Genomic DNA, 141,844 nt, shown 5'->3' with positions numbered 1-141,844 from the left:
TGCGTTATGTCCAGCCGCGTGTTGCAGTCCCGTTTCTTGCTAGCAGCTCCGTCAACTGGCGTCGATCTCTTCAGGCTGGTCTTCACCGGGAGCAGTGAAGTGTTCTACTATGCCAGCCTCAGTCACAAAGGGAAGACTAGAGTTCCTTTCACAGATGATTTTAATGATCTTCGCCAAAATATCACCGTAGAACTAACAGAAATAGAAACAACAAAACCATTAATTCGTACATACATACATATTACACAAGTAAACACATTACACACGAATAAAGAGGAACGAACACACCACTTTGCCTGCTTGTGGCTAGGGCTGGGGTTAATCTTCTTGAAAGATGAGTCTTTATATGGATTTAAACACCAGCGTCGGAGTCCGCCATACACTCGTACTGATCGCTACAGGACGGGAACCGGAAGTTCGAGCCAAAACTCACGTGACGTAAAACCCCAAATTTTAGACTAATTCGCTACAAAGAATTGAATATATTTACTAATATGGAGATAATAGTGCCATAAACAATGTACACAACTTAAACAATGTACAAACAAAATAAATCAAAATCATTAGTACATCGATAGCAAGAGCGCCATCCACTGGAATCAGCGAACGCTTCATGCACAAACTTGCATCATTTACAAGCGCTCTTGGGTGCTTCAGAGTGCCGAGTTGAGTCCGTGGTTTAGCGTCCGCGCCCGGTCCCTTATGGAACCCTATTTGGCCCGCGGACCGGCTGGCGGGGCTTCCGTGAAAGCCTATTCGCCTTCCTAGCGCTCTTGCCGGGCGTGGGTTAGCGTCCGCGCCCAGTCCCTTATGGAACCCTATTTGGCCCGCGGACAGGCTAGCGGGGCTTCCGTGAATGCCTATCCGCCTTCCGAGCGCTCCTGCCGGGCGTGGGTTAGCGTCCGCGCCCGGTCCCTTATGGAACCGTATTTGGCCCGCGGACCGGCTGGCGGGACTTCCGTGAAAGCCTATCCGCCTTCCGAGCGCTCTTGCCGGGCGTGAGTTAGCGTCCGCGCCCGTTCGCCTCACGTCACTCTGGTTAGGTTGGCATAGTAAAAAGCGCTCTTGGGTGCTTCAGAGTGCCGAGTTTATCACTGCGCATGAAGAAATGACCACCTGCAACGTTTGGTTTATGTTTTATAAGCATTTTTAGTTTTAATGCTTAAATCGCATTTTCTCGACGAGCTGAGCACGTGTTCTGGATGGTGGCGCTCCCGTCACTCTGGTTAGGTTGGCATAGTAAAAAGCGCTCTTGGGTGCTTCAGAGTGTCGAGTTTATCACTGCGCATGAAGAAATTACCACCTGCAACGTTTGGTTTATGTTTTATAAGCATTTTTAATTTTATTGCTTAAATCGCATTTTCTCGACGAGCTGAGCACCTTTTCTGGATGGTGGCTCTCCCGTCACTCTGGTTAGGTTGGCATAGTAAAAAGCGCTCTTGGGGGCTTGAGAGTGCCGAGTTTATCACTGCGCATGAAGAAATGACCACCTGCAACGTTTGGTTTATGTTTTATAAGCATTTTTAGTTTTATTGCTTAAATCGCATTTTCTCGACGAGCTGAGCACGTTTTCTGGATGGTGCCTCTCCCGTCACTCTGGTTAGGTTGGCATAGTAAAAAGTGCTCTTGGGGGCTTCAGAGTGCCCAGTTTATCACTGCGCATGCAGAAATGTCCACCTGCAACGTTTGGTTTATGTTATATAAGCATTTTTAATTGTATTGCTTAGATCGCATTTTCTCGACGAGCTGAGCACGTTTTCTAGTAAAAAGCGCTCTTGGGTGCTTCAGAGTGCCGAGTTTATCACTGCGCATGAAGAAATGACCACCTGCAACGTTTGGTTTATGTTTTATAAGCATTTTTAATTGTATTGCTTAGAGCGCATTTTCTCGACGAGCTGAGCACGTTTTCTAGTAAAAAGCGCTCTTGGGTGCTTCAGAGTGCCGAGTTTATCACTGCGCATGCAGAAATGACCACCTGCAACGTTTGGTTTATGTTTTATAAGCATTTTTAATTTTATTGCTTAGATCGCATTTTCTCGACGAGCTGAGCACGTTTTCTGGATGGTGCCTCTCCCGTCACTCTGGTTAGGTTGGCAAAGTAAAAAGCGCTCTTGGGGGCTTCAGAGTGCCGAGTTTATCACTGCGCATGAAGAAATGACCACCTGCAACGTTTGGTTTATGTTTTATAAGCATTTTTAGTTTTATTGCTTAAATCTTATTTTCTCGACGAGCTGAGCACGTTTTCTGGATGGTGCCTCTCCCGTCTCTCTGGTTAGGTTGGCGTAGTAAAAAGTGCTCTTGGGGGCTTCAGAGTGCCCAGTTTATCACTGCGCAGGCAGAAATGACCACCTGCAACGTTTGGTTTATGTTTTATAAGCATTTTTAGTTTTATTGCTTAAATCGCATTTTCTCGACGAGCTGAGCACGTTTTCTGGATGGTGCCTCTCCCGTCACTCTGGTTAGGTTGGCAAACTAAAACGCGCTCTTGGGTGCTTCAGAGTGCCGAGTTTATCACTGCACATGAAGAAATGACCACCTGCAACGTTTGGTTTATGTTTTATGAGCATTTTTAATTGTATTGCTTAGAGCGCATTTTCTCGACGAGCTGAGCACGTTTTCTAGTAAAAAGCGCACTTGGGTGCTTCAGAGTGCCGAGTTTATCACTGCGCATGAAGAACTGACCACCTGCAACGTTTGGTTTATGTTTTATAAGCATTTTTAATTTTATTGCTTAAATCGCATTTTCTCGACGAGCTGAGCACGTTTTCTGGATGGTGGCTTCCCGTCACTCTGGTTAGGTTGGCATAGTAAAAAGCGTTCTTGGGGGCTTCAGAGTGTCGAGTTTATCATTGCGCATGAAGAAATGACCACCTGCAACGTTTGGTTTATGTTTTATAAGCATTTTTAGTTTTATTGCTTAAATCGCATTTTCTCGACGAGCTGAGCACGTTTTCTGGATGGTGCCTCTCCCGTCACTCTGGTTAGGTTGGCATGCTAAAAAGTGCTCTTGGGGGCTTCAGAGTGCCCAGTTTATCACTGCGCATGCAGAAATGTCCACCTGCAACGTTTGGTTTATGTTTTATAAGCATTTTTAATTGTATTGCTTAGATCGCATTTTCTCGACGACCTGAGCACGTTTTCTAGTAAAAAGCGCTCTTGGGTGCTTCAGAGTGCCGAGTTTATCACTGCACATGAAGAAATGACCACCTGCAATGTTTGGTTTATGTTTTATGAGCATTTTTAATTGTATTGCTTAGAGCGCATTTTCTCGACGAGCTGAGCACGTTTTCTAGTAAAAAGCGCTCTTGGGTGTTTCAGAGTGCCGAGTTTATCACTGCGCATGAAGAAATTACCACCTGCAACGTTTGGTTTATGTTTTATAAGCATTTTTAGTTTTATTGCTTAAATCGCATTTTCTCGACGAGCTGAGCACCTTTTCTGGATGGTGGCTCTCCCGTCACTCTGGTTAGGTTGGCATAGTAAAAAGCGCTCTTGGGGGCTTGAGAGTGCCGAGTTTATCACTGCGCATGAAGAAATGACCACCTGCAACGTTTGGTTTATGTTTTATAAGCATTTTTAGTTTTATTGCTTAAATCGCATTTTCTCGACGAGCTGAGCACGTTTTCTGGATGGTGCCTCTCCCGTCACTCTGGTTAGGTTGGCATAGTAAAAAGTGCTCTTGGGGGCTTCAGAGTGCCCAGTTTATCACTGCGCATGCAGAAATGTCCACCTGCAACGTTTGGTTTATGTTATATAAGCATTTTTAATTGTATTGCTTAGATCGCATTTTCTCGACGAGCTGAGCACGTTTTCTAGTAAAAAGTGTTCTTGGGTGCTTCAGAGTGCCGAGTTTATCACTGCGCATGAAGAAATGACCACCTGCAACGTTTGGTTTATGTTTTATAAGCATTTTTAATTGTATTGCTTAGAGCGCATTTTCTCGACGAGCTGAGCACGTTTTCTAGTAAAAAGCGCTCTTGGGTGCTTCAGAGTGCCGAGTTTATCACTGCGCATGCAGAAATGACCACCTGCAACGTTTGGTTTATGTTTTATAAGCATTTTTAATTTTATTGCTTAAATCGCATTTTCTCGACGAGCTGAGCACGTTTTCTGAATTGTGCCCCTCCCGTCACTCTGGTTAGGTTGGCATAGTAAAGAGTGCTTTTGGGGGCTTTAGAGTTCCGAGTTGACCATGGCACATGAAGAAATGACCATCTGCAACTTTTGGTTTAGGTTTTAGGTGCATTTTTAATTTTATTGCTTAAATCGCATTTTCTCGTCGAACTGAGCACGTTTTCTGAATTGTGCCTCTCCCGTCACTCTGGTTAGGTTGGCACAGTAAAAAGTTATCTAGGGGGCTTTAGAGTGCCGAGTTCACCACGGCGCATGAACAAATGACCACCTGAAATGTTTGGTTTAGGTTTAATAAGCATTTTTAATTTTATTGCTTAAATCGCATTTTCTCGACGAGCTGAGCACGTTTTCTGAATTGTACCCCTCATGTAACTCTGGTTAGGTTGGCATAGTAAAAAGTGCTCTTGGGGGCTTTAGAGTGCCGAGTTGACCATGGCACTGAAGAAATGACCACCTGCAACGTTTGGTTTAGGACTTTTGCGCTTTTTTGTTTTTATTGCTTAAATCGCATTTTCTCGACGAGCTGAGCACGTTTTCTGAATTGTACCCCTCCCGTTACTCTGGTTAGGTCGGCATAGTAAAAAGTGCTCTTGGGGGCTTTATATGTGTTATAAAATTATACCGACCTCTATATGCGAGCTAAATCTGAGAGATTGAGTTCTTTAAATTTAAAAACATCGAAAAAATTCAGATTAATTTGCCAGTAGTTTTTTTTGTGTTGAGTTTTTTTTGGATTGATAATTAACTAGAGAAAAAACTGGAGAACCAGTAACACATGCAGAAGATGTGTGAACTGAGAAATTGAGAAGCGTTTTGGAAAGAAAGTCAAATTAAATGATGATAGAATCATATGTAGTATAGAACACATTCTCCCAAAAAGTTTATCAAGGTGTGAGGCATGGGCGTTGCCAAGCCTCAGAAGGAGGGAGTGAGTAGGACAGATAGTGGAAGATAGTAATAATACAACGCTTTACGACATATGGATTTTCTAATACATTTGGTGTCATACTGTGGTAAATTTTTATTCTGGTATCATGCAATGTATATCTCACTAAGCCTAAGTGTGACCGGGTCATGTTTCGGGTCAGGTTCGTGCGGGATTGTTTGGGCCTTGGTCCATGAACAATAGACTCATTGGCATGAGACACATCTGGTTTCCATTAACAACTGACAAGATATGCACCCGAGTGAGGAAAGGGGGGCTAACTCATAAATAATGGAGATATTGGGAGTACCGTAATTTTCGGACTGTAAGTCGCGGGTTTTTTCATAGTTTGGGTGGGGGGGGGGCGATTTATACTCAGGAGCGACTTATGTTTTTTTTCACAAATTTTTACTTGATCATTAACATCACTTACTTACAAGTATAGTTGACCACTTCACATGTTATTTTTAGTATAGTTGATCACTTCACATGCTTTGATATCTTTATCTTGAACATATTCAAAACATGAAAAATAGAGAGAAAAAATCAAATAAAGTAATTAACACTTTAAAGCGCCATATCCTCTGGACATGTCCTCTGTCACAAGGATGACATAAAGGATGAGAAATGTGATTGATGGATTTAATGATTTGGATTGACACAAATGGTTTGATAATATTGTTGTTTATGTGATAGTTATTTAAAATATAGTTTATATATCGTTGTATGGGCCTGTGGAATAATTTGAACTGCGGCGCGGCACACGGCATTGTTGACAAAGGACGATCGATAAAAGACGAGAAATTTGATCGATGAATTTAATGATTTGGAGTGACACAAATGGTTTGATAATATTGTTGTTTATGTGATAGTTATTTAAAATATAGTTTATATATCGTTGTATGGGCCTGTGGAATAATTTGAACTGCGGCGCGGCACACGGCATTGTTGACAAAGGACGATCGATGGATTTAATGAATTGGAGTGACACAGATGGTTTTATAAACGTGTTATTTATGTAATAGTTTTTTTTAAATAACTGAATGTTACGTCAGGCCCGTTCTCAGCTCCTCGTTTGTGTTTGTCACGTTAGCATACCGTATCGTTTAGCCTGTTGTTGCTCGTTCATGTCTGTTCTTGGTGTTGGATTTTGTCGAATAAATTGCCCCCCAAAATGCGACTTATACTCCGGAGCGACTTATATTTGTTTTTTTTCACATTTTTGGGCATTTTATGGCTGGTGCGACTTATACTCCGGAGCGACTTATAGTCCGAAAATAACGGTAATTGTTGGTCCTTTCTTTAAGACCCTTTAAATGGTTTCCTGGTGTAGATAGGTTAGCAACACGAGAGATTTAGAGGTTCAAAAGAAAGACAGTTAAAAGAAATCAACATTATTGATTTGGACAATTGCAGGCTAACAGGAGCTAAGAAGCGGGATCCAATTTGATCAGGGAGATTGGAAATTCACAGCACCATATTCTAAGTCACATTTGCGAACAAGCATGACACAGGTAATAACGTTTGAGAGGTCAAGACATAGGTCAGGGCTAGATGTGGAACGCAGACCTCGATGAGTTAATTTTGAATAATGAATAATGAATTGAATAATTTTGATACTGAAAACACAATGTACTGTCCCATTAAATTGGAACTATAGACGAAACGTAGCTAAAAAATAGGATGAGTTGCAGGACTTACAATATAAAGACAAGATCGCTGTTACTCGGAGAATTTGAAGTTTGGTAAACAAACGTTACTCACGAATTGATGGCAGCAGCTACATCTGGTTACAAGTTTGATGTCCCAGTCTGTCACTCTCAGTGCCAGGATCCCTGAAACTCGATCCCGCGACTCCGCCTTCAGCCGTGGACGTCTACAAAACAGTGCCTGGCTTTGAGGCACCTTTGACCTTTGGCAAGGACAAGGAAAGACTGTTGTTGTGCTTGGAGGGGGCAAGTACACTCCGGAGGAAAGACGACATCCTCGGGGACGAGAAAAGACAGTGAGAAGCGGAGGAACTCCCAATGATGAAAATGGACTCATTTGAACAATGGACTCATTCGAGAGTGATGGATGGGTTGGCTCTGAAGCAACAACAAAAGAACACCAACTTGAGAGTGTGAGGTGCTGCAAAAGAAGTGTCCGACGGCCAAATCGCACTCCTTGCTGTGGCGTTACCAAAACTTCGTGGAGCTTGGGTCAAAGTGGAAGGGAGCTTCATTGTGCACTGGGTTTGACAGAACTGAGGAGATTTGTTAAAAAAAAGAAAAAAATAATGCTTAGAGCTACAGCGAAAAGCATCATAATCGGAGACTGAACAGATTTGGATAGAACAAATGGGAAAGCCCCTGTCATGAACGGTCTTTGGTTAGGAGGAATCATTAGGAAGTGCTCAAACTCTTCCCGCAAACACTCCTATCTGCCTCGTTCAAAAGGGCATTACAATTGACTACAAGAGTTGCAAAGGGCAGATGAAGAACAGTCCTTGGCAGATTATATGATCAGGACGCTCAAACTGAAAGATGTGTCCAATGCAAATTTACTGCCGCCTGATCTTTCCTCCTCACAGGTCGACAACCCCATCAATCCAGGAGACTGGGTCTACATCAAGGTCATCAAAAGAAAGAACTGGGCCAGCCCACGGTGGGAGGGACCATTCCAAGTCTTGCTGACTACCCCCACCGTAGTGAAGATCGCTGAACGGCCCAGCTGGATTCACCTCAGCCACTGCAAGCTACAGGGAGTGCTGGACCCCTCATTTCGGGGTGGTGGCGAAGTCTGCGAACAACGATCCCCACTCCGCTAGGCGGGGGTATGTCTCGGTGTTCCTGTCATCTTAGTAGCAACGGGGCTCCACATGCCAGGTGGATCCTCTGCTGCGTTGTGGTTGGAGCGTGCTATGGTCTATGGACACATCTGAACAGACCAAGTGACAATGTTGACCGTGGAAAACGATGGTCAAACTTTGAGGACTGGTCATGAGAGCCCAGAAACCCATACGAAACCAACACTTGGTACCGGTATGTAAAGGTCACTGTGAGAGCACACACACAGGAGGGATGTTATGTGTGTTCGAAAACTCCCCTTACTCCACACAAGTTCACTTGGAGGCCAGAGCAATGAATGTCACTGAAGCGATATGTATGGCATCCATGGGAGGAGTTGGATATCAACACCGTGCTGTCACAGTCAGTGACGCTACCCCTACCGCCCTGGACTCGCAGAAATGAATCTGTGATCGAATTCTTTTGGATTAATCCCAATGTGACTGTGGAGGACAACAGATGCCACAAGTGGCCTAAACCAAAAGGCTACCTGGAATGTAACCAGTAATAAATAACCTAGCTAGATTAGTTTTATGCTTATGTTGGTGTGTAACAGGGGTGGAGATGATGGCGGGGGTGGAGATGATGGCGGAATGGAAGATGGCGGCGCACGCAGTTGCAGCGGCTCAGTGCTCTCCCGAGCTACGCATTGTTTGTTTTTTGTTAGTGTTTGTACCCACTGTATGTCGATCATACACCACCTACAACCGGCAGGAGCTCCTCAGGATAGGTGTTTGCTGCGAGTTGAGTGTCGCAGCGGAGTTTCACTGCTCGAAAAACATACCGGAGGATATCATCAGACGCCTGGGCTCCCCTTGGATCACCATCCCCGCTGGGAGGAAGCGAAGGCAGCGCAGAGAGAGGAGGCAAAAACGAGGCTGCAGGGCCGGCGCGCTAACCAGGCTACGGAAGCAGCCGTTCAAACCACCGCTCCCTAGCCTGTTTCTTACCAACGCCAGGTCTCTTGCTAACAAAATGGATGAACTAAGGCTACAGATATCTGCGAACCAGACCGTGAAGGACTGCTGCATGGTACTGATCACCGAAACCTGGCTTCATCCACTCATACCGGACTCGGCTATCGAGCTAGCAGGATACACCACACAGCGTCATTACAGGACTGAGAACTCCGGCAAGAGCAAGGGGGGGGGGCTCTGTATGTACGTCAATAACAACTGGTGTACTAATATGGTGACTGTAGACAGTCACTGCTGCCCGGACCTGGAGTACGTGACTATTAAATGCAGGGCCTTTTACCTCCCTCGTGAATTTACCGTAGTCATGACGACTGTTGTTTACATACCTCCGGAGGCTAATGCTAAGCTAGCTATTGGACTATTACATGGCAGTATTAGCAGCCAGCTGAGCAGATATCCTGACGCAGTCCACATCATGGCAGGGGACTTTAATCATGTAGATTTGAAAGCAGCACTCCCTAGTTTCCATCAGCATGTTAAATGTGCCACTAGAGGAGTTAACACTCTGGACAAGGTCTACTCCAACATCAAGCTAGGCTACAGGGCAAAACAGCTACCTCACCTGGGCCAGTCTGACCATATGTCACTGCTATTAATCCCGGCATATACCACCATCAGGAAATCAGCTCCTATCATCACTAAAACTGTTAAAACCTGGCCTGATGACGCCTCTCAGCAGTTGCAGGACTGCTTCGACAGGACTGACTGGGACATCTTCGAACACCGGGACTTGAACATGTTCACAGACAGTGTTCTGTGTTATATCAAGCACTGCACAGACACTGTCACAGTGGACAAACCTATACGGATATACCCCAACCAGAAGCCCTGGATGACCCGGGAGGTCCTTCGGCTGCTGGAGGAGAGGGACACCGCCCTGTCCCTCAGGTCTGAGGACGGGGCTCTCTACAGCACAGCCAGAGCCAACCTGAGGAGAGGCATCAGAGAGGCCCAGCTTGCCTATAAGAAGAGGATTGAGGATCACCTGGACAGCAACAACAGCAAGCAGGTGTGGCAGGGAGTCCAGCATCTCACCAACTACAGAACCACCATCGGAGCTGCTGAAGGGGACGCCTCACTGGCAGAGGTCCTCAATACCTTCTTTGCCCGGTTCGAGTCCGAGCCACCTGAAGTGGCCACATCACATCCCACAGACCGCAGCAGCTTCACCCTCACAGTGAAGGAGCACGAGGTGAGGCGCACGCTGCGGACCATCAACTCGAGGAAGGCTGCGGGTCCTGACGGCGTCACTGGGCGTGTCCTGAAGGACTGCGCAGATCAGCTGGCTGGAGTCTTCACAAAGATTTTCAACCAGTCCCTTACCGAGTCCACCGTCCCATCCTGTTTAAAATCCTCCACTATAGTCCCCCTGCCCAAGAAACGCCACATCACCAGCCTCAATGACTACCGGCCAGTCGCACTCACCCCGGTGGTCATGAAGTGCTTTGAAAAGCTGGTACGGGGTCACATCACAGCACTCCTGTTCAGAGGTTTTGACCCCCACCAGTTTGCCTACAGGGCAAATAGATCCACAGAGGACGCAGTAGCTACAGCCCTCCACGCTGCACTGTCCCACTTGGAGCAGCCGGGGAGCTATGTGCGGATGCTCTTCATGGACTTTAGCTCTGCTTTTAACACCATCCTCCCCCACAGACTGGTGGACATACTGGAGGGCCTGGGACTTCCACATAATACTTGCAGGTGGATTAAGAGCTTCCTGACGGGTCGCAGCCAGAGGGTGAAAGTGGGCCGTCATACATCCACACCTCTCAGTCTTGGTACCGGCTCCCCACAGGGCTGCCTACTGAGCCCACTGCTTTACACGCTCTACACACATGCATGCACCCCCGCCCACCGCAGCAACACCATCGTGAAATTTGCGGATGACACAACCGTGGTGGGGCTCATCTCAAAGGGGGATGAGTCTGCCTACAGGGACGAAGTGGTCCAGCTATCGGAGTGGTGCGGAGAGAACAATCTGCTCCTAAACACGGCTAAAACCCAAGAACTGGTCATTGATTTTAGGAGGAGAAATAAAACGGACATTCCACCACTTATCATTGACGGGGTCTGTGTGAAGAGGGTGTCCTCCTTCCGCTACCTGGGAGTCCACATCGAGGAGGACTTCACCTGGGGCATGAACACCTCTGAGCTGCTTAAAAAGGCCCAGCAGAGACTCTACTTTTTAAGGGTGCTGAGGAGGCACAGCATTACACAGCGACTGCTGGTGTCCTTCTATCGCTGCTCCATAGAAAGCACTTTAACGTACTGTATATGTGTTTGGTACTCCAGCTGCACTGCTGCTCAGAGGGAAAAGCTCCAAGGGGTCATCAACACAGCACAGAAGATCATTGGCTGCCCTCTCCCCACACTGGAAGACCTACACAGAACCCGCTGTCTCAAAAAAACACAGAACATTCTGAAGGACACTTCCCACCCTGGCCACTCCCTTTTCGAACTGTTGCCATCAGGCAGACGCTACAGTTTAATTAGGTCGAGGACTAGCAGATTCGCCAACAGTTTTTACCCTACAGCGGTAGTCACATTGAATGCAGCTAAACGTAAATGATTATGTCTGTGTATGTTCTTCTGTGGGTTTTTAGCTTGTTTTTTTTTTTTTAATCTTTTTATTCTATTTATTTTTTATCGCATGCGCGGATCGGTTGGCACTTTTTAAATTTCGTTGTACATGTGACAATGACAAATAAAGATCTATTCTATTCTATTCTATTCTAACCAGTAATAAATAAATAACCTAGCTTGTCCCATCCTACACAATGTCGTAAAACACCCCCTGCTATGCTTTGACTAGAGGTCAAGGGCTTTCTCTTCTCTATCCAGTCCACTGTCACCCCCACCCTGTTTCTCTTAATAAAAATGCTCTTGCGGGAGGCGAGAGTCAGACGTCATTCGATCATTGCTGTACGCACAGCGACGAATGGACTCTCCACCTGCAGGTGCCTAAAAAGACTTAATTGTCTCCCGTGTGGTTCTTGCAAAATAAGTTAGAGTGAGCACCACTCTAACAAGGGCGCTTGCCGCTATCAACACCCGTAAGGCGGCGGGCCCTGACAACATCCCAGGTCGAGCGCTGAAGGACTGCGCTGGGGAGCTGACGGGTGTCTTCACGGACACCTTTAACATTTCCCTGCAGCAGGCCATCGTCCCTTCGTGTTTCAAGGCTGCCACCATCGTACCTGTGCCGAAGAAACCTGCTCCGTCTTGCTTCTATGACTACCGCCCCGTGGCACCGACGCCCATCATCATGATGTGCTTTGAGCGGCTTGTCATGGAGCACATCAGATCCATTCTCCCCCCAACCATAGACCCCTTCCAGTTTGCGTACCGAGCCAAACGTTCCTCTGAGGATGCCATCTGCTCTGCCCTCCACTCGGCCCTCACCCACCTGGAGAGAAGGGACTCGTATGTGAGATTGCTGTTTGTGGACTTCAGTTCTGCCTTCAACACCATTGTGCCACAACGACTCATCTGCAAACTCGCCAAGCTGGGCCTCAGTACCTACCTCTGCAACTGGCTACTAGACTTCCTCTGTCAGAGGCCTCAGGTGGTACGTGTTGGCGACAAAATCTCCGCCAGCATCACGCTGCGCACCGGGGCCCCCCAAGGCTGCGTGCTCAGTCCGCTGCTCTTCACCCTGCTGACGCATGACTGCGCTGCAACCTACAGCAACAACCGCATAGTGAAATTTGCTGACGACACGACTCTGGTGGGTCTCATCACCGAGGGCGACGAGACTCAATACAGGTTGGAGGTTGACCTTCTGACCACGTGGTGCAAGGACAACAACCTCCTGCTGAACGTCAACAAGACCAAGGAGATTGTTGTTGACTTCCGGAAGGGTCACACCAAACACCTGCCGCTGACCATCGACGGTGCTGTGGTGGAGAGAGTGAGCAGCACCAGGTTCCTGGGGGTGCACATCAGTGAGGATCTCTCCTGGTCCACCAACACCGCATCACTGGCGAAGAAGGCCCAGCGCCGCCTGTACTTCCTGCGGAAACTCAGGCGAGCAAGAGCTCCTCCGGCCGTCATGACTACATTTTACCGTGGCACCATTGAGAGCGTCTTCTCCAGTTGTATCACTGTTTGGGGTGGTAGCTGCACTGAATACAACATGAAGGCCCTGCAGCGCATAGTGAACACGGCTGGTAAGGTTATTGGCGCTTCACTCCCCTCCTTGAAGGACATTTACACCTCCCATCTCACCCGCAAGGCGACCACGATTGTGAGTGATGTGAGTCACCCCGCTCACTCTTTGTTTGATCTTCTGCCCTCTGGGAAGAGGTACAGGAGCCTGCGCTCCTGCACCACCAGACTCACCAACAGCTTCATTCTCCAGGCTGTTAGAATCCTGAACTCTCTCCCCCCTTCTGCGTAGCGTCCTGTACTTTTGCGCTATATTCTGACTGTCTGCTGTATGCACACTTGCTCCATTTTTGCTCCTCTTATTTATTGTGTTATTTGTATATTTATTATTTATTCATCACTCTTATTTATTCATTGTTTGTGCCTTCTTGTTTTTATTTTTTTGTGTTGTTTACTTGTATGTATATTGTGTACTATGTTTTGTCACCGTGGGATAGTGGGAACGTAATTTCGATTTCTTTGTGTCTTGGCATGTGAAGAAATTGACAATAAACCAGCTCAGTGGCCTAGTGGTAGAGTGTCCGCCCTGAGACTGGAAGGTTGTGGGTTCAAACCCCGGCCGGGTCATACCAAAGACTATAAAAATGGGACCCATTGCCTCCCTGCTTGGCACTCAGCATTAAGGGTTGGAATTGGGGGGTTAGATCACCAACTGATTCCCGAGCGCGGCACCGCTGCTGCTCACTGCTCCCCTCTCCCCCAGGGGATGGATTAAAATCACACGGGGATGGGTTAAATGCAGAGGATAAATTTCACCACACCCAGATGAGTGTGTGACGATCATTGGGAGGTTGTTTTTTTTTTTACTTAATTAAAAAAGAATACAGTAGGGCTTTAAATAACAAATACATACATGACCCTTGCGACAATTGATTTAAATGGCAATTTATGATAGGCACTTGGGGTTAGGATTAACAATCCATCCATCCATCCATTACTGGTGCGGCTTGTCTTTACGAGGGTCACGGAGGATTAACAATAATAACTAGAATTTGTAATTTCTGTAGAAATTGCGTGTGAAGGCAAAGAGGCTGAATAAAAATTCGGGGAGTGCTACAAGATTATGTTTAAATTTGGAACGTGTTGAATTGGTCAGAAAATCGATGAAAATATAGAAAGAATTTAGTAAAATTGGGCGTGAATTTTAAAGTTGAAAATTTGAAATTTTTCACAAGTGGGAAGTTTTGGAATAGGTAGGCATAAGATGAACAGTTAAAAAATTGAAATGGGTTGAGTCAGTGGAAAAAAATATATATATATTTGAAATTAGAAGGGAAAAAGGAAATTTTGCAAACTTTTACCGCAATGTTAAAGGTGAAAATGTGAAATTTTAATCTAGAAAGTGAAAGAAGGTGAATTGGAGGAATTATGTGGAAGAAAATAAGAAATATTGAATGTGCCATGAAGAATGAATGGTGATATATAAGATAAGATAAGATAAGAGGAACTTTATTAATCTCACGTGTGAGAAACTGCATGTAACAACAGCTCGATTTACAGGAAGGTACAAGTTGGGGGATAAAGGTGCAAAAAGATTGGCTTAAAATTTGTAAATTTCTCGAAAACCGTACATTTTTAGAATATTTGGCATGAATATTTGGAATGTGTTAAAAGTGGAATGAAGTGAATTCGTAGAAGTACGTAGTTAAGCTAAAAAAAAAAAAAAAGAGTAAATAAATAAAAAAGAGGCAGAAGAATGCAGAAGAAGTTGAATAATAATAAAGTCAAGGCAAGTCAAGTTTATTTATATAGCCCACAAGCAAGTCTCAAAGAGCTTCAAATGTACAAAAATTGACAATTTAAAGTACAGGAACAATAAGTGTGAGGGCCACAATGATGATCATGACAGCAAAAATATTTCTAATTGGTTTTGATAGGTACAAAGGGGGAACGTGGAAGAAGGTTTTCAAAATTTGTGATATAGCGTGACTCCATTATAAAGAGTAAGCATTTCTTTTTAATTCTAAGAATTGGCATCAACAAAAATGAGAACGATAATCTTCAAGGTGATAGTGTAAGTGGCAGGAGGAAGCTGTGTATATTGTTTTTAAACATTATTTTTAGTATCATTATTTTTTAGGAGGGTCAGTTATGCTTGTGAGGAGATGAATGAAGGAACAAGGTAACAGTAAAAGGGAGTGCTCTATAAATTTTTGGTTCTTTGCCAGAGGTAGTTACGTATTTGGAGGGTTGAATTTAAACTGAAAGCAAAATGTGTTAGGGTTTGCAGAATATCTTCATCGTATGATTATGTTGGAATGTAACCTGTAATAATTTACCTAGCTTGTCCTGTCTTAACAAAAGTAGTAGACCAAAGTGCTAAGATCTTTTCACCTGATTGACTAGCTGCAGAGGAAGCAATCAAAGTTGCTTTGTTTACACAAAGTTGTAAAAGGCCCCCTGCTGTGCTTTGATCAGCAGGGAAGCGGCTTCACCCCATCCTGTGTTCCCACACCCCCACTTTGAACCCCACTCTGTTTCTTCTCAATAAATATGCACCTGATGAGGCCTGAGTCAGACTTCATTCGACCATCGCTGTAAGCACAGCGACGAGTGAACTCTCCACCTGCAGGTGTCTGAAACGACTAACTTGTCTCCAGTGTGGTTCTTGCAAAATAAGTTAGAGTGAGCACTACCCTAACAAAATGGAACTGTTTAGTGGAAGAAATATGGGAAGGTGGAAATATTGAAGTTACAGCTCAACACAAAGTGTCAAATAGTCTGTGAGATGTGAGCAAACTAAATGGGGAGTTAAATCATGTTCCAGCATTATGCATATTGGCAAACGATGAGAGGACAGGAGACCAGACAATTAGATATTAACTTTGGATTTAAAATAAAAGAGGGAAATTTTAATTGAGGAGAAAATTTTGCGTAGGGAGGGTTCCTTTTACAATTTAATATTGTATGGGGTTTTATGTGTGTTGTGGGATGACAGTTTGTCTGTAATGGTGTATGAATGTCAAGTCTGTGCTTGTGGTGTGGTGTTTGTGTATTGTGAATGGTTAACATGATTCAAGGTTGGGGTGATGTGATCACAGCAGAGGATAACATTCCTCTCACCTGAAAAATATAAAGATACTACAGATTTGAAAAAGCAAGATTGATCAGGGCTAATTTTGGACTAAATATGGGTTTAGGATTACTCTGGGGCACCATTGACAACAAAAGACTTCAATGGAGAAGGCCCATTTCAAGATTATGACCAGACGTGACTATACCAGCATTGACAATCAAAACTCTGAGCCAAGACAGTGATTACAACAACTCTGGACTTACCTGACAGTGTGACGAAATGTACGTGACGGAATTTGTGATGACTTGCTTTGTTTTGATGTCTTACCTAATTGTATTGCAGCCTCTAACAGCAACCCAGGGAGCAGATTGTGCTTTATTTGTTAAACTCGTGTTTACTTTGCAGGTTGTCAACTGCAGTCTTGGAGAATTTTGTGTCATGTCTGTGAACATGCATTAACAACTAACCCCTTACTTTTCATAATGAGTTTGTAAATGTGATCGTTTTCAGGACAGGCTCCAGTTTTCAATTTCATACGTTTGACATGCGCCCGTGTGTGGATTGTTTTTTTGTTTATCATTATGAATTTTATTTTTTGGTATTATGGATGTTTATTGTGTGAGAGCTGCATGCACAGCTACAGGAGGGTGATGGCTTTTGTTCATACAGCCATGTGAGATGTTGCCAGTCGAGTTTCAGGGACTGAGAATTGGTGATTCCAGGCCAGCATGGCATCTGGAGGTACACCGAAGTCCAGCTGGCGATGGGTATGTTACCATGGACATTGTTATTTTTACTTTTTAACCATTGTGACACATTTTTTAGAATGTGTCAAAAGGGGGAGGGGAAAAAAAAACAAAAAAACAAACAAAGGGGGGAATTGTGAGATTTTAAGTGTTTTCAGAATTGATGGTTTTTAAGTCTTCAACATGCTAGACGGAGAAGAAGCAGCTCGGCAGAAATGAAGTGAATGGGAGACAACATCGTGAAATGGGGCCAAAGCCTGGTAACAAGTCTGGAGAGTTTTAAAATAGCTTATAATAAATTGTAAACCTTTACAAGATAGGATCAAATAGGTGGGAGAGTATTATATATAAAAAATTGGAACAATAACATACAGACTAGAAACGAATTAGGAACAGGTGGATAACTTATGAACGTTAACGTTTGAATAACACATTATTCACGTGATTCATTTGCAGGATAAACAATGGAAGGGATTGATAAATTGAACAAATTTAAGATGACTGCAGGAGTATTATGTCGAAAACAAATAGATTCAACACATTTTTTTCCCTATAAAATGGTGGCGTTTGGGTTTGAAGTACATAGTCGCTTCAAAGGAGGAAAAGCATGATTTAAGATACGTGATTGATCAATGATTAAATGTTAGTAAAACAACAGATTGAATAAATTACGATGATGATGCTTTGAAAAGGCTATCCCTTATATCAGGGGTGTCAAATTTTTTTCGCGGGCCGCATTGTAGTCATAGCTTGTTTTGGAGGGCCGTTATGACTGTCACCCCAAATAAATGTATGAGCACCTCATATTATATACAGTAAAAGCTACAAAATAAACTGACAAGTAACTCGTTTTCAAATCAGACAAGTAAAAACTGGTCTAATATTTAAAAATAAAATATGATTAAAAGTGAAGACAATTTGCAATTCAAGTAATGGCACATGAATATGAAGCACAATTTGTCTTCGCGGGCCACATAAAATGATGTGCCGGGCAGCATCTGGCCCCCGGGCCTTGAGTTTGACACTTGTGCCTTATACAAAGGTAAAGTAGGATTGATTGATTGATTGATTGATTGATTGATTGATTGATTGATTCATTGATTGATTCATTGAGTGACTGACTGAATGACTGAGTGACCGAGTGACAGAATGACCGAGGCCAAATGACTGAGTGACCGAATGGGCGATCGTTCGATGTCTGTCTGTCTATATGTATGTATATATGTATGTATGTATTTCGTTATTTGTTTATGTATTTTTCTCTCACATTTTCTTTCTCATCTTCCACTTCTTTCGGGAATCTTCTCGCTTTTTAAGAATCTCCCCTGCCATCTCTCCTTGATAGTTCCATGCTGTCACTGGAATGTCGTCTAGGCCAATTGCCTTTCCACTCTCCATCTTTTACAAATGTCTGGGTATGAATTGTATCTATATTTATTTTTCTCACTCATTGGCGGCCCCACAGAGGGACTTGAAGCGGCTCCACAGAGGGACGTGGTGTGCCAAGAGAGGGACCCTGGTGGTATCAACGGTTTTGGTGACCTCAGTTAAACTGAGGTCAACAGAGGGAGTGAAGGACTGGGGTCGAAATACAAAAAGTCCTGCCTAGCTACAAAAACAGATATGCTCAAACCTCATTGAATAAAGTACATAAGCAGAAAAGTATATTGACATATTAAATCAATAAAAGAAACATTTTAAGCATATAATTATACCTACACACCAAATCAATAAAGAAGACATAACTAGACATTTTTGATAGGTGGTAATGACAAAGGTTTTTATAACTTTATGATCTGATATATATTTCTGAGCACTTTGAAATAAATGTTTTTTGATATATTGCCTGAATAGCTTAATGACCCTTAAGGAACTGTTTAATGCATGCCTGATGATTCTCTAAATCATGGACACTGCCAAAGTCGTCTAAAAATGTTCAGTACTTGATTGTATCTTATGTTTTGACTAATGCTAGATGCCAGTTTTCGATTACTAGTGAACGTTCTGGACAGAGGGAGATATTTTGCCTAACAAAGAAAAGATATGGTTGGAAGCATGATTAAACTAAGAATATGATGACGTAAGCAAGTACATGGAGTATCAAAAGAACAAACAAACAAAAAGAAAGACGGGATGGAAGACAACAGCCCCCACACACACCGAATCGCCCATAATCAGCACCCACTCCCATGGAATCAAAATCTCCTGCGAACTTGCCCCACCCCAAAGACTCATCACCCATCAAACTCGGCCCACACCGGCATGTGCAACTGAATATAAGCTGACCAAAGAACCTTGAACGTTGCCTTTTCTGAATGGAGACTTTCTGCTCTTGAAAGGCCCAGCGCTGTATTGTACTTTCCTGAAAACAGAGCTTTCTTAACAAGAATTGTGATTGAACTCAACCAACCTGTGTAAGTCTAATATCTGCTTCAGTGTCTTAGCATTTTCCTAAATCTGAAGAAATCAAACGAGCATGCAGTGAGTAAATTGGATAACAGGTGATTGGCAATGGCTTTTGCCGTGAGGCGCAGATAGCGCGCTCCCTAAATTGTGGACAAAATCCAACAGTATTTAATGAGAATCACTGACAGTAGGTTTTTGGTGAAATATTTTTTTTAATGCTGTTAATAAATGCATTTGTTTTCAAAAAGCTTTTTTTTTTTGAATATCCATGCTTTACTACCTACTAAAGGCCAAAACCTATTATGCCACAGATGTCAAACTCAAGGCCCGGGGGCCAGATACGGCCCGCCACATCATTTTATGCGAAGACAAATTGTGCATCAAATTCGTGTCATTACTAGAATTGTAATTGTGGGATGTTGTTTATGCGATGGATAGATTTTCTTGCGCGCTGAGAATGTGCGGGCAGTGCGCGATTGCGCATGCGCGCAGCTTAGAGTGAACATTGGATGCCGGTAGTACGTGGGGCCCTTCGTCATCTTCGTCATCCCGTGATCAATCTTTGTCCTTTATGTAAACAATCGCCGCGCCGCGCCACTGACGTCACTTGAAATTCAAATTACAGTAATCCCTTGCTACATCGCGGTTCGTTTATCGCGGTTTCACTTTTTTTTTTTTTTTTTTTAAATGTTTCATAAAATTCACATTTAAGTTGCCCCCCCACCCAAACTATGAAAAAAACCGCGACTTATAGTCCGAAAATTACGGTAAATAAATAGGAAAATCTTAGAGTAATTGTATGGAGAAGCACTGGTCGGCCTGACCGGAGGCCTCATATCTTTGCTTAAACAAAGATCTCTGTCTAGCTGTGAGAGGCCCTCACTAGTTATGAACAGGACACCTTTGTTCTTTGTTTTAGTTCGAAAGAAGTTCTTTCTCTTTTAATAAACATTGTAGTTTTTATCTATTGATTGTTGTTGATTGAGACTGTTTGTCTTTAAGTATTACAGAAAAGATATATCTGTTGAAGTAGTTGCATCTAAGTTATCCCATATTTATTCAATATTAGTATTGTGGGAAACTTAGCAAGAAAATCTAGTTGCATTGTTGCACAGGAAAACGGCACTCAACACGCTTCGCGATATCTCATCAAGCCATCAGCCAACCAGCAGCCAACTGGCTGAGGAGGAGCAGGATAGACTGCAACCTAACTGCTAGAGTCACAAATCGGCCAAGGCCACATAACATTCCTTAGTTAATCAGCGTTGCTACAGCCACAATCTCCCCTCCCTTTATAGATAGCGGAAGAGGAGCTCAGAATTGGTGGAGGACTGTAACTGGGCCTTCTACGTAATTCTCCTCCCGAGTAAAACGAATACTGGTTGTCTTCTCCTCTTTGTTATAGTGTGTAAAATAATGTCTGATGGTATTTAGACCTGACAAAAAATAAATAAAATAAAAAAGAGTACCGTATTTTTCGCACCAAAAGGCGCACTGGATTATAAGGCGCACCCTCATTGAATTTTTTATTTTAGAAATTATTTCATATATAGGGCGCACCGGATTAAAAGGCGCATAAAATAGAAGCTATACTGCAACAAACTGAGGTTGACTAGGGTTGCGGTATGCATCCACTAGCCAATAACCAATAAGCCCTCTGTAAACAATCGCGTTTCTCAAACAATCTCCTATAAAATGATCAGAACTGACTAAAGTTCGATCTAACACTGGTACTGCTTACCTATGTTTCCCTTCCATATCGATCCGTAAATTTACTCGAAACATTAACAGAGCAGCCTATTTTGACATGAAATAGCCTTGTGCGTATAGCAGCTATTATTATAGCATTAGCCACCCGCAAACTCCCATGAGCCTCAGCTCGCAGACCCCCATGAGCCTCAGCAAAGTGTAAACAATCGCGTTTCTCAAACGATCTCCTATAAAATGATCGGAACTGACTAAAGTTTGATCTAACACATTGGTACTGCTTACCTATGTTTCCCTTCCATATCAATCCGTAAATTTACTCGAAACATTAACGGAGCAGCCTATTTTGAAATGAAATAGCCTCGCGGGTACAACAGCTATTCGGTGACGCCCCCTGACCACAGTTGCCGTAATGTTGGGAAGCGATGCGACCTTGTAATTTACTAGTCGTACTAAAACGTACTGAAACATTTTGGCAGAGCACTGTGTACAACCAGTATGGATCAACGAATTCATCAATTGATCCATATATACACTGGACTATAAGGCGCACTGTCGGCTTTTGAGTAAAATGTAAGTTTTTAAGTGCGCCTAATAGTGCGGAAAATACGGTAAATATATACAATATCCGCACAAGACTTTTATGAACCTTTATTATAGTTTTATACACTTTGTTTTTTTAAACACTGTGTATTTTTAAACACTTCTGTAAAATATTTTAAGTCAAACTGAGTTGCAAAAACAATCTTATTTATTTAAATAAATAAGAAAGTGAATACAGTCAAACGTCCCGGTTCTCGAACAAATCGGAATTCGAACGAAAAATACAAGATTTTTTTGCGTCTGTTGTCGAACAAAAATTTGGAGGTCGAACCTCACGAGATGAGCCGAGAGGACCCGAGAAAACCCGACCGCGCGGCCCGGATCCCGACTGACTCCGTTCGTCGTTATTGTATTATCGTTACTTTGAGGATTGTATTAACCCCTAATCATGCCTCCAAAGAAAGCAACTGGCAGCAGTAAAGCCATCCTAAAACACAAAGACGCTCTTAAAGCAATGCGAGAGTGAGCGCCCGGGGCGATGCAGTTGCGCGATCGGACCAAATTAAGCTCCTTGTGCAGAGTTGCACTTAAAATTTGGAAAGTACATCAGGACTTTAAAAATATTTTCTAAATTTCAGCGACAGCTCTGTCACAATAATGCGACCAGCGCGGTGCAGTTGCGCGGTCGGCGGCGCGCTACGGTTGCGCGTTCGGCGGTGCGCTGCAGTTGCGCGATCGGACAAAAATGCGCAACTGAAAAAATGCTTAGAAAAGGCGTTTTTTTTTAGTCTTGGAATGGATTACATTTTTTGTCCATTATTTGTACTGGGAAAAATAGATTCGGAATTCGAACGATTCACTTCTCGAACCGCCTTCTGGAACGGATTGTGGTCAAAACTGAGGTTTGACTGTATGAGGAAATATATTGCTACAAAATCCACACACGACTTTTATGAACCTTTTTTGAAGTGTAAATGTATCTCGCTCCTCTCTGCTCTTGCGTGCTGGCCGACTGACGCGCGCACGCGGCCCAGCGCGGGCGCATCAGCACAAGACTTTTATAATTTTGTTTTTATACAATCTATTGTACTTTTAAATACGTTATTTTATTTTGTGGTGAATTCTCTTCGATGGTCAGCTGGTCTTCCAAACAAACGGTGAAAAAGTGGCTGGGGGAAGGAAAACCTCAGTTACACACGGCTGATTGGGGAAAGATTTTATTCAACCGATGTCAGAGAGAAGTGTCTCGCGCCCTAGCCAAGATGTCAAGTCCCTTGTCTACTCTCGCCCTAAAACCTATACCCCCGCGCTTCCCTTCACTCGGGTGCGCGCACACGGGGCTGTTGGATGATCTATGACCCCCCAGTCAGCCTCCCTAACTCTACACGGTGCATATCTTAGCAGTTGTTAATGGAAACCAGATGTGTCTGGTGCCAATGAGCCTACATTCCTGGACCAAGCCCCAAACAATCTCGGACGAACCTGACCCGAACATGACCCGGTCACACTTAGGCTTACTAGTAAGATATACGTTGCATGATACCAGAATAAAAATTCACAACATTCCCCCCTGACGGGGCACAACGACAAGAAATGACATCGGTACATCCAAAAACCTTCCCCCAACCATTTGATGGTTTTCGTCTACAATTTGGACCTATTTGTCTCATCCTAAATCATGCTCAAGGCATGCTACTTAAGGTTACATTAACTAGGAAAGCTCAACCTAATTTAATATCGAATTCCTCCCTGACAGCAATCTGAGGCCTCTCAGGAACCACACTTGACCAAGATTGAATCCCCCAACCCCATTAACTGATTGACGCCGTCCGCACACCCCCCTTCGGTAATATATCAACAACGCCATCAATTTGGAGAGGAAAATTTTGCAGTGGCCCGTTAGAAGCCCCAAAAAGTTGCCGGACCACTGTCAAAAAAACCTCGACAATCTAATGACGAGGAAAAAGAGGGAGGCCCATTTACACCCCCAGAGACGCCTCCAGGTGAAGGGAGCTCCGGCACACACCACATTCCACAAAGTGTAGCACAAGCCCCAAAAACAGCAACAAACAGAACCACGCCCCTCAAATACAAATCGGTCAAAATGCAATGTCGTATGGTAAACATGCCACGGGGTAAACAAATGAGGTCACATAACAAAGTAAATAACATGGCAAAACAACGAGGTAACACAGTGAGGTGTATAAAAACGAATCATCAAAGCATGCAAGAAAATTATACCCCTTGTTGCCCTTTGCATGTAAAAGCGTGTGCAGATGTGAAATCCAGTCCACTGAGCCGTCAGTGGGGAGTAGCACTAGACGGCACTGTCCCGGGCCGGCTGTCCGTTCAATGTCCTCCTGTTGCTTATGATGGCCGTTGAATCCCGTGAAAGGCCCCGGTCAGCAGCCAGGCGACCTACGACAAGCTATAGCTACCGTCTGTATCAAGTGACATTAACAGTGCGAACATGTGGAGTCATAATGGCAAAGGCAGCAGCCCAGGCCGGATGTCCTTCCGGCCCCGTCGGCCACCGCTGGCGGGGCAACACAACCCAATAGCTCCACTGTTACCGGCCCCCTCAAATAATTCTTTGGCGATGATGGGGCAACGAGGAAAAAGCTGTGTCAATCGTCTCATCGAAATCTCATCAGAACGCCCGAGGGCTCCCGACACCTACCCCTCTTTTCCAGAGGCCCACGTGGTCCCTGAAACAAACAAACAAACAAACAAACAAACAAACAAACAAACCTAGCACTCCAGGACTTATAAATCATTCCCTTCATTTCTCGTCATGCCGATAGCGTTGCTAGATCCCCCCAGTCACAATGTAAATTCTACCTGTTCCTGGTAGCCTTTCCTGCCGCAGATGTCACTGTCTCAATCACACTGTCATCTTTCTGAAGTCCCGTCAGTCATGTCACTTCAATCGCTCTTTTCCCCGTCCAAATACTATTTTCCACCCCCAAATTCCTTCTTCAGTTTAAAGATGCGTAGCATTCTCAAACCGGTACCCCTCACATTACTGTAGTTCCCTAGATCTGTACATTTATGTATCCGTGCCTTATGTTCGAGCCACCTCACTGTTCAAATCAGTCATCATTCTGAAACAACGTTCATGTAATCTTTCCAAAATGGTACAACCACTCAAATCCTTTCATTATTCGTTATGCAAACTAATCGTCCTAAAATGTATAATTAAACATTTGCCCTGTAATAGCAGCTTTAATGCAGTCACACGTTCAGAAATTTCCCCATTCCTTGTTTCTGGCCCCGTCTTCCTCCGACATTCAATGACTTTCCAAACGTTCGTTGTGTATTGTGCCACTGTCCATTCCCTAATCACTGTATGATTTGTCCTTCGTGCTTTGTCATTGAAAAACCTTAAACCTTATTGTCACTAAATTGTTACCACGCTTCGCATCCATTCCAGGTTGTTGTCTCCCGTTAACTCCCTTTCTTTCAAGATGCTTCTTCTGCTCCTTCCATCACTGCTAGTTAAATTCTGGCATGTTATGTTAAAGCTTAAAAACAAGTGAATTTGGAAAAAAAAACTTTGTATATCACAATTACGAATTGAAACCTACTCACCCATTTCTATTTTACCACTCCCCCCTTTGACACATTCACCCAATGTGTCATTACGTATCAAAAGGAACCTGCAAAGCGTCCCCCCTCATCACCACACTCATTGTAGCCAGGCCCGCGGAACCTCTAGCTCCCATCTGGGACCCGGGACCGTCACCCCAAGTCCTTGAAACTTGACTGTCCACCACACACTCGGCAACACAAACAAAAATCATCGCACTCCTGTCAGTGAGCTTTTAGCCCTGCTGACAGCGGACATTTGTACACACAAAGACAGACATCAAGTATCAAAATAAAAACAGTCATAAAATGAATCCTGGCACCCGTGGATCATGTCCTGAAAACCATGTCATCAACATCATAAAAACCAAAAGGGCAAGGGTTAACATATTCTTGTAAATTCAACACAAATTTTCCACGAACGCAATCGACAACCTGCAAGAACGAAAACAAGTTACGCAAGCAACGCGCAATCCGCTCCTTGGCTGGTGGCTGATGCTGCAAAAAAAATCAAGTCACACAGAAAAACAAAGCAGACGCTCTTGTCGCAAGCAAGCTCAAGCGTCAAACATTTGGTCACTGTCCACCTAGTCCGTCACACCCCGTTGGGTGAGCTCAAAGTCGTCACACATCAAATCGTCCAAAGTCTTGATGTTCGATACTAGTTCTGTCTTATCTGACCATATCACTGAAATGGGCCTTCTCCATCGAACCGTTTTGTTGTCGATGGTGCCCCTGATTGATCATTGAACCATGGTTCCGGTCGGAACTCATCACTTACCAGTTCCAGTCCCTCCGATCTGTACCACCCCTTCAGGTGAGAGGAATTTTATCGTCAATTGCAAACACATCCCCCCAAATTCAGACCTCTCTGGCCAGTCATACTGCGCACACACAGTCATAGACGATCACACGCGCACGCACCCATCCACACACTCACAGACACACTCATTCGTCTCTATCACTCATCTCTCCTCCCACACTAAGCAAAGTTAGTATGTTAGTGTGCAGGCAAACATTGACTCCTAACAGTAACTCTTCACATTCGGACATACTCGTCAACATGACCTATTGTAAAATCTCCAATTCAATTTTCCATCAACTCGCCCATCAGATTCATCGCAAATTGTCATATATGTCTATCTGAGGGGCTAACTGTGAGACCCGCGTTTTGGGGGAGCCTCCATAACCTCAGATTGCTCCTACAAACTCGATCTCTATTACTTATCCTAATTAAATTCAATAAAGATGGGTCAGACTATTCCCTCTGGCTTTTTACGTCATCATTTGGCTCTCCGCCTTTTTCCTGTTGTCTTGCTCAAATATGTTTCTCAGTCTGCTTCTCTTTATTGCCCCTCTTTGCGTGTCTCACTCCCCCCTTTTTTTTTTTTTCCTAAAAATCCTGCCTGTCACACCATCCCGCACCTCTCCCTGCTTCCTTAAGTCGTCGCCTATTACCACTCCTTTCATCCACTCACTCACGCGGTCCGCCCCCCTCTGCAAAGCTGCAGCTCCACACAGGGAGCGCCAAGCCCTCTCCCTCGAATGAGCAGTTTTTAATGTAATTTACGGCATTGCTGTCCAGATCTTCTATCCTCAATCTCCCTTGCTGTCAATCCCTGTTAAAATGCCAAAATGCCCCCGTTCCTACTCGCTCTAATCCTATCTTTGACAATGGAGTTTGCCCTTATCAAACCTCCGAATATCTACGTCCTCCTGTTATCTTCACCTCCACCTCTTAGTACTTCTTTTGATAGAATCTCCTATTGGTAACGCTATAGCGGACTGTTTAGCATATAATCCCTTACTCAGCTCTCTTGCTTCTACTTTGCCATGTCGGTGCAGTTGAAATTGAGCCCTATCTCAGTCATTATCTTGTTACCTGTGCCCTTGTGCGACTCCTATGCATGATTGTGTGAAAGTCAAAAATTTTACGTATCCAACTTTCTGACCACCCAACCTCCACTATGGTGCAACAAACTTCTATCGTATTGAGTTGGTACATTGGTACACCTAGCTTCCTCTTGACTGAATCCACTTTAGTCCAAATGTCCTATTCTAAAATTGATCTAACTCGACTTCTACTTCTTAAGCCTGACGAGCCAAAATATCAGATCTCGCTCTTGTTTCTTACCGTTTTAGCCTATTTGTTTTATCCAAATCTGTTCAATCTCTGACTATGATGCTTTTCTCTGTAGCTCTCCACATTATTCAATTTTTTATCAAATCTCCTCAGTTCTGTCAAACTCAGTGCACAATGAAGCTCCTGTCCACCTTGACCCAAGCTCCACCAAGTTTAGCAACGCCACAGCAAGGAGTGCGATTTGGCCGTCGGACACTTCATGTCCATGTGTCTTCTGCAGCAAGTTGGTGTTCTTTTGTTGTTGCTTCAGAGCCAACCCATCCATCACTCTCGAATGAGTCCATTGTTCAAATGAGTCCATTTTCAACATTGTGAGTTCCTCCGCTTCTCACTGTCTTTTCTCGTCCCCGAGGATGTCGTCTTTCCTCCGGAGTGTACTTGCCCCCTCCAAGCACAACAACGGTCTTTCTTTGTCCTTGCCAAAGGTCAAAGGTGCCTCAAAGCCAGGCACCGTTTTGTAGTAGTCCACGGCTGCAGGCGGAGTCTCGGGATCGAGTTTCAGAAATCCTGGCACTGAGAGTGACAGACTGGGACATCAAACTTGTAAGACTATCTCCAAATGTAGCTGCTGCCATCCATTCACTAGTAACGTTTGTTTACCAAATGTCAAATTCTCCTAGTAACAGCGATCTCGTCTTTATATTGTAAGTCCTGCAACTCATCCTATTTTCGAGCTACGTTTCATCTATAGTTCCAATTTAATGGGACAGTACATTGTGTCTTCAGTATCATTATTCAAAATTAACTCATCGAGGTCTGCGTTCCACATCTAGCCCTGATCTATGTCTTGATCTCTCAAACGTTATTACCTGTGTCATGCTTGCTCAAAAATGTGACTTAGAATATGGTGCTGTGAATTTCCAATCTCCCCGATCAAATAGGATCCCGCTTCTCAGCTCTTCTTTCTCATGCTCCTGTTAGCCTGCAATTGTCCAAATCAAAAATGTTATTTTCTTTTAACTGTCTTTCTTTTGAACCTCTAAATCTCTCGTGTTGCTAACCTATCTACACCAGGAAACCATTTAAAGGGTCTTAAAGAAAGGACCAACAGATTATTCCCAATATCTCCTCATTATTTACGAGTTAGCCCCCCCTTTCTTCACTCACTCCCTCTTTCTATCTGTCTTGGGCCGAATGTGTGGCGTCCTGCCATAAATCACTGCTGCCACGGCCCAACTGTTTTCCTAAGACCCACAGGTACACATACGTTAGTATTTTAATGAGTATTGCAAGCATGCCCCTCTCTCGCCTATTTGCAAACTGTAAAACATTAGTGCCAGTGATGTTTTAGTTTCAATCATGCACGTTCGCTGTTGGTCATGCACCCTTTGCTCATCAACATTTGATCTCCCCTCGTCTTGCTTCAGTTCTCCTCGACATTTACCTCTCCCGGGGGGACCCAGCCCCGCCTTTGCGGATTCCTCGGCACAGCGCCCGCAGACAAGGGGGGGTCAGCGTATCAATGTTGACGCCACGGTCTGGCCAGGCCCGCGCGTCCCGCCGAGCCCCACCCTTGCCAGTATCGCGCCATTCCGCGCCTCAGAGCCCACCGGGCCCCCTCCTTACTTGAACATTCTCTTATCCATGCCGTCTTCCTCCTCACATGCCCGCACCCACACAGGGTGTGCACATAAACGCACACACACCGAGCGCGCACACAACCGCACATTCACACGCATCCGCACGCCCAATACACAAAGCGCGCACACAGAGCTCAGACGAACGACGACAGACTGACACAAACTTTACAGAGATTACGCACGAACACAGAACACAGACAAAGGGATTCAAATCCATCTCTCATGTAGCTTCTTACTAACCGCTTCCATGCGGTTTGGTCATTCTGTGGCTTCCTACCGTGCGCAGGTGCACTTACAAACATGCCCTTTGCACGTCTTATCTTTGTTTCCCCTAAGAGCGCTTTGCATTTCCCCTTATACTGCAGATTTTTAACTTCAGTGTGCACACAAATTACTTTTCTTACATGGTATACCAATATTAAACCCCCTGAGGCCTCTTTTTCCACGTTTTCCAATTTCTATCGGCTGCACACTCCTCCGCTCTGCCAATTGCGGTCTGCTGCAAGCCGTAAATTTCATCAGACTTGGACAGGCGTGTGTGCTATTACAGTGCGCCTCGACAATCGGAATCGAACCGTGTGGACTTTGGGTACGACCGCAGCGCACCAGTTCCCCAGGTAAGTTGCCCAAAGAGTATCTCTCTAAGAGGCTAACGCGCCAGCGGTCAGCCGGGGGAACCGCGCAACCCGCACAAACTCCTAATCTGATCAGTGCCCAAATAACGTGGTCTGCGCGCTTCATTCTCTTCGGCACTCATGGTCCCAGACCCAGCCGGTAATTCTCCCGCATTCAATCACACAGCTACGGATGCCAAGGCTGCGCACTCCTCCGCTCTGCCAATCGCGGTCTGCAGCAAGCCTCCTTTTTATGTGAGACCTTTATAGAGACAAATGCCACCACCGAAAATCTGAAAAATCGCACTCGGCCCGTACGGCCATTGGGTGCGATCTCAATGTCCCAGCACGTCCCGGGAATTGTGCCTCCGGTGGCTTGGTGGCGCATGTCTCTTGTCGCAAACAGTGTTCAATCGTATCTGTGTTTTCGCCTCAATCACACAGCTAAAATTTCTATCCTCCATCGGATCTGTCGCCAAAATAAAGTCCATGTTTTATGGGACTTTCTATTATTATTCTCCCGTGACATCCGAGCGGCGATGTCCCAGACATCCCGTCCTGTCCAACCTGCCCTCTCACTCGGGGCATTTCCGTTCTCATTCATCATTCACACCAGACATATCACTCACACTGTTGTGCACATTCCCCATTAAGTTTTATGCTATTTTTCCATTTTTATTTGCCTTTTTTCTATTTTTATTGAACATTTTCATTTTCGTATTGGGGCTACTCCCCCTTTCAAAATCCACATCTCGTCGACATTCAGCTAGGGGAGACAAATCCCCCCCCCCCCCCCCCCCCCTTGCCAGCCACTGGCACACCAGGCCCATTAACTGTCCCGCTTAGGAGCCCCTTCGTCCCCCCCACACCAGGCACGAGCACATCGCGATACTGTGAGTGCAAGCTTCTCACCTCAAACTCAGCCTGCCGGCCGGACGACGCTCAATGCTCACACCCAGGCGGGTGAGGGCTCCCCGAATGACACGAGAACTGTTCGTGACGCCAAAAATTGTGGTGAATTCTCTTCGATGGTCAGCTGGTCTTCCAAACAAACGGTGAAAAAGTGGCTGGCTTGGGGAAGGAAAACTTCAGTGACACATGGCTGATTGGGGAAAGATTTTATTCAACCGATGTCAAAGAGAAGTGTCTCGCGCCCTAGCCAAGATGTCGAGTCCCTTGTCTACTCTCGCCCTAAAACCTATACCCCCGCGCTTCCCTTCACTCGGGTGCGCGCACACGGGGCTGTTGGATGATTTATGACCCCCAAGTCAGCCTCCCTAACTCTACACGGTGCATATCTTAGCAGTTGTTAATGGAAACCAGATGTGTCTGGTGCCAATGAGCCTACATTCCTGGACCAAGCCCCAAACAATCCCGCACGAACCTGACCCGAACATGACCCGGTCACACTTAGGCTTACTAGTGAGATATACATTGCATGATACCAGAATAAAAATTCACAACAATTTTAAACACTTTTAAAAACATTTTAAAGTGTCACGGCTCCTCTCTTCTATTCTGTGCTGGCCGACTGACGCACCCCCACTACCCAGCGCGAGTGCATTCGCACAAGACTTATAATTTTGTTTTTAAACACTTTATTGTATTTTTAAACATTTTAAAGTGTAAATGTGTCACGGCTCCGCACTGATCTTGCGGTGCTGACTGTCTGACGCACTAGTGATGTGCATTCCAGTTCTTTTAAGTGAACAGAATCTTTAGAAGCAGTCCACTCAGAAGATTCGTTCAAACAAATCGTTCAACGAATCGTTCGGGAAAATCAGGACTCGTTCCCTCGCTGATCCGTTCTCGCGATGAACTGGAAATGCAAATCACTCACTCACTGACTCGTTCACCCACAGATCCGTTCAGTTGATGAACGGGAAATGCAATTCACGACTCGTTCGTGAACGGGAAGTTGTCATTTTCTTCTTCGTTTTGTTTCACGGCGAGGTGGCACCAGCTTCAATGCGCATTACCAACACCACCTATACTGTGTGGGTTAAGTTACGGTAATGCATGTTGGTTGAAGTCATGAACTGAAAAAATAACGAATTACTTCAGGAAGTGATCTCTTCACTCACGTTCACTATCCCAGCCAACACACGTTTGTGTGAGCTCAAATTACCTGAGAAAGGATTGTGCATTTGTTTTGTACAATCACGTGTCAAGAATGTGTATTTGACGACTGCTCTTTATATAGGTTTATTGCAAAATGCACACAAATATAAACAATAATAAAATACGGAAATAAATAAAAAGATACTGAAACAATAAGCAAAAGAAAAGATACTGTATTTGAACAAAAGGTTGAAAAAAACCCCGTTATGCCTACATTTGTTATTTTGGGGGACACCAACTCAGAAACAACGTAAAACACATATACATATTGTCATATAAAGCAGTTAACCAAATGGCAGATTTTTATGTTTTAATGGGCAAAAATAAAAACAAGGAATAAAACACCAGCAAGTTTTAACACAAACGTATATTAAAATAATAATAATAATAATAAAAGTAAATTTCAAACCAGCAATCTAATGTGAAATTACAGTAGATATATTGGATAACTATATTTAGGCGCATATATGCATGCACGTGTTATTTAAGAACTACTGCATAATCTCCCTGTTGCATATCGGCGCATTCCTTCATGCAATAAAGTTAGTCGTTAGCTTGGAGAAAACGAGCACAAAAGAAGTGGTGTTTCAGTGAGTGGTTCTTTCTTTCCTTGGCAAATCGTTTATCTACATTCTGGCTTACATAGTTCACGTTCATTCACTGAATTGTTCACGCAAGGAGACGCAACACGTTCACTGACTGACCCGTTGATGCACGGGAAGGCAGTTCACTCATTGACTCGTTCGGGAACGGAAAAGTCAGGACTCGTTCCCTCACTGATCCGTTCTCGTGATGAACGGGAAATGCAAATCACTCACTCACTGATTCGTTCACTCACAGATCCGTTCAGTTGATGAACGGGAAATGCAATTCACGACTCGTTCGTGAACGGGAAGTTATGTCATTTTCTTCTTCGTTTTGTTTTACGGCGAGGTGGCACCAGCTTCAATGCGCATTACCGACACCTACTGTGTGGGATAAGTTATGTTATTGCATGTTGGTTGAAGTCATGTGAACTGAAAAAAGAACAAATCACCTTAGGAAATGATTCGTTCACTGAAAAGATGTTCTTTTCACCGAATCGTTCACTCACTAGCCAACACTATGATGCAGCCCAGCACGAGAGCATCCACACGTTGCTCAGAGGCACACCCTACGCTTAGTGCCTGTCCCAAATCCTGGACGGCAGTGCTTTCTTCCGACATACGCGGTTACGCTCACTGCCGTTGTCCCGACTGTTTCTGCACGGCGGTGCATTGTTCGTTTGTCCGCGGCTGTGTCACATCTCCGCTCTCGCCCTGCTGGCCTATAGCATCACGCACCCTCCGTGCTAGAACACTGAGGCGCGCTTCGCCAATACGGAACTGCTAATTGTCAGTCCTCACAGTTTTGTCTGTTTTGACAGGCACGCCTGCCATCTGATTCTCGTTTGCCTGACCCGCTGTGTTACGAGACGCCTACACGATGTCAGTCCTCACAGTTTTGTCTGTTTTGACACGCACGCCTGCCACCTGATTCTCGTTTGCCTGACCCGCTATGTTACGAGATCCCTGCACGACGCGAGCTCGCTGACCGGCTCGTCATTTTAAAGTGGAAACGTGCAACGGCTCCGCTCTGCTCTTGCCGTGCTGACCGGCTGTCACCCCCCGCTGCCCAGCGCGAGGGTATACGCGCAAGACTTTTATAATTTTATGACAGGCAAACAGGACAATCTGATCGGGAGTGACAAGCAGACACACAGTTCTACTCCGCTTGAACATCGAGGAGCGGAGACGTCAGAGTATGTGTGTAATGAAGTGCAAGTCTGAGGTGCTGCTGATTCGCATGTTGACGCAGACGGGGTGAATAAAGTACGGGAGGCTGAGATAAAGTGCAGTTAGAACTGCTAAACCAATCAGCTGCAAGGAAACAGATCAACAAGTTCCCATTGGCCATTATTGTCATATGGGCAGGCAAAGCCCTGCGCTCCAAGTGATGCCACAAAAAGCCGCAACCACCGGGGAGTCGCTGATGGTGTAGGGGTGCACTTGCCTGTTGTGGTGATTTCTCTTTGGTGGGCAGCTGGTCTTCAAAACTGACGGTGGAAAGGTGGGTGGCTCGGGGAAGGAAAACTTCAGTGACACACAGCTGATTGGGGAAAGATTTTATTCAACCGATGTCAGAGTGAAGTGTCTCGCCCCCTAGCAAAATGTCGAGTTCACTTGTCTACTCTCGGCCTAAAACATATACCCCCGCGCTTCCCTTCACTCGGGTGCGCGCACACGAGGGCTGTTGGATGACCTATGACCCCCCAGTCAGCCTCCCCAACTCTACACGGTGTATACATTGTCAGTTGCTAATGGAAACCAGATGTGTCTGGTGCCAGTGAGTCTACGTTCCTAGACCAAGCCCCAAACAATCCCGCACGAACCTGACCCGAACATGACCCGGTCACACTTAGGCTTACTAGTGAGATATACATTGCATGATACCAGAATAAAAATATACCACACTGTCTTGTTGCCTGGCTTGTGTGCTTCATTGCATATGATGCTGTGATTGTGTGTGTGTGTGTGCGTGTGGGAGACTTAAAAAAATGAAATATGAAAGAAAAAAAAAAATTCGCAATGCACCGAATCTATACGCAATATTTGTTTAAAAAGAAAAAAATCCGTGATTGAGTGAGGCCGCGATAGATGAACCACGAATTAGTGAGGGAATACTGTACTTGGAAGCATACTTAGTGGCATCTCGATAACAGCACATTAAGAGGACATTTACGAATGACTGCAATAATAAACAGATGGTCAAATAAAGGTTTATATTAATTCTGTTATCCATAGAACTCATAGCAGAACAGAATAAGGCTTGACATATCAGGACTTGGGCAGGCCAAAGAGGTCCATGTTCTTTTTGAAGATGGCAGAAAACTCTTCAGACAGGAGTTGGTGCAGGCTGATGCCATCATGAGTATAGACCCAACCACTTCCTGTCCAATTGTAGCGTTTTGGTCCACTGAAAATACAAAAAGAACGTATCGTAATTTTCGGACTAAAAGTCGCTCCGGAGTACAAGTCGCATCAGCTATAAAATGCCCAAAAAAGTGAAAAAAAAAAACATATATAAGTCGCTCCGCAGTATAAGTCGCATTTTGGGGGGCAATTTATTCAACAAAATCCAACACCAAGAACAGACATGAACGAGCAACAACAGGCTAAACGATAGGTATGCTAACGTGACAAACACAAACAAAGAGCTGAGAACGGGCCTGACGTAACATTCAGAGTTATTAAAAAAAACTATTACATAAATAACACATTTATAAAACCATCTGTGTCACTCCAATTCATTAAATCCATCGATATTCCTTTGTCAATAATGGGTGCGCGCCGCTGACGGCGCTTGCACTTCAAAATATTCCACAGGCCCATATAAGGATATATAAATTAGATATCAAATAACTGTTATACGTACAAGCAATAATATTATCAAACCATCTGTGCACTCTAAATCATTAAATCAATGAAAAATTCCTCGTCCTTTGTCAACAACGCCGCGCGTGCGCCCTGACGTCAGCCTCGTCGTTTTTCCACAGATCTAGTATATAACTATATTGTAGCGTTAACAAAGTACAAGGAAAGACGTGGGTTTGGTAAACGGCTCTTTATTTAACAAAACAAACTTCCAGGCGTGTGGCGGCGTGGACTTCCAGCCACGGAGGTGGAAGAGAGATCCATAGAATAGGACCGGGCCTGCGTAAAAGCCATGACCGAGCCCCATCCACCGTCCCCGGACAGCCACCCGGCCGAGCGCCGGCCCCCGACTTCTATCCACGGAGGTGAAAGAGAGCTCCCTAGAGTAGGACCGGGCGTGCGTAAAAGCCATGTCCGAGCCCCATCCACCGTCCCCGGACAGCCACCCGGCCGAGCGCCGGCCCCCGACTTCTATCCACGGAGGTGAAAGAGAGCTCCGTAGAGTAGGACCGGGCGTGCGTAAAAGCCATAATAGTTTTTCAAACCTTCTGTGTCACTCCAAATCCTTAAATCCTTCAAACTCTTCGTCCTCCGTGTCACTAATGATGTCCGCTAATGATGCCGGTAGTACGTGGGGCCCTTCGTCATCTTCGTCATCCCGTGATCAATCTTTGTCCTTTTTGTAAACAACCGCCGCGCCACGCCGCGTCGCGCTGCTGACGTCACTTGAAATTCAAATTACAGTAATCCCTTGCTACATCGCGGTTCGTTTATCGCGGTTTCACTTTTTTTTGGGGGGAACATTTTTGAAAAAAAGCAAGTCGCTCCTTATTATAAGTCGCCCTCCCACCCAAACTGAAAGAAAAGGGACTTATAGTCCGAAAATTACGGTAGTAAGGCTTGCAAATGAAATAATCCTTTACAGCCACTGAAAGAATTAAGAGCCCGCATGTGTTCTACAATTTCTTGTCCATTTTCATGTCTGGTGCCACTTCTACTTACTAGCTTATCACCACTAGAGAGTGAATGTGTGACAGTTATCAAAAATGCATCGACTGTGAGCGCTTTTGTATAGGCTTGTATAGAAAACCGTAATACAAATCCAATGCATTAGTATTCGTAGTATCATTATATTATTAGTCGTATTAGTAGTAACAGGAGTAATAGTAGTTGAATGTGTGTGTGTGTGTGTGTGTGTGTGTGTGTGTGTGTGTGTGTGTGTGTGTGTGTGTGTGTGTGTGTGTGTGCGTGTTATATTAGGGGTAGAACAGTTCATTAAATCCAGAGTTTGGTTGGATACTCAATTTTGTGGTCACGGTTTTTGCTTCGGTTCTAGATACACTTTTGAGCTTAGTTCGTTGAAAGGTGAAAAAATGAACACACAAATAGTGAACATTATTTGCTGTTTTATTGCCATTTTATTTTCATAGTTTTATTAATCAGATACAGTGGTATCTGATCCCACCAACAGTTTCATCAGGCCAGGTATGCAGAACCCTGAGGAAGATCAACCCCAGCAAAGCAGCAGGACCAGACAACATCCCTGGGCGGGCCCTCAGAGCATGCGCCAACTTGTTCTCACCTCCATCTTCAATCTTTCACTCAGCCAGAACATCGTCCCCACCTGTTTCAAATCCACAACCATCGTCCCTCTCCCCAAAAAGAGCCCGCCCACCTGCCTGAATGACTACAGGCCAGTAGCACTCACCACTATCATCATGAAGTGCTTTGAAAGAACAGTGCTGGCCCACATCCAGAGCACCATACCGGACTCCGTGGACCCCCTGCAGTATGCCTATAGGCCCAAAAGGTCCACCTCAGACGCCATCGCTGCTGCTCTTCATTACTGCCACTCCCACCTTGAAAATAAGGATGCGTATGTCAGGATGCTCTTTGTTGACTACAGTTCTGCTTTCAACATGGTCATCCCCCACAAACTCATCCATAAACTGTCCACACACTGTCTTCACCCCAACCTCTGTGACTGGCTCCTGGATTTTCTGACTGACAGGCCTCAGTCTGTCAGGATTGGAAACAGGACTTCAGCCAGTATCATCACCAACATTGGTACCCCACAGGGATGCGTGCTCAGCCCCATCCTCTACACCCTGTTCACCCATGACTGCGTTGTCTCCCACAAAGACAACATCATTCTGAAGTTCGCAGACGACACCGCAGTGATTGGACGCATCACTGGCAGAGACGAGGCGAGCTACAGGAGGGAGGTGGACAGCCTAGTGTCATGGTGTGAAGAAAACAACCTCACCCTCAACACGAACAAAACGAAGGAGATGATAGTGGACGTGAGGAAGAAAAGGGGACCTCACCAGCCACTTTTCATTCGACAGCTTGAAGTTGAGAGGGTGAGCAGCTTCAAATACCTGGGTGTCCATCTCAGTTACTGGACACTCAACACCACACAGCTGGTCAAAAAGGCTCAACAGCGGCTGTATTTCCTGAGGAGGCTGAGGAAGTTTGGAATGTCCCCCAAGATCCTCAGCAACTTCTACAGCTGCTGCATCCAAAGCATCATGACCAGCTGCATCTCCGTGTGGTACGGCAGCTGTAATGCTGCGGACCGCAAGCGACTGCAGAGAGTGGTGAGGACGGCAGAGAAAACCGCCCGGACTCTGCTGCCCTCTCTGGAGAGTATGCACCACCGTAGGGTCCACAGGAGAGCAGCGTCCATCCTTAAAGACCCCACCCACCCCCAACATGGACTGTTCACACTTCTCCCCTCAGGCCGGAGGTACATAAGTGTAAAATGTAAAACCTCCCGTTTCAAGAACTCTTAAACAGCTGACCAGATCACCACCTCAGTCACTGATCTGCACTTTATACTGTACACTGTTTACACTCACTTTGTTTTGCACTGCATTCTCCCCTGTTTAACAGTACATTCACTATAACTCTCACAACTGTTGCACAATGCCATTTTTGCACTAGCCTATATTGCGCATCCCTCACCTTCGTAGTTGTATATACTGTGTATATATTGTGTTTTTTATATTTTGCGTTTTTTTTACTTTTTAACCTTCTTTTAATCTTTACCTTGTCTGGCATTTTAACAGACAGCGAAAGAATTTCATTGTACAAAGAAAATTGCTTTCCTTTTGTACATGTGACAATAAACGCTTTGAATCTTGGTACCTCTACTTATGAACGCCTATACTTGCAAATTTTGCGAGATACGAGCCGAAGCCTCATGGTTTTTATTGCATCTACTTATGAACCAAATTTTGACTTCGAAACAGACGCACTAGCCACCAGCACATCTCCGTGCGTTAGCAGTGTAAAATCAAGTAGTGTAGAGCAGTGGTCCCCAACCAGCGGGCCGCGGACCAGTACCGGTCCGTGTGTCACTTGGTACCAGGCCACCAAGCCACACAGAAAAAAAAAAAAAAACATGTATTTTTTATCGAAGATCAATTAATTCAGGTCAAGACACTCGTCCCGGTCACGTGATATGTTTCCCCCAGTCGAGCCCGTAAAGCTAGCAAAAAATGAGTAAGAATTTATTTTGAAAAATAAAAACAATTGGCGATTCTCTCCTAATTACATCCGTCAGTGCATCTGTGTCTCTTGACGCTCGTCCCAGTCACGTGACGTCACCCCAGTCGAGCCCGCGAAGCTAGCAAAAATCAGCAAGAGACAGAGATGTTTGGAAAGTTTCTTCAGAAAGGGAGAAAAGCCCAATGAGGAGATGGAAGAAGAAGAGGCTACGACTTCTAAGTAAAGCAAAGCTGCGTTTAAAAGAAAATGTCTGCAGTCCTACTTAAAATATGGATTTATCGCCACAGGTGACACTGACACGCTAAGTCCACTTCGTATAATATGTGGCGACAGGCTAGCTGACGAGGCAATGAAGCCTTCAAAACTGCTTCGGCACAAGACAAACCTTTGGAATTTTTTTGAAAGAAAAAAATGTGAACAAGAAGGACAGAAGCCATTACTGAAGGCCAGCACAACCACATCAACAAATGTGAGTGCACTGAGAGAATTGTTCTTAGTGGCTTACCGTATTGCTAAGTCGAAGAAACCTTACTATTGGTGAAGATTTCTGAGAAACAAGCTTCCAATAATTCAACGTAAAGGTGAGTTTTATTTTTATGTGGTTTATATTTGTTTGTTATATTTGTTATAAAGGCCGGTCTGCAAAAATATTTCTGATACGTAACCGGTCCGTGGCGCAAAAAAGGTTGGGGAATACTGGTGTAGAGTATGTCTCCTAAAACTATCGATATGAAACTCGAATTCATAAAAGAACATGGCGAATGCATGCGTATCGTCGAGCTCAGGTATGGCTGGTGTTGTGCCAAAGTAGGTACCCCTGTGTAAATCGGTATCCCCTGCTGCAGGAGCGCGCATGCATGGAGTGAAAGGGGGAAGCCGTTGCCGTGCGGCAGACAGTGCCAGTTTGTTTTAAAAAAAAAAAAAAAAAAAAAAAAAAAAAACCTGAAGAACACACTTTTGTCTGATAATTTCCATCTTTAGAAGCTAGGTTGCTTCTATTTTCTTTCTCTCACTGGCATTCTGCACGAGGTGCATTCAATGACCACTTACACAGTCTGAAAACTCATTGCACCAAAAAGTAATGACAAGTAGTGAGCACATTGCAAGGAGTACATGGAAGCATACAATAATTTATTAGCCTGACTTTTTCTGTCTTCTTGCGGGTATTTACTAGCAAGTGTAGAAAATTAAAACAGGTTATCTCCTCCCCAAGCCAAGTTAGAAGGTCAAGAATAAAGTGATATTTTATTTTTTGTTATAAAATCTTGAAAAAGCACAAATAAAATTATTGTTTTGGTTCTCTGTGTGTTTTACATACTTTTGGGATAAACCGGTACGCATTATTTGCTTTTACATTGATTCCTATGAGAAACCTTGCTTTACTTGCAAACGTTTTTACTTACAAACCCTATCGCGGAACCAATTAAGTTCTTAAGTAGAGGTACCACTACTGTATGTATCTTGGGTTGTTTATTCATGGCAGCTGCACATAGTGATGGGCAGAAAAATTAAATGGTCTTTATTTGGATGGCAAAAGGCACAATACTGTGTGCCCACCAGAGATTGGATGAAGTCAAGTTTCAAACAAGTTACACTGGAAAAAATAAATCAAGTCAAGTCACCCAAAAAGCAAGTCATTACTTTTGTCGAGTTACATGGTGGATAGGATGGTAAAAGATGGTGCGTGAGTGTGTATTGGATTTGGCCCAGGCGAATTGGCTAAGATAAAATTCCAAATTTCAAAGATTGACATGGAAGACCTGAAGAAGGGGGCCTGAGTAGGGGTTACTTAAAAGTTAGTTCTTCAAAATTAACTATTGTTAAATTGGTAAAGGAGAATTTGTTGGTTGAACCAGTAAACCTTCATTCCCGTTCCAAATTTCACCAGAAGATGGTGCCAAAGTCAGATTGACCAAACATAGTAAATTAATAGTTTAAAAAGTCATTGATTAGATGAAGACTTGTTCTGAAGCACAGCAACACAATTTTGGAGTATGTTATATAATTTTGTTTTGCTATAATATACTTTGAAACTGCTTGAATATTTTAATTTGCTAACTAGGGAAGCCCATGCTCATCGTTAGCTAATGAGAATGAGACATGTTAATCACAGAGTAAGCTGAAATATACTTTATTTCATTCTGCTTTGCAATACTGTATAGTTAGTGGCAACTTGAGCAGCATCATAGCACTGATGTTTCATTTATACATGAATGTATTAAGAGTTGAGTAAGGACAAGGGGCTGACAGTGATACTGTGAGTGGAAGACTGCAATCCCACGCTTGAGCTTGATCTAGAGGTCACCACCTTGTCAAGATACGTTTTGAAGATGCTTGAGTGTTTTAACCTGCTAACTAAGAGAATCCACGATCATAGTTATGATTATGTGTTAAATTGACTATTGTGAAAGTATGTGTTATTATTGTCACGATGTTTGATCAGTATCAAACATGTATGTAATATTGATGTTCCATTTACACATTAAGATTAAAGATTAAAGTCCCAATGATCGTCACACACACACCTGGGTGTGGTGAAATTTGTCCTCTGCATTTAACCCATCCCCGTGTGATTTTAATCCATCCCCTGGGGGAGAGGGGAGCAGTGAGCAGCAGCGGTGCCGCGCTCGGGAATCAGTTGGTGATACATGAATGTATAAATGTGAGCGACGAGAAGGAGGCGGAAAGGGTTAATGGTGATACCAAGTGGTGGAAGACTGAGCGTGACCTCGGTCACGTTGATCCAGTTGAAGCCTAAACAAAATGCTGTTTGACGGAACACAAGTCGGAGAAAAAACATTTGCAAATGTCACGTTGATGGACAGTTGACAAGATGTGGGAGTGGGAAACAGGATGAAGCATCCCTGAGAAAATGGTTACTTCCGTGAGAACATGGTCACCTCATCTGGTTGAATCCGGTTGAGACCGCCTGAGATACAGGTGCAGTCTATTCTGGAAGCATTTGGGTCATCTGAGGCCAATGTATGACGTCATGGAAAAAAACTGGTACGTGACCAAGCAGGCATAGTACCCACGAACTGGACTGGTATAAAAGGTTCGTTCGGACAAAGAGCATCGCTCTCTATCGCCCGGTGGGCTCTGCCTGTCAGGGGTATGCCCCTGCGGCTACTGCCGTGGGTCGAGAACGCCGATTAGGCAAAGATAGATTTCATTCTTTCTGAGATTAACCCAAGGTCCGTTAAGATGAATTTATACTATCTTCAAATTGGATTTAGTCAAATTTTAAGCTCAAAGACAGGCTAGGAGATGCAGACCTCGGTGCAGGAGAGAGGAGCCATTTTTAGGGCGTCGTCATCTCCATTCTTTAGGCCAGCCTGTTCTTTTAAACAGAATTCGGATTTTGGAACAAGGAGAACTGATCACTCGACTTTTCCACCAAACAGCATTTTAGACCTCTAGCCTCTTACCCTTTTTTACTATATTTTTGAGTTTTCAATCGAGAGAACTTCGAGACTGAATAATTCTTGCTCTATTGAGAATGGTGAGTGGAATTTATTGTTAGTTGTTCGAACAATTGAAACTTGTAATTCTCTTTCTTGCTTATTCGTTAAATTTCTACTTTACGGAAAATCAAAGGGAGGTGGTCTCTGTTTCTACGTTAATGAACGTTGGTGTACTGATGTCACGGTGTTGAAAGAGTTTTGCAGCCCTCTCCTAGAAACACTTTTCATAAACTGCCGGCCGTTCTATTCACCGCGGGAGTTCTCCTCGATCGTCATGCAGCTGTTTACATTCCACCACACGCACGTGCGAGTGAAGCCACGCAGATGCTGGCTGACCAGGTAACAGACATGGAGAAACTTCTACCAAATTCACTAATCATTGTTCTGGGTGATCTTAACAGGGCGAACCTCGCACACGAACTCCCCAGATACAGACAGCACGTACGTAACGTGTCCCACCAGAGGGGCACAGAATCTGGACCACTGCTACACCGTGATCAAGGATGCATACTACTCTGCGGCTCGTGCAGCTTTAGGACTCTCGGACCACTGTCTAGTTCATCTGATCCCGGCCTACAGGCAGAAACTAAAAACCTCTAAGCCTGTGGTGAGGACTGTGAGGAAGTGGACAGTGGAGTCAAGGCATGACCTACAAGCCTGCTTTGACTGCACCGATTGGGGTGTTTTTTCGAAGCTGCAACTTCAGACTTGCATGAACTCACTGACACTGTCACATCATACATCAGTTTTTGTGAGGATCTGTGTGTGCAGAAGACCTTCTGCACGTACAACAACGACAAACCTTGGTTTACACCGAACCTCAGGAGGCTGCGCAAAGTCAAGGAGGAGGCCTACAGGAGCGGCGACCGCGACCTGTTCAGGCAGACCAGAAACACACTGAACCGAGAGGTCAGGAAAGCCAGGAGGTGTTACGGGGACACCTCTCTGCCAATCCTGATCCCTCAACAGTGTGGAAAGGTCTGCAGAGCATCACGGGCTACAAGAAACGAACCCCCCCGTCCTGTGGAGAGCCCAAGGCTTGCTAACCAGCTAAACAGGTTCTACTGCAGGTTTGATCGGTCCTCCCACACAACGGGACTTCCTGCAGCACAATCTACATACTCACCTCTCCCCACAACTGCTCTGTCCACACCTCTATCATCGTTGTCACCCACTCTCTCTCTTGCAGAGGCCGCGCCCGCACTCCAGATCCGCGAGGAGGAAGTGCGCCAGATGTTCCGGAGACAAAAGACCAGGAAGGCACCGGGCCCAGACGGCGTGTCACCTTCCTGCTTGAAAGTCTGCGCTGAGCAGCTGGCGCCCACCTTTGCACGGATCTTCAACCGTTCTCTGGAGCTGTGTGAGGTGCCCTCGTGCTTCAAGAGCTCCACCATCGTTCCAGTGGCCAAGAAGCCCGCCATCACAGGTTTGAATGACTACAGACCTGTCGCACTGACATCTGTGGTCATGAAATCTTTCGAGAGGTTAGTGCTGAACCACCTGAAGGATGTCACGGGCCCCCTGCTTGACCCCCTCCAGTTTGCCTACCGGGCAAACAGGTCAGTGGATGATGCGGTAAACATGGGACTGCACTACATCCTGCACCACCTGGACACCCCAGGAACGTACGCCAGGATCCTGTTCGTGGACTTCAGCTCGGCGTTCAACACCATCGCTCCTGACATCCTCCAACAGAAGCTCATCCAGCTTGCGGTGCCTGCCTCCACCTGTCAGTGGATCACCAGCTTCCTGACCAACAGGAGACAGCGTGTGAGGCTGGGGGGCATCACATCTGACACCCGGACCACCAATACTGGAGCCCCTCAGGGGTGCGTCCTCTCCCCACTGCTCTTCTCTCTCTACACCAATGATTTCTCCTCAGGTGACTCTCCTGTGAAGCTCCTGAAGTATGCAGACGACACCACTCTCATCGGACTGATCCAGGACGGTGATGAGACTGCGTACAGACAGGAGGTGGAGCGGCTTGTCCACTGGTGCAGCCAAAACCACCTGGAGCTGAACCCGCTCAAGACCGTGGAGATGACAGTGGACTTCAGGCGAGACCCTTCACCACTTTTACCCCTCATTATCCGCAGTAATACTATTCTCTCCGCAGACACCTTCAAGTTCCTGGGAACCACAATCTCTCGGGACCTGAAATGGACCGGCCACATAGACTCTGTCCGGAAGAAGGCCCAGCAGAGGCTGTACTTCCTGAGACAGCTCAAGAAGTTCAACCTGCCGCGAAAGCTTCTGAGGACCTTCTACACTGCCATCATCCAGTCTGTCCTCTGCACCTCCATCACTGTCTGGTTTGGATCGGCCTCCAAACAAGACAAGCACAGACTGCAACGGACAATCAGGACTGCAGAAAAGATCATTGGAATCAACCTCCCATCTATCCAAGACTTGTACCTGTCCAGGACCAGGAAACGTGCAAGGAACATCTCTACAGACCCTTCTCACCCAGGTTGCAGTCTGTTTGAACTACTCCCCTCCGGACGGCGTTATAGAGCTCGGTACGCGAAAACCAGCAGACACAGAGACAGCTTCTTCCCCCAGGCTGTTGCTCTGATGAACTCACACTACTCTTAGAGTCTCAGAGTCATTACTGTGCAATAACATCCTGCTCTCCACACCTTTTTTGAATTTGTCTACACTGTTTATACTATGTGTCCTCTCTGCATCCATTGCAGCCTGGTCATCCTGGAAGAGGGACCTTCCCATCTGTGGTCTCTTCTCAAGGTTTCTCATTTCCCCTAGCTGGAGTTTTGAGTTTTTCCTTGCCCTTTTGGGAGTTTAAGATCAGGGGATGTTTGAGAATATTTGCCATTTTTCCTGAGTGTTGTTAGTCACCTAAATGTTGAACAGAGAGTGTGATTTACCGAAGTCAAATTCCTTGTTTGGCACGCTCAAACATGGCGAATAAAAACTCTTGAATCTTATAATCATCTAATTTCGATTAATGATTATTTTGATCTTTTATGCTTTAAATCTCTTTTGTTTCTCTATCATAGTCATACTTCAAACCGTTCAGTTCTTTTTTTAAATGAAGACAGGTTTAATCCTTGACATCAGGGAGTGTCAGAATCTGGTTCGAAACCGTTAACTTAAGCTCAGCTAGTGTGAGTGTACGCTAGTGAAAATAAACGAGTTCCTGCGGTCTTAACAAAGACAGCTAAACTATTCCGAGCGGATAACAAAAGCAACAATCTTATTAGGAAAGGAGAGCCGCTGAAACGGCCGCGATCGAGGAGATCCTGGGTCTCGACAAAGTAGTTACTCAACCCTTGGGTTTCTTTGATTTCAGCGGGACTGGCGTCCGGAAATGACGGAATTAATCTAATAATAGATTAGTTACCTGAACAGCGGTTACACTCGGAACGAATCTTCTTTCTGTACCGACTTAAATCAATTCTCGTCTCCCCTACAGGCTGCGTTACTGCAGAGGGGCTAAAGTACAGAATTTTACCCTTTAAACGGAGAGCCGGTCACTTACATCAGATAAGTGCATGATTGACACTTTGTTCAAGCAAGTGAATAGTCAAGTCATAAATTCATTCAAGTCATTCGGATTTGTGTAGGGTACATTGTGACAGCAAACGAGCAGGTGATCGAGCAAGCGTCTGATACGAGAGCATTGTGTTCGTATGGAGCGTGTTTGAAGTGAACAGCAGAGAGGAAAGGAACAAGGCAAAGTGTTGTGAAATAAAATATTACCTGTAATACGCATTTAGGTAGAGAACTGAAGTCTCGCTCTTTATATAGCTGACGTGTCTTGCGCATCCGTTCTGCGCATCTGTAATGGCGGCCTCCGTATGATATCCGGTTTGCGATGGAGATTAAAAAACAAACAATATTTGACAATAACACACGATCAAGGATTGGACCATCGCATCAAACGATATGTCGTCAATTATGAATTTTACTGACTAAGTGTGTTGGGCAGGATGGCTGAATGCGATGCGCGATTGACGTGTCTTGCGCATCCGTTCTGCGCATACTGTCATGGCGGACTCCGTATGATATCCGGTTTGCGATGGAGATTAAAAAACAAACAATATTTGACAATAACACACCATCAAGGATTGGACCATCGCATCAAACGATGTGTCGTCAATTATGAATTTTACTGACTAAGTGTGTTGGGCAGGATGGCTGAATGCGATGCGCGATTGACGTGTCTTGCGCATCCGTTCTGCGCATACTGTCATGGCGGCCTCCGTATGATATCCGGTCTGCGATGGAGATTAAAAAACAAACAATATTTGACAATAACACACCATCAAGGATTGCACCATCGCATCAAACGATGTGTCGTCAATTATGAATTTTACTGACTAAGTGTGTTGGGCAGGATGGCTGAATGCGATGCGCGATTGACAACAAACAAGAAGAAAGGTGATTTCAAGTTTTATTTCGAGGGAGATTTTCTTCAAAAATTGTTGTACCCATGTATAATGCGCACCCCAGATTTTAGGACAATAAATTAGTTAAATTTTGCGCATTATACATGGAAAAAGACGGTATATGTAAATTGCCTGTATAATTGTATTTTTATGATAAAGCCTTTATTAATTCTCAGTGATCCTGAGTAAAAACAAATAAATTAATGATACACTTCAGCTGTGGACTCGGACTCGGGGACTCGGACTCGGTCGGACTCGGTCATTTTTGCCGGACTCTGTGCTGATTTTGACCGAGTCCACCGAGTCCGACAATAAAAAAAATACGGAGGAGGATGAGTTTGAAAAAGAACTTGACAGCATTGAGCGCCGCCGGCGTTTGTCGGCCGCCACCTCGCCAACCGACATAGATGAAGAAATTGGGGCAATGTTGGCACTTGGTCGAATGAAAGAGAGCCCATTTGTTACAGCTGATCGTTATCCGTCCGGCCTCAAGGCAGCGACTCGGACACTAACAGCAATGCCAATCAGCCAAGTCAGCGTAGAGCGCCTGTTTTCCGGGCTCAAGTTTATCATGTCTGATCAGCGCGGCGCGATGAAGGCTGACTTGGTTGAGGCGATTTTGTTCCTAAGAACAAACTCAAGTCGTTGAATTGAAACTTTAAAGTATCTGTTTATTGTATTCGTTTATATGTTTAATAAAGACAAAGCCATCACAAAACTGTTGTAATTATTTAGATTTTGATCTAAATTAGCCTTGAATAAAGACTAAGCAGTCACATGAATTAACAGAAAAAATGGACAGCCGGACTCGGACTCGGTGGTCAAGAGGCCGGATTCGGACTCGGTGCAAAAATCCGACCGAGTCCACAGCCCTGGTTTATAGTAAGTGTTTAGACCAGGGGTGGCCAACCAGTCAGAGACTAAGAGCCACATTTCTTTACTGTGTACCGCAAAGAGCCACATCCGCCCCCCCCCCCCCGAAGCAAACACGCAGCGTTTGACGTCCTATTAACCCCCCCCCCGAAGCGAAGCGAACGTAAAGGAGCCGCATGAAACCCGGCAAAGAGCCGCATGCGGCTCGCGAGCCGCGGGTTGGCCACCCCTGGTTTAGACTACCGTTTTTTTCCGTGTATAATGCGCAAAATTTAACTAATTTATTGTCCTAAAATCTGGGGTGCGCATTATACATGGGTACAATTTTTTTTTTAATTTTTTTTTTTAATTTAATTTTTTTTTTTTTTTTTTTTTTAAGAAAATCATGGTACTGGTACGAGTATTGATTTATGTATTGTTCTCTTCTTGTCATGTTGTGAAAGAATGTGGGTTGAATAAATACCGAAAGAACAATAGTGTGTTTGTACTGTGCTCTGGTCATTTCGTCAAAGAAGGGATAATAGTCCTCTTCTCTTCTTGACTGACAATGAATGTGATAGTTTAATACAATCAGCAAATAACAAAATGCGTATTACAGGTAATATTTTATTTCACAACACTTTGCCTTGTTCCTTTCGTCTCTGCTGTTCACTTCAAACACGCTCCATACGAACGCAATGCTCTCGTATCAGACGCTTGCTCGATCACCTGCTCGTTTGCTGTCACAATGTACCCTACACAAATCCGAAACATTTGTTGCGGCTCCGAGTCACGACGAGGGGCAAGTTTTGGTTTCCAAGGGTGTTATTATTCCTCTTCAACGTCTCTCCCATACAGAGCCGCCTTTTTCACATGTCCGCACGTCACTTTCCTCTCTTTTCATCTGATCGCGGTGGTGCCTTTACGGGCAGTCGGAGAAATCAACGCCAACAAAAAAAATACATCCAGCCTAGTTAAGACCATACCAAAGACTATAAAAATGGGACCCATTGCCTCCCTGCGTGTGTGACGATCATTGGGACTTTTAAAAAAAAAAATAAAAAAAAAAATTAAAAAAAATAAAAAAAATAAAAAAAATTGGGTGCGTATTATACATGGGTACAGGCTTTTTTCCAGCATCAACATGCCATTGTTAGGGTGCGTATTATACATGGGGGCGTATTATACACGGAAAAAAACGGTAATCACTTTTTCATAAATTGCTGACACTGACAATACTATTTACTATGTATATGCAGTCTACACTTATTTCACACAAATAAACATCACACTAAATGTTCAGAATTACTTAATGTGTTATCCTCACCGCGGTGTAGCAACTGAAGCTATCCAATAAGTTAAACTTTGATGCAATAACCAGCAGTCTGTGTTGTAGTCCACATTTCACTGTTGTTTACTGAAAATTTCCGTATTACATGACAGAAAACTGCAATGTTTGACTATTTTTACCATTAAGTTCAGCTTCACATGAAGTCTCATGAAATATCCTTGTACATACATGTAAATAAAACAATTTATTACCTTCTCTTTTAACGTTAAACCTAACTTAATCTTTCAATTATTCAATTTAAGAATGAACTTTACTTACGACTTTGCTTCTAGCATCCCTCATGGTCAGAAATTAATTTGTAGAAACAGTTTTCAACAGATAGGAATCGGGCAGGAAGTAACTGACAACAAGGCAGGAAGCGGTAGGTAAATTACCGGAAATGGTATCACAATAAAAGCATCTATATACTGCCCTAATGCCGACACAGCAGGAAAGAACTTACAAGACAGTAAGTTACCAGAAATGGTATCAAAATAAAAGCATCTTCCGTATTTTGCGGACTATAAGTCACACCAGAGTACAAGTCGGAACCAGCCATAAAATGCATAATAAAGAAGAAAATAACAAATAAGTCGCACCGGAGTACAAGTCGCACTTTTGGGGGGGACTTTATTTGACAAAATCCAACACCAAGAACAGACATGAATAGACAACAACAGGCTAAATATAGTATGCAAACGTTACATAAACACAAACGAGGAACTGAGAATGTGCCTGACGTAACATATTAACAATTATTCCAATAACTACAACATAAATAAGTTTATCAAACCAATCCGTGTCACTCCAAATCATTAAACGCACCAAAGTCTTCGTCATTTGTGTCACTTATAAACAACGCGGCTCCTGACTCCGGAAGTATATGCAGCGCTGACATCGGACTCATCATCAGTTGCAGTTCCAATCATTCCACAAGCCTATATAACTACAGTCAAACCTCGGTTTTGAACGTCTCGGTTCTCGAACAAATCGGAATTCAAGATTTTTTTGCTTCGGATGTCGAACAAAAATTCGAAGGTCGAACCTCGCGAGATGAGTTGAGAGGACGCGAGAAAACCCGACCACGCGGCCCGCATGCCGACTGACTCCGTTCGTTGTTATTGTATTTTTGTTACTTTGAGGATTGTATTGTCCCCTAATCATGCCTCCAAAGAAAGCAAGTGGGAGCAGTAAAGCCATCCAAAAGTGAGCGCCCGGAAAGTTTTGGAAAGTACATCAGGACTTTGAAAATATTTTCTAAATTTCAGCGACGGCTCTGTCACCAGCGCGGTGCAGTTGCGCGGTCGGCGGCGCGCTACGGTTGCACGTTCGGCGGTGCGCTGTAGTTGCAGACAAAAATGCGTAAATGAAAAAATGCTTAAAAAAGGCGTTTTTTTTAGTCTTGGAACGGATTAATTTTTTTGTCCATTATTTGTAATGGGAAAAATAGATTCGGAATTCGAACGATTCACTTCTCGAACCGCCTTCTGGAACGAATTGTGGTCGAAAACCGAGGTTTGACTGTATATATAAAATGTAAATGACCTTAAAAGTGGCATTTTATTGCTAAATTTATTTTCTATTATATTTGTTTATTTTGTTTCTTAAAATAACTTGAGGCCAGGTCATTATTTTGTTTCTGAAGCACATTAAGTGTATATACAGGACTGTCTCAGAAAATTAGAATATTATGATAAAGTTCTTTATTTTCTGTAATGCAATTAAAAAAACAAAAATGTCATACATTCTGGCTTCATTACAAATCAACTGAAATATTGCAAGCCTTTTATTATTTTAATATTGCTGATTATGGCATACAGCTAACCAGCTCAGTGGCCTAGTGGTAGAGTGTCCGCCCTGAGACTGGAAGGTTGTGGGTTCAAACCCCGGCCGGGTCATACCAAAGACTATAAAAATGGGACCCATTGCCTCCCTGCTTGGCACTCAGCATTAAGGGTTGGAATTGGGGGGTTAGATCACCAAATGATTCCCGAGCGCGGCACCGCTGCTGCTCACTGCTCCCCTCTCCCCCAGGGGATGGATTAAAATCACATGGGGATGGGTTAAATGCAGAGGACAAATTTCACCACACCCAGATGTGTGTGTGACAATCATTGGGACTTCAAGCTTAAGAAAACTCAAATATCCTACCTCAAAAAATTTGAATATTTCCTCAGACCAAGTAAGAAAAAACATTTATAACATCCATCCATCCATCCATCCATCTTCTTCCGCTTATCCGGGGTCGGGTCGCGGGGGCAGCAGCTTCAGGAGGGACTCCCAGACTTCCCTCTCCCCAGCTACTTCATCTAGCTCATCCCGGGGGATCCCAAGGCGTTCCCAGGCCAGCCGAGAGACATAGTCTCTCCAGCGCGTCCTGCGTCGTCCCCGGGGTCTCCTACCGGTGGGACATGCCCGGAACACCTCCCCAGGGAGGCGTCCAGGAGGCATCCTGATGAGATGCCCGAGCCAACTCATCTGGCTCCTCTCAACGTGGAGGAGTAGCGACTCTACTCCGAGTCTCTCCCGGATGACCGAACTTCTCACCCTATCTCTAAGGGAGAGCCCGGACATCCTGCGGAGAAAACTCATTTCGGCCGCTTGTATCCGGGATCTCGTTCTTTCGGTCACGACCCATAGCTCGTGACCATAGGTGAGGGTAGGAGCGTAAATCGACCGGTAAATTGAGAGCTTTGCCTTTTGGCTCAGCTCTCTCTTTACCACGACGGACCGGTACAGAGTCCGCATTACTGCCGACGCTGCACCGATCCGCCTGTCGATCTCACGCTCCATCCTCCCCTCACTCGTGAACAAGACCCCAAGATACTTAAACTCCTCCACTTGGGGCAGGATCTCATCCCCGATCCGGAGAGGGCATTCCACCCTTTTCCGATCGAGGACCATGGACTCGGATTTGGAGGTGCTGACCCTCATCCCGACCGCTTCACACTCGGCTGCGAACCGCTCCAGTGAGAGCTGGAGATCACGGCCTGAAGAAGCCAACAGCACAACGTCGTCTGCAAAAAGCAGAGACGCGATGCTGAGGTCCCCAAACCGGACACCCTCAACGCCTCGGCTGCACCTAGAAATTCTGTCCATAAAAATGATGAACAGAATCGGTGACAAAGGGCAGCCTTGGCGGAGTCCAACCCTCACTGGGAACGAATCCGACTTACTGCCGGAAATGCGGACCACACTCTGGCATCGGTGATACAGGGACCGAACCGCCCTTATCAGTTGGCTCGGTACCCCGTACTCCCGAAGCACCCCCCACAGAACCTCCCGAGGGACACGGTCGAACGCCTTCTCCAAGTCCACAAAACACATGTGGACTGGTTGGGCGAACTCCCATGCACCCTCGAGGATCCTGTTGAGGGTGAAGAGCTGGTCCACTGTTCCACGGCCAGGACGAAAGCCACACTGTTCCTCCTGAATCCGAGGTTCGACCTCCCGACGGACCCTCCTCTCCAGCACCCCTGAATAGACCTTACCAGGGAGGCTGAGGAGTGTAATTCCCCTGTAATTGGAACACACCCTCCGGTCCCCCTTCTTAAAGAGGGGAACCACCACCCCAGTCTGCCAATCCAGAGGCACTGTCCCCGATGTCCACGCGATGCTGTAGAGACGTGTCAGCCATGACAGCCCCACAACATCCAGAGCCCTTAAGAAATCCGGCCGGATCTCATCCACCCCCGGGGCCTTGCCACCGAGGAGTTTTTTAACTACCTCAGTGACTTCAACCCCAGAGATTGGAGAGTCCGCCTCAGAGTCCCCAGGCCCTGCTTCCACAATGGAAGGCGTGTCGGTGGAATTGAGGAGGTCTTCGAAGTATTCTCCCCACCGACACACGACGTCCCGAGTCGAGGTCAGCAGCACGCCATCTCCACTGTAAACAGTGTTGACGTTGCACTGCTTCCCCCTCCTGAGACGCCGGATGGTGGACCAGAATTTCCTCGAAGCCGTCCGGAAGTCATTCTCCATGGCCTCGCCGAACTCCTCCCACGCCCGGGTTTTTGCCTCAGCAACCGCCGAAGCCGCGTTCCGCTTGGCCACCCGGTACCTGTCAGCTGCCTCCGGAGTCCCGCAGGCCAAAACGGCCCGATAGGACTCCTTCTTCAGCTTGACGGCATCCCTTACCGCCGGTGTCCACCAGCGGGTTCGGGGATTGCCGCCACGACAGGCACCAATGACCTTACGGCCACAGCTCCGGTCGGCCGCCTCAACAATGGAGGCGCGGAACAAGGTCCACTCGGACTCAATGTCCCCCGCCTCCCCCGGGACGTGGGAAAAGCTCTGCCGGAGGTGGGAGTTGAAGCTCTTCCTGACAGGGGATTCCGCCAGACGTTCCCAGCAGACCCTCACAGAACGTTTGGGTCTGCCAGGTCGGACCGGCATCTTCCCCCACCATCGGAGCCAACCCACCACCAGGTGGTGATCAGTTGACAGCTCCGCCCCTCTCTTCGCCCGAGTGTCCAAAACATGCGGCCGCAAATCCGATGACACGACTACAAAGTCGATCATCGAACTGCGGCCTAGGGTGTCCTGGTGCCAAGTGCACACATGGACACCCTTATGTTTGAACATGGTGTTCATTATTGAAAATCCGTGTCGAGCACAGAAGTCCAACAATAGAACACCGCTCGGGTTCAGATCGGGGGGGCCGTTCCTCCCAATCACGCCCTTCCAGGTCTCACTGTCATTGCCCACGTGAGCATTGAAGTCACCCAGTAGAACGACGGAGTCCCTAGAAGGAGCGCTCTCCAGCACTTCCTCCAGGGACTCCAAGAAGGGTGGGTACTCTGAGCTGCCGTTTGGTGCATAGACACAAACAACAGTCAGGACCCGTCCCCCCACCCGAAGGCGGAGGGAGGCTACCCTCTCGTTCACCGGGGTGAACCCCAATGTGCAGGCGCCCAGCCGGGGGGCAATAAGTATACCCACACCTGCTCGACGCCTCTCACCGTGGGCAACTCCAGAGTGGAAGAGAGTCCAGCCCCTCTCGAGAGGGCTTGTACCGGAACCCAAACTGTGCGTGGAGGCAAGTCCGACTATATCTAGTCGGAACTTTTCTGCCTCGCACACCAGCTCGGGCTCCTTTCCAGCCAGAGAGGTGACATTCCATGTCCCAAGAGCCAGCTTCTGCAGCCGGGGATCAGACCGCCAAGGTCCCTGCCTTTGGCCGCCGCCCAGCTTGCAATGCACCCGACCCCTTTGGCCCCTCCCACAGGTGGTGAGCCCATGGGAAGGGGGACCCACGTTTCCTTTTCGGGCTGAGCCCGGCCGGGCCCCATGGGCGAAGGCCCGGCCACCAGACGCTCGCCTTCGAGCCCCGCCTCCAGGCCTGGCTCCAGAGGGGGGCCCCGGTGACCCGCGTCCGGGCGAGGGAAAACGTGATCCATTAATTTTTTTCATCATAAGGGGCTGATGAGCCGTGCTTTGTCTGGCCCCTCACCTAGGACCCGTTTGCCATGGGTGACCCTACCAGGGGCATGAAGCCCCAGACAACATGGCTCCTAGGATCATAGGGGCACGCAAACCCCTCCACCACGATAAGGTGACGACTCACGGAGGGGACATTTATAACAGCAAAATAAAATCAAACATTTAAAAATGTCCATTAATGCGCTCAGTACTTGGTTGGGAATCATTTTGCATGGAATACTGCATCAATGCGGCGTGGCATGGAGGCAATCAGCCTGTGGCATTGCTGAGGTGTAATGGATGCCCAGGATGCTTCAATCGCGGCCTTTAGCTCATTTGCATTGTTTGGTCTGGTGTATTTCAGCTTCTTCTTTACAATACCCCACAAATTCTCTATGGGGTTCAGGTCAGGGGAATTGGCAGGCCAATCGAGGACAGTAATGCCATGGTCAGTACACCATTTACTGGTGGTTTTGGCACTGTGGATAGGTGCCAGATCATGCTGGAAAATGAAATCATCATCTCCATAGAGCTTTTCAGCAGACGGAAGCATGTAGTGCTCTAAAATCTCTTGGTACACATCTGCATTTACTCTGGACTTGATGAAACACAGTGGAACAACACCAGCAGCTGACATGGCTCCCCAAACCATCGCTGACTGTGGGAACTTCACACTGGATTTCAAGCAACTTGGATTTTGCTCCTCTCCAGCCTTTCTCCAGACTCTTGTTATAATAGGCCTCTTTGGCACATGTGATTAGCTAGGTAGCTTGAGCTATGCCGTTATATTGCTGTAACCCTTCTCTTGCTTCATTAGCTTTCTCTTCTCTATGACACTCTTTGCACATATGTAGAAGTCGCTCTCAGTTAAGACTACAAGGTCACACATTATCACAGAGGCTAGGCAGAGTCGCCTCCTTGCAGGAAGGCGGCCCAAAGTAGTATAAGAGCAGGAACCTTGGAGGGTCGGAAACATACAGGATTTGATCAGATTTTGTCGGGATGTGTTTACACATCCAGCTTTTTGTGAGGGGGATAAAATTGAAAGTGAGCTTGAAGCTTCTGCTCAACAGAGGAAAGGGTAGATAGTTGGTAGACGTAACCGTCAAAATATTGCACAGCGTGGCCCTGAGGTGCTGAAGGCCCAGGGTCATTCGCTTGTTGATGTGATGCAGGCACCTGTGATTGACATTAAGCAAGGGACTTTGACGTGTGAGATAGAATGCCCAATGACTATGGTGTGGGGCCAAGGGGAATACAAAGGTCAGCTGGCCGCCTTATCTGAAACGGTACGCCATCGAAGTGACAAAGTGAGAGAGTTGACAAAAGAAAAGGGGCGTGGAAGACCCTGCATTGGGCTAGATGAGAGTGACGATGAGGGACCACATTGTATGGAGCTGGATGAACCGTTTGTCGAGGATTTAGTAACGGTCACAGGCAACATAGATTGTGGCGATGATAATATTCCTCTCCGAAAAGGAGATATTTACAAAATTGTGGCAGAAGAAGGTACATCGGATGAGAAAGTGTTTGTGGTACAGGATGTAATAACAGACGGGATATGCCGAGCGCCTGCCGATTGTTTTGTGCCATTGAGACAACCAGATAAGATTTATACAGACACCACTAGTACGCCATTAAAACAACAAAAACGTGATAAGGGACGGCCTAGCGCTGGCTTCACTGCATATCCTTCATCGTCCATGAAGCTAAGCATGCCTGATGCCTACAGAAGTGAACCTTTGGTATCTAACACACGTGCATCACAGGTTGTTACTAGAGCAATGAATGCGAAAAGAGATGGTGACCAAAACAGGCATTTCCAAGCCCCGTTCATCGAAGCCACTGATAGGACGGGCAGAATAATCTCTAGACAATATAATCCTCTTTCGTTGACTGAAGCTAATATGTTGCGTAGCCAGTTGCCCTCTCCTTCGGAAGGAGGAACAAAGTGGGCTGCAGCTTTTTGTAAACTGGTTCTGCCTACGAACGCTGCACTGGGAGATGTACGTATATGTCTTTTAGCGCAACGAGAGCCGGTCACTTACATCAGATAAGTGCACGATTGACAGTGGGATGCACTTTACTTGATGTACCCTTCCCGGCCCTCTACCAAGGCTATGGGTGAAGTAGGGCGTGAGAAGGGGGAAAACTCTGCCAAGTATTTTGAACGTGTTCGCCTCTTATGGGAGGTTGAGACGGATGAATATCCGTTGTCGGGCACACTACAGTCTCTGATGAAGCAGGCAATTTACAAAACCCAACCAAAAAAGATACAGAATGCATTAGACGGCATTGTAGACCCAGACTCATTGTCTCTGGAGAGCTGGGGAAAGCATTTGTTCCATTTTTTAAACCACTGTGATAAGAGGCAGGAGGAACACAATAAACAGGATGAGGACCTTGATCGAGAAATAAAAAAACATGGAGCTGCGAGTGTTGAAGGAACAACTTGAGAAAAAAGAGAAGGATGGTTCAAGATTGCAATTGACACAAACTGAGGATCGGCAAAGTAACTCTTTTTACTATAATGACCAGGGGAGCAATGTGCAGGGCCGTGGGAAAGGCAGAGGTAAAACTTCAAACAACAGGAATCAATTTTATGTACCGTTTTTTTCCGTGTATAATACGCAAAATTTAACTAATTTATTGTCCTAAAATCTGGGGTGCGCATTATACATGGGTACAATTTTTTTTTAATTTTTTTTTTTTAATTTAATTTTTTTTTTTTTTTTTTTTTTTTTTTTTTAAGAAAATCATGGTACTGGTACGAGTATTGATTTATGTATTGTTCTCTTCTTGTCATGTTGTGAAAGAATGTGGGTTGAATAAATACCGAAAGAACAATAGTGTGTTTGTACTGTGCTCTGGTCATTTCGTCAAAGAAGGGATAATAGTCCTCTTCTCTTCTTGACTGACAATGAATGTGATAGCTTAATACAATCAGCAAATAACAAAATGCGTATTACAGGTAATATTTTATTTCACAACACTTTGCCTTGTTCCTTTCGTCTCTGCTGTTCACTTCAAACACGCTCCATACGAACGCAATGCTCTCGTATCAGACGCTTGCTCGATCACCTGCTCGTTTGCTGTCACAATGTACCCTACACAAATCCGAAACATTTGTTGCGGCTCCGAGTCACGACGAGGGGCAAGTTTTGGTTTCCAAGGGTGTTTTTATTCCTCTTCAACGTCTCTCCCATACAGAGCCGCCTTTTTCACATGTCCGCACGTCACTTTCCTCTCTTTTCATCTGATCGCGGTGGTGCCTTTACGGGCAGTCGGAGAAATCAACGCCAACAAAAAAAATACATCCAGCCTAGTTAAGACCATACCAAAGACTATAAAAATGGGACCCATTGCCTCCCTGCGTGTGTGACGATCATTGGGACTTTAAAAAAAAAAAAAAAAAAAAAAATTTAAAAAAAAAAAAAAAAAAAAAAAAAAAAAAAAATTGGGTGCGTATTATACATGGGTACAGGCTTTTTTCCAGCATCAACATGCCATTGTTAGGGTGCGTATTATACATGGGGGCGTATTATACACGGAAAAAAACGGTATATTACAATCCATATCAAAACTACCAATGTTATGTGTGTAATCGGTATGGACACATAGCTTAAAACTGTCCTAGATTTATATCACAGGCTAGTTCACTGCCACTATTTCAACAGACAGACTGCCCCTACCAAAACGACTACCAGCATTGACATATGGGGAACCCCAAAATAATGCAGGTCATACATACTATCAGCCACGGAACCCACATTTTTGGCCTTCAGCGCAGAACAGTCAACCATAAATGAATCGAGTTGAATATCCCTAATAGGGATGCTGGGACTCCATTGAGGAGGGTGAACCATCCATTTAAACCTTTAAAGAATTGACACTTATGAGCTATAACCACATTGAAATTGCATAGTTTGATTGCATTTTTATCTACTGTTCATGTGAAAGTCACTGACAATAATAGGTAAAGTAACAACTCTGTTACAAGTAACTAAAGATTGTGTTGTTATTTCTGTCTTAAATTGCATAGGGTGTGGAATTAAATAAATCCTACTTCTTCCCACTCCGTTTTAGACAAGTAAACTCTGCCCACTTTGTGCAGTATATTGTATCCTGTTTGTACCTAGTATTTCTACAAAGTCATAGTTTGTGATTTTCACCATGTTTTTATCTTATTTTTTATTTTTTCATTTGATTGATTGAATAAAAATATATATATACAGTGGAGCCTCGGTTTTCGAACATCAAGGTTCTCGAACAAATCGGTATTCGAACAAAAAATTCGAGATTTTTTTGCTTCGGATGTCCGACGAAATTCGGTTGTCGAACCTCGCGAGATGAGCCGAGAGGACCCGCATGCCAACTGACTCTGTACGTTATTACATTCGCGTTGCTCTGAGGATTGCATCAACTCTAATCATGCCTCCAAAGGAAGCAAGTGGGAGCAGTAAAGCCATCCTAAAACACAAAGACGCTCCGAAAGCAATGGGACAGTGAGCGCCCGGTGCGCTGCGGTTGCGCGATCGGACCAAATTAAGCTCCCTGCGCACTGAGGTCCACTCAAATTTTGGAAAGTCCATTAGGACTTTAAAAATATTTTCTCAATTTTAGCGACTGCTCTGTCACAATAATGCGACCAGCGCGGTGCAGTTGAGCGGTCGGCGGCGCGCTACTGCTGCGCGTTCGGCGGTGCGCTGCAGTTGCGCGATCGGACAAAAATGCGCAAATGAAAAAATGCTTTAAAACGGCGTGTTTTTTTGCTTGGAACGGATTAAAATGTTTTCCATTGTTTGTGATGGGAAAACATGATTTGGAATTCAAATGATTCACTTCTCGAACAGCCTTCTGGAACGGATTGTGGTTGAAAACCAAGGCTCCACTGTATATATAGTATATATATTTTTTTTTATCGACAATCAATTAATTCAGGTGAAGACGTTCGTCCCGGTCATGTGACATGTCACCCCAGTCGAGCCCGCGAAGCAAGCAAAAATGAGCAAGAAACAGGGAGGTTTGGAAAGTTTTTCGGAAAGGGAAAAAAGCCCAATGAGGGGACGGACGAAGAAGAGGCTACGACTGCTAAGAAAAGGAAAGCTACATTTAAAATATAATTTCAGGAGTCCTACTTAAAATATGGATTTATCGCCACAGGTGACTCTGACGCGTCAAGCCCACTTTGCATAATATGTGGCGACAGGCTAGCTAACAAGGCAATGAAGCCTTAAAACTGCTTTGGCACATGGAGACCAAGCAAGCATCCTTAAAAGACAAGCCTTTGGAATTTCTTGAAAGAAAAAAACGTGAATAAGAAGGACAGAAAAGGTGGACACTGAGTGCTGAGTGTTTACAAAAGAGTGGACAACAACATATCTTTTCGCTGAAGTCCAATCAATGCTGGTTTGTCTGATATGCCAGGAAACGGTTGCAAGGAGTACAATATTAGCCGTTAATTTGCTACGAAGCATACTAAGTACGCAAGCAGTCAACACATGAACAGGTGGCTACAGCGGATAGGTTGACAGCTAATTAGAAGACTCAGCAAAACACTTTTTCACTGACAAACTGCGGATTAAAAGTCAAGTACAGTTTTTGATGCACCACCTATTTTCGACTAATCTTAACTTTTAAAGTTTTTTAGGCCGACTTTAAGGAAGTGTTTCCCGTTTCCTCACCTCTGTCGCCAGGTGTTTGTGAGTTAAAGCTCTGCTCAGATTTTCAGATACCTGTCACCATGTTGCTGTTTTGATTTCTTTATTAGTAATTTCTTTATTAGTACTTTATTTAGATGTATTCTTTCACTGATTCTTCAAGATGATGTATTTGGTCAGAATGTTTGCCATTTGATGTGATTTCACCTCAGAAAACATCTTTCATAAATCTGACTTGCAGGCGCTGAAGATGAAAACTGTTATTCATAATAACAGTGTCATATTTAATGAGAATCACCGATAGTAGTTTTTTCGTGAAATATTTTTTTAATGCTGTTAATAAATGTATTTGTTTTCAAAAAGCTTTTTTTGAATATCCATGCTTTACTACCTAGTAAAGGCCAAAACCTTTTATGCAATGACCTTTACATGTCATTGATATTAATTCACACAAACACTACATCCATCTACTCCTGGTTTGGCCCCCCGGTCAAAATTTAGAACCCAATTTGGCCCGCAAGTAAAAAAGTTTGCCCACCTAGTTCATCTGATCCAAATCTACAGTCAGAAATTAAAAACGTCTAAGCCTGTGGTGAGGACTGTAAGGAAATGGACAGTGGAGTCAAAGCAGGACCTCCAAGCCTGCTTTGACTGCACCGATTGGAGTGTTTTTGAAGCTGCAACTTCAGATCTGCATTAACTCACTCAGAGCGTTGAGTAAGAAACAACTTTTTGAAGATTTGTTAACACCCCCCCATCGCATCGCGTTGTTTTCAAAGTAACTTTGGGACAACTTTGTGACGGCCACGTTGGGACAAAACATCATGTCGCCCTCCGCTCCGCTTCATCGACAGGGATGTGAGTTTCAACCAACCTTTTAATTATTGCATGACTGCTCACTTTGATTTTATCACCTTTTAAAACCTGTTGATCAGTTTTAAAATCCCCTTATTTTTTTAATTTGTCATCACAAAAAAAAATCATACATCAGCTTTTGTGAGGACTTGTGTGTACAGACTAAGACCTTCTGCACGTACAACAACAAACCATGGCTTACACCAAACCTCAGGATGCTGCACAAAGCCAAGGAGGAGGCCTACACGAGTGGGGACCAGGACCTGTTCAGGCAGGCCAAGAACACACTGAACCGAGAAATCAGGAAAGCCAAGAGGTGCTATGGGCAGAGCCTGGAGAGAAACCTCTCTGCCAATCCTGATCCCTCAACAGTGTGGAAAGGCCTGCAGAGCATCACGGGCTTCAAGACACCTGTGGAAAACCGAAGGCTTGCAAACCAGCTAAACAGGTTTTACTGCAGGTTTGAACGGTCCACCCACACAACAGGACCTCCTGCATCACAATCAACATACCCCCCATCCCCTTGTTCACACCTCCATCGTCGTTATCACCTACTCTCTCTCTTTCAGAAGCCGCACCCACTCTTCAGATCCGTGAAGAGGAGGTGTGTCAGGTGTTCCGGGGACAAAAGGTCAGGAAGGCATCAAGCCCAGACGGCGTGTCCTCCTCCTGCCTGAGAGTCTGTGATGAACAACTGCATGGATCTTCAACCTTTCCCTAGAGCTGTGTGAGGTGCCCTTGTGCTTCAAAAGCTCCACCATCATACCGGTCGGTGGCCAAGAAGCCCGGCATCACAGGTTTGAATGATTATAGACCTGTCGCCCTGACATCTGTGGTCATAAAATCCTTTGAGAGGCTAGTGTTGAGCCACCTGAAGGACATCACGGGTCCCCTGCTCGACCCCCTGCAGTTTGCCTACCGGGCAAACAGGTCGGTAGACGATGCGGTCAACATGGGACTGCACTACATCCTAAGCCACCTACACACCCCAGGGACCTACGCCAGGAACCTGTTTGTGGACTTCAGCTCGGCGTTCAACATCATCGCTTCAGACATCCTCCACCAGAAGCTCACTTAGCTCGCGGTGCCTGTCTCCACCTGTCAGTGGATCACCAGCTTCCTGACCAACAGGAGACAGCATTTGAGGCTGGGGACCATCACATCCGACACCCAGGCAACCAGCACCAGCGCCCCCCAGGGGTGCGTCCTCTCCCCACTGTTCCTCTCTCTCTACACCAACGATTGCTCCTCAGGCGACTCTTCTGTGAAACTCCTGGAGTATACGGACGACACCACTCCCATCGGACTGATCCGGGACGGTGACGAGACTGTGTACAGACAGGAGGTCGAGAGGCTGGTCCACTGGTGCAGCCAAAACCACCTGGAGCTGAACCCGCTCAAGACCGTGGAGATGACAGTGGACTTCAGGAGAGCCCCTTCGCCACTTCCACCCTTCACCATCCTCAGTAATGCAATTCTCTCTACAGACACCTTCAAGTTCCTGGGATCCACAATCTCTCGGGATCTGAAATGGACCTGTCCAGAAGAAGGCCCAGCAGAGGCTATACTTTGAGACAGCTCAGGAAGTTCAACCTGCTACAGGAGCTACTGAAGACCTTCTACACTGCCATCATCCAGTCTATCCTCTGCACCTCCATCACTGTCCGGTTTGGATTGGCCACCAAACAAGACAAGCACAGACTGCAACGGACAATCAGAACTGTGGAAAAGATAATCGGGACCAACCTCCCATCTATCCAAGACTTGTACCTGTCCAGGACAGGGAAACGTGCAAATACAGTCAAACCTCAGTTTTCGAACGTCCCGGTTATCGAAAAAATCGGAATTCGAACGAAAAATACGAGATATTTTTGCTTCAGTGGTCGAACAGAAATTCGGAGGTCGAACCTCGTGAGATGAGTCGAGAGGACCCGAGAAAACCCGACCGCGCAGCCCGGATGCTGACTGACCCCATTCATTGTTATTGTATTTTCGTTACTTTGAGGATTGTGTTAACCCCTAATCAAGCCTCCAAAGGAAGCAAGTGGGAGCAGTAAACCATCCTAAAACACAAAGGCGCTCTTACAGCAATGAGACAGTGAGCGCCCGGCGCGCTGCGGTTGCGCGATCGGACCAAATTAAGCTCCCTGCGCACTGATGTCCACTTAAATTTTGGAAAGTACATCAGGACTTTAAAAATATTTTCTAAATTTCAGCGACGGCTCTGTCACAATAATGCGACCAGCGCGGTGCAGTTGTGCGGTCGGCGGCGCGCTACGGTTGCGCGTTCGGCGGTGCGCTGCAGTTGCGCGATCGGACAAAAATGTGCAAATGAAAAAAATGCTTAAAAAAGGCGTTTTTTTTTAGTCTTGGAACGGATTAAATTTTTTGTCCATTATTTGTGATGGGAAAAATAGATTCGGAATTCAAACGGTTCACTTCTCGAACCGCCTTCTGGAACGGATTGTGGTCGAAAACCGAGGTTTGACTAACATCTCTACAGACCCTTCTCACCCAGGTCACAGTCTGTTCGAACTCCTCCCCTCCGGACGGTGTTACAGAGTGCTGTACGCCAAAACCAGCAGACACAAACACAACTTCTTTCCCCAGGCTGTCGCTCTGATGAACTCACACCACTCAGAGTCTCAGAGACATCACTGGGCAATAATATCCAGTTCTTGCCACTTAAATGTTGTTAGTCACCTGAATGTTGTTAGTCACATAAATGTTGTACAGAGGCTGAGATCAACCGGAGTCAAATTCCTTGTTTGGCATGCACAAACTTGGCCAATAAAGCTGATTCTGAGAAGCTGGACAACAATCCTGATCATTTGAATCAGGTGTGTTGCAGCAGGTCGACCTATGAAACATGCAGGACACCGGCCCTCGAGGACCGGAATTGCTCACGCCTGGTCTAGAGCATTGTCTATTTGGGCTCCAAAGCTTTGGAATGCCCTACCGACAGATATCAGAACTGCTACCTCAGTAGAATTTTAGAACATTTAAGACACGATTGAAAACACATTTTTATGCTATGGCCTTCAATTAATCTGTGTTGGCCGATTAGGCTGCAGTTTGTGTTCTCTGTCCGGCCCCCCCTCCCCAGCTGGGGACACCCGAACTGAAATGTCGACCAATCCAGACAAGGGACCTGAGGCGGATTACCACCGTCGCAGACATTGCCACGACAATTGAGGGCCACTTCATGCAGCTCTTCATTTTGAATATGGACATCTACTTTTTCTTTGGATTATTTTATATTATGTGTTCAATGGTGCCCTCTCTGCTACAGTGCCCCTCCTCTGACGAAAGACCGCAAAAAGTGCACAAAGGAGAAAAAACAGACACAATGGAGAAAAAGGGAAGAGAAACTTCTCCCCAGTGGAGCAACGATAGAGGACTTGTTTGTAGAGATGTGGCAGCAATCCCTCACAATGTGGTGTACAATATTTAAAAAGTGATTTGGAAATATACGTGACATTTCAATTTCAAAACGTTTCTTGACGCTAGTAGCTGAGTAGCAGACATAGTATCTATCATTCAACAATTTGTTACCTCAAATTCTTTTTGGAGAATAGAAAGTCCATACTGTCCTTGCATCACCAACCAGGAAGGAGTTCATAGACTTTTATTAAAAATTTTTTGATGGTCTTTTCAAAGCAAAGCAACAATGAATAATGCCTCCGTCAACATGATTGGCAGCTGTTTGTCCCGCTTCCTGACAGACCTGCACCAATGGACTGAATCTTGTAGGAAGCACGCGACGATTGGATGGGGTACGGTTGGTGACTGACATGTAGTGCAGCATATCCCCCGGTCAAGACACACAATTCTCTCACTACACCACTGAACTGTGGAGCGGATGTCCTTACCAGTGCAGTACCATGGCGCACTCCACAAGCGTAAAGCGTCTATAAGAAAACTTTTCTGATGGTGTAAATACAAACAACTTGTGATACAATTCTTTTATTATACATACTTCATTCCACCGTGCAGGTCGGCCTATTTATGTGGATGGTCAGTTGATAGTATCAAAGTACCATCTGGTCTCACCTTGTTGGAGAAGCCAACCAAATCTGTCTGTTTGGCGTTTGCTTGTTGATCACGTAGGTTCCATGGTGACCACCCAACTTGACTGTCAGCACACCGCTCTGCAGAAGAATAGGCACATCATACAAGAACGTAAACACTTTCAATGTTTCTCCAAAATGTTCCTTAAAGTGCTGTGAAATAGCATTTTCACTCACTAAAGGGGTTTTTCAGAGGAAACTCTAATACACTGGTCTCCAACCCACGGGCCATGGACCGGTACCGGCCCGTAGATCATTTGTTACCGGGCCGCACTAGAAAGTATAACTTGCATTATTTCCATTTTATTTATCCGAGTCTGAGTCTCTTTTATTTTGAAAGATGGGCCGGATTTTCTCCAATACCTCGTGATGTGAACAAAACATAACATTACTTCTGTTATGTTGTTGCCGTGATGTTATGACGACTTTGCGAGTAAAGTTGCATAGGTGTTCACATACAGAATTCCACCATGGAACTAAGGATTGAAGGGGGGGGGGGTGGTGGTGGTGTGTGTTCTTTTTGTTCTTTCTATTCCTCATTTTACAAGTATTTTCAGTAAAAGTTTTTGCGACACACCTGCATCTCTTTTCCTTTGGTACGATAATACCATGCTTTTTATGCTGGTGGAATCATTTTATTTTGTTGTATTTGTCTGCCACACCTTAAAAGCCAGTGTTGGCACCACATCCAATCGGTGTTCACATCGGCTCCCTAACACTTTTGAAGATGTCACACTATATGAATGGCTGAAAAGACAGCACGGTAACATTTAAGATTGTGGTTAGTCTGCTTTGCAGAAATGGGTCTGGAGTTCAAACACGGATAATTTTTGCAAAGAAAACTTCTAAAAACAATGTGCAGTGGGTGATTATTTGCTTTATTTCGACATTTGATTTTTATCAGATTTTTTTTCTCAAATTGTTTTTAGAAGTTTTCGTTTGCAAAAATTGTGACGTCATCAAACACAGGTCCGTGAAAATATTGTCGACATAAATCCGGTCCATGGTGCTAAAAGTTTTGAGGATCGCTGCTCTAATAGCCTGTCTACAATCAGGGATTGTAAACAGGTGAAAATTGGAAATGGAAAATAATTGTAACATTTTTATAAATAAGATTCATGTATTATTTAGACTTTATTTATTTTCCAGCTAATTTTGTGAATCATTTACCCATCCAAATTATGTTAAATGTATCTGAGATTTCAAAAATAGACATACAGATGCAAATAAATAGCCTGTATAGGTCTAGGTCAGAAATGACCAAACTACGGCTCGCGGGCCACATCTGGCCCACGGGGCCGTTTAATCCGGCCCGCCAAACCCGAATAAATTTATTGTAAAACATTTTTTGGGGTAATTTTTCCTGCAATGACTGCGTTTCCCCAGTAGATGGGGAAACGGCCGTCCGGGCATTTACTCCCGGAAGCCGTGTCAGAAAGCTCCGTGCACACTCATAAGTGCGTGTACGTGCTCAGTAGTACAGACCCGGCGCACTCCGCGCGCGCTCTATTTCTATCGGTGCCGAATTTCGAGTGTGGGCTGTGACGTCAGCATTCTCGTAATTCACGCGCTGAGCTTTCAGATACAGTTTTACGCTAGAGCCACCCACAAACTTTCCTCTGGAATCCTTCCATTAAAATGAGTGGTCCAAGAAAAAGAAAGGTGGACACTGAATGCCGAGTGTTTAAAAAAAGAGTGGACAATTTGGCTCGACCTACGTGTTTGAGCAGACGTTCAGCCACATGAACATCACCAAAGCCCCGTCACAGATCTAGGTTAACGGACCAACACTATCCTAAGAATTGCCACAACAAATTTTACTCCAGACTATGATGCACTAGCAAAAAAGGGAAACCAACAACACTGTTCCCACTGAAAATGAAGGGGAGTTTCTCTCGTTTGTCAAAAAAAAAAAAAATGCATTTTGAAAATAATTTGTACAATTGGCAGGGATTGAAACTAGCGACGATTCTCATTTTCAAACAATGCAGGATGCTCAAGGACATTGATGCACCACCTGTTTGCGACTAATCTTAACTTTTAAAGTTCTTAAAAACAATAAAACAGACTTTGACACTTAAGGTTGACTTTAAGGAAGTGTTTCCTGTTTCCTCACCTCTATCACCAGGTGTTTGTGAGTTAAAGCTCTGCTCTGATTTTCAGATATCCATCACCGTGTCCCCGTTTTGAGTTCTTTATTGCTTTATTTAGATGTATTCTTTCACTGATTCTTCAAGATGATGTATTTGTCAAAAGTCAAAGTCAAAGTCTGCTTTATTGTCAATTTCTTCACATGCCAAGACAGACAAAGAAATCGAAATTACGTTCCCACTATCCCACGGTGACAAGACATAGTACACAATACACATACAAGTAAACACAAAAAAATAAAAACAAGAAGGCACAAACAATGAATAAATAAGAGTGATGAATAAATAATAAATAAACAAACAACATAATAAATAAGAGGAGCAAAAATGGAGCAAGTGTGCATACAGCAGACAGTCAGAATATAGCGCAAAAGTACAGGACGCTACGCAGAAGGGGGGAGAGAGTTCAGTATCCTAACAGCCTAGAGTATGAAGCTGTTGGTGAGTCTGGTGGTGCGGGAGCGCAGGCTCCTGTACCACTTCCCAGAGGGCAGAAGATCAAACAAAGAGTGAGCGGGGTGACTCACATCACTCACAATCGTGGTCGCCTTGCGGGTGAGATGGGAGGTGTAAATGTCCTTCAGGGAGGTGAGTGAAGCACCGATAATCTTACCAGCCGTGTTCACTATGCGCTGCAGGGCCTCCTGGGGGTGCACATCAGTGAGGATCTCTCCTGGTCCACCAACACCGCATCACTGGCGAAGAAAGCTCAGCGCCGCCTGTACTTCCTGCGGAAACTCAGGCGAGCAAGTGCTCCTCCGGCCGTCATGACTACATTCTACCGTGGCACCATTGAGAGCGTCCTCTCCAGTTGTATCGCTGTTTGGGGTGGTAGCTGCACTGAATACAACATGAAGGCCCTGCAGCGCATAGTGAACACGGCTGGTAAGATTATTGGTGCTTCACTCCCCTCCTTGAAGGACATTTACACTTACATTTACTTTACATTTATTTATTATTTATTCATCCCTCTTATGTATTCATTGTTTGTGCCTTCTTGTTTTTATTTTTTTGTGTTTACTTGTATGTGTATTGTGTACTATGTCTTGTCACCGTGGGATAGTGGGAACGTAATTTCGATTTCTTTGTGTGTCTTGGCATGTGAAGAAATTGACAATAAAGCAGACTTTGACTTTGAATCCACAAGGATGTGGCTGAAATACACCACGGGATTCTAGATAAGGTGTGCCATTTAAGGTTACAAACAAAACTCGAACGCAACATTGCGTCATACTCGTTCGCTGCCGGCTGGGACAGAGCAGGCTTCTTCTCACAGCTTGCATCTCCTTATTTATAATTCATTTGACAGTTTAAAAGAATTATTTAGAAGAAAAGGAACCATTTGGGGGCGGCTGGGTGAGGCAGTGGTTAGCACGACCGCCTCACAGTTAGGAGGGTGCGGGTTCAATTCCACCTCTGGCCCTCCCTGTGTGGAGTTTTCATCTTCTCCCTGGGCCAGCGTGGATTTTCTGCGGGCACTCCGGTTTCCTCCCACATGCTTGGTAGGCCGATTGAGCACTCCAAATTGTCCCTAGGTGTGAGTGCGAGTGTGAATGGTTGTTCGTCTCTGTGTGCCCTGCGATTGGCTGGCGACCAGTTCAGGGTGTCCCCCGCCTATTGCCCGATGACTGCTGGGATAGGCTCCAGCACGCCCGCGACCCCCGTGGGGACAAGCGGTACAGATAATGGATGGATGGATGGAACTAATTGGGGATGGTAGAGGGCTCGTAATGGTCATGGTCATCCCCTTCCGCAGCTCATATTTATTCTTCATTTTACATTGTAAAAGTTAAATGAATTAATCCATCCACCCAACTTCTTCCGCTTATCCGGGGTCGGGTCGCGGGGGCAGCAGCTTTAGGAGGGACTCCCAGACTTCCCTCTCGCCAGCCACTTCGTCCAGCTCATCCTGGGCGATCCCTAGGCGTTCCCAGGCCAGCTGAGAGACATAGTCTCTCCAGCGCGTTCTGGGTCGTCCAAGTGGTCTCCTGCCGGTGGGACATGCCCGGAACACCTCCCCAGGGAGAAGACCAGGAGGCATCCTGTTGAGATGCCCAAGCCACCTCATCTGGCTATCCTCTCAGCGGCTCCCGGATGAGCGAGCTTCTCACCCTATCTCTAAGGGAGAGCCCGATCACCCTGTGGAGGAAACTCATTTTGGCCGCTTGTATCCGGGATCTTGTTCTTTCGGTCAAAACTCATAGCTCGTGACCATAGGTGAGGGTCGGAGCGTAGATTGACCAGTAAATTGAGAGCTTTGTCTTTTGGCTCAGCTTTCTCTTCACCACGACGGACCGGTACAGAGTCCGCATTACTGCCGATGCTGCACCGATCCGCCTGTCGATCTCAGGCTTCATCCTGCCCTCACTCGTGAACAAGACCCCAAGATACTTGAACTCCTCCCCTTGGGACAGCATCTCATCCCCGATCCGGAGAGGGCATTCCACCCTTTTCCGACTGAGGACCATGGACTCAGATTTGGAGGTGCTGATCCTCACCCCGACCGCTTCACACTCGGCTGCAAAACACTCCAGTGAGAGCTGGAGATCCCGGCTTGAACAAGCCAACAACACCACGTCGTCTGCAAAAAGCAGAGATGCAATGCTGAGGTCCCCAAACCGCGCCTAGATATTCTGTCAATAAAAGTTATGAACAGAATCTGTGACAAAGGGCAGCCTCGGCGGAGTCCAACCCTCACTGGGAACGAATCCGACTTTCTGTCGGAAATGCGGAGCAAACTCTGGCATCGATGATACAGGGACCGAACCGCCCTTACAAGTTGGCTCGCCACTCCGTACTCCAGAAGCACCCTACACAGAACTTCCCAAGGGACACGGTCGAACGCCTTCTCCAAGTCCACAAAACACATGTGGACTGGTTGAGCGAACTCCCATGCACCCTCGAGGATCCTGCCAAGTGTCTGAAGCTGGTCCACTGTTCCATGGTCAGGACAAAAACCACACTGCTCCTCCTGAATCCGAGATTCAATTTCCCGACGGACCCTCCTCTCCAGCACCCTAGAATAGACCTTACCAGGGAGGCTGAGGAGTGTGATTCCTCTGTAGTTGGAACACACCCTCCGGTCCCCCTTCTTAAAGAGGCCAACCACCACCCCAGTCTGCCAATCCAGAGGCACCGTCCCCGATGTCCACGCAATGCTGTAGAGGCGTGTCCGCCAGGACAGCCCCACAACATCCAGAGCCTTTAAAAACTCGGATCTCATCCACCCAGAGGAGTTTTTTAACTACTTTGACCACAGAGATTGGAGAGTCTACCTTAGAGTCTCCAGGCCCTGCTTCCACAATGGAAGGCGTGTCGGTGGAATTGAGGAAGTCTTCGAAGAATTCTCCCCACCGACTCACGACGTCCCGAGTCGAGGTGAGCAGCAACCCATCTTCACTGTAAACAGTGTTGACTGTGCACTGCTTCCCCCTCCTGAGACGCCAGATCGTGGACCAGAATTTCCTCGAAGCCATCCGGAAGTCATTCTCCATGGCCTTTCCAAACTCCTCCCACGCCCGGGTTTTTGCCTCAGCAACCGCCGAAGCCACGTTCCGCTTGGCCATCTGGAGTCCCACAGGCCAAAACAGCCCGATAGGACTCCTTCTTCAGCTTGACGGCGACCCTTACCGCAGGTGTCCACCAGCGGGTTCGGGGGTTGCCGCCACGACAGGCACAGACCACCTTACGGCCACAGTTCCGGTCGGCTGCCTCAACAATGGAGGCACGGAACATGGTCCACTCGGACTCAATGTCCCCCGCCTCCTCCGGGACGTGGGTAAAGCTCTGCCGGAAGTGGGAGTTGAAGCTCTTCCTGACAGGGGATTCTGCCAGATGTTCCCAGCAGACCCTCACAGTACGTTTGGGTTTGTCAGGTCGGACCGGCATTGTCGGAGTAATTAGATGGTCGGCCTGACCAAGGGCCTCATAATTTACGAGTTGGAGTCCATTGGTTTAACGAAGCTAGCTCCAGAGAATTCCTTTAACTCCCTTCCTTTCTTATCTCACTAGCTCCAGTGGGGAGAACAAGTATTTGATACACTGCTGATTTTTCAGGTTTTCCCACTTCCAAAGCCTGTAGAAGTCTGTAATTTCTATCATAGGTACTCTTCAACTGTGAGTGATGGAATCTAAAACAAAAATCCAGAAAATCACATTGTATGATTTTTAAATAATTAATTTCCAATTTATTGCAGGAAATAAGTATTTGATACATCAGAAAAACAGAACTTAATATTTAGTGCAGAAACCTTTGTTTGCAATTAGAGATCAAATGTTTCCTGTAGTTCTTGACCAGGTTTGCACACACTGCAGCAGGGATTTTGGCCCACTCCTCCATACAGATCTTCTCCAGAGCCTTCAGCTTTCGGGGCTGTCGCTGGGCCACACGGACTTTAAGCTCCCTGTTCCGTGCCTCCATTGTTGAGGCACCTTAAAGTCCGTGTGGCCCAGCGACAGCCCGAAACCTGAAGGCTCTGGAGGAGATCTGTATGGAGAAGTGGGCCAAAATTCCTGCTGCAGTGTGTGCAAATCTGGTCAAGAACTACAGGAAACGTCTGATCTCTGTAATTGCAAACAAAGGTTTCTGCACCAAATATTAAATTCTGTTTTTCTGATGTATAAAATACTTATTTCCTGCAATAAAATGGAAATTAATTGTTTAAAAATCATACAATGTGATTTTCTGGATTTTTGTTTTAGATTCCATCACTCACAGTTGAAGAGTACCTATAATAGAAATTACAGACTTCTAAATGCTTTGCAAGTGGGAAAACCTGAAAAATCAGCAGTGTATCAAATACTTGTTCTCCCCACTGTATGAGCAGAGCTCCCTCGCACCTGAAAAAGTACCATAATTTTCGGACTATAAGTCGCGTTTTTTTTCATAGTTTGGGTGGGGGGGCGACTTATAATAAGGAGCGACTTATGTTTTTTTTCAAAACTTTTCAAAAAAAAAAAAAGTGAAACCGCGATAAACGAACCGCGATGCAGCAAGGGATTACTGTTTTTGAATTTCGAGTGACGTCAGCAGCGCGACGCGGAGTGGCGGTTGTTTACATAAAGGACAAAGGTTGATCACGGGATGACGAAGATGCCCCACGTACTACCGGCATCATTAGCGGCTTTGTTTCTAAGTGACACGGCGGACGAAGAGTTTGAAGGATTTAAGGATTTGGAGTGACACAGAAGGTTTGAAAAACTATTATGGCTTTTTTTTTTTTTCTTTCTAAGATGGCGCCGCGGTAGTGGCGACACGTTTGCAGCAGCTCCGTCGACTCGTCTGTATATTGTCTCGTTTTCTATGTTTTTTCGGACTATTTTTTCTTTTTTCGCAGTCCTGTGTTTTCTTTTTTACCGGGCAGAAACATGTTTGCAAAAACAGTGAGGCTGGCCCTTTTATTTTTCCTATTTTTCACCTGGTTCATCACCCCAGCAACCACCGAAGCAGGGAGTAAACGCTCCATTGTTTACACCCGCGGTCAGCTGTTAGCCCTCTGTAGCCAAGGGAAGCTAACCGGCTACAAGCCCGATGTTTCCCCCGAGCTGAAGAGGAGGAAAAGAGGACAACGCTCGGGTGTTATGTGCCGGAAAAAGAAACGCCGCTTCAAGCCCACACTCCCCACCATCATCACCGGGAATGTGAGATCCATCTGTAATAAGATGGATGAGCTAACGGCGCTGGCACGGCACCAACGGGAATACCGGAAATGCAGCATGCTGCTGTTCACGGAGACCTGGCTAACGGAGCAAACACCGGACTCTGCCGTCGCTCTGGACAGATTTAACCTAATAAGGGCAGACAGGACACGAGAGAGCGGTAAGAGGAAAGGAGGGGGGCTTGCTGTGTTTGTGAACGATAGATGGTGTAACCCTGGGCACAAAGAGCAACTCTGCAGCGCGGACATTGAGCTGCTAGCCGTTAGCATGAGGCCACACTACCTGCCGCGGGAACTCTCGCACGTTATCGCGATAACTGCGTACGTTCCCCCTAATGCTAATGCCGACGCAGCCCGCGATGTCCTGCACAGCAGTGTAAGCAGGCTGCAAACACAGCATCTACATGCCCTCCTCCTTATTACCGGGGACTTCAATCATGCCTCTCCTTCATCCACACTTCCAACTTTCAGCCAATATGTCACCTGCAGCACCAGAGGAAATAAAACACTGGACCTTTTTTATGCCAACCTTAAGGAGGCACATACATCATCCCCCCTCCCCCCTCCTTGGAAGATCTGATCACGATCTGATCCACCTTCTCCCCCTGTATCAGCCTCTGGTGCACAGGCAACCAGCAGTCACCAACACCAGACAGATCTGGTCTGAAGAATTTCTGGAGACTCTTCAGGACTGTTTTGAGACCACGGTGTGGGACGTGTTCTGTGAGGACTACGGGGACGACATCGACGGTCTCACCAGCTGTGTCACAGACTACATTAACTTTTGTGTAGACTCCACCATACCCACCAAAACAGTCAGGGTTTTTGCAAACAGCAAACCTTGGATCACCCCTGAGATTAAAGACCTGCTCACTCTCAACTCCACCGAACCCACCAACCACCCCCCCTGCATGGTGCTCTCCACGGCCCAGGTGGAGAGAGGACTGGCCAGGCTCAAGGTGAAGAAGGCGACGGGTCCACATGACATCACCTCCAGGCTGCTCAGATCCTGCTCCGGGCAACTGTGCAGGATCGTGGAGCACATATTCAACATGAGCCTGAGGCTGCACAGGGTGCCACAGCTGTGGAAGACGTCCTGCGTGGTACCGGTGCCCAAGTCATCTCGCCCCAGCGACTTCAACCACTACCGGCCGGTGGCCCTGACATCCCACCTGGCGAAGACCCTGGAGAGGCTGGTCCTCCACTACCTGCGCCCCCTGGTGAGCTCCTCTTCCGACCCCCTGCAGTTCGCCTACCGGCCGAGCATCGGGGTTGAGGACGCCGTCATCTTCCTCATGCAGAGGTCCCTGGCCCACCTGGAGCGGGCTGGAAGCACTGTGAGGATCATGTTTTATGATTTCTCCAGTGCCTTCAACACCATCCAGCCAGAACTGCTGGGGAACAAACTGCACCATGCTGGAGCCTGCCAGCAGCTGACATCATGGGTCCTGGACTTCCTCACAAACAGACCGCAGTTTGTGAGGACAGGAGGCCGTGTGTCTGACACGGTGGTCTGCAGCACAGGAGCTCCACAGGGGACCGTCCTGGCCCCCCTCCTCTTCACCATCTACACAGCTGACTTCACCCACCACACATCAACCTGCCACCTCCAGAAGTTCTCGGACGACTCCGCCATCGTCGGTCTCATTAACAACGGAGACGAGACGGAGTACCGAGAACTGAATCACAGATTCGTGGACTGGTGCCGGCGGAACCGCCTCCAGATTAACTCTGGAAAAACAAAGGAGCTGGTGGTGGACTTCCGCCGGCGCAAAGTCCCCCCCTCGCCGGTGAACATCCAGGGAACGGACATAGAGATTGTGGACTCTTACAAGTTCCTGGGTGTTCACCTGAACAATAAACTGGCACTCAGGGCCTATACAAGAAGGGCCAAAGCAGACTCCACCTGCTGCGCAGACTGAGGTCCTTCGGAGTGAGGGACGGCCTCCTGAGGACCTTCTACGACTCTGTGGTGGCGTCCGCCATTTTTTATGGGGTGGTCTGCTGGAGCAGCGGCATCACTGCAGCGGAGAGGAAGAGGCTGGACAAGGTGGTGAAGAAAGCCGGCTCTGTCCTGGGCTGCAGTCTGGACCGGGTGGAGGTGGTGGGGGAGAGGAGGATGGTGGCTAAGCTGTCCTCCATCATGGACAATGTCTTCAACCCCCTTCATAAGACTGTCAGAGCCCTGGAGAGCTCCATCAGTGACCGGCTTCGTCACCCATGATGCACCACCGAGAGGCATCGCAGGTCCTTCCTCCCTGCTGCCATCAGACTGTACAACCAGGCCGATCACTGTAGCTAACGGACAAAATAACATGCAATAACGTGCAATAACCATATGTGCAATCATACTATGTGCAATATCTGTCTACCTCACACTCTTTTTACCTGCTTTTTTTGCGGTTTTTTTCTTCCTTTGCACTATTTTTTTATCTAATATTTTTTTTATCTTATTTTGTATATACTGTCCATATTTTTTAATTATATACACCTTCTACTTTTTAAAATCTTTTACCCCCTTCCACGCATGCGTGTGTGTGTGTATATGTTAAGTGTACTGCTGCTAACATAGGAGTTTCCCCATTGAGGAAATAATAAAGGATTATTTTATCTTATCTTATCTTACCCACGCCCGGTCCTACTCTGCGGAGTTCTCTTTCACCTCCGTGGATTGAAGTCGGGGGCCGGCGCTCGGCCGGGTGGCTGTCCATGGACGGTGGATTGGGCTCGGATAGGGCTTTCACGCACGCTCGGTCCTACTCTCCGGAGCTCTCTTTCACCTCCGTGGATGGAAGTCTAGGGCCGGCGCTCGGCCGGGTGGCTGTCCGGGGATGGTGGATGGGGCTCGGTCATGGCTTTTACGCACGCCCGGTCCTATTCTATGGATCTCTCTTCCACCTTCGTGGCTGGAAGTCCACGCCGCCACACGCCTGCAAGTTTGTTTTGTTAAATAAACAGCCGTTTACCAAACCCACGTCTTTCCTTGTACTTTGTTAGGGCTACAATATAGTTATATACTAAATCTGTGGAATAACGACGAGGCTGACGTCAGGGCTCACGCGCGGCGTTGTTGACAAAGGACGAGGAATTTGATCGATGGATTCAATGATTTAGAGTGCACAGATGGTTTGATAATAGTATTGCTTATATAATAGTTATTTGATTTCTAATTTATATATCGTTATATGGGCCTGTGGAATATTTTGAAGTGCAAGCGCCGTCAGCTGCGCGCACGCGCGGCGTTGTTGACAAAGGACGATCGATGGATTTAATGATTTGGAGTGACACAGATGGTTTGATAACATTATTGCTTCTATAATAGTTACTTGATATATAATTTATATATCGTTATATGGGCCTGTGGAATATTTTGAAGTGCAAGCGCCGTCAGCGGCGCGCACGCATTGTTGACAAAGGACGATCGATGGATTTAATGAATTGGAGTGACACAGATGGTTTCATAAACGTGTTATTTATGTAATAGTTTTTTTTAAATAACTGAATGTTACGTCAGGGCCGTTCTCAGCTCTTTGTTTGTGTTTATGTCACGTTAGCATACCTACCGTTTAGCCTGTTGTTGCTCGTTCATGACTGTTCTTGGTGTTGGATTTTGTCGAATAAATTGCCCCCCAAAATGAGACTTATACTCCGGAGCGACTTATATGTTTTTTTTCACTTTTTTGGGCATTTTATGGCTGATGCGACTTGTACTCCGGAGCGACTTATAGTCCGAAAATTACGGTACTCTGTTTAATTCAAAGGAACTTCTTTCTCTTTTAATCAACTCTGTAGCTTTTATCTATGGATTGTTGTTGATTGAGACTGTTTGTCTTTAAGTGTTACAGAAAAGACATCTGTTGAAGTAGTTGCATATAAGTTATCCTATATTTACTCAATATTAGTATTGTGTGAAACTTAGCAAGAAAGTCTAGTTCACAGGTGTCAAACTCAAGGCCCGGGGGCCAGATACGGCCCGCCACATCATTTTATGTGGCCCGCGAAGACAAATTGTGCATCAAATTCGTGTGTCATTACTAGAATTGCAAATTGTTTTCATTTTTGATAATATATATTTTTTTAAATATTTGACCAGTTTTTACTCGTCTGATTTGAAAACGAGTTATTTGTCAGTTTGTTTTGTAGCTTTTACTGTATATAACATGAGGTGCTCATACATTTATTTGGGTTGACAGTCATAGTGGCCCTCCGAAAGAAGCTATGACTACAATGTGGCCATAGAAAAAAATGAGTTTGACACCCCTGGTCTAGTTGCATTGTTTCACAGGAAAACGGCACTCAACAACACACTTTGAGATATCTAATCAAGGACGAGTCAGCCAACCGGCTGCCAACCGGCTGAGGAGTAACAGGACAGACTCCGCACTGCTGGAGTCACGAATCAGCCAAGGCCTCGCACCACATAACATTCGTTAGCTAATCAGCGTTGCTATAACCACAATTTCCCCTCTCTTTAGTGTAGCAACGCCTTTGTAACCAGGGCAACCTAAAACATTAAACAGAGGAGAACGTAGAGTAAGAACTCAGAATTAGCGGCGATTGTAACTGAGCCTTCCCGTAATTTTCCTCGCAAGTAAAACGAATACTGGTTGTTTTCTCCTCTTTGTTTTAGTGTGTGAATTAATGTCTGATGGTATTTAGACCCGACATTAAATTGGTCCTTCGAGCAGGATGCCAATACACCTGAAGATTCCAGCGGGCGTCAGCAGAGATCCAGAAAGACCACGCACGGCAGGACCTCCCTAGGAGGGGTCCTAAGATCCTTTTCAACGGCTGGCTGTCTGCTCGTCAGCTGGGATCTGAAGGTTGAAGGCAGTCCGAGGTGTAGAGGTGAAGAGAACCAGACAGGTGAGTTGTATTTTCTTTTCTACAAAAAAGTGGTGCGGCCGAGGGCTCGTCATTCCCTGTAAAATCCTTAGATGAGAGAGAAGGACAATGGAAGTCCACAGACCCTGCATAACTGAAATTCCGTAAAGGACAGTGAGGTCCAAGTAAGTGAAAGGACAGTGAGGTCCAAGTAGAAGGTCAGCGGAGCCACAGAAAAGCTGAAAATGTAAATTCCATCTAAAAGCAACAAGACAGTGAGGTCCGTGTTAAGAAGTAAAAGGACAGTGAGGTCCAAGGACAGTGAGGTCCATGTAGAAAAGGATGGCGGAGTCCGCGTAAAACCGAAAATTCCGCAAAACCGTATGAATGAGTGTATGAATGGGAATAAGTATCACTAGATATAGTATTCCATATTAAAGCAGTGGGGAACACATAATATCCAAACTCGTCAGCGACTCTGTCAGTGTGTCAGGTGGCGTGTGTAATTGTCTCTACCCTTCGCTTGATCACATCTTGTGTTTGTCTCGGCGTGCGTTAGCATAGTGACAAGTTAATCCGTAGTTCGCCCGGACTTTTTGTAGTCAATCATGTCTCCTAAGAAGGCTAGAGCAAAAAGCGGCAAGGGTAGTCAGAAGAGGGAGTAGCAAATGTAGAAATTAGGGACACGATTCTCTCACTCCACCCTTCCACTCGCCATTTCCCACTGCCCCCATATCTAAAGGCACCATTGAGAGCGTCCTCTCCAGCTGTATTGCTGTTTGGGGTGGTAGCTGCACTGACTACAACATGAAGGCCCTCCAGCGCATAGTGAACACGGCTGGTAAGATTATTGGTGCTTCACTCCCCTCCTTGAAGGACATTTACACCTCCCATCTCACCCGCAAGGCGACCACGATTGTGAGTGATGTGAGTCACCCCGCTCACTCTTTGTTCGATCTTCTGCCCTCTGGGAAGAGGTACAGGAGCCTGCGCTCCCGCACCACCAGACTCACCAACAGCTTCGTACTCCAGGCTGTTAGGATCCTGAACTCTCTCCCCCCTTCTGCGTAGCGTCCTGTACTTTTGCGCTATATTCTGACTGTCTGCTGTATGCACACTTGCTCCGTTTTGCTCCTCTTATTTATTTATTGTGTTATTTGTTTATTTATTATTTATTCATCACTCTTATTATTCATTGTTTGTGCCTTCTTGTTTTTATTTTGTGTTGTTTGCTTGTATGTATGTCGTGTACTATGTCTTGTCACCGTGGGATAGTGGAAATGTAATTTCGATTTCTTTGTGTGTCTTGGCATGTGAAGAGGTTGACAATAAAGCAGACTTTGACTTTGACTTTGACTTAAAGTGCCTACGATAGCAAGTTGTCACGTCTTTCAAGGTAAAGCACTTAAACATTATTTTACATTAATTCTTATGGGGGAAAAAAAACACACACTTCTACTTACAAACCTTTTGACCTATGAATGTGATCACAGAATTAATTAAGTTTGTGAGTAGAGGTTTTACTGTACATCAGTGTGTTGTGCTTTTCCCATGTCCACTGTACATGAACATACTCTGAAAAAATAGTAAGCATCAATTTGAATATCAGACTGACTTACAGAGAGCACAACATCATACTCTGGTCCAGTGAAAGGTTCATCCATTAAGTCTTCAAAGTAATCAGCCAGCGCATAAAGCGTCTCATCAGCCAGCTTCTCATAGGCTGCCTCTGACAATTCACTGGGAAACAGAATCAGAAAATATTTTAACAACAGAAATGTTACAGAATATACTGTACATCTTGTTTTGTGGTTACGTTTTGTCATCAGAGTGGTGGTCTTCCAGTCTTGAAGGTGACAGATGGATAATTCTCCTACACCTTTCAGTGTCAACTGTTAACGCAAACCACTATGATAGAAAAGAATATATTCAGTTGATCGATGTTCTCGGTTTAGGAACGCATATGACAGCATATTTCCTTTTCATGTAAAAACAATCAGATTATGCATATACTGTAAAAATTCAAAAATGCCTTGCAATCAAGGATGGGTACCACACCCCGGTATTTCACAAGTTCCACGCTTACGTGTTTGTCAATTTCTTTGAATTTTTGTTCAATTTAATCAGTTTATATGGACATTGGACATTAATTTGCATCTTTAAGCTATCCAATTTGGCAAAATTTAGAGATTTGGATAAGAAGCATTTTCACAATCAGACATTGTAACGAATTCCAGCAACACACGCAAGACGCTTGGCTGATTTATCACGTTGCACGTGGAGTGCAGTGCAATCTCATTATGGTATTTTCATAACCCACGTGATACACATTCACCAGAAACCATTTACTGTATTTTCCGGACTATAAGGCGCACCTAAAAACCTACATTTTTCTCAAAAGCCGACAGTGCGCCTTATAGTCCGGTGCGCCTTATATATGGACCAAATTCCTCAATTTAAACTGGCCCGAAGCATTGTGTCATGAAATCAATCATAAGTGGCCCACTGAAGACTATGAATCATGAGTCAAAAAGACTATGGATAATTATTTTGTGATTATAAAGTAATTTGTTGCGTCTGAAGTTAAAATAAAAAAGATAAAATGGAGAATGATTTGATTTGGATTAAAAATCTGACATGATGCATTAATGGTGGGCCTTATAGTCCGGTGCGCCTTATATAAGGACAAAGTTTTAAAATGGGCCATTCATTGAAGGTGCGCCTTATAGTCCGGTGTGCCTTAAAGTCCGGAAAATACGGTACTCATTCACTTCCAATGTCGAATTATCATGAATTTTTACCTCGATACTAGCCAACTTGCATTAGCTCCTGGTCCACTTGAGATGTGAATTCAAGATTCTGTTACTACCCTATAAAATATTACATGGCTCATAAATATAAAATGGCTCATGCCGTTGACCTAATACCATACGTTCTGTCTTAAAACCTTTTTTCACAAACTGCTGGTCTTTTAGTGACCCCAAGAGTCAAAAAGACTTTGAAGCATTCTCTATTTCGTGTCCAGAGCTCTGGAATGCCCTACTTACAGAAGAGCTGCTACTCTGTAGAATGTAGAAGCATTCAAGACACAAATACATATTTACAGTGCCTTGCGAAAGTATTCGGCCCCCTAAATGTGCAAAGAAGTGAGCTTTGAACCAAACAATTTGCCAATAAAAACAATGGCTGAAGTACTGGTAGAACGCCCAAGGACACAGACAAGTAAGACCTCGACCCACATATCTTTAGAATTGTAACATTGGCAAGAAAATATAAATGTAAGGACTGCAAGAGTTAGATCACCGCTTTCTGACTCTGCTCGTAAGCGGGTGTGAGCTTCGTGAGGATAGAAAGTGGTCCAGCGCTGTCTTTGTACACTTTCCAGAACCCAGAGCATAAAGACAAAGAATTGGATCAAATTCAAGCCACCTTGTGTGAGTTTGGTTTGTTGTGTCGATGAGAACACCTTCCTTGAAGAGGACAAAAATTAATACGCATTGAGTAAGTTGGGCATGAACAATTTGTATTAGGTTTATGTCGCGGACTGTCGTCGGCTCACTCCCAGTGAATTTCCAACAATTGGTGACCCCAATGTGATCTTCTAAAGCGGATGTCATACCGTGAGACTTTTCACTCATCGCGGGGGTTAGGGGTGTGTTCACGATCATGATACTGTGTTTATTTGATCTATTTAATGATAAATTATTATTAACCTATTTAATCTAATTAGATCAGGGATCTCAAAGTCAAATACACCAAGGTCCGGAATGTTTAAATGTTTATTAAAACATATTGGAATGAACATAGCCTATTGAACCTAACACAGAACCTAACACAGTGTATATTATTTAATAATTCAATGAATAAGGCAATATTTTCTTATGGATCTGTCGGTAATTTCAAGTAAAATAATTTTTCAACAGGCAAACGGACAAAAACGAACTTCTTTTAAATAAAAACTCACATGTTCTCTACAATAAAAGAATAAAGCAATATTTTGTTATGGCTCTGTAGTAACCTCAAGGGAAAACATTTTCAACAGGCAAACAGCAAAAAAATTACCGTTTTTTTCCGTGTATAATACGCCCCCATGTATAATACGCACCCTAACAATGGCATGTTGATGCTGGAAAAAAGCCTGTACCCATGTATAATACGCACCCAATTTTTTTTAATTTTTTTTTTAATTTTTTTTTTTTTTTTTTTTTTTAAAGTCCCAATGATCGTCACACACGCAGGGAGGCAATGGGTCCCATTTTTATAGTCTTTGGTATGGTCTTAACTAGGCTGGATGTATTTTTTTTGTTGGCGTTGATTTCTCCGACTGCCCATAAAGGCACCACCGCGATCAGATGAAAAGAGAGGAAAGTGACGTGCGGACATGTGAAAAAGGCGGCTCTGTATGGGAGAGACGTTGAAGAGGAATAAAAACACCCTTGGAAACCAAAACTTGCCCCTCGTCGTGACTCGGAGCCGCAACAAATGTTTCGGATTTGTGTAGGGTACATTGTGACAGCAAACGAGCAGGTGATCGAGCAAGCGTTTGATACGAGAGCATTGCGTTCGTATGGAGCGTGTTTGAAGTGAACAGCAGAGACGAAAGGAACAAGGCAAAGTGTTGTGAAATAAAATATTACCTATAATACGCATTTTGTTATTTGCTGATTGTATTAAACTATCACATTCATTGTCAGTCAAGAAGAGAAGAGGACTATTATCCCTTCTTTGACGAAATTACCAGAGCACAGTACAAACACACTATTGTTCTTTCGGTATTTATTCAACCCACATTCTTTCACAACATGACAAGAAGAGAACAATACATAAATCAATACTCGTACCAGTACCATGATTTTCTTAAAAAAAAAAAAAAAAAAAAAAAAATTTAATTAAAAAAAAAAAAAAAAAAAATTGTACCCATGTATAATGCGCACCCCAGATTTTAGGACAATAAATTAGTTAAATTTTGCGTATTATACACGGAAAAAAACGGTAATTGTTTTTAAAAACAAAATGTTTCTTAATATCAAGTTAAATACATAATTGAAAGTACATGCATTATAAACTGACAATCCATTACTGGGTTGCTCTATAATCCCACCGATCACTGCTTTCAAATAGTAAAATGAGAAAAAATAGTAAGAGGAGCCCAACTGCTGGCCTCTGATTGGTGACTTTTAAGGACAATTATTCAATCTTGGACTTTAAAAAAAGGGGAAGGGACTGTTTTTATCTTGCTACTAAACAGACAAGGGTTCCGGACTTTTTGTGCAGGTGTGAATACACGCAAAAAAATACTGGTGCGGATTAAAGAAACGGACCAAGACCCACTTTTTCAAGTGGTCTCGGTTTGATTCCAAACGAACTTTGGTGCAGTTCGCTTCAGGTGTGAATAAAAACAGCGTAGATCCGAACCAGCAGAACAAATATGCAGATCAGGAATGCAGCGCGGAGGACTTGCATGTTTTCCTCCATTTCCGGGTCTGTGCTATGTGTGCCACCCTGGTCATTGCTGTTCAATGGGAGCACAGATCGTCACAAGCGTGGGTGTGTTTACAAAATATACTTCGCTTGCAAAATGTACAGTCTGAATAGGAACCGCACCAACTGAAAAAAAATCACTTTTGGTTCGGACCAAACAAGCCGACAAAAGGACTTTTCTGGTCTGAGTACACCCCGAGTTGCTTGCTCCGCCTTGTGTCAAAGACGGAGTGTGGGGGCCATATTGGTCACGTGCAAAACGGCAGCGGGCAACTGTGGCCTGTGGGCCGGTTCTAATAATAATTAAATATCATCCAGGGGGCCATAAAAAAGTAATTTGCGGGCCGGTTTCGGCCCGCGGGCCTTGACTTAGACATTTGTGAATTACAGTGCCTTGCGAAAGTATTCGGCCCCCTTGAACCTTTCAACATTTCGCGACATTTCAGGCTTCAAACAAAGATATAAAAGTTTAATTTTTTGTCAAGAATCAACAAGTGGGACACAATCGTGAAGTGGAACAAAATTTATTGGATAATTTAAACTTTTTTAACAAATAAAAAACTGAAAAGTGGGGCGTGCAATATTATTCGGCCCCCTTGCGCTAATACTTTGTAGCGCCACCTTTTGCTGCAATTACAGCGGCAAGTCGCTTGGGGTATGTCTCTATCAGTTTTGCACATCGAGAGACTGGAATTCTTGCCCATTCTTCCTTGCAAAACAGCTCGAGCTCAGTGAGGTTGGATGGAGAGCGTTTGTGAACAGCAGTCTTCAGCTCTTTCCACAGATTCTCGATTGGATTCAGGTCTGGACTTTGACTTGGCCATTCTAACACCTGGATACGTCTATTTGTGAACCATTCCATTGTAGATTTGGCTTTATGTTTTGGATCATTGTCCTGTTGGAAGATAAATCTCCGTCCCAGTCTCAGGTCTTTTGCAGACTCAAACAGGTTTTTTTCCAGAATGGTCCTGTATTTGGCTCCATCCATCTTCCCATCAATTTTAGCCATCTTCCCTGTCCCTGCTGAAGAAAAGCAGGCCCAAACCATGATGCTGCCACCACCATGTTTGACAGTGGGGATGGTGTGTTCAGGGTGATGAGCTGTGTTGCTTTTACGCCAAACATATCGTTTTGCATTGTGGCCAAAAAGTTCGATTTTGGTTTCATCTGACCAGAGCACCTTCTTCCACATGTTTGGTGTGTCTCCCAGGTGGCTTGTGGCAAACTTTAAACGAGACTTTTTATGGATATCTTTGAGAAATGGCTTTCTTCTTGCCACTCTTCCATAAAGGCCAGATTTGTGCAGTGCACAACTGATTGTTGTCCTATGGACAGACTCTCCCACCTCAGCTGTAGTTATCTGCAGTTCATCCAGAGTGATCATGGGCCTCTTGGCTGCATCTCTGATCAGTCTTCTCCTTGTTTGAGATGAAAGTTTGGAGGGACGGCCGGGTCTTGGTAGATTTGCAGTGGTCTGATACTCCTTCCATTTCAATATAATTGCTTGCACAGTGCTCCTTGAGATGTTTAAAGCTTGGGAAATCTTTTTGTATCCAAATCCGGCTTTAAACTTCTCCACAACAGTATCTCGGACCTGCCTGGTGTGTTCCTTTGTCTTCATGGTTCTCTCTGCGCTTTAAACAGAACCCTGAGACTATCAAAGAGCAGGTGCATTTATACGGAGACTTGATTACACACAGGTGCATTCTATTTATCATCATCAGTCATTTAGGACAACATTGGATCATTCAAAGATCCTCACTGAACTTCTGGAGTGAGTTTGCTGCACTGAAAGTAAAGGGGCCGAATAATATTGCACGCCCCACTTTTCAGTTTTTTATTTGTTAAAAAAGTTTAAATTATCCAATAAATTTCGTTCCACTTCACGATTGTGTCTCACTTGTTGTTGATTCTTGACAAAAAATTAAAATTTTATATCTTTATGTTTGAAGCCTGAAATGTGGCGAAATGTTGAAAGGTTCAAGGGGGCCGAATACTTTCGCAAGGCACTGTAGATCTATTCTTCTCTTTTGTTGTCGTTTTTGTCTTGTCTGATGTTTATATTGTCTATGTATTTAACTGCCGACTACTGAATTTCCCCCTGAGGATCCATCCATCCATCCATCCATCCATCCATCCATATGTTCTCACTTGTTGCAGGACATCTGGACGCTGACCAGGGTCCCGCGAGTGACTCAATGGAAAATGTTGGTTCACAAAAGGACAATGGCTATGGACAGTGGGCCCTGGACAGTCCTGTCCTGATTTGCCCAGCACTGATTACTCAGTGTACTGGACTCACCGTCAACACACAAAAGGAAAAATACCGTATTTTTCAGACTATAAGTCGCGTTTTTTTTTCATAGTTTGGGTGGGGGGGTGACTTATACTGAGGAGCGACTTATATGTGAATTTTTTCACAAATTTTCAAAATTCCCCAAAAAAAAAAAAGGTGAAACCGCGATAAACGAACCGCGATGTAGCAAGGGATTATTGTAATTTGAATTTCAAGTGACGTCAGCATCGCGGCGGTTGTTTACATAAAGGACAAAGATTCGATCACGGGATGACGAAGACGACGAAGGGCCCCACGTACTACCGACATCATTAGCGGCTGTTTCTAAGTGACACGGAGGACGAAGAGTTTGAAGGATTTAATGATTTGGAGTGACACAGAAGGTTTGAAAAACTATTATCGCTTTTACGCACGCCCGGTCCTACTCTACGGAGCTTTCTTTCACCTCCGTGGATGGAAGTCGGGGGCCGGCGCTCGGCCGGGTGGCTGTCCGGGGACGGTGGATGGGGCTCGGACATGGCTTTTACGCACGCCTGGTCCTACTCTACGGAGCTCTCTTTCACCTCCGTGGATGGAAGTCGGGGGCCGGCGCTCGGCCGGGTGGCTGTCCGGGGACGGTGGATGAGGCTCGGACAAGGCTTTTACGCACGCCCGGTCCTATTCTATGGAGCTCTCTTCCACCTCCATGGCTGGAAGCACTTCCTCCGGGGATGGAAGTCCACGCCGCCACACGCCTGGAAGTCCACGCCGGTGCTTGGGGCGGTGTGGTGGTGAACTATTTATGTTATAGTTATTTGATATATTTTATTTTATGTAGCAACTTGTATATGTTTTTATCGTTACAGTTCAGTAGTTGTTGGCTCGTTGAACTTTTGTTTTGTTAAATAAAGAGCCGCTTACCAAACCCACGTCTTTCCTTGTACTTTGTTAATCCTACAATATAGTTATATACTAGATCTGTGGAATAACGACGATGCTGACGTCAGGGCGCACGCGCGGTGTTGTTGACAAAGGACGAGGAATTTGATCGATGGATTTAATGCATGAACTCACTGACACTGTCACATCATACATCAGTTTTTGTGAGGATCTGTGTGTGCAGACTAAGACCTTCTGCACGTACAATAACGACAAACCTTGGTTTACACCGAACCTCAGGAGGCTGCGCAAAGTCAAGGAGGAGGCCTACAGGAGCGGCGACCGCGACCTGTTCACGCAGACCAGAAACACACTGAACCGAGAGGTCAGGAAAGCCAGGAGGTGTTACGGGGAGAACCTGAAGAGACACCTCCCTGCCAATCCTGATCCCTCAACAGTGTGGAAAGGTCTGCAGAGCATCACGGGCTACAAGAAACGAACCCCCCGTCCTGTGGAGAGCCCAAGGCTTGCTAACCAGCTAAACAAGTTCTACTGCAGGTTTGATCGGTCCTCCCACACAACGGGACTTCCTGCAGCACAATCTACAAACTCACCTCTCCCCACAACTGCTCTGTCCACACCTCTATCATCGTTGTCACCCACTCTCTCTCTTGCAGAGGCCGCGCCCGCACTCCAGGTCCGCGAGGAGGAAGTGCGCCAGATGTTCCGGAGACAAAAGACCAGGAAGGCACCGGGCCCAGACGGCGTGTCACCTTCCTGCTTGAAAGTCTGCGCTGAGCAGCTGGCGCCCACCTTTGCACGGATCTTCAACCGTTCTCTGGAGCTGTGTGAGGTGCCCTCGTGCTTCAAGAGCTCCACCATCGTTCCAGTGGCCAAGAAGCCCGCCATCACAGGTTTGAATGACTATAGACCCGTCGCACTGACATCTGTAGTCATGAAATCTTTCGAGAGGTTAGTGCTGAACCACCTGAAGGAGGTCACGGGCCCCCTGCTTGACCCCCTCCAGTTTGCCTACCGGGCAAACAGGTCAGTGGATGATGCGGTCAACATGGGACTGCACTACATCCTGCACCACCTGGACACCCCAGGAACGTACGCCAGGATCCAGTTCGTGGACTTCAGCTCGGCGTTCAACACCATCGCTCCTGACATCCTCCAACAGAAGCTCATCCAGCTTGCGGTGCCTGCCTCCACCTGTCAGTGGATCACCAGCTTCCTGACCAACAGGAGACAGCGTGTGAGGTTGGGGGCATCACATCTGACACCCGGACCACCAATACTGGAGCCCCTCAGGGGTGCGTCCTCTCCCCACTGCTCTTCTCTCTCTACACCAATGATTTCTCCTCAGGTGACTCTCCTGTGAAGCTCCTGAAGTATGCAGATGACACCACTCTCATCGGACTGATCCAGGACAGCTCAAGAAGTTCAACCTGCCGCGAGAGCTTCTGAAGACCTTCTACACTGCCATCATCCAGTCTGTCCTCTGCACCTCCATCACTGTCTGGTTTGGATCAGCCTCCAAACAAGACAAGCACAGACTGCAACGGACAATCAGGACTGCAGAAAAGATCATTGAAATCAACCTCCCATCTATCCAAGACTTGTACCTACTCCCCTCCGGACGGCGTTATAGAGCTCGGTACGCCAAAACCAGCAGAGACAGCTTCTTCCCCCAGGCTGTTGCTCTGATGAACTCACACCACTCATAGAGTCTCAGAGTCATTACTGTGCAATAACATCCTGCTCTTCACACCTTTTTGAATTTGTCTACGCTGTTTTTGCCATTATTCACATGTCCTGAGTGTTGTTAGTCACCTAAATGTTGAACAGAGGGTGTGTTTTACCGAAGTCAAATTCCTTGTTTGGCACGCTCAAACATGGCGAATAAAAACTCTTGAATCTTGAATCTTAATGATTTGGAGCAGGGGTGGCCAACCAATCAGAGACTAAGAGCCACATTTTTTACTGTGTCATCGCAAAGAGCCACATCATACACATGAGCACACATGAACCCCCCCCCCCCCCCCCCCCCACACACACACACACACACACACACACACACACACACACACACACACACACACACACACACACACACACACACACACACACACACACACACACACACACACACACACACACACACACACACACACACACACACACACACACACACACACACACACACACACACACACACACACACACACACACACCCCTCTGCTCAGCCAAATTTATTGTGTGACATTATGTCACGCACCAACATGATAATGACAAATTGACTCCTACAGTACTAAAACCACAGACCAAAGACCACATTTTCAACAATGAATATTGTGTGCATTGTCTCACACAGACAAACTCTCAGTTCAACAAATTCCACAAACAAAAACAAGTTTTTTCACTTACTATGTGTGGCGGGACAGACCATTCGTTTTAGTTTGTCGTTTTCAGGAGACAAGATTTCAATAACGTCACTGAGGCATATTTTAACGAACTCCACTTAATTGTATGGCTTTTTAGCCCGTGCAATGTTCCAAGCCAGTTGAAACAATGCAAGTGTGAGTCTCTGAGTGCTTCGTAATTTTTTTGAAAAACTGTACCTATTTTTCTGCCTGACTTTTCAAAGTCTCCAAACTTGTGCTTGCGAAATTCAGTCCCTTTTGCAAAGTCCTTATCGATATTGGCATGAAGTGAGCTGAAGTGGCGCTGACCATTTGAAGCTTTTAAATGCGCCAATGACGTCCGACATATCAGGCAGAATGGCTTGCCATAGCGTTCAACAAAAAACAACTTTAAGCTTTTCTGGACCTAATGGGCCCCCGTAGTCACAGTCGCCATTCATTAAAAAGCCAGCAAAACCAATCGCTCTGTTTGTCCCTCCTCCTTTGCGGGATTTCACCTCACGCGCATGCGCGTTTGACCAAAATACCATATTGAACTCAAGCGAAGCAAATACGCATGAAAAATAAACACAAATGTTGATATGAACGTAAAAGAGCCGCATGAAACCAGCCAAAGAGCCGCATGCGGCTCGCGAGCCGCGGGTTGGCCACCGCTGATTTGGCGTGACACAGATGGTTTGATAATATTATTGCTTATATAATAGTTATTTGATATATAATTTATATATCGTTATATGGGCCAGTGGAATATTTTGAAGTGCAAGCGCCGTCAGCTGCGCGCACCCGGCCGGCATTGTTGACATAAAGGACGATCAATGGATTTAATGATTTGGAGTGACACAGATGGTTTTATAAACATGTTATTTATGTAATAGTTATTTGAATAACTCAATGTTACGTCAGGCCCGTTCTCAGCTCTTCGTTTGTGTTTATGTCACGTTAGCTTACCTATCGTTTAGCCCAGGGGTGAGGAATTCCGGTCCTCGAGGGCCGGTGTCCTGCATGTTTTCTATGTCACCCTGTTGCAACACACCTGATTCAAATGGTCAGATAACTAGCAAGGTCGGCAGAAGCTGGATAACATTCCTGATCATTTCAATTAGGTGTTCTTGCAGCAGGGAGACCTATAAAACATGCAGGACACCGGCCCTCGAGGACCGGAATTGCCCACCCCTGGTTTAGCCTGTTGTTGCTCGTTCATGTCTGTTATTGGTGGTGGATTTTGTCGAAGAAATTTCCCCAAAAATGCGACATACTCCGGAGCGACTCATATGTTTTTTTTTCACGTAATTGTGCATTTTATGGCTAATGCGACCTATATTCCGGAGCGACCTTTAGTCCGAAAAATACGGTATGTGTGTGTGTGTGTGTTTGGGGGGGCAACACTTTGAGGATCTTATTTTAGTAGCATGGTTTCCCTACTTTATTGCATGCCTATTTTTTGTTAGTCGAACTTGCAATACTCAAATATATTTCAAGTCATTCCTTATGTAGTTGCTTTTGATAATCATGCCTTGGTGTATGCACTGTAGTTTGTAACAGTGCTCCTTTGTCCTCATTGGTTCAGGAAGATAGAGTCACTGACCGGTTTTTAGGATGGACCTCCCTCTTTTTCCTTGTCATGTTGATGTTTCTTCTTGATGGAGGTCCGGCTAAACTTTGATTCCCCCAGTGGACAACACGAAATGCATTGATCCGCAAAGTATTGGTGTTACTGTGGGGCTAAAGTAGGGGGGAAAACATTATTGGTGACGGTTGATTAGTGGTGTTCAGGAGATTTGAATTTGTTTTTTCATGTGTGGTCCTAGAGAACCCCTCCGTGAGTCGTCACCTTATCGTGGTGGAGGGGTTTGCGTGTCCCTATGATCCTAGGAGCCATGTTGTTTGGGGCTTCATGCCCCTGGTAGGGTCACCCATGGCAAAAGGGTCCTAGATCAGGGGCCAGACGAAGCACATCTCAAAAGACCCATTTTGAAGAATACAATATATGGACTTAATTTTCACTCGCCTGCACGCGGGTCACCGGGGCCCCCCTCTGGAGCCGGGACTGGAGGTGGGGCTCAAAGGCGAGCATCTGGTGGCCGGGCCTTCGCCCATGGGGCCCGGCCGGGCACAGCCCGAAAAGGGAACGTTGGTTGCCCTTTCCATGGGCTCACCACCTGTGGGAGGGGCCAAAAGGGTCGGGTGCGTAGTGAACTGGGCGGCGGCCAAGGGCGGGACCCTTGGCGGTCCGATCCCCGGCTGCAGAAGCTGGCTCTTGGGACATGGAATGCCACCTTTCTGGCTGATGTGTGAGGCCAAAAGGTTCCGACTAGACATAGTCGAACTTGCCTCCGCACACAGTTTGCGTTCTGGTATAAGGCCTCTTGAGAGGGGCTGGACTTTCTTCCACTCTGGAGTTGCCCACAGTGAGAGGCGTCGAGCAGGTGTGGGCCTACTTATTGACTGGGCGCCTGCACATTGGGGTTCACCCCGGTGAACAAGAGGGTAGCCTCTCTCCGCCTTCGGGTGGGGGGACGGGTCCTGAATGTTGTTTGTGCCTATGCACCTAACAGCAGCTCAGAGTACCCACCCTTTTTGGGGTCCTTAGAGGAAGTGCTGGAGAGCGGTCCTTCTGGGGACTCCATCGTTCTACTGGGTGACTTCAATGCTCAGGTGGGCAATGAAAGTGAGACCTAGAAGGGCGTGATTGGGAGGAATGGCCCTCCCGATTTGAACCCAAGCGGTGTTCTATTGTTGGACTTCTGTGCTCGACACGGATTGTCAATAATGAACACCATGTTCAAACATAAGGGTGTACATGTGTGCACTTGGCACAAGGACACCCTAGGCCGCAGTTCGATGATCGACTTTGTAGTCATGTCATCGGATTTGCGACCGCATGTTTTGGACACTCGGGCGAAGAGAGGGGCGGACCTGTCAACTGATCATCACCTGGTCGTGGGTTGGCTCTGATGGTGGGAGAAGATGGCGGTCCGACCTGGCAGACCCAAACGTACTGTGAGAGTCTGCTGGGAATGTCTGGCAGAATCCCCTGTCAGGAAGAGCTTCAACTCCCACCCCCGGCAGAGCTTTTCCCACGTCCCGGAGGAGGCGGGGGACATTGAGTCCGAGTGGACCATGTTCCGTGCCTCCATTGTTGAGGCAGCCGACCGGAGTTGTGGCCGTAAGGTGGTTGGTGCCTGACATGGCTGCCATTCCTGAACCCGCTGGTGGACACCGGCGGTAAGGGATGCCATCAAGCTGAAGAAGGAGTCCTATCATGCCGCTTTGGCCTGTGGGACTCTGGAGGCAGCCGACAAGTACCCGAAGGCCAAGCGGAACGCAGCTTTGGCGGTTGCTGAGGCAAAAACCCGGGCGTGGGAGGAGTTTGGCGAGGCCATGGAGAATGACATCCCGACCGCTTCGAGGAAATTCTGCTCCACCATCCGGCGTCTCAGGAGGGGGAAGCAGTGCACCGTCAACACTGTTTATAGTGGAGATGGCGTGTGGCCGACCTCGACTCGGGACATCGTGACTCGGCGGGGAGAATACTTCGAAGACCTCCTCAATTCCACCGACACGCCTTCCATTGAGACTCTGAGGTGGACTCCAATCTCTGGGGTCGAAGTCACTGAGGTAGTTAAAAAACTCCTCGGGGGTTGATGGTTGATGAGATCCGCCCGGAGTTCTTAAAGGCTCTGAATGTTGTGGGGCTGTCCTGGCTGCCACGCCTTTGCAACATTGCGTGGACATCGGGGACGCACCGTCTGGATTGGCAGACTGGGGTGGTGGTTCCCCTCTTTATGAAGGGGGACCGGAGGGTGTGTTCCAACTACAGAGGAATCACACTCCTCAGCCTCCCTGGTAAGGTCTATTCAGGGATGCTGGAGAGGAGGGTCCTTCAGGAGGAGCAGTGTGGCTTTCGTCCTGGCCGTGGAACTGTAGATCAGCTCTCTACCCTCGCCAGGATCCTCGAGGGGGCATGGGAGTTTGCTCAACCAGTCCACATGTGTTTTGTGGACTTGGAGAAGGCGTTCGATCGTGTCCCTCGGGAGGTTCTGTGGAGGGTGTTTCGGGAGTACGGGGTGCCGAGCCAACTGATAAGGGCAGTCCGGTCCCTGTATCATCGATGCCAGGGTTTGGTCCGCATTTCCGGCAGTAAGTCGGATTCGTTCCCTGTGAGGGTTGGACTCTGCCAAGACTGCCCTTTGTCACCGGTTCTGTTCATAACTTTTATGGACAGAATTTCTAGGCGTAGCCGAGGCGTTGAGGGTGTCCGGTTTGGGGAGCTCAGCATTGCGTCTCTGCTTTTTGCAGACGACATGGTGCTGTTGGCTTCTTCAACTCGTGATCTGCAGTTCTCACTGGAGTGTTTCGCAGCCAAGTGTGAAGCAGTTGGGATGAGGGTCAGCACCTCCAAATCTGAGTCCATGGTCCTCAGTCAGAAAAGGGTGGAATGCCCTCTCTGGATCAGTGATTAGATCCTGCCCCAAGTGGAGGAGTTCAAGTATCTTGAGGTCTTGTTCATGAGCGAGGGCAAGATGGAGCGTGAGATTGACAGGCGGATCGGTGCAGCGTCGGCTGTAATGTGGACTCTGTACCGGTCCGTCGTGGTGAAGAGAGAGCTGAGCCAAAAGGCAAAGCTCTCAATTTACCGGTCGATCTACGCTCCTACCCTCACCTATCATCCGGGAGAGACTCGGAGTAGAGCCGCTGCTCCTTCACGTTGAGAAGAGCTAGATGAGGTGGCTCGGGCATCTCATCAGGATGCCTCCTGGACGCCTCCCTGGAGAGGTGTTCCGGGCATGTTCTACCAGCAGGAAACCCCGTGGATGACCCAGGACGTGCTGGAGAGACTGTCTCTCAGCTGGCCTGGGAATGTCTTGGGATCCCCCGGGATGGGCTGGACGAAGTAGCTGGGGAGAGGGAAGTCTGGGAGTCCCTCCTAAAGCTGCTGCCCCCGCGACCCGACCCCGGATAAGCGGAAGGAGATGGATGGATGGTCCTAGAGAAGTCTCAAAGTGCCATCGGGGAGTGATTTGGCCAAATATTAGTTTAATTTTTCTAGTGAAGGAATGGGGTCGAAATACAAAAAGTCCTGCCTAGCGACAAAAACATGCTCACACCTCATTGAATAAAGTACATAAGCAGACAAGTATATTCACGTATTACATCAATAAAAGAAACATTTTAAGCATATAATTATACCTACACACCAAATCAATAAAGAAGACATAACTAGACATTTTTTATATGTGGTAATGACAAAGGTTTTTTAAATTCATGATCTGATATGTATTTATGTGCACTTTGAAATAAATGTTTTTTGATATATTGCCTGAATAGCCTAACAACCCTTAAGGCATTGTTTAATGCATGCCTGATGTTTTTCTAAATCACGGACACTGCCAAAGGCGTCTATGAATGATCAGTACTTGATTATATTTTATGTTTTGATTAATGCTTGATGTGACGTCGTATGTTGCCTAATGCTAGACGCCAGCTTTGGATTACTACTGAATGTTCTGGACAGGAGGAACTGTTTTGCCTAACAATGAAAAGATATGGTTGGAAGCAGGGCTGTGGACTCGGTCGGATTTTTGCACCGAGTCCGAGTCCGGCCTCTTGACCACCGAGTCCGAGTCCGGCTGTCCATTTTTTCTGTTAATTCATGTGACTGCTTAGTCTTTATTCAAGGCTAATTTAGATCAAAATCTAAATAATTACAACAGTTTTGTGATGGCTTTGTCTTTATTAAACATATAAACGAATACAATAAACAGATACTTTCAAGTTTCAATTCAACGACTTGAGTTTGTTCTTAGGAACAAAATCGCCTCAACCAAGTCAGCCTTCATCGCGCCGCGCTGATCAGACATGATAAACTTGAGCCCGGAAAACAGGCGCTCTACGCTGACTTGGCTGATTGGCATTGCTGTTAGTGTCCGAGTCGCTGCCTTGAGGCCGGACGGATAACGATCAGCTGTAACAAATGGGGTCTATTTCATTCGACCAAGTGCCAACATTGCCCCAATTTCTTCATCTATGTCGGTTGGCGAGGTGGCGGCCGACAAACGCCGGCGGCGCTCAATGCTGTCAAGTTCTTTTTCAAACTCATCCTCCTCCGTCGATGTGGAGCCATCAACCTCGGCTAATTATATATGCAGAACGAACGCAACTGCTTTCACACTGGCTGGTTCGGCTTATATAGGATCCCTTGCTGAGAGCGCGGACGTAAAAGTGAGGCGACATTCCAATCGGACGTCTGATCGATAACATTCTCCCTGCCCTACCGGAGTTTGTGCTAGTTCATAACGTAGATCACTCATGGCGTAGTCATAAATGTACGGTTGACAATTTAACCGATAGAAGTGGATACATTGGAACATAACCTACACTCTAATATATTATTTGACATGGTATTAAATGCGTGGCTTTACAAAAATAGTCATTGAAGCCCACCCTTAGTCCTGAGTGCCATTGGCATGAGGCAAAACGCTTGAGAAAACACACTCTCGCCCAATTAAATAACCATTCTGAAACACAGGACATGTAAGATAATATTTTTTAATCATTAATTACACCATTATAGAGGCTTTGCAGCTGACGTCATCAAGCTACCCACATTAGCTTGGCGGCCATCTTGGCGGTCAACTTTTCAGTGCCGGTCTACGACTCACACACGCTTTCTTGTTATATCTGCTGCTATTTGAGCTTAAAAATGCCGGATACCTGCTGTGCTGTTGGATGTAGCAATAGACGAGGCGATAAACCAAATCTTAGCTTCTATAGATTTCCGGCGAACATGAAAAAACGTGATAAATGGATCGCGGATATTCGTCGTGAACGATGGAAACCTACGATTTACACAAGGATATGCAATGAGGACTTCATATCAGGTGTGTAAACAAACTATTCACCCCTGATTTGTTTCACAAAATGTGAAATAATACAATATGGGATGATACAAATATGATTGTTGAAAATGCTGGGTGCATTTTTAGAAAGGCAGCAAGAGCAGCAAGGCAGGGAATGGGATGATTTCTTCAGTTCACCCCCCCGTTTTTATTTTGTGTTTATTTTTTCATGATGCTTCATCTGATTGGCTTGAAAACGTTATCAATGTAAATATTGAACTTCATATTGGAATTGAACAATTAATTCTCGAGTGAATGCATTAGGAAATTTCCCAAAAAATTATTATGAACCTTGTGAAACAATTTTTTTTTAATGTAGCATTTTTTAACAAGAGGGTTTTTGTTACTTCATTTGGCACAAGGTAAAATCTACATTGGTAAAGTTTTCAAGCCATTGGCACAAGGTTAAATTTTTTATTGGTTAAGTTTTCAAGCCAATCAGATGTGGCATCATGCAAAAATAAACAAAAAATAAAAATGGTAGCAACTTGAACAGACAGGTACAGTATCTGAATGATTTCACTCTATTCAGTTTTTTAATATGTCAAGTTATGAAATGCCATTACAAAACAAATCGACGAGGTAATTATAAATATCTGGATATGAGCGTTCAGGCAGGTCGGCTGTTGCAAAATGCTCGGGCGATTTTAGCATGCTTCTCGGTAAAAGGTACGGATCCGTTGTGCCAACAAGGTTCAACTTCTCTCTGTAACGTTTCTTGGAGTCTTCATCGAAATGCCTAACTTCGTTGGATAGCAAATCAGCCATAATTCGGAAGAAATCGGTGAAAACGTAGCGCAGAAATCAGACAATCCATACAAACACGTAGGAACGAGCTGACGAGTTGACCGCCAAGATGGCGGCATAACACAAAATCACGTGATAAAACCACGTGACTGCAAAGCCTCTATAGCTCAGACATTTATCTAAACACAAATAATTAGTGACGACCCCACAACTATCGAAACACATCAATGATATAAGCTGGGTGACATAATCGTCCTTGACATTGGTACATAATGTAAACATTAGCCTAAGTGCAACTCAACGTGGCCGCATTGATCGTAAGCAGGGCTGTGGACAGTATTCCTACGCGCATTCTCAGCAGCATGATGAAAATAAAATTGAACGTATTTTTTTTATTGTCGGACTCGGTCATTTTTGCCGGACTCGGACTCGGTGCTGATTTTGACCGAGTCCACCGAGTCCGAGTCCACAGCCCTAGTTGGAAGCATGATTAAACTAAGAATGTGGTGAAGTAAGCAAGTACATGGAGTGTCAAAAGAACAAACAAACAAATGCATGGTTAGTGGTAAGTAAGAACTTTGCATAGTCAAAGAACATTAACAAATTGATGATGTAACACCCAAAAGTTCACATACCGTAATTTTCGGACTATAAGTCGCTCCGGAGTATAAGTCGCACCAGCCATAAAATGCCCAAAAATGTGAAAAAAAACATATATATAAGTCGCTCCGGAGTATAAGTCGCATTTTGGGGGGCAATTTATTCGACAAAATCCAACACCAAGAACAGACATGAATGAGCAACAACAGGCTAAACGATACGGTATGCTAACGTGACAAACACAAACGAGGAGCTGAGAACAGGCCTGACGTAACATTCAGTTATTTAAAAAAAACGATTACATAAATAACACGTTTATAAAACCATCTGTGTCACTCCAATTCATTAAATCCATCGATCGTCCTTTGTCAAGAATGCCGTGTGCCGCGCCGCAGTTCAAATTATTCCACAGGCCCATACAACGATATATAAACTATATTTTAAATAACTATCACATAAACAACAATATTATCAAACCATTTGTGTCACGCCAAATCATTAAATCCATCGATCAAATTTCTCGTCCTTTATGTCATCCTGGTGACAGAGGACATGTCCAGAGGATATGGCGCTTTAAAGTGTTAATTACTTTATTTGATTTTTTCTCTCTATTTTTCATGTTTTGAATATGTTCAAGATAAAGATATCAAAGCATGTGAAGTGATCAACTATACTAAAAATAACATGTGAAGTGGTCAACTATACTTGTAAGTGATGTGTTAATGATAGGGATGCACCGAAAATTCGGCCACCGAAAATTTTCGGCCGAAAATGACCCAAAAGTGCATTTTCGGTTTTTGGCCGAAAGACTTAAATCACCGAAACAACACGGCCGAAACTTGTGATGACGTGAGCAAACAGCGCAGCCAGCACGCGGGAAAACGGGATAAGAGCCAGCATGTCTGCGGTGTGGACTGATTTCACTATCTCAGAGAAAGACCCACGGATAGCGATTTGCAAAACATGCAATGCTGAAATTTCAATCTGCAAAACGTTTCTCCACGTCGGGTTTAATTCATCACCTGAAATCCAAACATCCCGATCGCCATTCTGAATATGAGAAGAAGGCGACACAGAAAAGGAAACTGACACCGAGCACGCCCACTCCGTCTGTGGCGGACGTTTTTGAAAAGGCAAGTTAAGTTTGTGCATCCACAATTCTTGGTGGATTTGTTGTTGATAAAGGCTATGGTAACCATTGTTTTGATACACTTTTATGTTGTACACACAGAACAAAATGTAAAAGGCACTTGACTTATGCACTTTGTGTTTTTATAAGAGAACATATTTAATTTTACAGTCTTTCAGCAGGCCAGTCAGTTATAAGCCTGTAAATTATTATTTAATGTACACGAGTGGGGTCAAGTTAAACATTTTATTTTTATTTTATTTTTGAATTTTCATTTATATTGTGCATTGTTGTAATGTCAGTGCTAAATAAATATTCTCATACTTTTGTAACTGGTTTATTGCAATGCCTTGATTTTAGTGAGGTTAGTACACATGTAGCCATAAATGCTGTGGTTCTAATAACTGACATAATCATTTCTTTCGGTGTTTCGGTTTTCGGCCTTGGTTTCCTCATTTTTGGTTTTCGGTTTCGGCCAAGAATTTTTATTTCGGTGCATCCCTAGTTAATGATCAAGTACACATTTGTGAAAAAAAACATAGAAAAGTCGCTCCTGAGAAAAAGTCGTACCCCCAAAAAAAACGCGACTTATAGTCCGAAAATTACGGTAATTCCATACAAAATGACAAAATTGAAAGGATGATGAACGGACGGTGTGCAACAGTGGGTGAAGTGGATGTATGTGCAAGAATGGTTTACCAACATGCTTTTCTTCTGGCTGTACTAGATTAAATGGTGTATCACTGGAAGAGTGTGCGCAAGGATTATCGCCTCTACAGTGTCGAGCGCACGGAACATACGCACACACAGCACAGAGCAGGCGATAAAAAGTGCAGTGGGACACCATGGAAAAGGGTTGAAAAGAACGGCGGAGAGAGACGGAGATAAGAGAATTGAGAGTCACACGAAAGCTAAGACAAGGAAATATGACGAAGCGTACGTAGCGCTCCACTTCAGTGTGACTACGATGGGAGACGAGGAAAGACCGGTGCGTTTACTGTGCCTTACAACATTGGCAGCGGACAGTATGAAGCCAAATAAATTAAGGCGGCACTTATGAAGTCATTGCACCCCAATCACGCTGATAAGATGCATGAGGTTTTTCAGCGAAAACGGGCTGAATATTGCCAACAATCATCCCACTTTGTGAATGCTACTTCATTCTACCATATTGTTCAGTGCAAAAAAAAAAAACACCATTGCAGAAGAGCTGATACTACCTGCAGCCGTGGAATGCTGCTTCATTTTGATTAAAAAACAGCACAAATTGTTTTATTCATTTTTGTTTTGTAGGTTAAAATGTTTTATATATTGTGCTCCTGAGTTAATGTTGCTGATTACTTTGAATTGAATATTATTTATTGCTGTTGTTTAATTTAATATTATGTAAGTTTATTATTATTTTAACGTATTTTTTCCAGCATAAAATGGCAGTTGGTCAAGAATGTTTATAGTTTGAATAATTGTAATTTATTTTTTAATTTCAGGCAAAGTGATGCACTTTGAATCTGTACTGTTACAGACTAAAAAAACAATGTTATTAATAAAGTTATTCTTTATTGTAAGTTGATCTTTCATTTTTATTAATGTTTTTGTTTTTCTTTAATGTTAATAACATGGGGGGCGTGAAATGTTTTCTTTTCCCTAGGGGGGGCATCACAGAAAATAATTGCGAAGCACTGGTTTACAGAAAGGACACTTGGAGAGAAAACTGGTTGAGGTGCCAGCGGCAGGAGGAAAACAACCAAGAACCCGGCCAAAGGTGATCGCCAAGGCCGAAAGACGGGATGGAAAAAATCAGCCCCCACACACACTGAATCGCCCATAATCAGCACCCACCCCCACGGAACCAGCTCTCACCGAACCAGCACCCACTCCCAAGGAATCAAACTCTCCTGCGAACTTGCCACACCCCCTGACTCATCACCCATCAAACTCGGCCCACACCGGCATGTGCAACTGAATATAAGCTGACCAAAGAACCTTGAACGTTGCCTTTTCTGAATGGAGGGACACTTTCTGCTCTTGAGCATTGTTGCACAATAGGCCTGGCGCTGTATTATATTTTTCCTGAAAACAGAGCTTTCTTCACAAGAATTACGATTGCACTCAACCAACCTGTGTAAGACTTAATATTGTTTCGGTGTCTTAGTCTTTTCCTAAAACTAAAGAAACAAAACGAGCACGCAGTGAGTGAATTGGATAACAGGTGATTGGCTATGGCTTTTGTCGTGAGGCGCAGAATTGTGGACCAAATCCAAAACTACCGTTTTTTTCCATGTATAATGGGCCCCCATGTATAATACGCACCCTAAAAATAGCATGTTGATGCTGGAAAAAAAGCCTGTACCCATGTATAATACGCACCCAAATTTTGACTCCTACTTAAGTCCGTAAACGTAAAATTATTTCAGAAAAAAGATCATCTTTGGGAACAACCGGATGTTATTCTGTCGGTCAGTATCACTGCGCATGCGCTAGCAAACTCAATAGCGAAGAAATGTTTCGGATTTGTGTAGGGTACATTGTGACAGCAAACGAGCAGGTGATCGAGCAAGCGTCTGATACGAGAGCATTGTGTTCGTATTAGAGATGCACCGATCCGATATCTGGATCGGATATCGGCCCCGATATCAACAAAATTGATGGATCGGGTATCGGAAAATGCAGCCGATCTGTGAGCCGATCCTTTCCTTAATCTATTGGGACGCGGGCTACGTCATACGTCAGCAGCACGTGTGCCGCGGGACGCGGGCTACGTCATACGTCAGCAGCACGTGTGCCGCATGCCACGAGAGTTTTCTAAACAAACGCAAACATGGAGCGAACGAAAGAGTCAGCTGTGTGGAGGTACTTTAAACTGAACACGCCAACTAGCTCGACGGCAGTTTGTAATGTCTGCAAAGCTAATGTTGCCAGGGGTGGTGGTAGTACTGCCAGTTATAGTACTAGTACTAAGCGGAGCTTGTTTTCAGGGAGCACTTCTCATTGCTGCTTAAATGAGCATTTAGAGCAGTGGTTCCCAAACTTTTGCAGGCTGGCGCCCCCTTTGGCTCCCCAGTGAATTCCTAGCGCCCCCCCCCCCCAGGCATATTTTCGCGGACCGGCATTTATATAAATAAATAATACATTTATATAAATAAATAAATAATACATTTATAATATTACCATTACGTTGAATTAGTGGGAGCACTGAGTTTGTTTCTCAGAAACGAGCCGGTCCCATCTAGACGTAATCGGAGACAATGACACCCGAAGTGATTTAAGGTTTGTCTTTTATTGCAGGATGCTTGGTCTCCATGTGTTGAAGCAGTTTTGAATGCTTCACTGCCTGGTTAGTTAGCCTGTCGCCACATATTAGCTTTGCGGGCTCGACTGGGGAAACATGTCACGTGACCGGGACGAGTGTCTTGACCTGAATTAATTGATCGTCGATAAAAAAAAAAATTCTGTGCGGCTTGGCGGCCCGGTACCAAGTGACCCACGGACCGGTACCGGTCCGCGGCCCGGTGGTTGGGGACCACTGCCCTAACCAGCTCAACACAACACAACACGGCGCGTTCTGGCGAGTCCCCAATTTCATGTTGACTTGAACTCAAGATGATGTTGACCGCCAGAATGCGGTTTTTATTATAAGATAAAATTCTGAACATTACAAGCTTGAAATTACAAACCTGAGCTTTTGCTTTTGTAGTCTATGCTGTCGGATCTGACTGGGCCAGAGCGGCATGTTGTGTACAAATCGACTGCCGCCCCCCTACCGCCCCCCTACCGCCCCTTTCTTCCTCACCGCCCCCCCAGATCTTTCCACCGCCCCCAGGGGGGCGGTACCGCCCACTTTGGGAACCACTGATTTAGAGCATCAACAGGTCATGAGTGATGTGGAACGGCACCTAATGTTTACATGTTTACTATTTATTTTAATATTTGGTTACTGTGTGCTTGATCACCCTTTCTATATTTGCCCAGTGCAGTTTCAGCTGCAACATTTGTATTTTTTTTTTTTAAAGAAGTTTGTATCCTAATTTACTTGAATTTAAATGCTAATACACTTTATTGCTGCTGTTGCACAATTTTTATTGCAAATAAATAGTTCATTGCATTAATCTGCTTTATCTTGTTACATTTTGTCTTAGGAATGAACTGTGTAGTCATGCCTGATGCCATTGCCTTTAGTCTTTTCTGTTCCACATGTAGAGGTATGTAGCTTGTTAAGTCAACCATAATATCGGATCGGTATCGGGTATCGACCGATACGCAAAGCCAAGGCATCGGTATCGGTATCGAAACTGAAAAAGTCGGATCGGTGCATCTCTAGTTCGTATGGAGCGTGTTTGAAGTGAACAGCAGAGAAGAAAGCGCATCTGTAATGGCGGCCTCCGTATGATATCCGGGGAAAAAAATAAATAAATAAAAAAATAAATAAAAATTGTACCCATGTATAATGCGCACCCCAGATTTTAGGACAATAAATTAGTTAAATTTGCGCATTATACATGGGAAAAAACGGTAGTTAAAATAACCTTAAATTGTATGCCTTGAGCGTTATGGTCAATTCAGCTTTTCCCAATTGTGGATAGTACATTGAAAAAAAAAAAGGTTGGAATAAGATTTTTTACTATATGCTGATGTCACTATTTGCTTAATCGTTTGAGCTGTCGAGAGATAATACACAACAATGGCAGGCTGTTTTACTGGTTTACTTTTGCTCCCTCGTGACACATTTTTTTAATATGTCAAAGGGGAGGGGAGTAAGTAGAAAAAGATTACGGAATTGTGACATTTTAAGTGTTTTCATATTTAATGGTTTTTAAGTCCTAACAAGACACGTCAGAATTCAACATGCTGTGATGGAAGCAGCAGCGCGGCAGGAATGAATAGAACGAGAGACATCTTGAAATGGATGCACAGCGTGCTAAAAAGTAGATAACTGCTGTTCACACAGCTAATGAATAATAGCCAATTACATGACAATATCAAATTGTTGGGAGAGTATTAAATGTAGAAGAAAAACTTGGAGCAATAACAGACTTGAAATCAATTTGGAAAAGGTGGATAGGTTAGGAGGGTGCCGGTTCAATTCCACCCTGTGTGGCGTTTGCATGTTCTCCCCGTGCCCGCATGGGTTTTCTCCCACATCCCAAAACATTGGCAGGCTGATTGAGCACTCCAAATTGCCCCTAGGTGCGAGTGCGGATGGTTGTTCGTCTCTGTGTGCCCTGCGATTGGCTGGGAACAAGTTCAGGGTGTCCCCCGCCTACTGCTTGATGACAGCTGGGATAGGCTCCAGCACAGCTGCGACCCCCGTGGGAACAAAGCGGTACAGAAAATGGATGGATGGATGGATGGATGGATGGATGGATGGATGGATGGATGGATGGATGGATGGATGGATGGATGGATGGATGGATGGATGGATGGATGGATCAGTTAAAGCTGCTGTTGAAGGTTAAAGGTTTAATAACACTTTAGGACGCAATGCATTTGCACGATAAACAATAAAAGGAATTGAACAGTTGAACACATTTAGGATGACTACAGGAGTAGTATTTTTTGGTAAATGATGAATAATTTAAACAGTAGCGTGATTGGGACATGAGAAGACAAAAGAATGAATACACTCATGAATAAATTAAAGACTTAAAATTTCCGATAAAGAAGTTGAAATTTGGGTTTGAAGTAGTCTTTTTGGAGAAGTACCGTATTTTTCGGACTATAAATCGCGTTTTTTTTTAGTTTGGGTGGGGGGGCGACTTATACTGAGGTGCAACTTATATGTGAATTTTTTCATAAATTTTCTAAATTAAAAAAAAAAAGTGAAACCGCGATATAGCAAGGGATTACTGTCACTTGAATTTCCAGTGACATCAGCAGCGCGGCAGTTTACATAAAGGACAAAGATCCGATCACGGGATGACGAAGATGACGAAGGGCCCCACGTACTACCGGCATCATTAGCGGCTTTGTTTGTAAGTGACACGGAGGACGAAGAGTTTGAAGGATTTAATGATTCGGAGTGACACAAAAGGTTTGAAAAACTATTATGGCTTTTACGCACGCCCGGTCCTACTCTACGGAGCTTTCTTTCACCTCCGTGGATGGAAGTCGGGGGCCGGCGCTCGGCCGGGTGGCTGTACGGGGACGGTGGATGGGGCTCGGACATGGCTTTTACGCACGCCTGGTCCTACTCTACGGAGCTCTCTTTCACCACCGTGGATGGAAGTCGGGGGCCGGCGCTCGGCCGGGTCGCTGCCCGGGGACGGTGGATGGGGCTCGGACATGGCTTTTACGCACGCCCGGTCCTATTCTATGGCGCTCTCTTCCACCTCCGTGGCTGGAAGCACTTCCTCCAGGGATGGAAGTCCGCGCCGCCACAAGCCTGGAAGTCGACGCCGGTGCTTGGGGCCGTGTGGTGGTGAACTATTTATGTTATAGTTATTTGATATATTTTATTTTATGTAGCAACTTGTATATGTTTTTATCGTTACAGTTCAGTAGTTGTTGGCTCGTTGAACTTTTGTTTTGTTAAATAAAGAGCCGCTTACCAAACCCACGTCTTTCCTTGTACTGTGTTAATCCTACAATATAGTTATATACTAGATCTGTGGAATAACGACGATGCTGACGTCAGGGCGCACGCGCGGTGTTGTTGACAAAGGACGAGGAATTTGATCGATGAATTTAATGATTTGGAGTGACACAGATGGTTTGATAATATTATTGCTTATATAATAGTTATTTGATATATAATTTATATATCGTTATATGTGCCTGTGGAATATTCTGAAGTGCAAGCGCCGTCAGCAGCGCGCACCCATTGTTGACATAAAGGACGATCGATGGATTTAATGAATTGGAGTGTTATTTATGTGAGAGTTATTTGAATAACTCTGAATGTTACGTCAGGCTTGTTCTCAGCTCTTCGTTTGTGTTTATGTCACGTTAGCATACCTATCGTTTAGCCTGTTGTTGCTCATTCATGTCTGTTCTTGGTGTTGGATTTTGTCGAAGAAATTTCCCCCAAAATGCGACTTATACTCCGGAGCGACTTATGTTTTTTTTCACATTGTGCATTTTATGGCTAATGCGACCTATATTCCGGTATGATTTAAAATGTGTGATTCATTGATTATTGTGTGATAATTGATATGATAGAACAAATACTGTAATAAAAGGCTCACTACCTGTGGGAGGGGCCAAAGGGGTCGGGTGCAGAGTGAACTGGGCAGCAACCAAAGGCTTAGTGGTCCAATCCCCTGCTACATGAAACATGGAATGTCACCGCTCTGGCAGGAAAGGAGCCCGAGCTGGTGTGCGAGGCAGAAAAGTTCCGACTAGACATAGTCGTACTTGCCTCCACACACAGTTTGGGTTCTGGTACAAGTCCTCCTGGGAGGGGCTGGACTCTCTTCCACTCTGGAGTCATCTACGGTGAGAGGCGCCGAGCAGATGTGGGCATACGTATTGCCCCCCAGCTGGGCGCCGGCACATTGGGTGAATGAGAAGGGAGCCTTCCTCCGCCTTGGGACAGGTCCTGACTGTTGTTTGTGTCTATACACCAAACGGCAGCTCAGAGTACCCAACCCTTTTTGGAGTCCTTGAAAGAAGTGCTGGAAAGTGCTCCTTCTGAGGATTCCATCGTTCTGCTGGGTGACTTCAATGCTCACGTGGGCAAGGACAGTGAGACCTGGAAGGGCGTGATTGGGAGGAATGCGAATTCTTTCGTCCACTCACTCTGAAATGCTCGGTAATCGTCATCTTTTTTTCTCTTCGCCATCTTTCTTGCTTGCCTGGCACACACCAGCTAGCTAGCTGAAATTTTACATAAAGCGGATGGAATTTGACCTCTCACGACCCCGTAGGCACCGTATTGTCATATAAAGATCGCGCTTTTTTGTCCGACCTGGCGTCACCCTTCTGTACGCCGAAGGGCCGCCGGGATTGGCTGATACGACGCAACCGTGGATTTCAGCAGTAGAAAACAGATGGGATGGATTGCAAACGTAATCATATTTTATATTTTGAAAGCTAATTTAACATTTTGATTTCAGTAGGTCTATTTTTTATTTTGATAATATAACAAAATCATTTATGACAAAACAAATGGCAGATTTGTCCGCGAGCCAGACGCAGTCAACAAAAGAGCCATATCTGATGATAGAACTTTATTCATCCCACAGCGGGGAAATTCACTTGTCACAGCAGCGCATATGAGTGCAAGAATAATACAAGTGCAAGAATAAAACAAGTGCCAGAATTACAAAAAAAGGGTGCATGGGAGTTTGCTCAGCCAGTCCATTTTGTGTTCACCAGTGTCCCTCGGGGGAGTTCTGTGGGGGGTGCTCCGGGAGTACGGGGTTCCGAACCCACTGATAAGGGCGGTTCGGTCCCTGTATCTTAGATGCCAGAGTTTGGTCAGCATTTCCAGCAGTAAGTCAGATTCGTTTACGGTGAGGGTTTGACTCCGCCAAGGCTGCCTTTGTCACCGATTCTGTTCATAACTTTTATGGGCAGAATTTCTAGATGCAGCCAAGGCGTTGAGGGTGTTTGGTTTGGTGACCTCAGCATTGCATCTTTGCTTTTTGCAGACAATTTGGTGCTGTTGGCTTCTTCAACCCGTGGTCTTCGGCTCTTAGTCAGCCGAAAGGCAAAGCTCTCAATTTACCAGTCAATCTACACTCCTACCCTCACCTATGGTCACGAGCTATGGGTTGCGACCGAAAAAACAAGATCCCGGATACAAGCGGCTGAAATGAGTTACCTCTGCAGGGTGTTCGGGCTCTCCCTTAGAGATAGGGTGAGAAGCTCGGTCATCCGTGAGGGACTCGGAGTTGAGCCGCTGCTCCTCCACGTCGAGAGGAGCCAGATGAGGTGGTACGGGCATCTCATTAGGATGCCTCCTGGACGCTTTCCCGGGGAGATGTTGGAGACCTTGGGGACGACCCGAGACGCGCTGGAGACACTATTTCTCTCGGCTGGCCTGGGAACGCCTTGGGATCCCCCGGATGAGCTGGATGAAGTGGCTGGGGAGAGGTAAGTCTGGGCGTCCCTCATAAAGCTGCTGCCCCTGCGACCCCACCCCAGATAAGTGGTAGAAGATGGATGGAGTTAAATAGCCCCCGGGTCATGTGACCTATTGACACCAAACAATGCAGGATGATAGTCCTATATGATCTGGTTGAGATACACTCCTTATAATTTAATTCCACTGCTTTATGTATTTTATAAGAATGTATTACTATCAAGTCATGTGACCTATTGACCCCAAAGAGTGCTGGGTGATAGTCCAATATGGACAATATGTATGGAGTGATCTTATAATTTCATTTGATTGCTTCAAATATTGCGTTTTTGCTCAATAGCTTCCAGGTCATGTGACCCCCTAACAGTGCAGAGCGATAGTCCTACATGGACTGGTTGAGATACACCTCTTATAAGTTAATTTGAATGCTTAATAATTTCAATGAATTTACTACTGTAAATATTTGTGGTTTTGCTCAACAGCTTCCAGGTCATGTGACCTATTGACCCCTGCTGACACGGTCTTGGTCCGCGGCGAGGCTGAGGGGTTCATTCCTTCCCTATACCGTGAGACTTTTTAACTCGTCGCTGGGGTTGGGGCGCGCTCACGGTCTTGACAGTGTTTATAGATTATTTGATCTATTAATTATTAATCTATTTATTTATATCTTTGATCTAATTATTTATTATTTACTGGATTTATTATTGATTAATATTAAGCTGTCTTCAATTATTGATGTGTTGTCTCTGTGTTTATCTATCTGTGTGTTTCTGTATCTAACTGCTGGTTCCTGAATTTCCCCAGGGGATCAATAAAGTAAGTATCTATCTATCTATCTATCTATCTATCTATCTATCTATCTATCTATCTATCTATCTATCGTGGGGCAAAAAAGGATTTAGTCAGCCACCAATTGTGCAAGTTCTCCCACTTACAAGATGAGAGATGCCTGTCATTTTCATCATAGGTACACTTCAACTATGAGACAAAATGAAAAAAAAATTCAGAAAATCACAGTCTGATTTTTAAGGAATTTATTTGCAAATTATGGTGGAAAATAAGTATTTGGTCAATAACAAAAGTTCATATTAAATCTTTGTTATATACGCTTTGTTGGCAATGACAGAGGTCAAACCTTTTCTGTAAGTCTTCACAAGGTTTTCACACATGGTTGCTGGTATTTTGGCCCATTTCTCCATGCAGATCTCCTCTAGAGCAGTGATGTTTTGTGGCTGTCGCTAGGCCACAATGGCCAAGACCAAAGAGCTGTCAAAGTACACCAGAAACTAAATTGTAGACCTGCACCAGGCTGGGAAGACTGGATCTGCAATAGGTAAGCAGCTTGGTGTGAAGAAATCAACTGTGGGAGCAATTATTAGAAAATGGAAGACATACACTACCGTTCAAAAGTTTGGGGTCACAAAATTGTTTGGGTGACCCCAAACTTTTGAACGCTAGTGTAAATATTATTATAATAAAATATTATGAATTAAATATTATAAATTATATCTTATATTTGTATAAGATTATAAAAAATCTATGAATATAAGCATACATATATATTATAAGATTTTTTACACAGAAGATTATATATATAATCTATAAATAATTATCTAAATAAATATATACACTACCGTTCAAACGTTTGGGGTCACCCAAACAATTTTGTGACCCCAAACCTTTGAACGGTAGTGTACAAGACCACTAATAATTTCCCTCGATCTGGGGCTCCACGCAAGATCTCCTCACCCTGTGGGGTCAAAATGATCACAAGAACGGTGAACAAAACCCAGAAACACACGGGGGGGACCTAGTGAATGACCTGCAGAGAGCTGGGACCAAAGTAACAGACTACCATCAGTAACACACTACGTCGCCAGAGACTCAAATCTTGCAGTGCCTGACGTGTCCCCCTGCCTTTGCCAGTACATGTCCAGGCCCATCTGAAGTTTGCTAGACAGCATTTAGATCAGGGGTCACCAACTCCGGTCCTCAAGGGCGCCAATCCAGCCTGTTTTAGGTGCAGCCCTGCAACAACACACCTGATTCAAATGATCAGCTCATCAGCAAGCTCTATTAAGGCTGATAGCGATCCTGATTATTTGAATCAGGTGTGTTGCAGGGGGGATACATCTAAAACAGGCTGGATTGGCGCCCTTGAGGACCGGAGTTGGTGACCCCTGATTTAGATGATCCAGAAGAGGATTGGGAGAATGTCATATGATCTGATGAAACCAAAATAGAACTCTTTGGTAACAACTCAACTTGTCGTGTTTGGAGGAGAAAGAATGCAGAGTTGCATCCAAAGAACACCATACCTACTGTGAAGCATGGGGGTGGAAACATCATGCTTTGGGGCTGTTTTTCTGCAAGGGGACCAGGACGACTGGACGTAAAGGAAAGAATGAATGCTGCCATGTATCGTGAGATTTTGAGTAAAAACCTCCTTTCGTCAGCAAGGGCACTGAAGGTGAAACGTGGCTGGGTCTTTCAGCATGACTATTATCCCAAACACACCGCCCGTGCAACAAAGGATTGGCTTTGTAAGAAGCATTTCAAGGTCTTGGAGTGGCCTAGCCAGTCTCCAGATCTCAACCCCATAGAAAATCTTTGGAGGGAGTTGAAAGTCCGTGTTGCCCAGCGACAGCCCCAAAACATTCTTGCTCTAGAGGAGATCTGCATGGAGGAATGGGCCAAAATACCAGCAACGGTGTGTGAAACCCTTGTGAAGACTTACAGAAAACGTTTGGACTTGCTAACAAAGGGTATATAACAAAGTATTGATATGAACTTTTGTAATTGACCAAATACTTATTTTCCACCACAATTTGCAAATAATTCCTTAAAAATCAGACAATGTGATTTTTTAAATTTATTTATTTTGTCTCTCATAGTTGAAGTGTAGCTACCTATGATGACAATTACAGGCATCTCTCATCTTTAAAGTGGGAGAACTTGCACAATTGGTGGCCGACGAAATACTTTTTGCCCAACTGTATTAAACATTGAAGGACGATAGTCCTAATTTCATTTGAATGCTTCAAATAATTTTAACGATATTATTGCTGTAAATAGTTTTTGCGCAACAGCTTCTGGGTCATGTGACTGATTGACCCCTAACAGTGCAGAGCAATAGTCCTATATGGACTGGTTGCAATACACCACATAATTTCATTTGAATGGTAAATGTTTTCAATTAGTTTGTTACTGTAAATATTAGCGTTTTTGCTCAATAGCTTCCAAATCATGTTTCCTATTGAGCTCAAACAGAGCAGGATTATCGACCAATATAAACTGGTTGAGATACACCTCTTATTCAATTCTATGCTAGCAAAGAGAAACGACAAGGAATGACAAAACAAATGACAAAAACTTTCAAAAATCTGGACACTTCCCCACTGATGATCACAAAACTGATGTGTAGACATTGTTACAAAAAACTGAAGCAAAATTGATAATCAGATTGGAAGAATTGACTGCTGAAAAACTGTGCAGATTGACATTAACAACTCAAGAAATGTGTTCCTTCTGTGTTCTTATGTGTTTGTGCGTGATGTCTGTGAAATTTGTCAGTCTGTTGTCGTCCTTCTGTGTGTTTATGTGCGCGTGTGGAGAAGTGCGCACCAGGGATCCCCATGTGTGTGCAGGAGTGTATAACTACTTAAAGCCAGGCTGAACTATGGATCTATGGATAGGTCTGATGCCACTGAACATTTTGTGAGGTTGAAAGCTAAAAAAAAAAAAAAATTTAAATGACAAAATTATACCTAAAAAAGCACTGCCCAAATTGGGATAAATTTTGCGTTTAAGTATTACTTTTTTTCATTTTACTTCACAAGGGTTAAGCGTGCATATCAGTAACATTTTTTTTTCCATTTTGAAAAATGGCTAAACTGCAACATACTGATCCGTATTCAAAATAGCCCACCTTTTATTTTGTAAACCGGAAGTGTTTACAAGCTATCGGGCAGCTCCGCTTCCTTCGCTCTCTTTTGCCGTGTTTAGCTATGGTACTGGTCTTGCGTTTCCTTCTTTTACCACAAAGGCTTGACCGCAGTGCCATACTGATCTCAATTGCATGCCAGCGCCGACCGGAGATTTCATATTTGAGTGAAAACAAAATGATTAAAAATAACATTAAGACTTAAATTAAAAAAAAAAAAAAAAAAAAAAAAGGGTATAAGGAACTTTAGTTTTGAAGTTATCTTATTAATTATATCGATCATAAAAACAAATGCAAGTCCAACTATCGTCGACGTCGTTGGATTGGGGATACATCCATTAAATTGCTACACTCCGAATATATAATGTATATTATCGGTTTGTTGATCCTGCAAATAATCGCAAACCCACTGCTGCGTCGTATATAATTCCCTAAACGCTTACTTCACTTCATACTTGCTTACTTCACAATGTCTCCAGTTGATTGGAAGTTGTGTGTCACATATTTATTACTAACCTTCACTGTATTTATTAAAAAAAAAAAAAAAAAAAAGAAAGAAAACGACGTAGCCGTGCGAAGTCGTGGCAAATCTGCAATGGAGTTTGCGATCGCTGTATGTAAACTAGAAAGCGAGTTTTATCACATACCTGCTTAGAGAAATTGATGATCCCCCTCAGAAAAGTCGCCATGGTCCGGTGTCTGTTTCGAATTGGACATATATGAGAATCAATACAAAATCGGCTCCCGCACTAGCTAAGCACGTGAGGTGCCGACACAACACTAGTGTTGGCAAGTGAGTGAACGATTCGTTCAAAAAGAACAAATCCTTTCAGTGAACGAGAGAGAACGAATCACTTTAGGAAGTGATTCGTTCTTTTTTTTTCTTTTTTCTTTTTTACTAAACGACCCACTCTACTGCCTGAGCCACAGCCGCCATATAACTTCAACCAGTAGGTGTCGGTAATGACCATTGAAGCTGGTGCCACCTCGCCGTAAAACAAAACGAAGAAGAAAATGACGTAACTTCCCGTTCACGAACGAGTCGTGACTTGCATTTCCCGTTCACCAACGAACGAATCTGTGAGTGAACGAATCACTCACTGAGTGAATCACTCACTGAGTGAATCGCATTTCCAGTTCACCGTGAGAACGGATCAGTGAGGGAACGAATCCTGGCTTTCCCGTTCGCGAACGAGTCAATGAGTGAACTGCCTTCCTGTGCATCAACGGATCAGTCAGTGAATATGTTGCGTCTCCTGGCGTGAACTATGTAAGACAGAATGTAGATTTACGATTTACTTATAGTAGGTTTTAAATAAAGTGTATGCATTTATATGCCTAAATGTTGTTATTCAATATATCGACTGCAGTTTCACATTTGATTGCTGGTTTGAGATGTACTTTTATTATTAATTATTATTATTATTGTACAGAAGGCTGTAACATTGTTTGCATGCTGTGCTGTTCTATGTGCATGTTTGTGTTGGCAGAGGCTCTGCCTTGTGTTCCCGCTCCGCATGTCACGTGACTCAATGGGGTGACGCGGCATTCTCCGCGCATGAGCAGGGCGGTCCGGAAGAGAGCAGTTCACGGTATGGTGGTGTAGAAGTTCGCTAGTTATAGTCGAAGCGAAGTAAAGCCGAGTTCATGACCAAAAAGTAAGCCCTATATCTTTGTTGTCGTATAATAAGTATATTTGTTTGTATTGGTTGCCTTCGTGTCAGTTCAGGTCCTTGTATGGCACTCGGAGCGGATTCGCGGACGAGAGACACTTCCCGTTGCCGCCATTCCTGTTCCTCATTTCGATCACTAGAGGTCTCCCCAGACCATCCGATTGCCCACATTACATTGAGATAAGCATAATGTGGCCACTTGTAGCATTAGAATTCAACCATGTACGTTGGCAACAACTTTATTATACTGTATTTTCTTTAGGGTCATTTGAAACATGTTTGTGCTATATTTGGAATATTTAGTTTGGGATTGTTTCTTTTACCCTTATTCTTATTATTCGTTATTGCAGACTCCGCCATTCTATAAACCTTTAATTCTGCAACTCAATAAACCTGTCCATCCATCCATCTACCTTTGGCCATTCCCTGTGTCCAGCGTCCTTTGCGGCCTCCTGTATTCTAACCGATACACCATCTTGTACACTATATACATCCAAGATCTAGCTGATATAACCCTCCCCAACAATTATTATTATTTTAATAAACATTTATGTTATAACTTGTCTGGTGTTTTATTCCTCGTTTTTATATTCGCCAATCAAAAACATAAAAATCGGACATTTGGTTAACTGCTTCATATGACAATATGTATATGTATATGTGTTTCATGTTGTTATATGAGTTGGTGTCCCCAAATTAACAAATGTCGGCATACCTTTTTTTTTTTCAACCTTTTATTCAAACACATTCGGTATAATAACACCATCAACTACAATCCAACAAATACAAAATTAAAACATCAATGTCAGCATAAAGTGTGTCGGTTTGCAATGGCATAGGGGCAATGTTGTCTGTCACTCACTCGTGAATCTTCGCGAACGACCATCAGCAACGCCAGCGAGCGTTAGATGGAGGGACTTTAAGAGTCAGTGACGTAATTTCCCGTTCACGAACGAGTCAGTGACGCAACTTCCCGTTCACGACCGGCTGAGAGACTGTTGCCAACGGATCAGTGTGTAAGTGTTGTATTATAGAAAGAAATGTGTTAATTACCCCGAGCCAATTATTATTATATATAATAATGGGGGCGGGGGGTAGTTGTATTGTTTGATGTGTATGGATTGTTTCCACTGGATATAAAAATAAAATAAAAAAGCCGTATCATTTTGTGTGTGTGTGTGTGTGGGGGGGGGGGGGGGATTCATTGAACAATTCGTTTGAACGAATCTTTTGAGTGAACTAATTCTAAAGATTCAGTTCACCTAAAAGAACTGGAATGCACTACACAACACGATTCTCGTCTTCCACGCGACCTGAGTCGCCTTGCTCAGAAAGCCAGTTTTATTAAAATGTTATATTGAAACTCAACATACTACATAAACTTGACAAATAAAATATCATATGAAGCAATCGGCCAAACACATTACCAAAAAGTAATCAATTTGATGTTCAATAAATAGGAAAAAATATATAGAGGAAAATGTAAAAAATAAAATTATGTGCAGATAGGAACACGTTATAATGTACATGCTCGGGGGATAAATTATTGACAAAAACATTAAAATCAGCGCAAAGCTCCAGTAATTTCAGAGCCTTTATTTATTAGAGTATTTGATCAAAATAACATTGTTTAAATTCGTTATAAAATGCCGTAAAACATGGTTTACTTCCAAGAAACAAGACATTATTTTTGACATTAACAAAAGAGTGATAAGGAAACTTACCCGTTCTGTGACCTCTGCATTAGTGTTGGCTCGTGAGTGAACGATTCGTTTAAAGGGAACGACTCTTTTCAGTGAACGAGAGTGAACTCTTTTTTTCAGTTCATCGCGAGAACGGATCAGTGAGTGAACGAGTGCTGACTTTCCTGTTCGCGAACGAGCCAAGGAATAAAACACTCAAACAAGTTTTAAAATAAATGTTTATTAAAATAATAATAAAAGTACATTTCAAACCAGCAATCTAATGTGAAATTGCAGTTGATATATTGAATAAACAATATTTAGGCGTGTATATATATGCATACAAATGTTTAAAAACTACTGTAAGTATTATAAAATAAAGATTTCCCAAAGAGACGCATAATCCACCCGATGTTGCATAACCGGCGCATCCCTTCATGCAATAAAGTTAGCCGTTAGCTTGGAGAAAACGAGCACGAATAAACATTTTGGCTTACATCATGTTCACTCACTGAATTGTTCACGCCAGGAGATGCAACACGTTCACTGACTGATCCATTGATTCACGGGAAGGGAGCTCACTCACTGTCTCGTTCGCGAACGGGAAAGTCAGCACTCGTTCGGTGAACGATTCTTTTGAGTGAACTGACTCTAAGGATTCAGTTCACTTAAAAGAACTGGAATGCACATCACTCCTCGCACGATTTGAGGCGCTAGTGCAGGTCTGCCATCTTGGATCACTACAAATGTGCTGAGTGCTGACATGCTTTCTGCATACGTCACTTCCACTTTTCATTTGCAAAGACAAAAGTTGATGCAATTGCCGACGCGCAATTACTCCTGGCATAAGCTCCACAACATCAAATGAAACGGCTGCTAGATGTTGTAAAAAGAAAAATAATAATTTGGGGGGCAACCTGTTCAGGTTGTGTGGCACGCATGTTTAAGAGTCGTGTAACAAGCAGAAAGAGGGTGCGAGATTTAGCTATGTCCAAATTCGCAGGCTGCGTCCTCAGAAGGCAATTTTTTTCGGCCGGTGTTGTGCTTGATTTGGTTCCCCCGTGAGATCTTGTTCCCCCTGCCGCGGGAGCGCGCACGCCTTATTTGGAAAGCGAAAAACCGATGTCGTACGGCGTCAGCACTATGTTGTTTTCAATAAAAACATGAAGAACTCACGTTTGCGTCAGTCAATTTTAATTTTTAGAAAGGATTATTCTCATTTGATGTATTTAAATTCATCCGCGTTCTGCCATTGAAGCGGGGTGCATTCAAAGACCAGTCGTACAGACGGAACTCATGAAATTCACTTCACCAAAAAGCAACAATATAATTACGTGAGCTCTTTGCATAAACCTCGATGCAAAGAAACTCCTCTTTTTGGGTACAGGCTACAAGGAGTATATATTACAAAGGAGACTTTCTACTTAATTGTGATCATCATTCATCCATCCATCCATTTTATTACTCAGGTATTTTCAAAGCAAATTAATATTGTTGCATCTATTAATTTTCTTTAAAATGACAGCGCAATATAATTAAAAGCTGACACTATAGCAATGTCAAACGTGTTCATTTAAGAAAAAGCCACACACGTTTTGTGATCAAATCTTTCATAACGAGAATGATTTGAGTGAATTGATTTGAATGAATAATTGAGAAGAAATTTCAGTTCCGAAGGCTCCTTTTGTCCCAAGCAAAGTGACAGGTGGTGGGGAGGGGGGATACAAATTGTAACAGGAACTCTATAAAAAATGTCAAGCCGTGAGGATATGTTTCCCCCCCCCCCCTTTATTTTGAGAACGGTGCTGGACTCCAGCTGTTTTTTTTTCTGTCTTCCTGGGGGTCTGTTCAGGTTGTGTGGCAAATTTGAACAGGTTCCCTCATTCCTAGGCCAAATTACAGGGGGGGGGGACAAATCCTCACAGCTGCCTCGTGAGGATATGTTCCCCCCCTTATTTTGAGAACGGTGAGTGCTGGACTCCAGCTGTTTTTTTTTTTCTGTCTTCCTGGGGGTCTGTTCAGGTTGTGTGGCAAATTTGAACAGGTTCCCTCATTCCTAGGCCAAATTACAGGGGGGGAACAAATCCTCACAGCTGCCTCGTGAGGATATGTTCCCCCCCTTATTTTGAGAACGGTGAGTGCTGGACTCCAGCTGTTTTTTTTTCTGTCTTCCTGGGGGTCTGTTCAGGTTGTGTGGCAAATTTGAACAGGTTCCCTCATTCCTAGGCCAAATTACAGGGGGGGAACAAATCCTCACAGCTGCCCCGTGAGGATATGTTCCCACCCCCTTATTTTGAGAACGGTGAGTGCTGGACTCCAGCTGTTTTTTTTCTGTCTTCCTGGGGGTCTGTTCAGGTTGTGTGGCAAATTTGAACAGGTTCCCTCATTCCTAGGCCAAATTACAGGGGGGGAACAAATCCTCACAGCTGCCCCGTGAGGATATGTTCCCCCCCCCCTTATTTTGAGAACGGTGAGTGCTGGACTCCAGCTGTTTTTTTTCTGTCTTCCTGGGCGTCTGTTCAGGTTGTGTGGCAAATTTGAACAGGTTCCCTCATTCCTAGGCCAAATTACAGGGGGGGAACAAATCCTCACAGCTGCCCCGTGAGGATATGTCCCCCCCCCCCCCCCTTATTTTGAGAACGGTGAGTGCTGGACTCCAGCTGTTTTCTGTCTGTCTTCCTGGGGGTCTGTTCAGGTTGTGTGGCAAATTTGAACAGGTTCCCTCATTCCTAGGCCAAATTACAGGGGGGGAACAAATCCTCACAGCTGCCTCGTGAGGATATGTTCCCCCCCCTTATTTTGAGAACGGTGAGTGCTGGACTCCAGCTGTTTTTTTTTCTGTCTTCCTGGGGGTCTGTTCAGGTTGTGTGGCAAATTTGAACAGGTTCCCTCATTCCTAGGCCAAATTACAGGGGGGAACATATCCTCATGGGTGCTCTGTGAGAATATGTTCCCCCCATTTAAAACGGTGTATATGTAAATAAATGATTTGTGCTATAACTATACAATATTGGATGTTAAATAAATAAATAAACAAATAGATAATAATGTTTTCTTTCCTTTGTTGGTCAAACAATATTGTCTTGAATTCAAACTTGTCACCAAAGCACCCATTTTACCCCACCTTGTAAGTGCGCACTTCGCGTCATTTCGCCATTGTTTTCTGACAACAATACGCTGCCGCACAATGGACCCAACTATTTACCAACAAATTATTGCCTACAAAACAAGAATACCCAAATGGTATTACGAAGAAGGAGAAGTACGTATTGAGAAGAAAAGCTTCTTTTTACGACGTTGAGGGTAAGATACACATCGTACATAAATCAAGCAAATTAGATCCAGAGACGCACCAAAAATTCACATTGCAGAACCTGCTAATTTCTACACTAACGTCAGAAACTCAAGTTTTAGAGTAATTACTCTATAAGACAAATAATTGACTTGTAAAATGTTGGAAACAATATATATAACACACCTCACTATGAAGGAAATTGTTGAATTTGTTGAGTGCAACTCAAGCTATGTTTTTTTTTTCAAGTAACTATTTGTGGATCTATCGAGTAAATATTTGATAAATTATCAAACTAAAGTAACATATTTGGTTGTAGACCCATTGAGTGAACATTTGATATATTATGAAACTAATGTTTTTTTTTTGTCCAAGTAGCAAATTTGCAAATTTGCAATTAACTCAATTAGTGTATTGAGTGAGCACTTAATGAATTACCACAAGTAAGTGCTAATTCAACATTTTATTTTTACTTCTACTCAGGAGGGGAGCTGTATTATTGCCGCCAAAAAGGCACAGACCTGGCAGTCCAAGTGAAGGTTGTCTGTGGTGCTGAAGAGGCAAATTAAATTTTTAAGAGTTTTCATGCCAGCCCGGCACGGGCACACACCAGGCAAAATAAAACAAGACACAGCATCTCTCTGAGATATTACTGGCCAGCGAGGTCTGTTGACATTAATGAGTGGGTATGTAAACAATACAAAAAGAGTATACTTGTTTGTTCATTTTTTTTAGCCTGCAAACATAATGATAGCTGATATAACCCTCCCCAACAATTATTATTATTTTAATAAACATTTATGTTATAACTTGTCTGGTGTTTTATTCCTCGTTTTTATATTCGCCAATCAAAAACATAAAAATCGGACATTTGGTTAACTGCTTCATATGACAATATGTATATGTATATGTGTTTCATGTTGTTATATGAGTTGGTGTCCCCAAATTAACAAATGTCGGCATACCTTTTTTTTTTTCAACCTTTTATTCAAACACATTCGGTATAATAACACCATCAACTACAATCCAACAAATACAAAATTAAAACATCAATGTCAGCATAAAGTGTGTCGGTTTGCAATGGCATAGGGGCAATGTTGTCTGTCACTCACTCGTGAATCTTCGCGAACGACCATCAGCAACGCCAGCGAGCGTTAGATGGAGGGACTTTAAGAGTCAGTGACGTAATTTCCCGTTCACGAACGAGTCAGTGACGCAACTTCCCGTTCACGACCGGCTGAGAGACTGTTGCCAACGGATCAGTGTGTAAGTGTTGTATTATAGAAAGAAATGTGTTAATTACCCCGAGCCAATTATTATTATATATAATAATGGGGGCGGGGGGTAGTTGTATTGTTTGATGTGTATGGATTGTTTCCACTGGATATAAAAATAAAATAAAAAAGCCGTATCATTTTGTGTGTGTGTGTGTGTGGGGGGGGGGGGGGGGATTCATTGAACAATTCGTTTGAACGAATCTTTTGAGTGAACTAATTCTAAAGATTCAGTTCACCTAAAAGAACTGGAATGCACTACACAACACGATTCTCGTCTTCCACGCGACCTGAGTCGCCTTGCTCAGAAAGCCAGTTTTATTAAAATGTTATATTGAAACTCAACATACTACATAAACTTGACAAATAAAATATCATATGAAGCAATCGGCCAAACACATTACCAAAAAGTAATCAATTTGATGTTCAATAAATAGGAAAAAATATATAGAGGAAAATGTAAAAAATAAAATTATGTGCAGATAGGAACACGTTATAATGTACATGCTCGGGGGATAAATTATTGACAAAAACATTAAAATCAGCGCAAAGCTCCAGTAATTTCAGAGCCTTTATTTATTAGAGTATTTGATCAAAATAACATTGTTTAAATTCGTTATAAAATGCCGTAAAACATGGTTTACTTCCAAGAAACAAGACATTATTTTTGACATTAACAAAAGAGTGATAAGGAAACTTACCCGTTCTGTGACCTCTGCATTAGTGTTGGCTCGTGAGTGAACGATTCGTTTAAAGGGAACGACTCTTTTCAGTGAACGAGAGTGAACTCTTTTTTTCAGTTCATCGCGAGAACGGATCAGTGAGTGAACGAGTGCTGACTTTCCTGTTCGCGAACGAGCCAAGGAATAAAACACTCAAACAAGTTTTAAAATAAATGTTTATTAAAATAATAATAAAAGTACATTTCAAACCAGCAATCTAATGTGAAATTGCAGTTGATATATTGAATAAACAATATTTAGGCGTGTATATATATGCATACAAATGTTTAAAAACTACTGTAAGTATTATAAAATAAAGATTTCCCAAAGAGACGCATAATCCACCCGATGTTGCATAACCGGCGCATCCCTTCATGCAATAAAGTTAGCCGTTAGCTTGGAGAAAACGAGCACGAATAAACATTTTGGCTTACATCATGTTCACTCACTGAATTGTTCACGCCAGGAGATGCAACACGTTCACTGACTGATCCATTGATTCACGGGAAGGGAGCTCACTCACTGTCTCGTTCGCGAACGGGAAAGTCAGCACTCGTTCGGTGAACGATTCTTTTGAGTGAACTGACTCTAAGGATTCAGTTCACTTAAAAGAACTGGAATGCACATCACTCCTCGCACGATTTGAGGCGCTAGTGCAGGTCTGCCATCTTGGATCACTACAAATGTGCTGAGTGCTGACATGCTTTCTGCATACGTCACTTCCACTTTTCATTTGCAAAGACAAAAGTTGATGCAATTGCCGACGCGCAATTACTCCTGGCATAAGCTCCACAACATCAAATGAAACGGCTGCTAGATGTTGTAAAAAGAAAAATAATAATTTGGGGGGCAACCTGTTCAGGTTGTGTGGCACGCATGTTTAAGAGTCGTGTAACAAGCAGAAAGAGGGTGCGAGATTTAGCTATGTCCAAATTCGCAGGCTGCGTCCTCAGAAGGCAATTTTTTTCGGCCGGTGTTGTGCTTGATTTGGTTCCCCCGTGAGATCTTGTTCCCCCTGCCGCGGGAGCGCGCACGCCTTATTTGGAAAGCGAAAAAACCGATGTCGTACGGCGTCAGCACTATGTTGTTTTCAATAAAAACATGAAGAACTCACGTTTGCGTCAGTCAATTTTAATTTTTAGAAAGGATTATTCTCATTTGATGTATTTAAATTCATCCGCGTTCTGCCATTGAAGCGGGGTGCATTCAAAGACCAGTCGTACAGACGGAACTCATGAAATTCACTTCACCAAAAAGCAACAATATAATTACGTGAGCTCTTTGCATAAACCTCGATGCAAAGAAACTCCTCTTTTTGGGTACAGGCTACAAGGAGTATATATTACAAAGGAGACTTTCTACTTAATTGTGATCATCATTCATCCATCCATCCATTTATTACTCAGGTATTTTCAAAGCAAATTAATATTGTTGCATCTATTAATTTTCTTTAAAATGACAGCGCAATATAATTAAAAGCTGACACTATAGCAATGTCAAACGTGTTCATTTAAGAAAAAGCCACACACGTTTTGTGATCAAATCTTTCATAACGAGAATGATTTGAGTGAATTGATTTGAATGAATAATTGAGAAGAAATTTCAGTTCCGAAGGCTCCTTTTGTCCCAAGCAAAGTGACAGGTGGTGGGGAGGGGGGATACAAATTGTAACAGGAACTCTATAAAAAATGTCAAGCCGTGAGGATATGTTTCCCCCCCCCCCTTTATTTTGAGAACGGTGCTGGACTCCAGCTGTTTTTTTTTCTGTCTTCCTGGGGGTCTGTTCAGGTTGTGTGGCAAATTTGAACAGGTTCCCTCATTCCTAGGCCAAATTACAGGGGGGGGGGACAAATCCTCACAGCTGCCTCGTGAGGATATGTTCCCCCCCTTATTTTGAGAACGGTGAGTGCTGGACTCCAGCTGTTTTTTTTTTTCTGTCTTCCTGGGGGTCTGTTCAGGTTGTGTGGCAAATTTGAACAGGTTCCCTCATTCCTAGGCCAAATTACAGGGGGGGAACAAATCCTCACAGCTGCCTCGTGAGGATATGTTCCCCCCCTTATTTTGAGAACGGTGAGTGCTGGACTCCAGCTGTTTTTTTTTCTGTCTTCCTGGGGGTCTGTTCAGGTTGTGTGGCAAATTTGAACAGGTTCCCTCATTCCTAGGCCAAATTACAGGGGGGAACAAATCCTCACAGCTGCCCCGTGAGGATATGTTCCCACCCCCTTATTTTGAGAACGGTGAGTGCTGGACTCCAGCTGTTTTTTTTCTGTCTTCCTGGGGGTCTGTTCAGGTTGTGTGGCAAATTTGAACAGGTTCCCTCATTCCTAGGCCAAATTACAGGGGGGGAACAAATCCTCACAGCTGCCCCGTGAGGATATGTTCCCCCCCCCCTTATTTGAGAACGGTGAGTGCTGGACTCCAGCTGTTTTTTTTCTGTCTTCCTGGGCGTCTGTTCAGGTTGTGTGGCAAATTTGAACAGGTTCCCTCATTCCTAGGCCAAATTACAGGGGGGGAACAAATCCTCACAGCTGCCCCGTGAGGATATGTCCCCCCCCCCCCCCTTATTTTGAGAACGGTGAGTGCTGGACTCCAGCTGTTTTCTGTCTGTCTTCCTGGGGGTCTGTTCAGGTTGTGTGGCAAATTTGAACAGGTTCCCTCATTCCTAGGCCAAATTACAGGGGGGGAACAAATCCTCACAGCTGCCTCGTGAGGATATGTTCCCCCCCCTTATTTTGAGAACGGTGAGTGCTGGACTCCAGCTGTTTTTTTTTCTGTCTTCCTGGGGGTCTGTTCAGGTTGTGTGGCAAATTTGAACAGGTTCCCTCATTCCTAGGCCAAATTACAGGGGGGAACATATCCTCATGGGTGCTCTGTGAGAATATGTTCCCCCCATTTAAAACGGTGTATATGTAAATAAATGATTTGTGCTATAACTATACAATATTGGATGTTAAATAAATAAATAAACAAATAGATAATAATGTTTTCTTTCCTTTGTTGGTCAAACAATATTGTCTTGAATTCAAACTTGTCACCAAAGCACCCATTTTACCCCACCTTGTAAGTGCGCACTTCGCGTCATTTCGCCATTGTTTTCTGACAACAATACGCTGCCGCACAATGGACCCAACTATTTACCAACAAATTATTGCCTACAAAACAAGAATACCCAAATGGTATTACGAAGAAGGAGAAGTACGTATTGAGAAGAAAAGCTTCTTTTTACGACGTTGAGGGTAAGATACACATCGTACATAAATCAAGCAAATTAGATCCAGAGACGCACCAAAAATTCACATTGCAGAACCTGCTAATTTCTACACTAACGTCAGAAACTCAAGTTTTAGAGTAATTACTCTATAAGACAAATAATTGACTTGTAAAATGTTGGAAACAATATATATAACACACCTCACTATGAAGGAAATTGTTGAATTTGTTGAGTGCAACTCAAGCTATGTTTTTTTTTTCAAGTAACTATTTGTGGATCTATCGAGTAAATATTTGATAAATTATCAAACTAAAGTAACATATTTGGTTGTAGACCCATTGAGTGAACATTTGATATATTATGAAACTAATGTTTTTTTTTTGTCCAAGTAGCAAATTTGCAAATTTGCAATTAACTCAATTAGTGTATTGAGTGAGCACTTAATGAATTACCACAAGTAAGTGCTAATTCAACATTTTATTTTTACTTCTACTCAGGAGGGGAGCTGTATTATTGCCGCCAAAAAGGCACAGACCTGGCAGTCCAAGTGAAGGTTGTCTGTGGTGCTGAAGAGGCAAATTAAATTTTTAAGAGTTTTCATGCCAGCCCGGCACGGGCACACACCAGGCAAAATAAAACAAGACACAGCATCTCTCTGAGATATTACTGGCCAGCGAGGTCTGTTGACATTAATGAGTGGGTATGTAAACAATACAAAAAGAGTATACTTGTTTGTTCATTTTTTTTAGCCTGCAAACATAATGAATGAAACTATTCCTTTGTATCTTTTGCAAACAATTTGTTGGATTTGGTCCACAATTTAGGGAGCGCTATCTGCGCCTCACGGCAAAAGCCATTGCCAATCACCTGTTATCCAATTTACTCACTGCGTGCTCGTTTAATTTCTTCAGATTTAGGAAAATGCAAAGACACTGAAGCAGAAATTAGACTTACACAGGTTGGTTGAGTTCAATCACAATTCTTGTTAAGAAAGCTCTGTTTTCAGGAAAGTACAATACAGCGCTGGGCCCTTCAAGAGCAGAAAGTCTCCATTCAGAAAAGGCAACGTTCAAGGTTCTTTGGTCAGCTTATATTCAGTTGCACAGGCCGGTGTGGGGCGAGTTTGATGGGTGATGAGTCGTTGGGGTGGGGCGAGTTTGCAGTAGAGTTTGATTCCATGGGAGTGGGTGCTGGTTATGGACGATTCGGTGTGTGTGTGGGGGCTGTTGTCTTCCATCCCGTCTTTCGGCCTTGGTGATCATCTTTGGCCGAGTCCTTGGCTGTCTCCCTCTGGCACCAGCTGGTTTTTATCTCCAAGTGACCTTCCTGTAAACATTCTCCTCCATCCTTGCACATATACTGTCGTACCTCATTCTTTCAATTTTGTCATTTTGTACGAATTTATGTGAGCTCTTTGGCTGTCACATCATTAATCTATTACTGTTCCCTGACTATGCAAAGTTAGTTCTTTTGATACTCCATGTCTTTGCTCACATCATTATATTCTTAGTTTAATCATGCTTCCCACCATATCTTTTCTTTGTTAGGCAAAATATTTCCCTCTGTGCAGAGCGTTCAGTAGTAATCGAAAAGCTGGCGTCCCGCATTAGGCGACATATGACGTTTAATCAAAACACAAGATATAATCAAGTACTGAACGGTCAAGACGACGCTGGCCGTGTCCATGATTTAGAGAAAAAACATCAGGCATGCATTACACAGTTCCTTAAGGGTCATTAAGCTATTTAGGCAACATATCAAAAGACATTTATTTTGCAGTGCACAGAAATACATATTGAATCGTGAAGTTGTAGCAACCTCTGTTATTATCTTATATCAAAGAATGTCTAGTTATGTCTTCTTTATTGGTTGACTCCATGAATATACTTGTCTGCTTATATACTTTATCCAAAGAGATGTGAGCGTATCTGTTATTGTGGCTAGGCGGGTTTTGTGTCTTTTGACCCTATTCCTTCAAATTCAAAATCATTATCTAAGATCTTGCCCTTTTTGCATGCATTTATTAACAATGACTACTTTTCCACAAAACTTGCCATTGTCAGGTGTCTCAGTGCACCGAATGTCAGGCAGCCGGCATATCAATAAAAAGCCCAACAGAGGTCATGCCTATACAGGTCAGTTAATCCAAATAATGTTCTCTATTTTGACCCAAAGTCTATATAGTATTTTGTATGTGGCATACTTTATATAACTATTTTTCTCAGCAACATCAGTTTAACACAATTTGTTTTTATAAATATTTATTTATTAGGTGTCTCAGCCATTCGAACTCTTGGGGATGGACCTCATTGGCAAACTGGCTCAGACAAAAGATGGATACCAATATATTTGCGTGATGGTCGATTATTTCACGAAATGGCCTCAAGCCTATCCGTTGAGGTCGAAGTCTGCTGCTGATGTTACCGCCTGTATCCTAAAATTCGTCTACCAATTTGAGTCGGCAAAAAGGATCTTGACAGATCAAGGCAAAGAATTTGTCAATGCAGTAAGTACAACAGTGTTTGGCAGAAATTATCTTCATCATAGCTGTCAAATACAAGTCCCTGAGGGCATATCTGGCCTGCAACTTTATTTTGTGTGGCCGATGAAAGCAACGAAAGGATGTCGAACTTCATAAAATAGCTGGAGTAAAATTAAAAAAAAACGTTTCTTACTGCTCATTGTATTTTGTCCGTGTTTTGTGACTGTTGCAGTTGTGGGTGTTGTATTTTCCTTCTGTGTATTTGTGATGCAAAGCCAGTATAGTGATGATGTTAAGATCACATTCTCAAACACTATTTCACTGCAATATTTCGCTGGAATCGGAGGTAAAATTATGTTTTCATATCTGAAACTTAGGTTCGTCTTAATTGGCAGCACTGTAATTTTTTTGTGTGGGGGGGTAATATTTTCTGTTTCAATTTGTTTGCCGTTTCAATTACAGGTTATAAACGCGTTGTTGGTGAACAAACGCAACCAAATCAGCGTGGAAAAGGTTTCCTATATTGACTCATTTGCAATGACAAATTTATGGAATGGAAAGAGCCAGAGACTCAAGGTGTGTCTGTAGTAGTACTGTTTATTGAATTATATCTTGCAAAATTATCAATGAAGTTAAGAAGTTAAATGTCTTAATATTGTTGTCGGGCCAATTAGTGGCCCAACAACGTTATTAAGACATAACAATTTTATTAAAAAACTCAATTGGCATTAATTTTGTTCTTTACGCATTTTACTGAAATTATTGACAGATGTATTTTTTTCTTCTGTTTATTTTTAGATCAACCCGGTGGAATACAAACTTATTGTTGGCATTGTCAATGAGCATAAGCATTGGAAGCTGGCGGTTAAGAAATGTTTTAATGCCACAAGAGGAGTAACATTACAGCAAAAAATATATAGTTATGTGCAAAATGTTTAATAATTCATGCATATGAATAATAAAACCTCATTTTTTGTGTTTAAAATATAGGCAATCATGCCAGGAGAAAAAAGGTCCTTACTAGTTGATCCTCTTGGTGAGTCTCAAATGGACATTAAAAAATGCCTGGAATCAACCCGGTAAGCACAGCTTCTAAAAGTCAGAGTACTATTGTGATATCAACATTTAACTGAAGATGTGCGCTTTCTTTTGAAAGTGGACTAGGTTTTTGTTTTTACCAATACAAATTATGTCATTGACGGAGAAAACTTGAAATTTGTGGTAATATGTACTGGCTCTTATATTTCAGGGCGTTCATGCGCAAGAAAGGGTGCAATGTTTCCAGGTGGACTTGTGGCACTGTCCCCCATCCCAGGCAACAAGATTCAACCTCTTGTGGTGCATTTGCTTTGAAAGTATGCATCTGTACTTTTGCGCTATATTCTGACTGTCTGCTGTATGCACACTTGCTCCGTTTTGCTCCTCTTATTTATTTATTTATTGTGTTATTTGTTTATTTATTATTTATTCATCACTCTTATTATTCATTGTTTGTGCCTTCTTGTTTTTATTTTGTGTTGTTTGCTTATACAGTAATTTTCGGACTATAAGTCGCACCGGAGTATAAGTCGCACCAGCCATAAAATGCCCAAAAAAGTGAAAAAAAAACATATATAAGTCGCTCCGGAGTATAAGTCGCATTTTGGGGGGCAATTTATTCGACAAAATCCAACACCAAGAACAGTCATGAACGAGCAACAACAGGCTAAACGATAGGTATACTAACACAAACTAAGAGCTGAGAACGGCCCTGACGTAAAATTCAGAGTTATTCAAAAAACTATTACATAAATAACACGTTAATAAAACCATCCGTGTCACTCCAATTCATTAAATCCATCAATCGTCCTTTGTCAACAATGCGTGCGCGCCGCTGACGGCTCTTGCACTTCAAAATATTCCACAGGCCCATATAACGATATATAAATTATATATCAAATAACTATTATATAAGCAATAATGTTATCAAACCATCTGTGCACTCTAAATCATTAAATCCATCGATCAAATTCCTCGTCCTTTGTCAACAACGCCGCGCGTGCGTGCGCCCTGACGTCAGCCTCGTCGTTATTCCACAGATCTACTATATAACTATATTGTAGCGTTAACAAAGTTCAAGGAAAGACGTGGGTTTGGTAAACGGCTCTTTATTTAACTAAACAAACTTACAGGCGTGTGGCGGCGTGGACTTCCAGCCACGGAAATGGAAGAGAGCTCCATAGACCAGTGGTCCCCAACCACCGGGCCGCGGACCGGTACCGGTCCGTGGGTCACTTGGTACCGGGCCGCCAAGCCGCACAGAAAAAAATAATTATCGACGATCAATTAATTCAGGTCAAGACACTCGTCCCGGTCACGTGACATGTTTCCCCAGTCGAGCCCGCAAAGCTAATATGTGGCGACAGGCTAACTAACCAGGAAATGAAGCATTCAAAACTGCTTCAACACATGGAGACCAAGCATCCTGCAATAAAAGACAAACCTTAATCACTTCGGGTGTCATTGTCTCCGATTACGTCTAGATGGGACCGGCTCGTTTCTGAGAAACAAACTCAGTGCTCCCACTAATTCAACGTAATGGTGAGTTTTATTTTTGTCATTTGTACTTGTTTTTATGTCAGTCGTATCATTTTATTTCATCGTATTTATATATTTATTATAAATGTATTATTTATTTATTTATATAAATGTATTATTTATTTATATAAATGCCGGTCCGTGAAAATATTTCTGACATGTAACCGGTCCGTGGCGCAAAAAAGGTTGGGGACCACTGCCATAGACGATAGGTATGCTAATGTGACATAAACACAAACTAAGAGCGGAGAACGGCCCTGACGTAAAATTCAGAGTTATTCAAAAAACGATTACATAAATTGCACGTTAATAAAACCATCTGTGTCACTCCAATTCATTAAATCCATCAATCGTCCTTTGTCAACAATGCGTGCGCGCCGCTGACGGCTCTTGCACTTCAAAATATTCCACAGGCCCATATAACGATATATAAATTATATATCAAATAACTATTATATAAGCAATAATGTTATCAAACCATCTGTGCACTCTAAATCATTAAATCCATCGATCAAATTCTTCGTCCTTTGTCAACAACGCCGCGCGTGCGTGCGCCCTGACGTCAGCCTCGTCGTTATTCCACAGATCTACTATATAACTATATTGTAGCGTTAACAAAGTTCAAGGAAAGACGTGGGTTTGGTAAACGGCTCTTTATTTAACAAAACAAACTTCCAGGCGTGTGGCGGCATGGACTTCCAGCCACGGAAATGGAAGAGAGCTCCATAGAATAGGACCGGGCGTGCGTAAAAGCCATGACCGAGCCCCATCCACCGTCCCCGGACAGCCACCCGGCCGAGCGCCGGCCCTCGACTTCCATCCACGGAGGTGAAAGACAGCTCGGTAGAGTAGGACCGGGCGTGCGTAAAAGCATTGTCCGAGCCCCATCCACCGTCCCTGGACAGCCACCCGGCCGAGCGCCGGCCCCCGACTTCAATCCACGGAAGTGAAAGAGAGCTCCGTCGAGTCAATCTTTGTCCTTTATGTAAACAACGCCGCGTCGCGCTGCTGACGTCGCGCTGCTGACGTCGCGCTGCTGACCGCGACGTCGCGCTGCTGACGTCACTTGAAATTCAAATTACAGTAATCCCTTGCTACATTGCGGTTCGTTTATCGCGGTTACTTCTTTTTTTTTTTTTGAAAGTTTTTGAAAAAAAACACAAGTCGCTCCTGAGTATAAGTCGCCCCCCCACCCAAACTATGAAAAAACCCGCGACTTATAGTCCGAAAATTACGGTATGTATGTCGTGTACTATGTCTTGTCACCGTGGGATAGTGGAAACGTAATTTCGATTTCTTTGTGTGTCTTGGCATTGAAGAGGTTGACAAAGCAGACTTTGACTTTTTGACTTTGATTTACAGACTAGATTTACCAAACTCATATCACTCAATTATGCAAAAACGTAATCAAACATTACTCAAAACTAAAAAAACTAATTTAGAGTTCATACAACAAAGGACTAAAACAAATTATTGTCTGACAGTAGAATCTTTTGTATGATATATAGGCTAAAGATGGCAAACATTTAAAGCATTCTTTATGCACTGTAAACATCTGACATTGTCTTTTTCAGTTTGCAGAACATCTTTCAAATGAAGAAATAGATTTCTCAGCAAAGGCACATGATGTAAATAGGTACAGGCTGCAAATTGCCACCACACTTCTATTAGAGACTGGTAAGTAATATGCACCCAAGAGATGTTATTGCCACCCAAAGAATGGTCCTGACTGTGCTATCAATGCTATATACAACTCAGTTGAGTTTTACACAGGGAAGTACTATAGCAATTCTTCTGTCTTTGTTTTCACAGATGATTTATCTAACTTGTGCTTTGTTTGTGGGGAAGCTACACATGACACAGACAACAGATGGGAATGTCATGTCTCATCCCCAGTTTTGCTATGTGTCTCTGATCATGTCCAACGTTTCTGTCAGTGTGTTTGTGTGCTCGCCCCTCCCTTCCTGTGTGCCCATGATTGGTGTGATCATGTTCACCTGCCTCTTGTTACCTGTCGCGTATTTAAGTCCTGTCTGTGCGTTACTCCGTCGGAGCATTAATGTTTGTTGTGGTCACGGTAATGTCACCCTGTCTTTTTGTTCCACGTCTTGTTCGGTCAGTCCTGTTGTCAGTTTGTTAGTATGTCATGTCAGTTTACCGAGTCTGTTAGTTTGAGTCCCTCCAATAAACCCTGGTCCAAGCTGCACTTGGTCGCCCTGCTCCATTTCCACACTCCGACTCGTGACAGAATGCTCCGACCACTACAGCGACCAGCGCTTGGACCTCCCTCCACCACCAGCTCCCACTGCGACGCCCGATCCACGTCCATCGTCCGAGCAGGTTCCAGCGCCCTCGGACTTCGCTCCAGCGACGCCGGACCCGCGCCCACCATCGGAGTGCCTCCCGGCGTCATCAGACTCGCGGTCGCCATCGGAGTGCTTCTGGCGACAGCAGCTTCGCGGCCGCGATCGGATTCCACTGCCGCGACGCCGGACCCGCGGCCGTCATCGGAGTGCCTCCCGGCGTCATCAGACTCGCGGTCGCCATCGGGCTCCACCCCAGCGTCGCAGGGCCCTTTGACGTCGCCCGACTTCTGGCCAGCTGCACCGGACCCGCGATTGTCCCACTGCTGCGGCGCGTGGTGGCTCTTGCTGCTGCCACAGCTCCGCCATGCGAATGCCGCTGATCGCGGTCCGGACTTTCGAGTGCCGCTGATTGCGGCGAGGACTTTTTTTTTTTAGCCGCCCGAGTGCGGGTTTGTGTGCGTAGCCGCCCGAGCGCGGGTTTGTGTGAGTAGCCGCCTCAGTGCGGGTTTGTGTGAGTGGCCGCCCGAGTGCGGTTCGGTTCCCTAGTCGCCGCCCGAGTGCGGTTCGGTTCCCCTCTTCGACGCCAGAGGGCGGTTCGGTTCCCCTCGTCGTCGCCAGAGAGCGGTTCTGTGCCCCAGGTTGCCGCCGTTTGCGGTTCTGTCCCTGAGTGGCCGCCGTCAGCGGTTCTGTTTCCCCGAGTTGCTGCCGATTACGCGTCAGGCCCCCAAGTGTGTGCCGCGATTGTGGCCCTGGGCCCCTGACCGCCGCTGCGTGCAGTTCTGTTCCCCAAGTTGCTGCCGATTGCGCGTCAGGCCCCCAGTGTGTGCCGCGATTGTGGCCCTGGGCCCCTGACCGCTGCTGCGTGCAGTTCTGTTCCCCAAGTCGCCGCCCGAGTTCGGTTCCCCTCGTTGCCGCCCGAGTGCGGTTCGGTTCCCCTCGTCGCCGCCCGAGTGCGGTTCTGTGCCCCAAGTCGCCGTCGTGCGCGGTTAAGGCTATTTCCGAGACCAGCAGGGTCGTCTGGACTGGTGCGCTGCCCCCCCGCGTGCCGCCGTGGGGGGTTGGGTTTTTGGGACGTCGGGAGCCGTCCCTTGTGGGGGGGGTTCTGTCATGTCTCGTCCCCAGTTTGGTTGTGTGTGTAGATTGTCATCGTCTCTGTGTGTCTGTGTGCTCGCGCCTCCCTTCCTGTGTGCCCGTGATTAGTGTAATCATACTCACCTGCCTCTTGTTACCTGTGTTGTATTTAAGTTCTGTTTGTATATCACTCCCTGTCGGAGCATTGCCTGCATGCATTTGCTGCTGTCATGGAAGGCCACCCTGTCTGTTTCGTCTCTGTTCGGTTCCTGTTATTGATTTTGTCAGTAAGTTATGTTAGTTTGCCGAGTATGTCTTTTGAGTTCGTCAATAAACCCTGGTCCAAGCTGCACTTGGTCGCCCTGCTCCATTTCCACACCCCGTTCGTGACAGGGTAATTATGTCAGGTCTTGTTAACTAATGCATGTGATGATTAAGAAATAATTAAGAATTACACATTCGTTGTAAATTATTGTAAATGTGCTGCATTGTATGATCTTGCTTTTTTCTTTGTTTACCAGATTCAGTGTGACGAGTGTTGCAGGTGGTTCCATCTTGTATGTGTCGGGGAGCCTCCAACCGAAGGCTCTTTTTTGTGTACATGTACAGAAATTAAATGCTAAATATTTGAAGCTTGCTTGAAGACCATTTTGCTTTTTTTTATTAAAATTTGTATTTTTTCATTTTATTTTATTATTTAATAAAATTTTAATTTATTTATTTTTCTTAATAAAGTTTAAAGTTATAATTTTTGATGTATGTTATATGATTAAGAAACAAAGTTGTTTGACCAAAATAAGGCCAAACAAATTGATAAAGTGCAGTAATAATGGTATCACTGCACAAATCAGAAAAAAAAACAGCTGGAGTCCAGCACTCACCGTTTTCAAAATAAGGGGGGGAACATATTCTCACAGGGCACCCGTGAGGATATGTTCCCCCCCTGTAACTTGGGCTAGGAATGAGGGAACCTGTTCAAATTTGCCACACAACCTGAACAGACCCCCAGGAAGACAGAAAAAAAACAGCTGGAGTCCAGCACTCACCGTTCTCAAAATAAGGGGGGGGGGGAACATATCCTCACGGGGCAGCTGTGAGGATTTGTTCCCCCCCTGTAATTTGGCCTAGGAATGAGGGAACCTGTTCAAATTTGCCACACAACCTGAACAGACCCACAGGAAGACAGAAAAAAAACAGCTGGAGTCCAGCACTCACCGTTCTCAAAATAACCGGGGGGGAACATATCCTCACGAGGCAGCTGTGAGGATTTGTTCCCCCCCTGTAATTTGGCCTAGGAATGAGGGAACCTGTTCAAATTTGCCACACAACCTGAACAGACCCCCAGGAAGACAGAAAAAAACAGCTGGAGTCCAGCACTCACCGTTCTCAAAATAAGGGGGGGGGGGGGGGGACATATCCTCACGGGGCAGCTGTGAGGATTTGTTCCCCCCCTGTAACTTGGGCTAGGAATTAGGGAACCTGTTCAAATTTGCCACACAACCTGAACAGACCCCCAGGAAGACAGAAAAAAAAACAGCTGGAGTCCAGCACTCACCGTTCTCAAAATAAGGGGGGGGGGGGGAACATATCCTCACGGGGCAGCTGTGAGGATTTGTTCCCCCCCTGTAATTTGGCCTAGGAATGAGGGAACCTGTTCAAATTTGCCACACAACCTGAACAGACCCCCAGGAAGACAGAAAAAAAACAGCTGGAGTCCAGCACTCACCGTTCTCAAAATAAGGGGGGGGAACATATCCTCACGGGGCAGCTGTGAGGATTTGTTCCCCCCCTGTAATTCGGCCTAGGAATGAGGGAACCTGTTCAAATTTGCCACACAACCTGAACAGACCCCCAGGAAGACAGAAAAAAAAACAGCTGGAGTCCAGCACTCACCGTTCTCAAAATAAGGGGGGGGAACATATCCTCACGGGGCATCCGTGAGGATATGTTCCCCCCCTGTAACTTGGGCTAGGAATGAGGGAACCTGTTCAAATTTGCCACACAACCTGAACAGACCCCCAGGAAGACAGAAAAAAAAAACAGCTGGAGTCCAGCACTCACCGTTCTCAAACTAAGGGGGGGGAACATATCCTCACGGGGCAGCTGTGAGGATTTGTTTCCCCCCTGTAATTTGGCCTAGGAATGAGGGAACCTGTTCAAATTTGCCACACAACCTGAACAGACCCCCAGGAAGACAGAAAAAAAACAGCTGGAGTCCAGCACTCACCGTTCTCAAAATAAGGGGGGGAACATATCCTCACGAGGCAGCTGTGAGGATTTGTTCCCCCCCTGTAATTTGGCCTAGGAATGAGGGAACCTGTTCAAATTTGCCACACAACCTGAACAGACCCCCAGGAAGACAGAAAAAAAACAGCTGGAGTCCAGCACCGTTCTCAAAATAAAGGGGGGGGGGGAGGGAACATATCCTCACGGCTTGACATTTTTTATAGAGTTCCTTTTTATCCCCCCTCCCCACCACCTGTCACTTTGCTTGGGACAAAAGGAGCCTTCGGAACTGAAATTTCTTCTCAATTATTCATTCAAATCAATTCACTCAAATCATTCTCGTTATGAAAGATTTGATCACAAAACGTGTGTGGCTTTTTCTTAAATGAACACGTTTGACATTGCTATAGTGTCAGCTTTTAATTATATTGCGCTGTCATTTTAAAGAAAATTAATAGATGCAACAATATTAATTTGCTTTGAAAATACCTGAGTAATAAAATGGATGGATGGATGAATGATGATCACAATTAAGTAGAAAGTCTCCTTTGTAATATATACTCCTTGTAGCCTGTACCCAAAAAGAGGAGTTTCTTTGCATCGAGGTTTATGCAAAGAGCTCACGTAATTATATTGTTGCTTTTTGGTGAAGTGAATGAGTGTTCCGTCTGTACGACTGGTCTTTGAATGCACCCCGCTTCAATGGCAGAACGCGGATGAATTTAAAGACATCAAATGAGAATAATCCTTTCTAAAAATTAAAATTGACTGACGCAAACGTGAGTTCTTCATGTTTTTATTGAAAACAACATAGTGCTGACGCCGTACGACATCGGTTTTTCGCTTTCCAAATAAGGCGTGCGCGCTCCCGCGGCAGGGGGAACAAGATCTCACGGGGGAACCAAATCAAGCACAACACCTGTTTTCAGGCTACATGACGTCATTTTTAGAGCGACTCGATGGCACGTCACGTAAAACACGAATGCAGCCTGGAAATTGGCTTTCGTTTTCATGGCGATGGGCTTGTTTTTATTATTATTATTATTATTTATTTTGCCGACAAAAACAAAATAAGACATATCCAATACCTAAAAACACAAAACAAACAAATCAAAGCACACACAAAAAAACTAAAACGAAGACAGTAAAAAAATAAAAAAAATAAAAAGGCATTTCAGGGCAACTCCATCTTATATGCAAAGAATATACAGCCAGAGCAAATATCTTACAGAGACAGCCTTTCAATAAATGAGGTCAGTTTTACAGCATTCTTGGTGTTAATAAGCTTTAACGAGTTGTTATAGGATTTCAGATCATTCTTTCAATGCAGAAAGTTTGGTCTTGTTTTAAAGAAGCGACATTTGTGTATGTATTGTTTGGCCAACAAAATAATATTGTTAATAAAAAAACACCAAATTTACCATTATGAAAAAAGCCATATTTAACATCAGAGATAGTAAGAGAAACAAAGAGCAACCCTTTTGAACAACCCCATTGTTGAAAGTCAAGCCAAAACCTTTGTACAAACTCACACCAAAAGAAAAGATGGTCTAAATCTTAAATTTCACCTCCACAAAAAACACAGTTCCCTACATCCATTTTAAATTTCATCTTCAAAAGTTTCTTAGTTGGGTAAATATTATTGATAATTTTAAATTGAAGTTCCCTTGTTTTTGGTGGGACCGGAAATTTCAAATACTTGCATCAAATCCCTTTAATATCGGCTGAGCTGAAGTCTCTCAAAATATAACCACGTTTCAAAGTACCAGAAAAACAGTTTTCCAAAAAAACAGCCTCTAATAAACGTGTTACATTTATCATCACAAAAATCAATCCCATTAACATGTAGCAGCCTTAAACATGGAGTTATCTTTGAATGCATTTTATCTTGTTTAACCATATTAATCAGGGATAATGGGAATGTTTTCACCATTTGTTTGTACTATTTTGAGTACAAGAAATCTTAAATCTATCGCAAAAATCAGCATGATGCAAGATCCCTCCCTCCTCATCCATGAAGTCAGATATAGCCCATACTCCTCTAGAGAACCGTTCAGAGATAAAAACAGGTTTTCTATGAATCAAAATATACCTATTGTTCCAAATTGGTGTGTTGTGAGGTGTAAAACTATGTTTGAAAGGTCTTTCTTGAAGAGAGAGCAACAGCAATGTGTACATGTTCTGTTAGGTTAGACAATCTCATGTACGTTTAGATGCTCATATCTGTACAATTCTCTTTATTAGTTTATATAGACATAACTGCTCAATCAGAACACAAATACAACACATATAACTGTATGAACACACAAACAGGCACACGCGCACACACACACAGGGGGGTGACGACCCCCACACTCAGGTATCAAATGGTCATGTGACAAGTTCCCGCCTTTCCGGGCAGTATAAAAGAAGCTGACCTGGAGAAGGAAGCTGTTGTTTCATCTGCTGCCGTGCCTCGTGCATTGGCCGCCATTAAACAACCCAAGATCTTGCCAATAAAGAACCAACTCTATACTCCACAACTTTGTTGTTCCTGGCTCAACATCGGACATCCCGCACAACACGCAACAGTCTCCAATAAAGCAGAACGTGTTGATGAAAGTCTGATAATTGTAAAGGAAGCTTTTGTGGATCATAATCACATTTCAAAAGGAATCTGATTCCTCTTATTTTTTCAAAGACCATATTGGGTATGAGAAACCGTATTGATTGCGGATCTTTAAGGATTTGTTTCAACTAATTAGTTTTCAATCAACCATTCATAAACTCAAAATCTATTGCATTACTTCCCCCTTCTCATAGGGTCTGGTTAAGTCCTGTTTTGATATGTAATGTGTTAGGTCTAAATCCAATCAGACATTAAACCACACGCTGGAAGGAAGAGGAGGAAAGAACCAGAACAGGTTTACTCGCGAGGAGAACGATAGAGAGCAAACTCAGTTACAATCTCCATAAATTCTGAGTTCTCACTTCACATGCTCCTCTATTTAATGTTTTGGTTGCCCTGGTTACAGAGGCGTTGCTACACTAAAGGGAGGGGAGATAGTGTCTGTAGCAACGCTTATCAGCTAAGGAATGTAGTGTGGTGTGAATTAGCACTTCATTGTCGGCCCGTGACCCCCGCAGACTTCGTCCTTCTTCATCAACCAACTGTTCTTCTCATGGTTGGCTGATTTGTCCTCGAGTGGGATCAGATAACTTGAATTGCCGCTTTCCTGTGGAACAATGCAACTAAACCTTGGCTAACTTTATCTACTTGGTAAAGTAACACACAATAATAATAAGTAACTTGTCCTAAACACTTCAACACACATTAAGTAAATGTAAGGTAACTGGTATGCAGTTCCTTAAACAAACATTGAGTAAATATAGGATAACTTGTACGCAACTACTTCGAACTGTATATAACACTTAACAAAGAAAAACAGTTCTGACCAACAACAATCTATGAACCAAACCTACAGTAAGATAAAAGGAATGAAGTTCCTCTGAACCAAATAAGAACATTTCGCCTATGCAAATAAGCTTGGCTCATTGTTAGTGAAGGCCTCCTACAGGAACAAAAACACACAGATAGCATAAGGACAGGAAGGAGACATATGGCTGACAGGGATCAAAAGACATCCCTGTCACTAAAAAGGAAAAACCTAGATGAAAGGAAAGTCATAAACAGTAAAGACAAGGCCTCCAGGTCTGGCAGGCCAAGGCTTCACTTAAATTATCCCAACATAATGATATTTATTTCTCCAAATAAAATCAAAATTTAGACCATTAATTTTTTTTGTTATTTGAGGAGAGATGGCAAGGGAGTAAGCTGGATATATTAACCTGGATAAACTGTCCTTTTTGGTTAACATAATTCTACCAAATATTGACAGATCCCTTTGTAGCCATCGATTCAGGGATTCCTTACACCGCGGGCCACATTTGGCCTAAATTTAAATTATTATTTTTTTAAATTTAAATTCTAAATTTAAACTGGGCTGAAGCATTGTGTCGTAAAATCAATAATAAGTGGCCCGCTGGCACTGTCGCGGTCACCTGCGAGCCCCAGAGCGAGCCACAGCAATGAAGCTCGTCCTCACGGGAACGCGCACGAGCCAGCGCTCATGATCGGTTGCGGGCCTGTCTCCTTCGTCCCGTCCCAGTTCACGCGCAGACAAGTGTTCGTTTGCAAGATAATCAGTGACACGGACACTTCCTCATTCAAATGTCCACACACCAAGGACTAAGGCGACGCTAAAGTCAGAGACGCTGCAAGTGAGGCTGACCAGGGGAGGAAAAAAAAAAAAAAAAAAAAACACTGGTGAGAGCCGTCTACTTCGTACTAACTCTCGACATACTACGCGTCCGCGCCGCCGACTCACAGTGATCGCAAACAACAAAAAGACTATGGAATATTATTTTGTGATTATGAAGTAATTTGTTGCGTATTAAATTGAAAAAAAAAAGATAAAATGGATCATGATTTAATTTGGATTAAAAATATGACATGATGCAACCTGGCCTGTTTACTGCAGTCACAAACACCGATATCACCCTAATACAACAATAACAATAACAAAACAAACTGAATACATCTAATAAAAAATCATTGAACTATCATAAAATTGTTAATTTGTATTTAATTTATTATTATTTTAATCTTTAACTTTTCTGGTAGTGCAATTGACAACAGATTCTCATTTGCAATATCAACCTATCTGCAGACAGCAAAGGATATAGTTACATATTCATAAGTTCATTTACAATGGTTCGATGAATGTCGGTGCGAATGGTCGGCCCCTATACATTTTCATCTAACCAAATCTGACCCGCTTTGCAAAAAGTTTGGACACCCCTGGCTTACACTTATCAATATGATCCTTTATGTTATTCTTTTCTGAAGCAATTTTGTCTTTTGTGACTAAGACACCTAGATATTTAACCTCTCTTTTAACCTCTATCTCATTTACTGAGCTGATAGATTGGTCCTTTAGTGGTAACCATTCACGTTTCTTTAAATTTAACTGGAGTCCAGAAGCTTTTGAAAAAGTACTAATCACTTACAATGTTATTGGAATTTGGAGCTCATCCTTAAGAAATATAGTTGTATCATCAGCCAACTGACATATTATAATTATAATTTGTTCATTGTTCAAATGCAGACCTTCAATTGTGGAATTTTTAACCAAAATGGACAAAATCTCTGCCACCATTATAAATAATAAAGGGGAGCTTCCACATCCTTGTCTGATTCCTCGTCCTATACTAAATCTCTTACGCGGTCCCTGGCCAAAGGACACACAACTATTTATGTAAAAGTAGAGCATACTAACATCTTTAAAATGTTCCCCAAATTCAAAAATTATTAAGTGTTTCTAAAATAAAAGCATGTTCAACAGAGTCAAAAGCCTGGTAAAAATCTAGGAAGAGTATAAAGCTGTCATCTTCCACTAGATCACTATCGTCTTTTACAGGGGTGGCCAACCAATCAAAGACTAAGAGCCACATTATACACATGAACATCACCCCATCCCTTCCTCTTACACACACACGCACGCCCACCTGCCCGCACGCACACACGCACGCACGCACGCACGCACAGAACAAACTACTGCGGATCCGGAAGCAAAGACCGAGATCCAGATCACCTCAACTGTCTGGCTAATAGTCCTGAAGAGGAAGTGGACAGAGCCCAGGTGGACTGGACCCTTTGAAGTGTGTGCCCTTGTGAAAGATACCTGCGGTGATCCAGATCAGCCATCGGCAGCGTCCCCCCCCCCCGTTGAGGCAGAATAACCCTCTTAACCTTGGTGGCCAGGTAGTCTACCCTGAGCCACCGACGACAAGGACCGCACTGCAGACGTTTTCAGGTTCCCTCTGGATGGAGCAGAGCTGCAAAGGGGGTGAGAATTGTGGTCACTCTCCACCAGTGGGCGTGCCAAGACCCCAACGGCTGAACTACTACAAGCGATTGTTATCTCAGGCTGACAATATTGATGACATTTTGGTTGCCTAAGGCAGAGGGACCGTGTGAGCCTTTTCCTGCATTATAACATCTTGCCGCAGGTTTTTCACTCACACACTCAAGTTGAACTGGAGTATTGAGGCGAGACTTCGTCACGGCAGTGTCGTTGTCATGTTTGACATTGTCTAACGTTTTAAAGCATGTATCGCCTATTACAACCACCAACCCGCCCTCTAGAAATCTCTCCTTATATTACAGGGATGAGAATAGCAAATGTGAAAAAGCACGGAAAAGTAGCGGGGGGTATACGCTGTTGCGGTGGGCGGGGGAATGCCCGCAAGAGTCGCCGAGGCTAACGTTGCCCGGCCAGCTAGCCGGCCGCTCCCCCCCATATATAAAAAAATAAATTTCTCAACGGATTTACACGATTCACGAAAATACTTTCAATGGAAAAAAACACGGAAATCCGCGGAAAATTCTCATCCCTGATATTGGGTAATTGTGCTCCTGCTCGCTGTATTGTTTCTCTCCTGATATGGCTCGCATTTAGTTTTTTAATTGACCTCTTTCGAGGTCAAAAGGGGGATTGAAGTGGGTGAAACAGCAACGTGTACATATTTGGTTAAGTTAAATAAACTCGTATACTTTTTCGTGTTCATGTGTGGGCAAATCTTCTTATTATTGTATATAAACATAACTTCTCAATCAGAACACGGATACAGCACCAAGAACTTTGTGGCCACATGGGTACAGACGGCGGACACAACACACACACGCACACACACACACACACACATAGGGGCGGTAACTTCCCAATACACATAGGTACCAAATGGTCAGGTGACGCTTTCCCGCCTTTTCCGGACAGTATAAAACAAGCTGTCCTGGAGAAGGAAACTGTTGTTTCATCTGCTGCCGTGCCTCGTGTACTGGCCGTCATTAAACAAACCAAGATATTGCCAATAAAGAACCAACTGTTACTCCACATCTTTGTTTTTGCTGGCTCAACAACGGCCATCCCAAACAACATGCAACACAGCCCTCTCCTAGAGGCACTTTTCATAAACTGCCGGCCGTTTTATTCACGACGCGAGTTCTCCTCGATCGTAATGGCGGGTGTTTACATTCCACCACACGCACGTGCGATCGAAGCCACGCAGCTGCTTGCTGACCAGGTAACAGACATGGAAAAAAAACCTACCAAACTCACTGATCATTGTTTTGGGTGATTTTAACAGAGCAAACCTCACACACGAACTCCTCAAATACAGACAGCACATAACGTGTCCCACCAGAGGGACACAGACACTGGACCACTGCTACTCCGTAATAAAGGATGCATACCGCTCTGTGCCCCGTGCAGCTTTAGGACTCTCGGACCACTGTCTAGTTCAGGGGTGGGCAAACTTTTTGACTCGCGGGCCGAACTGGGTTCTAAATTTGGACCGGAGGGCCGAACCAGGAGCAGATGGACGTAGTGTTTGTGTGAAGTAATATAAGCGACCTGTAAAGGTCATTGCATAAAAGATTTTGGCCTTTAGTAGGTAGTAAAGCATGGATATTCCAAACAAGTTTTTTGAAAACAAATGCATTTATTAACAGCATTAAAAAAATAATAATAATAATTCACTAAAAAACTGCTATCAGTGATTCTCATAAAATACGACACTGTTATTATGAATAACAGTCTCCATCACTTCAGTGCCTGCAGGTCAGATTAATGAAAGATGTTTATCTTATGAGATCACGTCAAACGGCAAACATTCTGACCAAATATATCATCTTGAAGAATCGGTGAAAGCATACATCCAAATAAAGTAATCAAAACGGCAACACGGTGAGGGGTATCTGAAAATCAGAGCAGAGTTTTAACTCACAAACACCTGGTAACAGAGGTGAGGAAACGGGAAACACTTCCTTAAAGTAAGCCTTAAGAACTTTACAGGTTAAGATTAGTCGCAAACAGGTGGTGCATCAATGTCCTTGAGCATCCTGCATTGTTTGAAAATGAGAATGGTCGCTAATTTCAATCCCTGCTATGTGTACAAATCATATTCAAAATGCATTTTTTTACAACAAACTTGAGAGCCTCCCCCTTCATTTTCAGTGGGAACAGTGTTGTTGATCTCCCTTTTTTGCTAGTGCGTCATAGTCTGGAGTAAAATTTGTTGTGGCAATTCTTAGGAGAGATCCGAGGTGTTGGTCCGTTTACCTCGATCTGTGACGGGTTGATGTTGATGTGGCTGAACGTCACGTCGCGTACGTCGAGCCAAATTGGCCACTGTTTTTTTAAACACTCGGCACTGTGTCCACCTTGCTTTTCCTTGGGCGACTCATTTTAATAGAAGGATTCCAGGGGAAGGTTTGTGGGTGGCTTTAGCGTAAAACTGTATCTGAAAGCTCAGCGCGCGAATTACAAGAATGCTGTCGTCACAGCCCACGCTCTAAATGCGGGACTGATACAAATAGAGCCGAGTGCGCCATGTCCGTACTACTGAGTACGTACACGCACTTGTGAGTGTGCACCGAGCTTTCTGACATGGCTTCCGGTAGTAAATGCGCAGGCGAGCGGTTCCCCATCTACTGGGGAAACGCAGTCATTGCATGCAAAATGACCAAAACAAATGTTTAATAATACAATTTATTCAGGGTTGGCGGGCCGGATTAAACGGTCCCGTGGGCCGGATGTGGCCCGCGGGCCGTAGTTTGCCCACCCCTGGTCTAGTTCATCTAATCCCAACCTACAGAAAGAAATTAAAAACTTCTAAGGACTGAGGGGACTGTGAGGAAATGGAGTCAAAGCCGGACCTCCAAGTCTGCTTTGA

The 141,844-nt window shown here is 44.4% G+C and overlaps 1 protein-coding gene and 3 long non-coding RNA genes across 4 annotated transcripts; 2 read left to right on the top strand and 2 right to left on the bottom strand.

The window, feature by feature from the left end:
- Positions 1–34,272: 34,272 nt before the first annotated feature.
- On the bottom strand, positions 34,273–111,379 carry fxn (frataxin). Its single transcript, XM_037258067.1, has 5 exons — positions 111,201–111,379; positions 78,969–79,060; positions 78,772–78,892; positions 64,505–64,602; positions 34,273–34,489 (listed from the first exon to the last, which is right to left on the bottom strand). The coding sequence occupies exons 1-5, from the start codon at positions 111,240–111,242 to the stop codon at positions 34,351–34,353; spliced, it is 492 nt and encodes a 163-aa protein (XP_037113962.1). The 5' UTR covers positions 111,243–111,379; the 3' UTR covers positions 34,273–34,350.
- Positions 111,380–124,403: 13,024 nt separating this feature from the next.
- On the top strand, positions 124,404–125,062 carry LOC119127571. The gene is made up of 2 exons (XR_005098856.1): positions 124,404–124,542; positions 124,680–125,062. It is a non-coding gene; the product is annotated as an uncharacterized LOC119127571 (long non-coding RNA).
- Positions 125,063–125,363: 301 nt separating this feature from the next.
- LOC119127562 lies at positions 125,364–126,237 on the top strand. Its single transcript, XR_005098848.1, has 4 exons — positions 125,364–125,465; positions 125,688–125,753; positions 125,880–125,968; positions 126,139–126,237. It is a non-coding gene; the product is annotated as an uncharacterized LOC119127562 (long non-coding RNA).
- A 1,805-nt stretch (positions 126,238–128,042) lies between these two features.
- LOC119127598 lies at positions 128,043–135,638 on the bottom strand. Its single transcript, XR_005098882.1, has 3 exons — positions 135,414–135,638; positions 135,025–135,031; positions 128,043–128,053 (listed from the first exon to the last, which is right to left on the bottom strand). It is a non-coding gene; the product is annotated as an uncharacterized LOC119127598 (long non-coding RNA).
- Between the last annotated feature and the right edge of the window lie 6,206 nt (positions 135,639–141,844).

The sequence above is a fragment of the Syngnathus acus genome, chromosome 9 (genome assembly GCF_901709675.1).
Source record: "Syngnathus acus chromosome 9, fSynAcu1.2, whole genome shotgun sequence".
NCBI lineage: Eukaryota > Metazoa > Chordata > Actinopteri > Syngnathiformes > Syngnathidae > Syngnathus > Syngnathus acus.
The sequence above is the reverse complement of the archived record's forward strand: the minus strand, read 5'-3'. Positions and strand labels throughout refer to the sequence as shown.

Bases quoted from the DNA above. Each gene is read 5' to 3' on its own strand.
- fxn (XM_037258067.1), bottom strand. From the start codon at position 111,242: ATGGCGACTTTTCTGAGGGGGATCATCAATTTCTCTAAGCAG. The intron at 79,061-111,200 runs GTATGTGATAAA...TTTCTATCATAG, and splicing joins TCATCAATTTCTCTAAGCAG to TGGTTTGCGTTAACAGTTGA. The intron at 64,603-78,771 runs GTAAGTCAGTCT...ATTCTTCTGCAG, and splicing joins AGTATGATGTTGTGCTCTCT to AGCGGTGTGCTGACAGTCAA.